The sequence below is a fragment of the Stenella coeruleoalba genome (assembly GCF_951394435.1).
Source record: "Stenella coeruleoalba genome assembly, chromosome: 15".
Lineage (NCBI taxonomy): Eukaryota > Metazoa > Chordata > Mammalia > Artiodactyla > Delphinidae > Stenella > Stenella coeruleoalba.
Window position 1 is genome coordinate 66,565,585 of NC_137161.1, and position 103,849 is coordinate 66,669,433.

At 46.7% G+C, this 103,849-nt stretch overlaps 3 protein-coding genes across 3 annotated transcripts in view; all 3 read left to right on the top strand.

The window, feature by feature from the left end:
* MOSMO (modulator of smoothened) overlaps positions 1-18,194 on the top strand; it is a gene marked incomplete at its 5' end in the record, with an annotated part of 54,354 nt that extends 36,160 nt beyond the window's left edge. The window contains 2 exons of the mRNA XM_079945065.1: positions 12,597-12,809; positions 17,400-18,194. Of these exons, the coding sequence (XP_079801191.1) occupies positions 12,597-12,809; positions 17,400-17,584 (398 nt within the window). The 3' untranslated portion in view covers positions 17,585-18,194. The remainder of the gene's footprint in view (positions 1-12,596; positions 12,810-17,399) is intronic.
* An 11,410-nt stretch (positions 18,195-29,604) lies between these two features.
* Positions 29,605-80,153, top strand: VWA3A (von Willebrand factor A domain containing 3A). Its single transcript, XM_079945546.1, has 35 exons — positions 29,605-30,202; positions 30,962-31,046; positions 34,031-34,118; positions 34,437-34,560; positions 38,684-38,811; positions 38,908-38,985; positions 41,021-41,075; positions 43,046-43,144; positions 44,521-44,627; positions 46,960-47,085; positions 47,397-47,505; positions 47,717-47,782; positions 49,739-49,864; positions 51,508-51,643; positions 51,753-51,856; positions 53,475-53,555; positions 54,014-54,108; positions 55,571-55,690; positions 60,053-60,127; positions 60,325-60,469; positions 60,912-61,107; positions 63,462-63,532; positions 66,454-66,606; positions 68,422-68,512; positions 69,176-69,286; positions 69,838-69,935; positions 70,749-70,886; positions 71,811-71,919; positions 74,692-74,836; positions 75,306-75,450; positions 75,866-76,017; positions 76,946-77,069; positions 78,939-79,036; positions 79,225-79,290; positions 80,069-80,153. Exons 3-34 carry the CDS (start codon positions 34,057-34,059, stop codon positions 79,274-79,276), a joined length of 3,519 nt encoding a protein of 1,172 aa, XP_079801672.1. The 5' UTR covers positions 29,605-30,202; positions 30,962-31,046; positions 34,031-34,056; the 3' UTR covers positions 79,277-79,290; positions 80,069-80,153.
* A 5,068-nt stretch (positions 80,154-85,221) lies between these two features.
* Positions 85,222-102,843, top strand: SDR42E2 (short chain dehydrogenase/reductase family 42E, member 2; the record flags this gene model as incomplete). Its single annotated transcript, XM_079945469.1, has 12 exons — positions 85,222-85,417; positions 85,742-86,379; positions 86,859-86,954; positions 88,226-88,283; positions 88,965-89,083; positions 89,776-89,851; positions 93,770-93,852; positions 95,443-95,580; positions 96,096-96,161; positions 97,784-97,847; positions 99,461-99,534; positions 102,558-102,843. 12 exons carry the CDS (start codon positions 85,222-85,224, stop codon positions 102,795-102,797), a joined length of 1,848 nt encoding a protein of 615 aa, XP_079801595.1. The 3' UTR covers positions 102,798-102,843.
* Between the last annotated feature and the right edge of the window lie 1,006 nt (positions 102,844-103,849).

The window sequence follows — 103,849 nt, forward strand, 5'->3', positions numbered from 1 at the left end:
TTAACACATTGCCATCAATCAGCATGTCTTCCACCCACAGATTAATGCCTTTTCCACCTTAGCTAAGCACTTATCACACACCGTGGCCGTAACTTTTGCAGTTTGAGGTACAACAGCAAAACTGGCATGAATTTCTTTTTCATCTTCACAATTTCACAGAAAGAAGATTCATTTTTACTGTAGATCTTAGCAATCTGAGCATACAAATTTTTTTTCTTATTAAGCTGAGAACTCTCACCTTTCACATAAAGAAGCACTTTATGGTTTTGCTTTGGCATATCCTAACTGCCAGCATCACTAGTCTTGTACTTTGGGGCCATTATTAAGTAAAGTAAGGGTTCCTTGAACACAAGCACTGCAATGCTGCACAGTCCATTGGATAACTTAGATGACCAGTAAGTGATTAACAGGTGGTAGGTAGCCCATACAGTGTGGATGCACGGGACAATGGAATGATTCACGTCCAGGGGGGCTGGAGCCAGATGGTACAAGATTTCATCATGCTACTCAAAACAGCTTGCAATTTAAAACTAGTGAATTGTTTACTTCTGGAATTTTCCATTTAATATTTTTGGACTGCAGTTGACTGCAGGTACAAACTGCATAAAGCAAAACTGTGGATAAGAGGGGAATACTGTATTCAGCCTACGCATAATGGGAGTCTCAGAAGGGGAAGAGAGAAGGGACATAAAGAATATGTGAATAAATAATAGCCAAAGTCTCTCCAGGTTTAATGAAAAACTTTAATCTGCACATTGAAGAATCTCAACAAATTCCAAGTAGAATAGACTCAAAGTAATTCACACCTAGACACGTCATAGTCAAACAGTCAAAAGCCAAAGACATAAAGAGAATCTTGAAAACAGCAGGAAATGTACAAGGGGTCCTCAATACCATTAACAATTGACTTCTCATCAGAAACCAAGAGACCAGAGAGCAGTGGGATGACATATTCAAAATGCTGCAAGAAACAGACTGTCAACTGAAAATTCTGCAAAACTATCCCGTAGAAACAAAGGAGAAATCAAGATATTCTAAGATAAACAAAAACTGAGAAAATCCATCACTAACAGACCTGTCCTATAAGAAATACTGAAAGGAGTCTTCAAACTGAAAGAAAAGGGCACGAGGCAGTGTTTTGAATCCACACAAAGAAATAGGGCACAATAAAGGTAACTACAAAGGTGGATATAAAAGTCAGTATGTAGATCATCCAAAATGAAAATAAATAAGGAAACACAAACTTTAAATGATACATTAAACAAGATGGACTTAGTTGATATTTATAGGACATTCCATCCAAAAACAGATTACACTTTCTTCTCAAGTGCTAATGGAACATTCTCCAGGATAGAGCATATCTTGGGTCACAAATCAAGCCTTGGTAAATTTAAGAAAATTGAAATTGTATCAAGTATCTTTTCCAACCACAATGCTATGAGACTAGATATCAATTACAGGAAAAAAATCTGTAAAAAATACAAACACATGGAGGCTAAACAATACACTACTAAATAACCATGAGATCACTGAAGAATTCAAAGAGGAAATTAAAAAATACCTAGAAACAAATGACAATGAAAACATGATGACCCAAAACCTATGGGATGCAGCAAAAGCAGTTCTAAGAGGGACGTTTATAGCAATACAGTCCTACCTCAAGAAACAAGAAACATCTCAAATAAACAACCTAACCTTGCACCTAAAGCAATTAGAGAAAGAAGAACAAAAAAACCCCACAGTTAGCAGAAGGAAAGAAATCATAAAGATCAGAACAGAAATAAATGAAAAAGAAATGAAGGAAACAATAGCAAAGATCAATAAAACTAAAAGCTGGTTCTTTGAGAAGATAAACAAAATTGACAAACTATTAGCCAGACTTATCAAGAAAAATGGGAGAAAACTCAAATCAATAGAATTATAAATGAAAAAGGAGAAGTAACAAATGACACTGCAGAAATACAAAGGATCATGAGAGATTATTACAAGCAACTATATGCCAATAAAATGGACAACCTGGAAGAAATGGACAAATTCTTAGAAAAGCACAACCTTCCAAGACTGAACCAGGAAGAAATAGAAAATATAAACAGACCAATCACAAGCACTGAAATTGAGACTGTGATTAAAAATCTTCCAACAAACAAAAGCCCAGGACCAGATGGCTTCACAGGCAAATTCTATCAAACATTTAGAGAAGAGCTAACACCAATCCTTCTCAAACTCTTCGAAAATATAGCAGAGAGAGGAACACTCCCAAACTCATTCTGTGAGGCCACCATCACCCTGATGCCAAAACCAGACAAAGATGCCACAAAAAAAAGAAAACTACAGGCCAATATCACTGATGAACATAGATGCAAAAATCCTCAACAAAATACTAGCAAACAAAAAAAAAAAAAAAAAAAAATACTAGCAAACAGAATCCAACAGTGCATTAAAAGGATCATACACCACGATCAAGTGGGGTTTATCCCAGGAACGCGAGGATTCTTCAGTATACGCAAATCAATCAATGTGATAAACCACATTAACAAACTGAAGGAGAAAACCCATATGATAATCTCAATAGATTCAGAGAAAACTTTCAACAAAATTCAACACCCATTTATGATAAAAACGCTCCAGAAAGTAGGCATAGAGGGAACTTACCTCAACATAAGAAAGGCCATATATGACAAACCCACAGCCAATATCATTCTCTATGGTGAAAAAACTGAAATCATTTCCACTAAGATCAGGAGCAAGACAAGGTTGCCCACTCTCACCACTCTTATTCAACATAGTTTTGGAAGTTTTAGCCACAGCAGTCAGAGAAGAAAAAGAAATAAAAGGAATCCAAATCAGACAACAAGACGTAAAAGTGTCACTGTTTGCAGATGCCATGATACTACACATAGAGAATCCTAAAGATGCTACCAGAAAACTACTAGAGCTAATCAATGAATTTGGTAAAGTAGCAGGAGACAAAAGTAATGCACAGAAATCTCTTGCATTCCTATACACTAATGATGAAAAATCTGAAAGAGAAATTAAGAAAACACTCCCATTTACCATGGCAACAAAAAGAATAAAATACCTAGGAATAAACCTACCTAAGGAGATAAAAGACCTGTATGCAGAAAACTATAAGACACTGATGAAAGACATTAAAGATGATCCAAACAGATGGAAAGATATACCATGTTCTTGGATTGGAAGAATCAACATTGTGAAAATGACTCTACTACCCAAAGCAATCTACAGATTCAATGCAATCCCTATCAAACTACCACTGGCATTTTTCACAGAACTAGAACAAAAAAAGTCACTATTTGTATGGAAACACAGAAGACCCCAAATAGCCAAAGCAATCCTGAGAAAGAAAAACAGAGCTGGAGGAATCAGGCTCCCTGACTTCAGGCTATACTACAAAGCAAGTAATCAAGACAGTATGGTACTGGCACAAAAACAGAAATATTGATCAATGGAACAGGATAGAAAGCCCAGAGATAAACCCCTGCACATATGGTCACCTTATCTTTGATAAAGGAAGTAAGAATATACAATGGAGAAAAGACAGCCTCTTCAATAAGTGGTGCTGGGAAAACTGGACAGCTACATGTAAAAGAATGAAATTAGAACACTCCCTAACACCATACACAAAAATAAACTCAAAATGGGTTAAAGACCTAAATGTAAGGTCAGACACTATAAAACTCTTAGAGGAAAACATACTATAAAACTCTCAGAGGAAAACGTAGGCAGAACACTCTATGACATAAATCACAGCAAGATCCTTTTTGACCCACCTCCTAGAGAAATGGAAATAAAAACAAAAACAAGTGGGGCCTAATGAAACTTAAAAGCTTTCGCACAGCAAAGGAAACCATAACCAAGATGAAAAGACAACGCTCAGAATGCGAGAAAATATTTGCAAATGAAGCAAGTGACAAAGGATTAATCTCCAAAATGTACAAGCAGCTCACGCAGCTCAGTATCAAAAAACCCAATCCAAAAATGGGCAGAAGACCTAAATAGACATTTATCCAAAAACGATATACAGATTGTCAGCAAATACATGAAAGGGTGGTCAACATCACTAATCATTAGAGAAATGCAAATCGAAACTACAATGAGGGGGCTTCCCTGGTGGTGCAGTGTTTGCGAGTCTGCCTGCTGATGCAGGGGACACAGGTTCATGCCCCGGTCCGGGAAGATCCCACATGCCGCGGAGTGGCTGGGCCCGTGGGCTATGGCCGCTGAGCCTGCGCGTCTGGAGCCTGTGCTCCACAATGGGAGAGGCCACAATAGTGAGAGGCCCACGTACCGCAAAAAAAAAAAAAGAAAAAAAAAAGACTACAATGAGGTATCACCTCACACCGGTCAGAATGGCCATCATCAAAAAATCTATAAACAATAAATCCTGGAGAGGGTGTGGAGAAAAGGGAACCCTCTTGCACTGTTGGTGGGAATGTAAATTGATACAGCCACTATGGAGAACAGTATGGAGGTTCCTCAAAAAACTAAAAATAGAACTACCATATGACCCAGCAGTCCCACTACTGGGCATATACCCTGAGAAAACCATAATTCAAAAAGAGTCATGTACCACAATGTTCATTGAAGCTCCATTTACAATAGCCAGGGCATGGAAGCAACCTAAGTGTCCACTGACAGATGAATGGATAAAGAATATGTGGCACATATATACAATGGAATATTACTCAGCCATAAAAAGAAAGGAAATTGAGTTATTTGTAGTGAGATAGCTGGACCTAGAGACTGTCATACAGAGTGAAGTGAGTCAGAAAGAAACAAATACTGTATGTTAACACATATATGTGGAATCTAAAAAAAAAAAAAAAGGTTCTGAAGAACGTAGGGGCAGGACAGGAGTAAAGACGCAGACATAGAGAATGGACTTAAGGACACGGGGAGGGGGAAGGGTAAGCTGGGACGAAGTGAGAGAGTGGCATGGACATATATACACTACCAAAAGTAAAATAGATGGCTAGTGGGAAGCAGCCACATAGCACAGGGAGATCAGCTCGGTGCTTTTTGTCCACCTAGAGGGGTAGGATAGGGAGGGTGGGAGGGAGATGCAAGAGGGAGGAGATATGGGGATGTATGTATACGTATAGCTGATTCACTTTGTTATACAGCAGAAACTAACACACCACTGTAAAGCAATTATACTCCAATAAAGATGTTTAAAAAGTCAGTATAAATATCTTTTTGCTAATAATTCTTTTCTCTTTAAAATAAAGCAGTAATTATAAAAGTGTGTTGATGGGCTTATAATGTATAAAGATGTAATTTTACAAAAGAAAGGGAGGGAATAGAGGGATATTGGGGCAAAAATTTTGATACACTGTTGAAATTAAGTTGGTAAATCTAAGCTGTTGGGTTTCGTTTGAGATAAAATCCACCATTTTAAACTGTACAGTTCAGTAATTTTTAGTATATTCACAGTGGTATGTGGCCATCGCCAATATCTAATTCCAGAGTATTTGCATCACCCCAGGAAAAAGAACCCCCAAACTTCCTAATTCCTCCTCCCACATCCCCTGCCATCCACTGATGTCTCTGCCTCTGTGGATTTACCTATTCTGTATATTTCATATAAATGGAATAATACAATATGTAGCCTTTTGTGTCTGGCCTTTTTCACTTAACATAGGGTTCATCCATATTGCAGCTTGTATCAGTACTTTAAAATTTTTTTCTGAATAATATTCTATTGTATGGATTTTGTTTATCAGTTGATGGCCATTTGGGTTGTTTCCCCTTTTCTTGCTATTATGAATAATGCTATGAACATTCGTGTACAAGTTTTTGTATAAATGTATATATTCTAACTCCAACTGAGTACACTGTTATACACTTCAATTCTGACACTAGCCACCTAGAGTTAGCACAGATCCCACAAATTAAGGGCTCTGTCCTCCACAAGATTGCCTCTAATTCAGACACTGCCACAAGTTCGGGGGGGCAGGGCACTTCCGACCTACTGGCTACAAATTTGGGATTTCCCACGACCCCCTCTAGTTCAACAGAAAGACAGTTATGATGCTTTGAACGGGGCCATGGAAGCATAGAGGAGCAGTCAGCCCAGAATGGGAACGTAAGCTTGTCGAGGGAGACTTCCCAGAAGTGACTTCTAAGCTGTGACTGGAGTTTTGAATCATACGTAGAAACCAGGAGAAGACGTTTGGAAGAGTAGTTTAGGCAGAGGGAACAGCATATACGAAGGCCTGGGGTGTGTGTGTGCGTTAGAGATGACTGAAGAGTTAATTTAAGAATTTGAGCATCAAATGTAAAAAAAGAAAAAAAAGCAATATCATCCAGACCTTTGTAGGACATTTGGACTTAAGAGGAGAGAGAGTGTGTAGAAGAAAAACCAGATCCAACAAAGACCCCTAAAGAATGCCAAATTTTAACACATGGCAGAGAAAAAGATGTCTGTGAACAAAGACAGAGAAAGAAAAACTAAAGGGGCATGAGGAAAATAAATAGAACATGGAGTCACCAAAACGAAAGGAAATGTGTTTGAAGAAGCTGTAACAGATGCTGCTAAAATATTAAGGAAAGGACTTAGAAATGCCCATTAGAGTCAGCAGTATGGAATGAGTGAGCTTGGCAAGAGCTGTGTCAGTGGGGCGGTTGGGGTAAAAGCCAAGCTGCAGTAGATTAAAGAGTGAACAAGACTCTGGGAAGTGGGGACAGGGACTCTTGACAGGGTAGGGGACAAAGGATACTAGGTGGAGCGGACAGAAACACAAACATGTCAATACCAGAGGATGGCTTGACGTGATGGGATAGTTTTGTTTTATGATAAGGGAGACTTAGGGGACTTCCCTGTCAATCCAGTGGTTAAGACTCCGCACATCTAATGCAGGGGGCGCAGGTTCTATCCCTGGTCAGGGAGCTAGGATCCCACACGCCGCGCGGTGCGGCCAAAAAATAAAATAAAATAAAAAATAAACAGTTGAAAAAAAAATAGGGAAGACTTAAGCTTATTCAAACAATTTTGCAATCCAGAAGAGAAAGAAAATAATAAGTTGGGCAAGCTCCCAAAGAAAGTGAGAGGGAATGGGATCCAAAACAAAGGGAGAAAGATCAATAGGATGAAAGAACAAGTGTGTGCAGATAAATTCGTAAGTTTTGATGGTGGACAGTTGAGGGGTTGCTGTCTGATGGCCTCTATCTTTTCTGAAAAGTAACAGACACAGGCACCTACTTAAGTGATAGGGGTGGGGAATGGCTCTTGTATTGAGGGAGAGTGCAGCAGACTTGGAATGGTCACAGTAGAGAATGGGGAAGCGCTGAATTAGGAAAATCTAATTAGTTTCTGGGTAGTGGTGATGGTCATGAGATAGAAACTTAGGAATTTATAGTGGCACACCTCTGCTCTGAGATATGATTTTCTTCATCAGCATTCAGCATACTGGAGGTAAGTGCAGGAGGGGCAAAACCTATGTTGAATCAGGGTTATGGTTTTTGCCAGGTGGGTGCAGTGAAAGGATAGAAGTTAGGTGGTAATATGATGGATCAAGGACTCTAGGCTGGATAAGGAAAGAAGTGAAGACAATAGGAAAGTGATGGATGGGGAGAAAATAGGGGCCAGTGTCAGGGAGGTATAAGAACAGGTGAAAGTAACAGGAAAGGACACTGTTACTATAGTGGACACTAGTGACTGACCTAATAAACCTATTATGTTACTCGGGTTTTCAGACATTGCCTATGTATGGTTCATTAAGTTTCCTTGTTTTACGTGTTGACTCTTTTTGGCCAGTTCACTATTTATAAGCACCCGCATCTTAAGGTAGAACCCAGAAATCACAGCTGATAAAAAATAATCATCACTAGCAGTGTTTCTGGAGGAAAAAAATTAAATATGTGAAGTTTTTAAGTTACCTATAGACTATTATTTTCTGTGCTTGTGCTTCTACTCATTTAAAGTATGAGCTGCCAGGGTATGACTTACACCGGAAGGTATGTGTCACTGCCTACATTGGGGCCGCCTACCAGGCCCCTTCTCACCTGCCTCCAGGTTCTCCTAAATTTCCTCAGCCAACCTGTCACTGAAACATGAAACTCTATAATTTCAGTTAAGTTGGAATATTGTCCCTTACTTAACTACAGGTGCTCTTGGAAAGGGCAATATGTTAAGCCTTTATCAGTCACTAAGACTTTTGTGGTAACGTGTTTGGTTTGTGTTACCAGTAGGATAGCTTGCCAAGATTAGATTTTTATATCCCCAGGGAGAAAGTAGAGTAAGAAATCCACATCAGTTGTAGGGATTGGGTGGGCCCGTTCACAATACCTACAGCTAACGAAGAGGGCCCCCTGAGAGGAAGAGAACATGAGTAGGAAGAGAACTCAAGGGAGAGATGGGAGAGGGCAATAGCAAATGTTAACTTCACAATTTTGTTCAAATTCAGCCCTATCTTGGAAAACCCTCTCCGTAGTCAGTTTAGTGAGCAGTTACTGCATATGATTTGCTCTGACAGATTGGTGGGAATGTGTGCCTTTCTGATTTACAATTACTGTGTTTCAAATTTTCTGTGACACAGCTTTTACATGTAGTGATGACATGCCTTGTAATCATCCTCATTGTGGCAACAGACATGCTCAGACTGTGTTAAATCATTTCAGCAGTGTCTGGATCTATAGATGATGGGTGTCAAAAGCCTCTTTAGTTAAGATTCTCCACTTAACAGGGTAAGATTCATTATGACTTCCTTTTCTGTGTTTTGATAACACAGGTGAGATACTAAGAGGCATGTGGGATGCTATAGTTCCTAGTTGGTTTTCCTTTTTCCTATTGTGTGCAAGTTTTTATTTGGCTAGACTGGTTACCTAGGAAACAGCTGCCGGGTAAAGATGGATTGGCTATTTGGAAAATGGAATTACAGGCCCCTTCAGGAGGCAAAAGACCTGTTGGATAAAACAAAAATTAGTGAATGGCTGAATTTATGCTTAATTTAGTGTGCTTCAACAAATCAAACTGAGACAGTTCTATAGGAGAACCTAGTTAATGCAGCATAATTTTTAAATTTAGCTTGTTTTTAATTTATTTAAGTTCACCAAATGTTTATTAATTCCTGCTTTGTGCCCACTGCTGCAGGCCATTCTAAGGGTTTCCAATGAAGCAGAAGGTTCAGTTCCCTCCTGAAAAGCTCATTTTCTGTTTGGGGTTAAAAGAAGTTACCTTAAAATCAAGTGCACGATTATGTGATACAGTCTAAATGTGTTCAGAGAATTTGGAGGATGTAAAAGATCTTGGCTAGTCAATGTGAGTGATGGGTTTGAATCTACAGGGAGGAGATAATTCTTTGAGGCAAAAGATGAAGTTTAAAGACCTGGTGAAAGTTTGGGTACTAACAGTTACCTGAATTTACGAGATTCAATGGTAGCAGCACAGTTACCCTTGCAGATCCCTACACCCAGACAGCTTATGGAAAATATGTAACTGTGATATAAATTATATTGCCGTAGAATCTTAAGAAAATGAATTTTAGTGACAATGTTGACCAACCACTGTTTGCACTAGCCTTTGCATAATTTAAGAAAACTATTTTCACTGAAAGTGTGACAGTATTAGTTTTGTAATCTCAGACCACTACAAAAATGTGAGCACATAAGAGACTCAATAAAATATTTACGAATTGATTTGCTTATATACAGTACACCTTCTTGTTAGTTAGCATTAGCTTTCTTTTCTTCCAGAATGTAGCTGTTGAATATTTGGTCTTGATTTGTGGTGATAAGAACTTTCGTAAATACAGACGCATAACTCTTCTTTTACGGTGGAACATCCGTCAGGTTATTTCCATTGATTTGTAGAAAGTATAGGTATAATTTTCATTTTCTTACTTGTTCTCTTTGTATTCACTTGGTGTGGTGTGCCAGCCAGGAGAGGAGGAAAAAGCAATCCTACTCAGAAAGCTTTACAACCTATAGGCACAGGAAGTTAAATTTGAGCCCTCCTTGCCATGTCCATAAATGGAAAGTAAATGAGGCAACATAAGGATACTCAAAATATTTTGAAAGAGAAATGTTTTAGTTATGGTTTATTGAACCTACAACTTCAAATATTTGCCAGCAAAAAATAATTCTCAAATGTAAATCTCAGGGCTTCCCTGGTGGCGCAGTAGTTAAGAATCCGCCTGCCAGTGCAGGGGACACGGGTTCGAGCCCTGGTCCTGGAAGATCCCACATGCCACGGAGCAACTAAGCCGATGCGCCACAACTACTGAGCCTGTGCTCTAGAGCCCGCGAGCCACAACTACTGAGCCCACGCGCCTAGAGCCCGTGCTCCACAACAAGAGGAGCCACCGCAATGAGAAGCCCGCACACCGCAACGAAGAGTAGCCCCGGCTCTCCGCAACTAGAGAAAGCCTGCGTGCAGCAACGAAGACCCAACGCAGCCAAAAATAAATAAATAAATTTATTAAAAAAAAAAAATAAATCTCAGTCCACTAGTTATTTATAGAGTTACCAATGAAAGTTTCTTTGTATTTTAAATTTGTGAAGAGAATTGTTACTATAATCAGAATCCATAATATTGAATTTTGCCAGAGGGTCTTTCATTGCCTGTTGTCTATTCTCACTGTACTGATAGCTTTTATAAATGAGATAGTGACTACAGAGGGTAATTTGTTAGAAGATTTTTGCTGAGTGATCAGGAGTGGTTTCCTGTTAGAAGAGCTTGAGCACTGCTGTGAATGCCTTCTTTATTTCCAAAATTACCATAAAATGCCTTATCATAATAAGACACGCCCTCTCCCTCAAGTTTTCTTTTCAAGGAAACTTTTTAATGTTTCATTTTAAGAACAGTTATGCAACTCCCTGGTACCTACTCACCCCTATTGTCGTCCCTTTTCTGGTTTCAAGCAATGACCATGATACTAAAAATGTTAGTAACTGTCAAAAACTTTGAACTGATTTACTTCTCTGGCCTGTGGAATCACTCCACTCCAAACAGCAGCTCGGAGGAGGGATAGGGTGGCATTACTTACTGTGACAGTTTGCTCACTTTCTATCCGTCTCCCGCCCCTCATCTGCCTCCATCTTGCTGGCGATGATCCTGTAATTATAATGCTGTTTGCACCTATGCGGAGATCACAAGAAGGGCCTAATTATTAGATTATCTGAGAGAAAAAGGTACAACTTGTTTGCGTTATCGTCTTCCACTCTTTTGAAAAGTTATAGTCAGAGTTAGCATTAGAGGAAAAAAGACCACAACTCAATTCTGAGAGCAGAACTGATTTTTCTCTTCATTTTCTTTGAATACATTGCTTATTTCTACAAATGGCAAAGGCATGTTGCAGGAAAACCCCCTCCCTCCAACAGCCCCACGTACCCACATATACATCTGTATGTACAGGTTCAGCCCTGGTCTGTCTTCTCCCACCAAGGGCAGCTTCCCAAAATGCCTCTGGGAATTTTACTGACTGTCCTCAAAAAAGGCACTTGTTCATGGCAGGTGCTATGATTTTTGAGGTTAATGTCTTTTTGTTGTAGTTGTTGTTGTTGTTCATAATGAGAAAATAAGACCAATAAAAGATGCAGAAATCTGTTGTTTTCAGTGGCTCCAGAAATTTCTTTTCTTGTATTTCTGGCAGCTGTTTTCCCATTTGCAGTTGCCCTTAAAGGGGGAAGCAAGCAACTTTTACTCAAAAGTGACATTTTAATTGTTCTTCTTACTGGGGAAAAGGATAAAATAATAATTCTTTCATCTTCCTTATCTAGGTCTCTGTAAATTAATTCACCCCAAATTTGATAGAGAGGTTCCTTGGGTTTGACATGAGAACATGTTTGTTTAAAAATAGCACTTGATGTTTTACAAAAACCACTTTCATTTATTTAAATGGAAGAGGGGGCACTTTAAAAATTAGCACCGATGCCTTTATGCTTTTCTGCTGAAGCATACTAGTAATGATTTGGCACTGTGAGTACTTGTACATTGTACAAAAATTGTTGACTTACCAAATGGGGTGAACCTACTAGCTTTTCCAGCATTTTCTTGAATTTAGTGGAAAAGTACTTATATTGTAATTTTCTTAGACCTTTTAAGTTTAATAAAATAATATTAGTTCCAGTATTTAATCCATTATTTAATTTTATTTATGTATTACACTTAGACATATTTCAAGTTTGCCTTCAAATTTTTAAAACGTGTGTTTCTCCTCAGCCAAAATAAAATCATATACGTTTGAGTCTTGGATCTGGGAATAGAAAAGTTCCAATTCTTTTTGCTAATATGGTAATCTCAGCAAGAGCGGGAACCTCATCTCTCTTGTTCACCGTTATTTTCCTGGAGCCTAGAACAGTGCCAGACACAGGTACCCAGAAAAGTATTTAATAAATGACTGAACGAATTTTCTTCTATGACTTGTGAGGTTTTTTTTTTTTTTAAAGTTCACTTTGTACCTTAAACAAAGTATTACTACATAGTGGACTACAGCAGGATGCTGAAGAATAGGACTCTGGAATTCAGTGCTTGAATGACCCACTCAGAGAGAAAAGGACTAAAGGGGTGTTGGTAGGGACAATTCCCTGGGTGTGCCAAACCCACTAAAATACTCCCACGTTTTGCATCTCTCCAGGAGCGCTCACTGTGGGCCTTGTGCGACAGTGTCAAACAATCCATGGACGAGACCGGACATGCATCCCACCTCGGCTTCCCCCAGAGTGGGTCACCACACTGTTTTTTATCATCATGGGAATCATTTCATTGACTGTCACATGTGGTTTGCTGGTGGCTTCCCACTGGCGAAGAGAAGCCACAAAATATGCTCGATGGATAGCATTCACTGGAAGTAAGTAACCTGTGCTAACTAAATTTGTCTAGAAGGCACTCACCCTGGAATCAAGACTCAGTAATAAGGACTCTCTAATCATCAAAGGGCACCACTTGCGTACGGCCATCAGATAGACTCTACGCGGTCCCATCAGCTCTTCCGAATTCTCACCATAAGACCAGGACATCCAAACCTTAATTGCTTTGTATAACGTGCTATTTTAATGAATTTTATTTTTGCTCACATTGTGACCTAAGTGTTCCAGGTCTGTGACTCAGAGCTATCACTAACCTGAGTCTTCCTCTTCTTAAAGGTATTGGTATCGTCTGTCAAATAAAGATAAATCTAGAAGAAAATATACAGAAATACAAATTAGTTTAAGGTGGTGATTTGCTTTTTAATATCATTGATTTGAGTTTCTACCATAAGTTGTGGTGTGACCATTGAAAAATCAACACATTTGGTTATTTAATAATCATTTCTCAACATCTCTGATGCCATTTAAGCTATGCCCAAGGGTGTGATAATACATATATATTACACATTCTCATGTACTTTGCAAAACTGGTTTAATTTCAGAGCACAACGCAGGCTTTTCCCAAGCTAAAAGCAACAAAAATGCTCAAAGGGAAGGTTTCTGTAATTCTGCTTTCTTCTTTCTAAAGCAGGTTTGTCCCCCAGGGAACATTTGTCAAAGTCTGGAAACATTTTTGATTGTCCCAACTAAGGGGATGCTCCTGGCATGTAGTGAGTAGAGTCCAGGGATGCTGCTGAACAGTGTGCAAATGCACAGAACAGCCCTCCACAGCAAAGACTAATCTGGGCCCAAATGGCAATAGGGCCCTGTTGAGAAACCCTGCTCTAAAGAACAGGATAACTATCCCTATGCCAAACACTACGGGGTTTAATTTCTAATTCAGTGTCTTATAATCATCTCAGGTTTTCTTAAGTTTTTAAAAAATGAATATTACAACACAGCTTACTTTCACCTGATATTGCCATGTAGAACTTGTATTACAGGGCTAAGGCATAATCCCATGTATCCCTATTAATGTTAAAACTCAATTTATTCTTAAAGGTCATAGGATAGGGATATTAGTTCATGAGTCTCTGTTTCTCCCTATCTCTCTGTGAAACTCTCTTTAGAGAATGTATATGTTTCTGGATCTGTTGTTTTATTTTTGTATGTATTTCTCCCTTAATTTTAAAATTTAGATCAAGTTGCAGTTGACATAAAAAGGCTTCTCCATCTTTGTTAAGAAATGTGAAAAAAGTTGATCTTTTTTGAGGTCAAACAGACCTCCTGAGACAGTTCTTTTCTAAATAGTGGGGTCTAGAGGCAGTTATAGAGACAGAGCTACTAAATCAAAGGGTATTGATGGGGAATTTAAAGAGAATCTTTACTCACAGATACAGTTACTTATCCACTCTTTAGAATTCACTCTTTAGGAGTAAAATAAAATCAAAGAAGAAGGATTTAGTTTCTGGATTTAGTTGAAATTTGGGAGTGCATGTACTCTGAATACCAAAAATCTGAAATATTATTTAGCAAAGTAATATGAATCAGAGAAAAGCATTAAGGTGCTCACATGAGCCATTGGTTCTTATGACCCAATAAAGGGAAAGAACTTTGATTATCTTGTTTTTCGTTTCTCTTCAAGAGAAAATATTTAAGTACATATTTAATATATAGCTACCTTGAAATGCAGAATGTTTTTCCTTTATTTTCCATTTTAAATAATTTAACTTTTTAAAATAATATGTGCATGATACATAATTCAAAGCCTATGAAAGGGTCACCAAGTGAAAAGTAAATCTCATTTGTGGCCCTGTCACCCAGTCGTCTGATACTCCTTTCCTGGAAGCAGCCATTCTCACCAGTTTCTGGGGTTTCCTACCAGTGGTGTTCTATGCATAGAAACATATATGTATATGTGTGAGTGTTCTATAAATACATATTTATTCTATTTATACTATTCTGTATCTTGGTTTTTTCGTTCAACAATATATCTTGGTGTTGATGTCATCTAAGAAGCATAGAGCTACATTCCCAGAGCTAGTTTACTGGGGTGGTAGTCATAAGAGGGATTGGGCTCCCCCTAGTGTTTCCATTCAGTGTTTGAAAATGTACTTCATCTCTATTTTATGCACTTCTATTCCAGTTAAGCTATAGTTTGGTAAGAATATAAGCTAACATTTTCTGATGGATTTACACAGTGGAAATGTTCAAAGGAGAGCCACACATGAGGGGGCTCACCTATGGGGGCAAGGGTGACAAAGCTGTGCCTTTTTCTTCAAGTCTGACCCTTGTCCTTGCTTTTGCCACCGTAATTTACTTGTCTACCAGTACACCTGATTGACTTTCACCACCAAGAAATCTATGCTATACAGGATATGAAGTTATGTCTTTACAGACTTATTTAGGACCCAGAACTTAATTGTCAAAAGTTGATATGTATTTTCAGCATTAACAGTATTTTAAGATCTAAAGTAACTTCACAGGTCTCAATAGCTAAAAAAACCCCACAAAAAACAGGAAAACAAAAACAAAAAAAACCTCACCCACCAACATTAAATCTCTCCAGGACAGAGAACTAGATTCCTTGGATTAAAAACAAATATTGGATAGAATTAGGAGTTCATTGCTTCCTTAAAATTTGATTAAGCTTTTCCTAACCAATTTGGAAAATATTTAACACTTGTAAAATATTAAACCCTGCTTTAAATATAGTCATTAAATGATTACTCCTTTATAAAAGATAGATTTTTATTTTACAGTAGAAAATAGGAAAGGATAGGAATTAAGTTGGCACATCAATTAACAGACTGAACAGCAGTAATATCTGCATATCTTTTAAGGACTTCTAAATTATTTTAGTGTTTCTTGAGGTTAGAGATTAATCCACATTAAACAACAAATTGTTTTTAAGGCAATAATGTTTTCCCATTGTTTTTATTAGATTGTCTAATTGTGGTTTCATTTTACTTACCAAACCATATTAAGGCATAAGCACTGTTAGAGACTGGTGACAGATACCACAGATCAGGGGGCACTGGCAGCAGTAATAAAGTTATTTATTGCTAACTATACAACAGAAAGGCCAAAAGATCTAATACTGAATACCTGAATTTTTCATTTGTTCTGTAGTAGGTATCCAAAAGAATTTAAATCTGCTTATGTAACATTATTTGTTGTGGTCATATGCCCAAAATGAAACAGATTCTATGTCTGCTTAATATAAAATAATCCACCCAAATGGTGCGAAGCAAACGAGAGTGCTGGTGTGTTTCTTAAGCTAGTGTATTACTTAAGAAAATGTTACGTTTTACAGCATTTCTGGAGCTTCCTTCCAGGAAATATTCCTAATTGGCTTTTTCAGGACTCTCCTATTAAATTTTGTAGATTGAGTAACACAAAAATAATTTAGGACAAGTGTCAGCTGGTATATTTATCCAGGACTCTGTCAGTATTGCTAGGGATGGGTTTAACTGAGAAAAGTTTTCTCATTCAGTTAATATTGGGAATGACTATAGAATGACATTACACTGAAGAAATGTTTCTGCCTTCAAAGAAATTTGAAAGACTATGAACATTTGACCAACATGCTTTCAAAAAGCATAAAATAATAATAATAATAGTAATAAAAAGCATAAAATATTTTCTTGGAAACGCCAGCCTATCTATAGGTAATTTGTGTTCCCTAAGAAGAGTGTTTCTTTGTTAGCACAGGGGAGCACGCGGTTTCCTAAAACAGCCAACTGTGGAATTACTTCTGCCCAGACACTGGGTTTTCTGATATCTTTCTAGAAGCATTTTAGCAAATAATATATTTCATTGTGTTTGCATACAAAATTCAGAAGATTTCCCCACTCTCCCCCACTTTAAACTCTGTAGTCAGAAACCTGGGAGATTTTTTTTTTTTGGAACGTTGTCCGTGATGAGAGATAACCAGTCTGACAATTTGCTCCTCATCACAGAAGCCTGTGGTTCTTTCCACTAGCTGATTTTAAATCAGAGTAAGATAAATAGTATTTATATTTGTATGCACCTTTTCTCAATTCCTCATAGTTAATACCAACTGAGAGAGCAGAGAATTGGCAAAATAATGCTAGGACAATAATAATATACAGCATTTATTCAGCACTTACTATCAACCTGTCACTCACTGTGCGAAGGACTTGACATTGTTTTGTTTATCCTTGTACTATATACTTACCCATTTTCAGAATTTCAGAAGCCTAAGATTACACCATTAGTAAGTAGTAGAGCCAGAACTTAGCCCCTGTCTGACACTAGCCAGAGCCCTTAGTCACTACTTTAAATGGTCAAGAATCGTGTATACGAGTACTTAGTAGGTTTGGAGGCCTTCCTTAATGCTGATATTCAAAACTATGTAAAAGGCTAAGCTAGCTTTTACTGTATTTAATTGTTAGGCTTTGGGGATCTGTAGTATACACAAATCTTTTGATTTGTGATCCATATTGTAACAGATTTGACCATGTCATCAATCCACAACCCTTCTTATAAACTTCCTTTGTGCCAAATTTTCATTGTTTTCTTAATCACCAAACCATGTTACTAATGTTGTGTTCTGGTTTGTTTTACAGTGATCCTTTTCTGTATGGCTGCCCTAATATTTCCAATAGGATTTTACATCAATGAAGTCGGAGGTCAACCATATAAATTACCCAACAACACAGTAGTTGGGTCATCATACGTACTTTTTGTCTTATCAATTTTCTTTACAATAGTAGGACTTCTATTTGCCGGCAAAGTTTGTTTACCAGGCTGATGAATGTCTGAATTGCTTGACTCTTATTATTTTTAATTTTATTTTATTTTTTTATTTTTGGAGGGTGGGGAGGACAAAGGCAAGGCATCTGAGTAGTCCTCGCATAGGAAGATGCTTAGATGAAACTGATGCTGAAAAGAAAAAAAAAAATGCTTTGATTTGTTCTCACTATGCACTTTGGATTTAAAAACAAAAAATAAGGAGAGCCTTTTCCATAACCAAATACAGACAATATTGACTAAATCTCCTGAGCATATTCAGGCAGTCAGGTCTGCACTGTGATAGCAACCTAGTGAAGGAGAATGCTTTATACTGAAAAGCATGTGGCCCTTTGTGACTCTGTGGTTCCATTTTTAACGTCTAATGATTCATTTGAGGGAGGAAAAAGTAAGTCTAAGTATTTATGAATCATGGCGGACCAGAGGGATGCAAGAGAAGTTCATGTGGGGCTGGCCTCACCTCCTAAGAAATTAGAGTTCACAGCTTCCTTGTAATGGTATGAGCCTTTGGCACCAGAATGGATTGCCATTGCATTACCGCACCAAGAAGCCAATAGATCAAAACTCGTTTGCTAAAATGTATGTAAAAATTCTGAAATTCCCTATTCTCTGTGTACAAAAAAAAAAAAAAAAAATCAAACACTAAGAAACATGTCGTTGGGGGGCGGGGGGTTGGGTGGGGGAAATTTTCCTTATATTTATATAAATATATATATAATATATATATTTTGCTGATGCAGTATACAGTGTGTATATATGTGCGTGTGCGTATGTGTGTGTGTAAATTTATATACACACACATGCAAACAGTTCCTGGAAGAGAACTCTGAATGCTTTGCTAGCAAAACACTGTGGTGTGCAAACCTAGAACTCAATAGAAAAAAAGCCATTTATCTGAAGGCTGCATAGTGGAGAGAGTCTTCAGTTTACCTCATTCTTTGTAGCAGCCCTTGATTTTAACAGGTTTTTGTAATAGGTACAAATAATCCCATACCCTTCTAGGTGCAATTTTAAGTTAAGCTAAAATTCTTTGTAGGGTTAATTTATTTGTTTATGATAGTAGAAGGTAAGATCATGTCAAACCTGATAATTTGGGGAATCTGACACTATTTAAATTATTGGCAACTGTTGTCTGTTGTACAGAGGTTCTCTTTTTCTACTGGCTCGTTCTGTTACATTAGTAAAGCATTTTCTATGTTTAAGCACACAACTTTACATAAATACAAAGTTCACTAGTAATATCAACTTACAATATTTTGGCTATTTATAACACTAACTTCACTCTGCCATAAAAATTAAATTTATGTTTCTTTTCATCTAGGCATTATTAATAATCTCCTTTACCAAAAACCTGAGCAATACAGTATTTTCTTTAAATGCTATATGCCTTTGTTTGCTAAACGCTAACATTTTTGCATTTACTTTAAAGGGCTGTACTAGACCCACAGCTTTACATTTCTTCCAGAAAGAAGCATTGCAGCTAACCCTTGAGCCCACAAATAGTTTTAAAATATAGTATTTCTCTTCTCCACATCTCCATGTCTTTATGTCAATGCTTAGTTGTTTTTCCAGGTGAACACAATAGATAACCTCCTGTTTGAAATGTGGGGCAGGAGGGTTTTTCATGGCAATGGAGTCTTTCATGGCAACGGCAACCGAAATGTCCCTATCAGAAGAGTTAGGGTACCTTGTTTCACACAAACTGAAATGAATGCACTGTTTTGTTTTTTTTTTTAAATGATTGCTTCAGAGATGGGGCTGCCTCCTCAGATATTCAAGGTATGAAATGGAGGAGCCTGCTGTATTTCACACTGGCTTGTTTGACATTCATATATGTTACTGTTAATTCAGCAGTATTTTATTGTGGAAGAAAACCCCAGTGTTTCAGCTCACTCAGGAGTCAGGTAAGAGGTAGACCACCACTGGGGTGAGTTCCTTGAGTGTGCTGGGGGCATGTCACCCATTTCCTTCCCAGAGTCCAAAGAAACCTCTAGGAAATGCCTGAGGGAGACTAATTTTCCCCAAGTATTACGATGTCTAGTCAGTTCTAAGAATACCACTGGACATGTGCTGTGGACATTTGGGATGGCAGTTCCCATTGCGATTTGATTGGACCTCAGTCAAATGGATCACTTTGAAGGAAAGCTTTGGTTGTCACCATTATACCACTGAAATAAAGGGTTAGCAAAGTATGGTTCAAATTAACTTATGATATGACCAAGAGCTTTTCTCTTCCAAAAGTTGAATTTTATTGTAAATAGTTTCTCAAAATATTTTTAACTGGATCATGAGCATGGGGAGAGAAAGTTTCTCAGCTGCTAAGAATTTCCCCACTGCTTACGTCTTTCACTTACAGTGGTATCGCATATAAGGTTGCAGAATTTAAGGTTTTATTTGTATCTATTACACAAACCATTAAATTGTCTTTAATTTCATCATTGTCTTGGAGGTCCAGTGCACTAAGGGCTGATAGGGGAAAACTCCCTCTAACCAGTCAGCACTCTAACCCAGGATTAAAACCATCCCATCAAGTAGTATGTGAAGTCAAATCTTTGTACTCTTCCAGACCAAACATTGAAATGGACTCATTCATATAAAATTCTATAAATCCTGTAAGTGAAAAGATAGACAACTGTCAGCAGTTGCATTTAAAAAGGTCACTATAATAAGTACTATATAGTACAGTATTAATTTATAGCAGGAAATCATATCTTGTAAACTGTATATAAAACACTGTTTAATGGTGCAATCATTTGTCAAATTTTTGTCTGTTACATTGTTTTTAGAGTGTGTGCATTCTTCTCATACCTAAGAATATCACTGTAAAATCTGCTGAAAAATATTTATAGGTTTTATTTGCACAAGACTTAATTAGTTTGAAAGTTTTGGAAGCTCCTATTGAACATGCCTAAACATCTGTAAACATGAAAAATCTTCAATTCATTAAAAGCAAACATTTCAGTATGATTCTTTCCAAAGGTAATCCATGTTCTATGTTGTTAATGTGTGTATGTAATTTTTCTGACTCTTCTACTTCTTATAAGCCTATTTTCCGTTTCATTTGTTTTGTTTTTGAAGGACGGCTCTTTTTTTTTTTTTTCTTTTTAATGTTCTAGATGACCAAAACACTTCATTGGTTTTTACCCTTTTGCCTAAATCTTTGATATCCCCACTTGATGTTCTGTGAATTCACTGTTTAATATCTTAAGTAAAACAATGAACAGTCCTGGTGACATACAACCTATTGATTTAGAGGAAAGACCCTGAAAAAGTATTGGAAACTAACTTTGAATATACTGCTCTTAGCTATTATTTTGCATCGTGGGCTTCATGGGAGGAACATGTTGCATTTATTTTGTCTTTATTAAAAGACTACTAGCCACAGTTACTCTGATTGTAGTAACTGTTTTAGCAACCCACTTTGATCTTCTTTAAAATATTGAATTTACATTCACAATTCAAAACAGTAAGCTGTCTTTCAGAACTAATTTTTGAAGGATAAAAATATATGAAGGAAAAAAGTGACCTGTGTAGGTTGGATTCCCTACATAGGACTTATTAGTTATATCACCTCAAGAGATTTTAAAGTTTGTCATCAAGGCCTGTATATTACCCCAACTTTATTAAGAATTGTTTTCTAATTGGTTATAACATTTTTCGATTAATAGTTTCAAAACAAATTGTTAATACAAACTGTATAAAATGAACATAATTTTCTTCACTTGTATTTTTGTTATTGAGCAAGTTTATCAAAATAAATTGTCTACTAAAGAAACTAAAAAGTCTTCTATTACTTTGAAATAAGCTTTGAATTTAAAAATTTATTTCAGAAATGAATTTCTTATAGAGGTTTCACATATTCACACAGTGACACTTCCATGCCTCTTGGTTTAGTTTTGTTGTTAGCATTTTGCCAGGGGAATGTCTCCCCTCTCTTCTTCCACTCTCACTCCTAGCTCCCCCTTCGGGAGGAGATGTATTAATGTTCCAGAACATGGATTAGGCTATGTTTACCAATAAGAAGAGGCACTCAGCAATAAGAGACCACACACATGTGGCACTCTCTTCTACATCATGTTTCCATGGACCAGGAGAGAGGTACTGAGCCAAGGCTCTCATTTTTCTTTCCTTTTTTCCTTGCACATCGACCTAAGCCCTTTCATCTTTGCTTCATTCTTCTGTTTTTACTTTATTTCAGGCCAAAGTCCTCTTAGCTTGTAAGATTTTAAAATTTGGGTTGAAGGAGCAATAGAGAACCCTTTGGTCTCTAGACTTATCCGTGTGCTCCATCACAGCTTTACTGTAACTCTCTCTAGGAGTATCAGGAGTGACCTAGCCTAATAATAACTAGTAATCAAATGAAACACTATATTTACCCGTTGCTGCTGTTTCTCCTTTATATGGCCTCTGCAGGAGCCTCATGCGGAGTTGGGAGTTTAAGACAAGGTAGGATTTGGGTGTTCTTGGCTTCTGGACCTTAACGTCATCTTCTTAGGGTGACCAACCATCCTGGTTTGCCTGAGACAGGGCTCTTCTGGGACATGAGACTTTCAGTGCTGTAACTGAGAAAGTTCCAGGCAAACAGGGATGAGTTGGTCACCCTACCTTTCCACCATTCAAATCTCACCCTGATTTATGACACAGATTAGAGGTATTTGAAGAGTTCTTTTCTATAAACATTAATGAATAGGTCCACTGGAAATTGTAATGGTTGACTAAATACTGAACTTCTAAGAGAGGGGAAGGAAACACTTTTCTTCTCTTTGGTAATACTGTAGGAAAAGGCAACAGACTGTCTTTAAAAACAATAACATGGGTGAAAAAATTATTTTGAGTTACTCTTCCATCAACTCCCTTCTAACCACTGTATGAGAAGATTATAGGAAAAACACCAAGACTAGTGGACTGTGGGTTCCTTTTATGCAAAGTCAACTCTTCTGGGTCACAGTTACCCAGCAACAAAATAAAAGTAGTTATTTATAAATTGTATTAAAGATAGAAAGCATAATGCTGTATTATTTTTTTAGAATTTTGGTTCTTTTCCCAGCAGGAAAAAAAAAAATGCTGGGATGATATTTTGAAGCACATTTAAGGTTTCTACAAAGAAGCTCCAGTTCCAAAGACTAAGACCACCCAAGATTAAATTTCAAGAAGAAATTTTTCATAAGACTTGTAAAATTTCAGAGCTGTATGAAATCTAAAAGCATGTTCAGTGTTTCCATTTTCCAGATGAAGAAATCAAGGACTCAAAGGCTTATGGACTTTCCCAGAGTCACATAACTAGGTCTCAGGACACTCAATGTAGAAAAGAATGTCTTTGACAAATAGGCCTTGGACAGTTTTTGGCCTAGGACAGTTGTTCAAATTCTATAGCCACTTAAACGAATCTTTCTTCAACTAATCTCCATCTACTTCAATTCATCCAGATCATTTCTGCCAAAGTAATCTTAACACAAAAGAAACTTTTCACTTCGTTATTCGAGTTCCTGTCACGCCAGCAGTCTACAGAATGAAATCCAAACTTCTTTAGCATAATACTGAAAACCCTTAACGAGCTGGCTTCAGGCTGTCTCCTCAGCCTTATTTCCCATCATTCTCCCTTTTCGCTTTTTACTGATAAACCAGCCTATTCTCCATTCTTTTACTACGCCTTGGCTCTCTGTCTTAGCTGTGCCTGTATGACCTCCCCCTTGCAGTTTCTTTAATCCCTCCTCTATTTGAAATAATCTAATTTTTTGTGCTTTGTTTCTCTTTTGCTTGTTCCTCTGTAACAGAACTTACTAGAGGGGAATCGACTGCCTGGATTCAAGTCTCAGTTCCACAATAAAGCACTTAATAAATCACTTAACCTCTGTGCACCTTGGTTTTCTCATCTGTAGACCGGGCCTGATAGTACCTACCTTACAGGGTTATTGTTGGTTTAAATGAGATAAAGTGTGGAAAGTTCTTGGTACAAAGTAAGCCTCCGAGTGTTAGCTGCTGATGTTATTAAACACTTCTCTATAACTAGATCATAAACTCTTGAACTCAAGGAATGTGGCTTTCTCATAGTCCAGAGACCTGACACAGTGCTTTACACATGAATTATCATGATTAAATTTGGGGCTAGGTTATAAAGGAAAATTATGAAACTATATTTCCTGGAGATGTGAAAGGCCCAGTCACCTGTCTTCCAGGATTGTTTCAGTAATGTTTTTCCTGAAAGCAGAAGCTTGCATAGATCATCAGCCTTTATAAGTAAGTGTGGTTGTTTTACTGGTAAGTATTTGACTGTATAATATGCCAGTCTTGCTGACCTCCTTAGGATTTCTCTGGACTCAAGACCCTTTACTACTGAACTCACAGCGCTCTAATATTGATACTTATACAGAGGACCAGGATGATGCAAGTACCCTGTCGATCCTGAAGAGAACTCTGGAGGCTTCTTCAAGCTTGTGGGTTCTCCGTTCTCTTGAAGCCATCCATACATTTGGTATGTTTTGCAGAGACTTGGTTCTGCCAAGATGGTTTTAATTATTTCTGCTAAAAGGAACAGACTCAAGGATTTGATCTCATTTTAGATGTGGTTATCCCCAACTGGCCATCTTATGGCGCATTTTAGTAGATACTTTCAATGTGTTTGGTCACCATTAAATCAATCTCTATTATCTCTTGGGGCAAGTCAGTAAAATAAATACCGTGTCCTGACTCTGGTACTCTTTTCACGTTGTTTAAATACTTATTTAGTTGTATAAGACAATTCAAGTATTTTCTTTAATAAAAACCCTTTCTTTTACATTGCTTTGTTTTCTATGGCAAAATACAAATGCAGTTGAAGAACCACCCAAAAAAAAACCCCTTCCACTATCCACTCTAGGGGAAAAAAATAATCCACATATCTAAGAAAGTTTTTTACTACCTCGTCTTCTACATATTTTGCTAATTAATTAGTGAGAGCAAAATGGACTTGTGTGTTGCAGTCCCACTCACACACACCACTCAAATACTTTACCTCATTTCTGCTTTCTGGGTCATTAGTAACTTTTTTTTTTTTTTTTTTTTTTTGGCTGTGTTGGGGGCCTTCTCTAGTTGCGGTGAGCGGGGGCTACTCTTCGTTGAGGTGCGCCGGCTTCTCATTGCGGTGGCTTCTCTTGTTGCGGAGCACGGGCTCTAGGCGTGCGGGCTTCAGTAGTTGCGGCGCGCAGGCTCTAGAGCACAGGCTCAGTAGTTGTGGCGCACAGGCTTAGTTGCTCCGTGGCACATGGAATCTTCCCAGCCCAGGGATCAAACCTGTGTCCTGCATTGGCAGGCGGATTCTTAACCACAGTGCCACCAGGGAAGTCTCAGTAACTTTTTCTCTTGTCCTAAGTGCTACTATGGAGAAGGAAGTTAACATGACCCTAAAGTGGGACAAAAGAATTTTTTTTTTACAGTAACACCTGTCTGTAAATTTTTTCTAATGAATATAGGAAATTAAAAGTTCCCTCCCACACAATCCACCTTCCAGAGAGTACCACTGTTGACAATTTATTAGGTATTCTTTCAGACATTTTGCTTTCTTTACAGTGTGTATGTGTGTGTATGGTGTGTTTATATGTGTGTGTGTGTGTGTGTGTGTGTGTGATGGGTGTGTCCTGTTCAGTTGTTTTAACAAAAGCAAGATCATATTATACATAACTACCACTACTTTCTTTTTTAACTTATGATGAATATCTTTCAGTGTCAGTAAATATAGATCTTCCTCATTTTTAATGGCTGTATAGTATAGATAGATACCTCTATTACACACTGTAGAGATATAGATATATTTCTCTTCCCCTGTTGTTGTACATTTAAGTTGTTTCCAAGTCTTTGCTCTTACAAATAATGCTGCTCTGAACTTAGCCCTTAGATGACAGAAACCTCCCAAATATCATAATAATCTGACACTCTAACTGAAGCATATCAAGTACTCTATTAAGGCAATTCATATTTTTTGAAAAACTGTGGTTAACAAATAGTGGCATTCATAAGAGTTTAGAGAAAGAAACTAACATTAAATTCATGTTGTGTTTTTCCATATGTCATCTTAATTAATACTCCTCCTATGAAGTAGGAGATAGTATTGTATAGATTAGAAAACACTAAGGATCAGAAGGGTGAGCAATTTACCCAAAGTTCTATTAGGGAATCTGGGTTTCAAACCTAGGTTCCCTGACTTCAAATCTAGGACTGCTTCTGCTGTCCCACATTGCCAGTTTGGCTAGTCTAAACGAAATAAAAATAGCTTGTCCCAGTTGCATGATTCCTTGGCTCAGACATGAGCAGCTAAATCTATGGTTTGCTTCTTCTGGATGTGAATGCAAACAACCATAAAAAGTAGTCTCTACTTGTGAATATTACATATTTTGTTGAAAGAAAAAAATTATGTAAGTTATTAAGTTGTGTTTAATCTGCCATCATTCCCTGCTCATTGTCAAGATTTCTGCAATCATTGCTCAGTGGTATTTTATAGCACTTACTTCCTTGACTGGTGAATTATACCATGTTATCCATTGGTTTTATCGGAACCCTTTTGAGAATTGAGCACCCAGGGAAATTTTCCCAAAGAAGCTATCTCCTATCCTCCCTGTAGCACTTTAAAAAATCAACTAGATCCCTTCTTCCTTGTTGGTAGGAAATCTATTGGCCATTGGGGATACCCTAGGGTTGTGCACAGATCCATGGCTGAAACTTTAGAAAGTCCCCTCTGGTCGTTTGTCATTTGCCTATACCCATTGCTGCTGAAACATCAACTGTTCCAGGCCGAATGGTGCAGTAGTTCTACAGTACCCAATCCCACGCTTGAGGCATGCTAACCTTTGGTGAGCTGTGAGCCCCTATGCCTCTGGACTTTCTTCCTGTATGTACCGAGGACCCATTTCCTTTCAGGTCTTGCCATCTCACCACTGTTGCTACCAAACACGGGGCAGGTCCCTCCTCCCTCTGATTTTTCAGATCTGATTTCTTGACCTCTGTTTATCTGGGGACTGTTCTCTCCCCTTTGGCTTTCCTCAGTCTTGTTTGCCTAGTGTCCCCTTCTTTGGTTAAACAAAACAAAACAAATAAAACAACAAAAACAGCTCTTTTCATGGGGCTGATTTCATCCTCTGGCTCCAGGACTAGGTGCAGAAACCAGGTCTGGCCAGTTGGAGTCACAGTGATTGGTTCAAGAATGAGCATGTCCTGGGACTTTGCTGGAACTGCTGGAAAAGAGTTGTTCTCCTTCCTTTGGGCGCTAAAAGCTATAGAGGGGAAAGCTTAGTGCTGATGGCCCAAGTTTACCAACCACTCCTAAAGAGCCTACCTAAGAATAAAGCCATCACAGAAGAAAAGGAGCTGAGAAGTGGAGACAGATTTCTGTTGACATTTTAGCCTTTGGATCAAGCCATGCCTGAAGCCAGAACTATCCCTGGATTTTTCTTTTATCTGATCACATAAATTCCCTTTTTCCCTTAAGCCAGTTTGAACTGGGTTTCTGTCTCTTTAACTGAAAGAATCTTTCTATACCTTCCCACTTTCCTCTTAACATTAAACACATCCCTCACATCCCGTGCTTTGGCATGTCACTTTATAATCTTTCAGGTAGCTTAGGCTTTTACAAAAGACAGAAAAAACTGTTGACTTCAAGACGCTTCTCTCTTTTTTTTTTTTTTTTTTTTGCGCTACGCGGGCCTCTCACTGTTGTGGCCTCTCCCGTTGCAGAGCACAGGCTCCGGACGCGCAGGTTCGGCGGCCATGGCTCACGGGCCCAGCCGCTCCGCGGCATGTGGGATCTTCCCGGACCGGGGTACGGATCCGTGTCCCCTGCATCGGCAGGCACACTCTCAACCACTGCGCCACCAGGGAAGCCCCAAGCTGCTTCTTAAAAAGCACCTGCAACTGCTTGAAATGGAGGAAAGAAATAGAGCAAAATACAAATTAATACCTAAAGAAATATATCACACAATAATATTGTCTTAGCCTGTTTGGACTACTATAACACCACAGACTTAGGTGGCTTATAAAAAACAAATTTAACTAGATGTTAACTAGATTTATTGTGGTGATCATTTCCCAATATATACGTATTATGTTGTACACCTGAAACTAATGTAATGTTATATGTCAATTATACCTCAATTTTAAAAAAAAGGGAAAGAGGATTTTTTTTTTTTTTTTTGGCCGTGGCGCGAGCAGCTTATGGGATCTTAGTTCCACAACCAGGGGTCGAACCTGGGCCCTTAGCAATGAGAGAGCAGAGTCCTAACCACTGGACCACCAAGGAATTCCCGAAAAGAGGAATTTTAGATGCTGAAAACAAAACCATCAAAGTCACCATTATCTGCTCATTTTAACACATGAAGATAATAGGGACTAAATATAACACATCACTACGGTATTTATCAAAAAGCTAAAAGATCTTTGGAATTCAATTTTTTCAGATAAAAAAAATCAATGAGGTCCCTACACTATATATTATGTAACATCCCCATCAGAGAATGAAGCAGTATTCCGTAATCACAAAACATCTAAATATTCACATTAAAGGGAACAAATAAAGACTGTAACTAGCCTCATGCCAGTTCAAGTCAGGCTTTGCCATGAAATGAGCATGCTGTGAACCTAAGATACAAAACAATATTCACTGCAACATCACGTTTTAAACATTTATTTCTCACAGTTCTGGAGGCTGGAAGTTCGAGATCAGGGTGCCAGCACGGTCAGGTAAGGGCCCTCTTCTGGGTTGCAGACTTCTCATATCCTCACATGGTGGAAGGGGGCTAGGGAGCTCTGTCAGCTCTCTTGTATAAAGGTGCTAATCCCATTCATGAGGGCTCTGCCCTTATGACCTAATCACCTCCTGAAGACCCCAACCCCTAATACCATCACATTAGGCGTTAGGTTTTTAACACATGAATTGCGGGGTGGGGACACAAACATTCAGATCATAGCAAATATATTTTGAGTAATGGGAACAGTTTAGAGCTCCTAAATAAAGATCAGAGGTAAGGTGACCCATCAGGTCCCAAGAACCTAAGGTAAGAGGAAAAGAAATTCCTACTGTGCTCTGATTCCTTACGTGGGGCCAATCGTGAGCTATATACAGCCTGAGGAGAACTGAGAAAGATGGTACCAGCACGAGCTTTCTCCTTGGCTGGTCATACAGCCTGAAAATCGTACTCTGCTTTATCCATCTGGCACAAATACGTCCAGAACATGTGTCATGTAAACTCAAGTAGAAAAAAGAACTTTTCAATGTTGGGTTTTACTTCTTGTAAAATGTTGAAAACCCATGTATCCAGGAGTAAGTTGTGAAGGTGATAAGCCATCTATCTTGAGCCCCTGTGTCTACAAAAATGGTGTCTCAAAGTTAGCCAGCACTTCTACCCAGGATTTCCAGTAAGGTGGGCACAAGGACACTTACCTCTTGCTCACAGAGTAGCCTTTGGTTGGTTGCTCTCAGCCTCTTGTGACTCTTCCCTCTTCTGACTTCCTTACCTCTTTCTGAGCTCCCTCCTCTCCTGCCTTGCTGGTGCTGACCAAATGCCATGATTTACACCCCGTGACTCTTCTGCCCAGAGTGCCTGGTGGTAGGTAAGCTGTCTCTATTTTGAAGGATTTTGTTGTTTCTGATCTGGCCTATAGGAGGCACTGGGGTCAACATCTGAAGGGCTTCTCTACCAGACAGTGACTACCACAAGTAGCACATGTTCTAAATTATAAATGAAGGATTCAGAAAGTGAAGGTTGTGATTTGAGAAATGACCTGGATAAGAAAAACTGAGTGCAGTTCCCTTAGCTACTACAAGCTAGCTGACCTTGAGCACATCACTTCATCTCTCCTGATTTCCATAGAAGGAATTGGAAAGGTCCCCAGCTGTGGGCTAAGGGCTGGTTACATCATAATCACCTGGGGCCATTGTTAAATATTCATGTTCCTACACTTTGCTACAGTTCTGTGTCAATCTCCCAGATGGGAATGTACGTATGTTTTCTTAGCAAACAACCCAGATCCTTCTGATGGGCACCTGGGTTTGGGAACCACCGCAGTAGATGATCTCTTCTTATGCTAAGAGGTCACTGAGTCTGCTGCTGTGTTAGCCCGGTTTGGGTGGAGATGGACCTGGCAGGGGTGAGGAACTGCCAAGCCTCTCCCAAGGAGTGTGTCTGGGGGGCTCTGCGGAGGAAGAGAAAGTTACCACTTTCACGCATGTCGCAGGTTCTCTGCTGTCTTTCTTCAGTTCCTACCACGGGAAGGCAGCAGGCACCAGGGCTCCACTGGTCTAAACCACAGTTTTCTGCTGACCCAAAGGTTCTAAAAATAGAAAAGAGGTGCAAATCCTGCTCCCCAGCCTTTGCGGGGGCAGAGAAAAGCAGAGTGCCCAGGGAGAGGTTGTTATGAATGACAAAGTGGTAATTTCTTCCCAGGGGTGAGGAAGGTTTTTCCCTGTCCCTGCCTCAAGCTGCAATGGTGCAGTCTGTTACCTTGGAGACCAGCAAACACTTCCCGACAGGACAAGCTTCCCTGTTGAGTTGCTTGGAGGAGCTTGGAGGAACTAGAAGTGGGAACCAGCGAAAACAGTCCTGGGATGACCAGGGGCCCTTCTCCCAGAGATGGAGAAATAAATGGAGAAATGCAGGTGAAGTTGAGAGTCAGAAGGGTTGACAGGGTGATAAAAGAGTGGGCGGGGGGAGGCCCAGACTCTAAGCTCTGGACTAAGTGAGAAAGATTTAGGGAGCCTGGGTCTTAAGCACCTGGTCCCTACCTGCCAGACGTTAGTGCTGATGTGCTACGTGCTGGGGGTGCAACAGCAGACAAGGAAGTAATGGGGCTGCTCCCGAGAAGGTCTGTGACAATTTGGTAAGAGACGGCCAGGAGGCAGCAACAGGAGGGAATGATTTCCTCCTTGGGGGTTGGGGGGCAGCAAATGGGGTTCTGGAAAGACTTCCTGGGTTTTCTTGTCAAACAAAAAGGGCAAAGGGCAATTCTAGAAGTAGGTCCAACTTGAACAAAGAAGAGTATGAATTAGCAGGGTGTGTGTAGGTAGGGGTTACCAGGGTGTGTAGAAGGATGCAGGATGAGGTAGCGAGGTAAGCAAAGAATAGATCCAAATGGAATGAAAAGCCTTGTGAAGAAGGTTTGACTTGCTTGTCCACGGTACTGAGAATCCATGGCAGCGTTCTAAACAAGTAGTAACATGAACAATTCTGCATATCAGAAAAATCATTCCGGCAGCAGACTGTAAAATGGATTGGATGGGAGAAAGACTGGAGGTTATTAGGCAGTTAAAAATACAAACGCTGGGGGTGGCTTTATCCTGGATATTTAGGAGAATCCTAGATCCAGCTGTTAGCAAATCAGGAAGTTAGCTGAAGATTTTCTTTTATCCACTAATCAGGGCTACCTCTCTCCCTTTGACAAGATGCCATCTCCTAAGGACCGGCTTGGATATTCTCTTCCCCTCCTGTGACCAGTCTCCCAAGGTAATGTGGCCCACCTTTCTCTAAACTCTGGACCTGCCCTGAGTACATTTATTCAACAAATGTTTTTTTAGCAACTACTATGTTCTAGGCAATGTTTACATAAAACTGTTCTAACAGTGAACATAACTAATGCCCTCATGGATCTTACTTCTAGTGGATTGATGGATGAGGGAGAGTGGGCCAGAGACAGATAATAAGTAAATATATAGAACATCAGATGATGAAATGTGCTGCAGAGAAAACAAAACAGGGGCAGGGAGGTACTGTCTGAGATGGGGTAATCAAAGAAGACCTCTCTGATAAGGTTTCATTTGAGCAAAGGCCTGAGGGTAAGGGCTGTCCAGCTCTGCCTACCAGCTCTCTCTGGCACCTAGCATGCACTCTATAAATGTGCGCGGAATGAACGAGTGCTTGTGTCATATGCTGAAGTTCTTGAAGATGCAGCAGATTTTGAAATGGTACTCTGCATTCCTGTAGCCCTTTGTATTTTACAAAGCTCTTGTACGTTCTCAATTTCATTTGATCCTCCTGACGATGGAGTTGAAGTAGGCAGGGCAGTTACTATTATCCCCATGCCATTCTGCAGATGAAGAAACCAATGGGTCCGTGCTCCTTCTAGCACACCACATTGTTTTGCTAGTTTTATGCAACCCAAACACCCCTCCGTTGGCCAACACAAGTCATCCCAGAATCCAGTCGTGCAAGCCTCTGAATTCATTAGGTTGTTAATCACTCACTGAAAAGAGGGAACTAAGACTGCGGGGTGTCCAGTGTTGATGAGGTATTTCTATTCCAGCAGTCTCTGCCACAAGAGTCTCCCAGCAAAGCATATTGAAGTAAAACCGCTTTTTCTTTTTTTGAGACATTGTCACATTATCTTGGTGCTTCTCAAAAGAAAATTCCTCTGAATAAAAGATTAAAGGCCCCCAAAGAAAAAAGCAAGTTGCCGAACCATCATTAGGCTATTTAATTTAATGGTTTCATAAGAACACACACTCCAATGTTGAAGCTGCAACTCCATCTGGAGTTTCTCACTTGCGGTGTTTTAGACAATATTTTTTTTGTTGCAAGTAACAAGAAATATAAATGAGGTCACTTGGGCTTCCCTGGTGGTTCAGTGGTTAAGAATCCGCCTGCCAATGCAGGGGACACAGATTTGAGCCCTGGTCGTGGAAGATCCCACATGCCGTGGAGCAACTAAGCCCGTGCACCACAACTACTGAGCCTGCGCTCTAGAGCCCACGAGCCACAACTACTGAGCCCATGTGCCACAACTACTGAAGCCCGTGTGCCTAGAGCCCGTGCTCTGCAACAACAGAAGCCGCTGTAATGAGAAACCCACACGCCGCAATGAAGAGTAGCCCCCGCTCGCCGCAACTAGAGAAAGCCCGAGCAGTAACGAAGACCCAACGCAGCCAAAAATAAATAAATAAATACATTTATAATAAATAAGTAAATGAGGTCGCTTAAGCAAAAAGGAAGGGAATTAGAAGGAACAAGTATCTCACGGAACCCAAGAGCAGAAAGTGAAGTCAGTTCTTCAAGAACTGAGGTTTACCTCCCCTCCTCAGAATATTTACTGTCTGCCAGTCCCTGCTCTCGCATAACTTACAGTCTAATGGGAGAAAGATGCCAATTCTTAAAAATCACACAAATAAATGTATTATTCTAAATTAAGATAATTACTTTTAAAGAAAGGAGCACAGTTGTATGACAGTTTACATAACACAAAGGAACCTGGAATAGAGTGGGATGGTAGAGAAGACTTCCTAGAGGAAGTAACATTTGAGCTGAAATGTCAAGGATGAGTGGTTGGGGGGAGGGGAGGAGAATGTTCCAGAGCAAAGCCAGCATATGAAAAGGCCCTGCGATTAAAGGAGCCATACAGCATTCTAGGAACTGAAGGGGAACGGGGTTGTCGAACAGAGAGCAATGTTTCTCCTCATGCTAAAAAACACAAAGCAGTGAGCAATGGTGGAGTGGGAAAGCTGGAGAGGTAGGTGGGCAGCAGCCAGAATTTGCGAGCCTCAAATGCCATCTTACGGATCTTAGTCTTTATCCTAGAAATAAAGGGAAGCCTTTGAACAGCTTTGAGCAGGAGGGAGAAGAGGGGGTGTGACCTTGGATTTGTGGGGGGGGTTGGCTGCCTGGTGCGGCTTGTGGGATGTTAGTTCCCCAACCAGGGATTGAACATGACCCTCAGCAGTGAGAGCGTGGAGTCCTAACCACTGGACCGCCAGGGAATTCCTTGGATTTGGGGGGGACGGGTTGTGTTTATTAATTTATTTATTTTTGGATGCGTTGGGTTTTCGCTTGCTGCAACTAGAGGAATCCTGCGCACAGCAACAAAGACCCAACGCAGCCCCCCAAAATAATTAATTAATTAAAATAAAATAAATAAAATAAAATAAGATACTTTATAAAAAATAAGGTCTAAGCTCAAAAGACACCTTCACTGATCACCTGACCTATGCAAAGCAGATTCCTTTCCTGATTACTATCATATTATCCTGTTTACTTCCTTCACAGTACTTTCCACAATTTGTTATTACTATATTTACATCACTCTCCCCCTCTGGGAGGACAAGGACGATGCCTAGCTCAGTGATTGTCAACTGGGGACAACTGTGCTCCCCAGGAGACATTAGGCAATGTTTAGAGACGTTTTTGGTTGTTACAACTTGCGGGGGGGCAGGGTTGCTACTGGCATCTGATAGGTAGAGGCCAGCCGTGCTGCTAAGCATCCTTCCATGCACAGGAGAGCCTCACGACAAAGCATTAGCTTGTCCAAAATGTCGAAAGTGCTGAAGTCAAGAAACCTTTGTTATCGTGTTCACTGTTGTATCCTCAGCATCTAGCACAAAGCCTGATACCTAGTAGGTGTTCAATAAGTATTTATTGAATGAATGAATGAAAGAACCGTTGAGCTGTTGTCTATATGCTGCACTTACCCTTTTCTTTTCTGGTATTCTTTTCCTCCTTAGGAAAATAAGCATTGGGTGTTTTTATAATGGCCACACAAACTAGTCCTATCTTCCATGGTCAAGATAATAAGTTTCTGGAAAATCATTGGTAAGCATCTTCTCTGACTTTGCAAATGAAAACAACAACAACAATATTTTGTTCACGGGAGTTGAGGGGGAAATACCTGCCTTTAAGTGAGACTGGGTAAATGGTCGATACATCATCTTATACCTGAGGGCTTTAGTTACCTAACTACCAAAACAATAGAATAAAATGTCTTATGAGCCTGGAGTCCACATTTTATCAGGATCTACACAGGAAACTTTCCCAGTTACTACACAGAAATAAAATGTTTCTGGAGGCCCTGACAACGTAGAGTCAATGTCTGGTGCTGGGGCATTGATCAAATTACTTTGTGTTTTTTAGCGTGAGGAGAAACAATGACAGAGATCCAAAGAAGCAATTGAACCAGAAGAATATCAATGAACGTGGCCAAAACCTAGACAATGGACTACTGGTTACACATATTAACCAGACACAGGACTTGCTGGTAAAAACCATAGTGCTTCAACTGAGTGGCAGTGCTTACAAATCATAGTCTGGGAATGCAGAATGTGTTAAGCTCTGGGTATTTCTTTCTTCACGTAGGATCTCAGGACTGAAAAGGATTAGTTACACACTCATCTCTGATCCCCTGCCTTTAGAAATGACTGAAGAATCTCTATGCCGTTTATAGAAATTGTATAGCCTTCTTGGCCATATCATTAAATATTCAGGGGGATGTGAAGACACTGTCCTTGTTATCAAATCTTGAAAACTAAGGAATTTAATTCTAAGATTCTCCTTCCTGAGATTTGTTTTTCCTGTAGGATTCCCTAAAATCTAGATCCAAAAATCAGTTTCAGGGGCTTCCCTGGTGGCGCAGTGGTTGAGAGTCCGCCTGCCGATGCAGGGGACATGGGTTCGTGTCCCAGTCCGGGAAGATCCCACATGCCGCGGAGCGGCTGGGCCCGTGAGCCATGACCGCTGAGCCTGCGCGTCCGGAGCCTGTTGCTCCGCAACGGGAGAGGCCACAACAGTGAGAGGCCCGCGTACCGCAAAAAAAAAAAAAAAAAAATCAGTTTCAGGAAGTGCCACTGGAGTGAGAACGTTACAGCAGGAGAATTAACCTCTCGAATGACCAGAACTGTGGTCTTAGGCTGACTCTCAGTGTGTTGATGAGCTCTCTTCGCGTGGTGGTGAGTGGATTGTCTAGAACTCGCAATTCACTCTACCATAGAGACTACTGTCATCAGGGGTTGTCCGTGCAAGTCTGGCCCATCACCGTCTACCTATTCTACACTAGAGTTTAACAATGGTCCTTTGAAATGATAATCAGTCAAAAACATTACAGTTTTAATGCTAGCAATTAAACATCAGGAAAATAGTTGGGCTTTACTTTTCTCCAGTATTGGCACTTAGGGGAAAGCGAGTTTAATTAAAAGGAGATGAGCAAATGTCAATAGAGTCTGGAAATTCTGAAGGCTCCTTTCAATGACTTTAGATGTTGATACTATGAGTCTTTATTTCACCTAATTTCTTATCAGATACACGACTTTCCAGGTGTACAAGGACCCCTCTTATTTATTAGCCACAAATGGGGCCTCCTTTACTTCACAAATGAATAGCAGTGGGAAAGAGGGAAAGGATTGCCCCAGCACAAAGATCTTATTCTTCTGTATGTAAAGCACATCCTTCAGTATATAATCAGTATGTCCTACAGTCAAAATCCGTCATGTGTTTCATGGTGGCTCTTCAAATATTAATAATACAAAATCCATGTCCTAAAAAGTGATGGATCATTTCAAATGCAAGTAAAATGGAAGAGAGGTGCATTAGAAGTCTACCAGGTTCAGTGTTACCAAAGGGAGGTGGTTGTCCTGAAAGATGAGAAGAGTGACACCTAGTGTTTATATGCTGCAGAGCACCATTTTCCTAAGCGAGCGGCTGGGGCTAAGATTATAGGCGGTGCTGTTCTGGGGCGGGACATTAATTAGCAGAGAATCACATACGGAGAAAGTTGTCTTTTCAGCCAGTTCTCTCTAGATCCTTCACAAAGATAGTCACAGTTTGGTGGTAATTTAAAGGCAATATAGTATCGTGATTATGACCGTGGCTCAAGCTTGGGTTTGAATCCCAGCTCCAACACTAAGTAGATGTGTGACTGGACAAATTGCTTAATTCTCAATACTTCAGCACCCTTGTCAGTAAAATGAGGTTAATAACGATGGAACCTATTTTGTAGACGTAATTAAGTTAATACACGGAAAGTGCTTGTCACATAATAAGCACTATTAAGAGTTTGCTCTAATTATTCGTGTTTTCACACTTCTTTAACACTTGCTAATTTCCTTTTTTTTTAACATCTTTATTGGGGTATACTTGCTTTACAGTGGTGTGTTAGTTTCTGCTTTATAACAAAGTGAATCAGTTATACATATCCATATGTTGAAACAGAGGGTGAGGAGGTGTCAGGCACAGAACTTACGGCATCCAATACTATCTAGCTGGAATATGATAGCAGCAGTTTATTTTCATTGCCTTTGTTTGTTTGTTACCGTCTGTTTATGACCCAACCTGAGGGGAAACAAGAATCACTGTTAAGAACCGTTTATGCAGCAGCGCTCCAGGCCACGCTCTAGATCTTAGCGTCACGCACCCACCTTACAGGTGGAGAAAGAGACACGGGGCTTGCCCAGCATCACAAAGCTAGTAAGTGGGGGGCCCAGGACTGCACTCCCTTCTCCCCTCCCTCTCTTCCTCTGCCCTTTCCTCCTTCCGAATCCTCTGTCTGATCTAATCCTGTCTCATGCAGCTCGGTCAGCCACAGCAGATAATTTCAACCCCTTGTCTATCACCTCACCGTCTACAGGGAGAGCCTGACAAAGACAAGCCCAAGCAGTACCCACCCAGGGTCCAAGCAGGCGCACAGGAGACAGGCAAAGCCATCTTTGGGTGTAGTCGGGGGCCGCGGTGGGCTAAGCAGTGCGCAGGCCCTTTCCACGGTCACTGGACGCTGCAGGGCGGTTTCTCTCACTGTGGGACTGAGCCGGCCTCTCCCCTTGTGAGGCCGTGTCCCACACCCTGAGTCACAGCCAACCCTGGCAACATGTAAGGCCCACTGATTCACACAGACAATGGCGGCCGTGCTGGAAGCTCTTGCAGCATCCGTGTCTGCTCCAGGCCTTGCACACCCTTCCAGCCTCTTCTCAGGTCATGCTTACCCTGCATTCGCTACACTCCAACCACCGTGGCCACCTTTCTGTTCTTGCAGCACTCTGCCCCTGCCCCCAAGCCCACCTCTGCCTGGACTGTGTGCGCCCAGAGACACACAGGGCTGACTCCTCCTGCACCTTCAGACCACAGCTCAGAGGGGCTTCCCCTGACCCCCCATCTCAGCTAAAGTGACCTCCCCATCTCCACCCTAGTCATTTTCTATCACATTGCCCTGCCCCACTTTCTTAATACAGTTGTTCCTTGCTGAAATTATGGACATTGATTTTGCTTTTCTTTACTGACCATCTATCTACACTAGAATGTGAGCTCCGAGAAGGCGAGAATATTTCTATCTTGTTCACATGGTAGCCCTAGGACCAGGGACAGTGCCTAGTTCAAAGCAGGGCTCAGAACAAGGCAAAGTGGGCTCAGAGTCTTAGGTCAGCTCTCTCCACCTTCTGGCTCTCAGAATGTATCACCAATGTTGAATGCTTGCTGTGAACGACTTCAGCTCCATCACCAAGGCCACCACCCACATCCTGAGCTTATGTCACTCAGCACAAGCAAGGGGGCTTGTTCATTTCATGGCCAGACTCCTGTGATGGCTCGGAAATTCTTCCTCTAAAACTTTTACCCACTGCTCCTGTTTCTGGCCTCTGGAATGGACAGGGAAACCCATTCCCTCTTCCATCAGTCAACAAATGTTTGTGGAGGATCCCTCAGACTGAGAGGGAGGCAGAACTCGTATACCTGAAAGGATGCAGGGAATGCAAATACAGAAATAAACAAAGACGCCACCATCACTTGTGTTTGACAGAGACTCAAAGGTTGGCAGGGGAGAAGGAAAGCTTTATGGTGAAAAAAGGGGAAAGCTTCAGGTGTACCCTGAAGGGAGCCAGAGGCGGACTAACTAGAAGCCGGCGTCTCCTGTGACTGATCTGGGGGCATGTTTGGTTTTCTCTGGTTGGTCCTGAGCTGAAAAGGGGATGAAGAGTAGGCAAGCTGGCAGTCACTGCCAGAGCCCTGACTTCCCGGTCCAATTGCCGCAGAGGTTGTGGTCTGGCTCCATGGTCTGGTTGCTACCCGTGTGGGTCGGAGTTGTGCTGTCATACAGGGTCTAGCCACGGTGTGTTTGTGTATTCAGTCTCTCACAAGGCAGGATGTGGCGAGTGGCGCTTGACTCCTCTAGACACATACTGGGGATGAGGTGAGGGATGGGCACGGGTATTTCCGGGCAACTGGCCCAGAGCACTGGCCTCCGCATTTGTCTGTTGCCTCAGCAAGGCGAGTTCTTGAACGGACTGCTCTCGGGTGGGACCGGTCAGGCTGGTACCCCTTAGGGGTCCAGGTGGAGGGAACCTAAAACATCCTCAGCATCACCTTCTCTTTCCACCGGTTTCTGTGACTCTGTCTTGCAGAGGCTGCAGGGCGATGAGACCCAGCTGTCTTCAGCTTGGGAGGATTCAGAAGATTGGCTTTTAACACACAATTTAAAGTCTATGAAACTCACCTTGGCTGACCTGATAAGCCAGGGCACAGCCATGCTGTAAGTCTGAAGCCTTTCCCCTCTCTCCCCAAGCCTGCAAGACACGTCCCTCCCCCTGAGCCCAAGAGACCCTCTCATAAGACTTTTCTTCTTCAGGAAGGAGGGTAGCAATGTCACGAGGAAAATGCACATCTCCACCCAGACCATCCACCAACTGGAATCCAAGCTTTCTGAGTAAGTATGCTTTTCAGCGTCTTCCCAACAACCCAAGAGCTCAAGAAGTACCTGGTTTCAGCAGCCTGAAAATGACTTTGTTCAAACAACAGTGTCTGTGGGACCTTGGGCAGGCTTCTTTCCTCTTCTAGCCCCAATTTCCTGTTTTTGCAAATAAAGAGGTTGGACCATATCAGTTTTTCTCAGCCTTTTAAAATCCATGGTCCCTTTGGATGAACACATAAAACCTCACAGCCTCATCTGATGTGTGATGGTTAAGAGTGACCACTTTTGATGACAGATTGATTGGGTTCATACTTTTACAGATGTATGTCAAAAATATTCAGGCGCTCCACTTCCAAACTAGATTTTTTTTAAAAGCTTCTCTTTGGTTTATTTATTTGGCCACACCAAGAGGCTTATGGGATCCAAGTTCCCCAACCAGGGATCGAACCTGGGCCCTTGGCAGTGAAAGCGAGGGTTCCTGACTACTGGACCGCCAGGGAATTCCCCCAAACCAGATTTTGACGTCACCATCCATCCCCGGTGTAGCAATCAATGGGCCATGATTACTGCTTGCCTGAGGTTTCTTAAAAGGTTAGAATAATAATTAATAGCCAACATTTCTTGATGAGTCAGGAATTCTGCTAAGGGCTGCACACATTATCTTATTTAATCCTCACAACAACACAAAATATAGTGTTACTCTCAAGACCGTTAACCAAAAGTCAATTACTAAATAACCAATTTGCCAAATTTATCAAAACATTTTAACTGGAGCTTCCCTGGTGGCGCAGTGGCTGAGATTCCACCTGCCGATGCAGGGGACACGGGTTCGTGCCCCGGTCCGGGAAGATCCCACATGCCGCGGAGCGGCTGGGTCCGTGAGCCATGGCCGCTGAGCCTGCGCGTCCGGAGCCTGTGCTCCGCAACGGGAGAGGCCACAACAGTGAGAGGCCCGCATACCGCAAAAAAAAAAAAAAAAAAAAAAATTTTAACTGTAACTTTTATAGCAAGTTTTGTTGGGTTGGAAGGTTAAACAGATTTTAAAGATTTCTGCAATATTTTGGTTGATTGGTTTTAATTGTGAATCCAGCAATTTAAGGAATGTTTCAGGTCTCTTCAGTTATTGGTCATTTGGCAAATTGATTTTCAGAGAATTGGTTTTCAGTAAACGAACTTTTGGCAAATTGACTTGGGTAAAGTCTTATTATCTTCATGTTGGAGCTGATGAAGCTGTGGAGTTTACCACACTTGTCCAAGGTCACACAGTTAGTAAACAGCAGAGCTGGGTCTCAAAGACAAGCTCGTCTCATTACCTGCCCATGCCCTTACCTGCACCCACACTCACGCATGCCTATGACTCTGCCCACTGCCCCATGCCCATGAGTTTATATCCAAAGGCCTTCCCTGCCCTTCTCTGGGCCCCCAAATCCCACCTGCCTCAGTGAAGGCAATTCAGTTAAGTTCACGTGGCTGAGTCCTTAACTTGAGTGCCTGTTACAGGCTGGTCTCCGAACAGCCACTGGAATAGTTTGCAATAAGGGAAACTCAAGAAATTCCCCTGGCCACTTATATTCAAAAACTAAGTGTTTTGTTCATCAATCCACTGAGAAACTGCTGCTGAGTTGCCTCACTTGTGCATTTATGATCATGTCCAGGTGACTAGGAAGTCTCACCTGAGAAGACACAGATTTGAGAAGAGCAAGAATGTTCTTCCACCTTCCTCATAAGAACACCCCCCCATCCTCCATAGACTGGCCCTCCCTCGAAGCCCACCTAGTTCCACCAAACCACAGCCGTTTATAATGAACATTGGATCAGCAAAAGGACCCCCCACACACTTGATCCCTTTCACAATCCCCTCCATCCTTTATCCCAGAAAACAGACCTTCAGTTTTCTCTTTGCTAGATTTTGCCTTATATTCTCCCAATGCCTTAGACACATTAAAAGAAAGAAAGTCCCATCCGCACTTTCCTTCCATGTATGTAAGTGGCTGTTTTGCTCAGTGATGAAGCTGACCTTGGGTGACAAGTCTTCCTGGTGTTTTGACAGAGCTATTGAACTCTATCAACAGAGAATTCAGTGGCTCACAGAAAACAGCAAGAAGGTAATAGATTTCATTCTTTACCTCCTTTCACTCATTCCACCTGTACTTGTTAGAACCCTTTCAGATGCAAGTGCTAGACCTGCAATTTACATTAGCCAAAGCTAAAAAGGGAATTTCTAGACCTACAGAAATGAAAAACTCAAACACAGCTGTATCTGGGGGTGCAAATGATGTCATTCTTTGTCTCTGAGCTCTGCTTTCCCCTGGGTTGGTTTTACCCTCCGGAAGGCTCTCCCCAGTCTTGGGAAGATGGTCACCAGCAGCTCTAAGCTTACATGTCACCAACTAAAGTGACATGTCAAAAAGGATCTCACCTTGCTTTCCCAGTACACCCTCCCAAGTCCTGGGATTGACACTCTCTGGACCAATTTAGACCAATCACCATAACCAGGAGGATGAGATGCACTAACTGATTGGGCCTGGAACTAGTACTCATGCCTGGGGAAAGACAGGGGGTGGGGGAAGTTGGGGGAGACTGGGTGAGCCCCCCCAAACCTCATGGACTGAGAAAAGGGAGACAGATGGCTGCACATGGAAAGGCAGAGTGCTGTTACCAGAAGGGGAAACAGATCCTGGGTGAGAACAGCAGAAATGCCCTGGACCGTTTCACCTCAGACCCCTAATGAGATTTATGGTTAAGGCCGATCATCTGGACATAACTTTTGAAAGTTTGATTAAATGTTTTCCTCAGACCCAAAGAGTAGAAGAATGATCATGGGCAAATTAACCTTTATTTTGCCTTCTTATTTGTTTTAGCCTATATTCTTCCACTGATGCTTTTCTGGGCCACCATTTGCTTTCACCTTAGGCAATCCTCAACTCTTTTCTTAAACCCTGGGACAGGCAAGATGCTGAAATCCATGCTCCCCACCCCCAAGCCCCACCTCTACTACCCAGGCCGATTCCAGGGTGTAGTCTACATCTCAGATCCAGAACCATCTTCAGTTGCTTAGACAGGCCAGCAAATGCACATCTCCAGCTGTGGCACGCCCCTTCTGGTTGCACGTGGTAACACAGGCAGAGAGAACTGAGAGGGGTGAAATCCTCACCTACTCCACAAACATCCATTCAGGGAATGTTGCTCTCACCTGCCTACCCACATCACACCTGTCCTGGCACTTTTGACAAAGGGGGCAGGGATTGCTGGTTGGGTCCTTCTTCCCCTTACCCCTTTCTGACGGAGTTACCGCGGAGCCAGGAAACAAGCTCCGATTCGATTCCAGGTAAGCAATCACCTGTGAACCAGCTCATGAGTCTTCTGCGCGCTGGGGCACCTGGGGTGATGCACGGTCCATCACAGGGCCCAGTTCCCGACTCTGCTGTCAGCAAGGCCTCACTTCTCTGGGTGTCCGTTTCCATATCTGCAGAGGATAGAAGCAGGGGTTATTGACCGGTGGCACTCAGGCAGATCTGGCCCTACAACCATGCTTTTCTTGGCCTCCATAGTTTTATTTTTTGAATTAGTTGTCAAGATTTTAAAATCCTGATATTTCACTTTTACGTCTGCTTTCAGTCTTCTCTTGAAAAACTGGGACTATCTGGCCTCACTGGGCTCCAATTCCCTCTTATTTACTTTTCCAGTTATTTCTATGGGATGAGTTTCTAGAATTTCAATGGCTAGGTTTAAGGGGATGCATGTTTGTTTGTTTTAAATTTATTTATTTTATTTTTGGCTGCGTTGGGTCTTTGTTGCTGCGCGCGGGCTTTCTCTAGTTGCGGCGAGCGGGGGCTACTCTTTGTTGCGGTGCACAGGCTTCTCATTGCGGCGACTTCTCTTGTTGCGGAGCACCGGCTCTAGGCGCGCGGGCTTCAGTAGTTGCAGCATTCTTCTATAAAATGGGTCTTCCTTCTGCGGCTTCTTGTTGAGGTTGGGGAGCACTTGAACGTCTGCTACACAGAGCTGCCCAGTAAAAGGTTTGTAGAAGCACAGAGCTGTGCTGGTTGTTTCCGCGCGCCCTCTTTGGTTTTAGGTATTTGGCCTCATCAAGGGGGCCAGAGTCGGTGTTCTCATTGATGTGTCAGCTGTCAGCAGTGGCCCTCAGAAGGAGGAGTTCCAAAGTGACCTCATGGTAAGTCTCTCTGAAGGACCTGGAACTGGCAGCTCCACCCCACCCTCCCCTTGTGAGCTTGCTAATGGGCTTTGTTTATAGCAAGTGCAAAATGGAGTGTTTTGCAAAGAACAGTTCACACTTAATTAGCACCTACAGTTAAAAAAAATATATATGTTGAGTTCTGCAAAACCCAGCCTCAGAGTCTCAGCTGCAGTGTGAACTTCTAGTATTCACACGACAGCAGTCCCTACTAACCTGATTTTGTCTCAAGAGCCCGGAAAGAGGGCACGCAGGCGGTAATCAGTTGGACTGACTTCAGCACAGCATGGGCTTCCGGCCTGTTCCAGACAAGGAGCTATCCTGCTTGGCCGTAACTCAGAAGCTAAGAACTCTAGGGTCAAATCCCAGGCACCTCCACCACTTCTCGGCTGTGTGACTGTGTTACCTCATCTGTAAAACAGGGGTGATGACAGTTGCCACCTCACAGGGTCACCAGAGGACAAAAGGAGTTCATGCAAATTAAGTGCTCAGTACAGAGTCTGGCATCGAAAAAGCCTCTGTAGTCTCTGTGACGTGTTATGGAGGGTCTGTTCCTAGAGGAACCTCTAGCGCTTTGAATGAGACCTTCGCAGCAACAGCTGGTCCCAGGACCCTTTAGAGGGATCAACGTGGGCCAGTTTCCAGACTTGTCCCTTGTTCCTGGTCTCAGCAGGTGTCAGGGAACAGGTGTCAGTGCAGGTCCCTCTTCCTGACAGGTCCCAGGACCCAGTTTCCAAAGATCCCCCAGCTGGGCTGGTCCAGTCTTAGCCAGGGCAAGGCTCGTGTTGGCAGTAACAGGTGAAGTTTGTAGCTGGCCGGGAAGAAGCGGGATGAGTTATCTTATTGTTGGATACTCACCAGGTTGAGTCTGAGAGCATCCAATGGGTTGGCCCTGCACCTATCGTTCTGTCCCCAACTCACATGCCCGGGACAGAAACCACTGCCCCTGACCTCCGTTCTCCTCCCTGGGTGCCACAGTGAGGTGCTGAGGGTCCAACCACAGCACACGCTGAGGTGGGTGCTCATCCCACTGCACCCGTGACCTAAGTGCGCAGCAGCCGCGGCAGAAAAGCACGTGGTCTGCGGTCAGCGGGAGTGAGGACCCAGCTCCTGGACTGGCCCGCCAAGCCGTGGGCTGGCCACCCAGGCCCCGTACCCGCCACGCACAGCCAGGAGCAGGCTGGGGTGGGCAGCAAGCAAATGTCAACATGGGGCTACTAAGCTGGGCCTTAAGCGACCCTGTTTCAGCACGGCTCCCACCCCAGCCCAGAGGGCCCAGCCAAGGCTTGAGAGGTGGGGCCAGGCTCCACGTGGCCCATGGCCCTGGCAGCCAGTGATGTCCTTTTGCCCACCAGAGCCTCATTGATGAGCAGCTGAGCCACAAGGAGAAGCTGTACGTCCTGTCCTTCGGTACCACCACCAGCACCTTGTGGCCCAGCCCGGTGGAAGTCGGCACCTCCAGGTGAGTGACTGCCCAGCCTTAGCCCAGATGTCTACCTGGTCATCTTCCTCCCTAAGTGTTAGTGTCTTTATTGCGTGATTAAAGTGCAAGACCCCCAACAGACAAGTGAGACAATTCACAAAAGCAGAAACACAGGGAGCCAATAACTTTTGGAAAAGTCACCCCACGAGCACCACAAAATGAAAAGATGAGACATCATTTTTACCCAGAAAACTAGCAAGGTAGTTTTATTATTATGAAAATAATACATGCTCATTTTCAAAAGTTGGAACAGAATAAAAGGATAAATAATAGCAGATGAGTCTCCCTCTTACCTAGTTCCCCCTCACCTCCCAATAACAGTTTCTTCTATCTACTTCCACAGGCTTTGCACATACACGCATCCGTGTGCTTATCCTCTCTTATTTAAACATAATCAGGCACACATTACACTGTTTTGCATCTTGGCTTTGCACCTAATCTTGACTATCATTTTCTCTCAGTACACAGAGATCAACCTCATTCTTTTTTTTTTTTTTTTTTTTTGCGGTACGCGGGCCTCTCACTGTTGTGGCCTCTCCCGTTGCGGAGCACAGCCTCCGGACGCGCAGGCTCAGCGGCCATGGCTCACGGGCCCAGCCGCTCCGCGGCATGTGGGATCTTCCCGGACCGGGGCATGAACCTGTGTCCCCTGCATTGGCAGGCGGACTCTCAACCACTGCGCCACCAGGGAGGCCCAACCTCATTCTTTTTAATAGCAGCATAGTATTCCACTGTGTAGATATACTGTAATTTATTTAGCTAGTCCTTTGGGAGTTTCTGCTTTGGAGGGTTTTTCGCAGGTGGGGAGAGGGGGAAGGTAAGAATTTCTGCTTACTTATGCCAGTAAATAGCTCCCTCTTTTCCATGAAGGGAATAGCCTTGATCATCCACCATGTGTTGGGCGCCATGCTTGGTACTTCACATGTACTCTCTTACTTAATATTTATAGCCAACACATGGGATAGGATTACTAACCACCCCCCCCCCGCCCCCCGTTTTGCAGATGAGGAGACTGGGACTCAGGTTAGGGAACTTTTCCAAAATGGCAGAGTCAGGATTGGATTCCAAAGCCCAGAGCGGATCCCAGGGAAAACCACATGCTTGGGTTTCTGGGACGGAGGTGCCCTTGCCCAGCACTAGCTGTAAAGAGGAGGGCTTCCGGGTAGAGGAGTGCTGGTTCAGGCAGCGCAGGCTTTGAATCCTGGCTCTGACAGTCACTGGGGGATCTTGACAGGTCCTTTAACTCTCTTATTAGCAGAATGAGGCAAGGACAACTGTTTCTCACAGGGCTGTGAAGATGAGTGAAAAATGAGTACTTGGCATGGGGCAGGTACTCAGTGGGTAAGAGTGTCTTTTACTGTGATTTCCACTCTTGTTCAACCCCCGAGCTCTGGAATGTCAGACCTGGAAGACACCTTGAGACCATCTAGCCAAGAGTGCCTCAACTGCAATTATTCCTGGTCTTCCCTTGTGATGTTCGTCCTATCCCTGCCACCTGAACTATTATTTACTCTGTGCTACCTGTACTATTATCGATTTTTTAAAATATCAACGCTATATTTACTTCGATGGCAACTATCAATACCATAACTGAGAAGCCCGTATCACTTGCCATAATTAGAAAGTCGCTATAAACATAAAGAGAATGAAAGCAGACAAAACAATGGTATTAAATTCCAGCTTGAAACCTATTGGCTAGAGAGGGCGCCAGGCCTGGGATTTGTTCTCTTTGCTTAAAAGGGAGATTCAAACATTTATAATAATGAAAGACAGACTTACTGGCAACGAGCTGAGGGGTCTTTTTTGCAGGGGGAGATCAGGCTGAAAGAGAAATGGAAAGAGAAGGGCTGTCTCACTAGTGCCACATGAGGCATTTAACCAAGAAAGCTCTGTGTTATGTCATCTTCCCTGTGGCGAGCGGTGTGCATCCCAACCCGTGTGGAATGTAGCCACACGGCCTCGCTGCCTTCTCTTCAAGCCCTCTTAGGGTTAAGGGATTAACTCTGGGCTTCAGGCTGAGGTCTGCCTCCCAGGAGAGTTGAAGGGGAAAGGAGCTTAGCCCCAGACCCCCATGTAGCAGAGTCGCTAGAAGCTCAGGCCCTAGAGTCACACCTGGTTTGAAATCTCAGCGTTGCCAGCTGCTTACAGTATCACCTTGGGCAAGTCCTAACTCTGAGACTCAGTTTCCTCATCTATAAAATGGGAATAAAGGTATCCATCTCAAAGAATGACTGTTAGATTTATAACAGCTCGTACCTCTCCTGGGCCTGGCCCCTAGTAAGAGTTATTAGGTTGTTATCCTCTCCCACAGCCTCCAGGAACTCAAGCTCTGGGTAAAGAAACTGCAGCCTGACAGAGGCAGCAATCTGCTGGAAGCCCTGAAGAAAATCTTCGCTCTGAAGGGGCTGAATTCTCTGGTGATCATAATGGGAAGCTGGTAGGTCTCCTTTCCTAAGCGGATAACATGAAGGGGTTGGAGAACCAAACCACTGTTAGAGAAAAGACCATCAAGACTCTTCACGTACGCTTGAGAGAAGGATTGTGTTTCCAGGCCAGTTGTCCACAGGTGCAGGGGCAGGGCAGCCAGGGTGGCCAGGCCTGTGGCCCACTCAGCCCTGCATCTTACACAAGTGACCTGGGACACAGGTGGTTGATTAGATTTGGTAGATGCTCCTTGGGAATTACCATTTTGCTGGGGAATGTCCTCAGGCTGAGGTGTCCCCTTCTCTTCTTCCGTCTTCTCCACAGCCCAGATCAGCCTTCTGAAATCCTGTCCGAGTACATCCAACAGTCCATCATGGGACGGGACCTCATCACCCACATCATCACCTACAAATGCGATGATCAGGTGCCCCCTGTAAGTATCGAGATTCTCCAAGGCTTCCCTTGGATTGGCTATAGTGAGCTGGGCCAGCCTTTGAGGTCCCCAAGCTGCGGACCAGAACACAGCTCTCCTTATACCTAGTTCTCCTGTTGGTAAGCTCAGTTGGGAGGCTCAGACGAGGAGAAAGTCTGTTAAGGTACCGGCATTGCCCTAGTGACGGCTCACCCTGTCACCATCCCCACAGGCTGTTCTGAAGCACCTTGCAGAAGCTCTTGGGGGCTACTACCACTGCTACAGCCCAGAGACAGAGGTAAGCCCTTGGGCCAACACACTGCCCCCTCCTCCCATCCCTGCCTGCCTCCAAGGTTGTGCCTGGGGAATCTGGGCCAGACAGGCCATGCTGTGTGTGTGCTTGCTTTCCCCCCTCCCCAACTCAGTGGGTTTACAACGGTAAAATCAGGTTAAAATGAATATGTGGGAAGAACAGAAACAACATGAAGTCACAAGAGATCCTTTTGTCGGTGTGTGTGATGAGTTGATTATACGCCGGTAGAATCCTGAATCCCTATCCAGTTGCCATCAGCGTGGGCCCCAGCCCACCTCTGCTCCCACCAGCGCTCTGAGTCTGAAGCAGTTGCTTCAGTTCTCTCTCCTAGATGGGCCCCACCTACTGCAGGAGACGCACAGCAATCCATTCATTCTGTACCAATCCATCCATTAGTATCCTTGTCCCGGTTAATAATAACATCGCATACTCCGCGTCCACAATGGAGGTGACAGTTAATAGGCTGTGCCTTGCCTGCTAACCTAATCGCCGTGAGCGCATGAATATTTGCCTCTCACAAGTGTGTTCAAGGGTCAAAAAGTTGGACATTTCCCATGAGGGAGCCAAGGTCAGGCAACATTCTCCTTGGGCAGAACCCCTTCTTGTTACCTCATTGCCCAGACTTTAGAGGAGTCACAGACTCCAGGGGCTAGGAAAGGACAGTGAGTGAATGAAACTGGCTGGTTTAAGAGATATTTTCTGTTAAAACCTGTGAACCTCTTGGCGTATCTGTTGTTTTTCCACTCTTGGTAGAGGTATGGGTAAAACAAATTTCATTGTCTTCGTTATTATGGGCAAAACAACAGTGCAGAGGTGACAAAAAGTGACAACTGATTCCGATGGGGACACAACAGTGAGCGGTAAGGAGTGCGGTGAACGAAACAGCACTTGCCGCAGCTAAAGAGGCACCTCCGCGCAGCCCCAGCCCGGTGCTCTGTAGGAGCGTGACCACCGGTGTTGCCAGGTCTTCTGATTTTTCAACAAGAGCCAGAAACCTGGATTTTTGTATGTGTGTGATTTCTTTACATTTTAAAAAAATTGCAGTGAAATTCTCATAACATAAAGTGAACAATCAGGGGACGTTAGTACATTCACAATGTTGTGCGATCACCACCTTTATCTAGCTCCAAAACATTTCCATCCCCCCGAAAGGAAACTCTGTACCTATTAAAGCAGTGACTCCCTGTTCCCCCTCCCCTGCAGCCCCACGTAACCACCAATCTGCTTTCTGTCTCTAGGGATTTACCTTTTCTGGCTATTTCCTATAAATGGAATCATACACCTTTCACATCCATCTTCTTTCACTTAGCATCCTGTTTTCAAGGTTCATCTATGTTGTAGCCCGTATCAGCACTTTGTTCCTTTTGCGTTGAATAATATTCCATTTTCTGGATATACTACACTTTGTTTATCCATTCATCAGTCAATGGACATTTGAGCTGTTGTGAACTGGTATGATTACTGGTGTGCAAGTTTCTGAGTCCCTGTTTTCGATTACTGTAGGTATAAAGCTCGGAGTAGAAATGCTGCGTCAGGTAGTAATTCTGTTTAATTTCTTGAGGAGCCACCAAACAGTTCTCCACAGCAGCTGCACCATTTTACAATTCCACCCTCATCCCACAGTTCCAATTCCTCCTGCTTCCCCTCCCCGCCTCCTCCTATCATTATTATTATTATTATTGTCATCCTAGAGGGTATAAAGTGTTTCTTCCCATTTTTAAGGCTAGACGGCCCTTCAATTGTTTAAAAACACTGCAAGCCAATACTGTACAAATGGAACACTGACTTTCGCAGGCTCTGTCCTGCACATGGACCCCGGTTTATAACGTCCGCTTTAAAGAGCCTGCCGCTCCGCCTTAGGGATTCACGTGGCTGCCTGTCCTTTCCCACTGCCGGTAGCCAGGTGACTGCTGGATGACTGATTGCCCTCACCACCCCCAGATCTACAGCAGCCGGGAGGTGGATGAGCTGCTGGCAGAAATCCAGGAGGCCCAGAGCCTCCGGGGCCACGTGCAAGCCCTGCACCAGAGCGCCTCCTGCGAGGAGCGGACCGGCTCGATGCACGAGGTAGGTGGTGAGAGCCCCAAGCTCAGACCTTCCGCGGAGGCACGCAGCTGGCCTTGCTGTGCTCTCCTGTCTCACCTGTCGCGCAAGGGAGCGGCTGCCAGGCCTCCCACGTCCCGAAAATGGAACAAAGCGAGGCCCCGCCCCCCTCTGTCCCAACAGCTGTGAGCTGCCCAGGCCTCCGCTGGAAGGATCCTGGTGGATTTTCTATCCGAAAGATTTATTTCAGAGAAAGGCCAGCAGGCTCCTGCCACCCCTTCCCCCTACCACTGCCCCTCCCTTCCCCCCAGTTTGGAGAATGATGAAAACCTCAACCACACAGGGTAGGCTGTCTTGAAGACGGTCTTCCCACCAGTATCTCATTCAGGGCAAAGGCCCTGCTTGAGGACGCTTAATTAAACACCAACAGAGTAACTCAGAAAGCTTATGGACACAATCACCGGTAAAGCTGCGTACCGAGGAGAACTGGTAATGCGTTTATAGCTTCACAGAATGAATGTATGGATTTGGGGTACCAGACGTTTTGACCTGGCTGGATGTAGTGAAAGAAACACAGCACCTAGACTGGGATTTTGAATTTTAGTTTCAGCTCTTCTACTATCTAAAACAATAACAATAAGTATTAGTATTATAATAGCTTTCATTTGCTGAGTGCTCACTATAAGATGGGCACAATGCTTAATTCTTTAAATGCCTTATTTTATCTTTACAACCACAGTCTGCGGTAGGTATGTTATTACCCCCATTTTACAGATGAGAAAACTGAAGTTAAGAGTTTAAATAATTTGCCTGAGATCACAGAGGGAAGCTGATTAGTCTCAATTGAACCCAGGTCTGTTTGATGCCAAAACCTTGCCAGATGTTTCCCCAAATGAAACACATGTACTACTTGTAGTTTGCAAGATGATGATAAGGTGATACATAGATTAATATTCTTTTCAATGTTATGCATTTAAAGCTAGCTCATTATGACAGAAATAGATCTTTCTAAAATTATTTAAGTACAAAAAAAGGAAGTCAAAAATTAAAATTGAAAACGTTAATTTCAATTAATATTATTATAATTAAAAAGATTTAATGTTATATGTTTGATTTTTTAAAATATTAAGTAAGTAACAGTACAGTGGTACTCGTAGCAAAGTTCATGAAGGAGGTGCTCGAATGTCTGGAGTTTGGGAATTGCTGTTCGGTGTTTTCCTCATACGTGAGCTATCTGTGATTTAACCTCTCAGAAGCTCAGGTTTTTGGCTGTAAGTGTGGGCGAGGGCGGGTGGGCTAGATCAGGGCTCCCTAAATGATTCGGTGCAGGAGATACTTTTTAGTTCCCTGGAGCCTTATATTTGAGCCCTTGGCAAGACCACCTGTCATCTTGGAGTCCGAGGTGCTTACCTTAATGGTAAGGGTGGGAAGGCGTGAGGAGGATGGACAAGTGAAAGAGGAAGGGAGTTTCTGGGTACACCTCTCTCTTCTCCTGGAAATTCCAGAAATCTCCTGAGAAGCGGATGGGGATAGTGGGAGGGGAAGGCAGAACTGCCTTTAGTTTACCAGGTAATGTTTTAAGATGCTCCCTTGGATGGGTGGGGGAGACCGTGGACTTTCCAGCTCTAAAAGATGATGATGTAAGGATGATTTTTCATTTCGATTAGATTTCCACAGAGGTTGCAAAGAGGCCACTCACGAGTCTCTTGCCTAAACCCCCAAAGCATGAGGATCCCCTCACTATTGAGTTCCCAAACTTGGACAAGACTTCTGCAGAATGGCTAAAGACCAATAGCCTGAAAGGTAAATACCCAAAGAGGGAAGAACCCAGGACTCAGGTGACTAACGGAAAGGAATGAACCCTTTGGGGCTTCATGAGTGGTACCCCAAACCCCACCATTTATTTTTACAGCCAAGAAGCTAAGCCTTTATCAGGTTCTGGCACCCAATGCATTCTCTCCCGTGGAGGAATTTGTGCCTATTCTCCGGAAGACAGTATCAGCAACTATCCACGAGGTAACTCAGATTCAGAGTTCTGTCCAGTCCTTTGCAGGGGAGCTCCTGCGTGGTACTTCCTTTCTGAAATGTTCAGGAAATAGAAGTCATAAGACAGAGCCCAAGGAGCAAGGGCCTGAGGGCCTGGAGTGGGATGGAGGCGTTCCACCCAGGACTCTAGAACCCTCATCAAATCTACTCTAACTGCTGTTTTTCAAAGATACGAAAATGAAACTTGGGAGACTGGGGTAAGAGGGAGTATATTGGGCACCACGGTCACCTCCTCCATGGAGGTTTTCCTCCTCCCCATTCAGAACACACTCTCTTTGTGTCCTCGCTCTACCTTGTACAGACTTCTACTATCGCTCCTGTAATGCGCTAATGTGTGTATTTGTTACATGTCTAATCCCCACCAAAGTATGAGCCCTTTAAAAGAAAAAGCTCTTCTCCAACCCTCTTTCCCCGATATCTAGTACAAGTAAGCACTCAGTGAATGGTGGCTGGAAGGAAGGATGGAAAGAAGAATGAAAAGGATGAAAGAATAGGTAAAAGAATGGATGGATGGTTGGATGGATGGATTGATGGAAAAGTGAACAGATGGAAGGATGGAAGGGAAATTGGAAGGATGGATGACAGGATAAAATTAAACAGATGCAAGGATGGGGACTTCCCTGGTGGTCCAGTGGTTAAGACTCTGCACTCCCAATGCAGGGGGCCCGGGTTTGATCCCTGGTCAGGGAACTAGATCCCTCATGCCACAACCAAGATCCCTCACGTAGAAACAAAGGTCGCATGTGCTGCAACCAGGACCCAGGCACAGCCAAATAAATACATTAAATAAATAAATATATATATTTTTAAAAAGACGGAAGAATGAAAGTAAAGATTAAAGGAAGGGTGGAAGGATGGAAAAATGGAAGGACAGTATAATGGTAATGGGCAAATAGAAAGATCAGTGGAGGAACTTCCCTGGTGGTCCAGTGGTTGAGACTCTGCGCTCCCCCTGCAGGGGACATGGGTTCGATCCCTGGTTGGGGAACTAGGATCCCACATGCTGCACCGTGTGGTCAAAAAAAAGAAAAGGAAGGAAAAGAACAATCAGTGGAAAGGCAGAAGAATGAAAGGAAAGAGAGAGTGTGGGCATGTAGAGTTCTGGCAGCCCATGGAGGGATGACTAGATGGAAGGAGTGATAGGTAGAGATATGACAACTTGGTGGAGGATGAAAGAACAAAGTGAACGAATTTGATTTTCAAAGTGTCCGTGAAGGCGCATCTGGGTTCCCAAACCTAAGAACTCATGGCTGGTAAGTTTTAAGGTCTCCAACTCTGCTATTACCAAACCTCCAGCCCTATCTTGTAGTAAAGACCCTGATGTTCAGACGAGCCTCCTGAGAAGGGAGCTGGCTTTGCTGTCAGGCACAGTTCATTCAGGGGACTGCACCCCGAAGGCCCTCTGCTGCCAGCTCCACACAAGGCAATGGCCTGCTGTGTGGGGAAGAATCCAACCCCAGATGGGCTAAGAGCCCATTTCCCTCTCTTGCATCTCACTTGGAGAGCCCAGTGGCCAATTTACACTTCAAATCCTTCCCCACCTGTGCTTCTGTTCACCTGCTCCCCTCCTGGCCACACCTGAGTGCAGAAGGCAATGGTACAGTTTGAATGGCATGATGGGACAATGAAGAATATTCACGTGGACCTGCCCTTCCTGTATGAGTACCAGGTCAGTGGTGGGTCCCATTAGTCAGAATATGGGGTGCGGGGAGGGAGATGGGTGGAATGTGGAGGCACCAAGCCACTGACTGAACTCCCTCTTATAAACAGAGACTGTACCCCACCCACAGGCCCCTGTGGGACTTTCTCCACCTCCTCCCCAGGCAGGGACCCGGATAAAAAGCCTCTGATCCAAAAAAAAAAAAAAAAAAAAAAAAAAGCCTCTGATCCTTTGGGGTCAACATTTACCTCCTCCCCATCTGAGGCAATGAAATACTTTGACTCTTCCCTTCCTGATCCTGTGGCAGACTCGTCCATGCTTTAACAGAATGTCTGTACTGCCTGGATACCCATGGCCTTGACGTACCATTCCCAGAAACCAAGTGGGGTACACCCCCTTCCCCCCAGACCCCTTAATCGGCCATGCTCTGCGCAGTCGCTCACTGTGTGTGGCGCATGAGTTTGCAGAAGCAGCTCAGCAGAGCTATGCGGATGTATGAGAGACGGATCGAGTGGCTCTCCTTGGCCAGCAGAAGAATCTGGGGCACCGTCTGCGAAAAAAGGTACCTTCCCCCAGTAGTGTTCTTGTCCTTCATGGGTGTCATGTGTGACACAGCACTCAACCAACTCATGAATTCCCTGTTGGTAGCATCAGAAGCCAACATTTAGATTAAGGATCAGTAATCACTCAGTAGAACCCCTGGAGGGAAAAGTCACCACCATCATCCCCAACATCAACAAGCATCACTCAATACCAACAATGTCACTCAGGAATCTTTCTGCTAAAAAGCAACAGAAACTAAGTGCAAATTGACTTAAACAAATCAGGGAAGTCTGGTTAAGGTAACTGAAAATTCTAGACTAGATTTGATAGCTGTCTTCAGGCACGGCTTGATCCAGAGGTTCATGCATGTCAGGAATCTCTCTCCATCCCTCAGCTCTGTTTTCCTCTCTGTTCGCTTTGTTTTCAGGCTGGCTTTCCCCTCCAGGTGGTGAGATAGCTGCCCAAAGCTCCCAACTTCCTTCCTTCCAGTTTAGCACTCCCAGGGCTGGGGGCAAGGGTCCATCCTTGAGCTATTCACTAGGGCCAAGAGGGTTTGATGTTCTGATTGGCTGGGGTCAAATGTCCACTCTTAAAGCTTGGGCTGGCATCAGCTCTACTCAACTCAAATGGACTGTTAGAGACAGAGGTATTCCCCCTCCTCGCCCCCCAAAAATCAAGATGCTGCTGTGAGAAGAGGTAATGGATGCTGAGTAGGGAGAAACAATAGGTATCCAAAATATCATTATTGCTTCCATACCTTACTGGATGCCTTACCACCTACCAAGTATTATGCTTTGTAATACTATTCATCTATTATATCATTTACTTCTCAAAGCAACCCTATGAAGTCTCATTGTAAATAGTTTATAGTTAAATATGCCAAGGATCAGAGAGGTATTGCGACTTGCCTAAGGCCACACAGGAAGTGGGACTTGAACCAAGGCCTTCTGACTCTCTATCCAGTGGATTTTCTTTTGCTATCCATAGCTGTCTCAAAATGAGAATGGGTGGGGGGAGGAGATGGGACTATAAGATTTGAAGTAATAAAAGGAGAAGGCTGAATAGCACTAGAGATCTTAAAACAGAGAGAAAAAATAATGATACATTTCCCCAGAGGCCCCAGTTACGCCTAATTCCCCATCTAACTTGCTTAGCTTGTTTCTGTTTTCCCTTCATAGTCCCCAACCTATAATAATATTGAATACTAGTAATTTAAAACAAGGAAATGTACGAAATCATTATATGCAGCCCTGCCCTTAAACCATCTCCACCACGAGGCTTTATACCATGATAGACCCTCCTGGAGAGAAGGTTCTACTGTTGTAAACCCGCCTGTGTTGACTTCAGACCATGGAGATTTGGCCAGCTATGAATTTGGCATGCAGAACTCCCCTGGAAAAAACGTTAAATAGTAAAATGGAACAAAATAAACATTATCTGAGAGGTTCGGTTCTCCTCTTAAAGCTTGTGTTTCTTTTTAGGGTGGTTATACTGCTCGATATCTCTGTGACCAATTCCATGTACATTATTCATATCCAGCACTCCCTGAGACTTCTGCTGGAGGAGCAGCTGTCCAACAAGGACTGCTTCAACATCATCGCGTACGCTCCCGCTTCCTGCTTCCCGCTTCCCGCTTCCCGCTTCCCGTGGTGGGGAGGGCGTGTGCACTCGGATGCCATCCCTGGGCTGAGGCTCCTGGCAGGACAACAGATGTATGGGCACCCAGCATCCTAGGAGGGCCGTCAGTTTATCTGATTTGAATGATCTTGTTTGGGGCATTGAATAATTAAATGGTTGCAGGACAGTCCCACTGGGGCGAAGGTGATAAGCGGACCCAAAACACATTGCTTGATCAGCCAGGATAAAGTAACTCAGCCCATTGCCCCATTTGGCTACCAAGCTGATAAACACAAAAGAGAAAAAGAAGGGCCCCCAGGCTTGGCTCCTAGCTCAGTTCTAGCAAGCCACAGTATTTCAAGCATTCAGAATTCCAATTATAAATTTTAATTATACATAGATATATCAATATAATTTTTGTATATAGTTATATGTTGTGTATTATATATAGCTATATAGAATTAAATTATACAGTTATAAAACTATATGATTGAATTATATATAAAACTATATATTTAAATTATATATAAGTATATATAGTATAAATTAAAACTATATAACTATATATTTAAATTATATATTTTATGTATAAATTTTAAATATAAATAAACTTAAATTTAAAATGTAAATATTCAATATATAACAAGTGTTTAACTACATATACATTTAAATTATATATGACTATATATAATACTATATATATGTGTTATACTTCTGTCTACATAGTTACTTATATTTTTAATCTATAATTATATATAATTTAAATATATGTATAGTTATATATATACATTTTTTAATTAATTAATTTTATTTTTGGCTGCATTGGGTCTTCGTTGCTGCGTGCGGGCTTTCTTTAGTTGTGGCGTGTGGGCTTTCTCTAGTTGCAGTGAGCAGGGGCTACTCTTCATTGCCATGTGCGGGCTTCTCATTGCAGTGGCTTCTTTTGTTGTGGAGCACAGGCTCTAGGCACGCAGGCTCAGTAGTTGTGGCTCGTGGGCTCTAGAGGGCAGGCTCAGTAGTTGTGGCGCACAGGCTTAGTTGCTCCGCGGCACGTGGGATCTTCCTGTGCCCCTGCATTGGCAGGGAGATTCTTAACCACTGCGCCAGGGATATATATATTTATATATATATATATTTATTTATATATTTTATAAATATATATGTAAATATATATTATACATATAAAATATTTATGTATATTTTTATACATATAAAAATATATATAAATATGTATTTTTTATACAACTTCACATGAAATAGGAAGTGTTCTAAACCTAATAAGTCAGCAGTTAATATTATATATTAAACTGTACCAGGGTCTAATCTTTCCCTAATAAATTCTACAGAAAAAATGCTTAGAGAAGCATTTTGGACAATATTTTCATTCATTTATCCATCCATCCATTCATTCATTCAACGAACTTTTATTGAAAGCCTGCCATGCACCGTCACTATGCCAGGCATTAGGGATACAGAAGTTAAAACACACAATACCTATCCTCAAGGAATTTATGGCCTAGTAGTAGGAGACAGGTGTGTCAAAATATAAGTGCTATTAAATGTTTTCTGAAGAAATAAGTAAAAGGGAGGATATGGGACTTTGAGGGCTCAAAGGCAGGGTCAGTCTATTCCACCTGGGTAGAGTAAGGTCAGGAAATCTTCACAGAGGAAGTGACCCTTTAGCTGAATCTTGACAAATGAGTAAGTGTTTGCCTAGCGCATGGGAGTGATGGAGGAAATGGGGAGAAAGGGCGTTCTAGGTGTAGGGAACAGCATAAGCAGAGGCACAGGGGTGTGACGGACGTACTACAGAACCCTGGGAACTGTCAGTGTGAATAGTTCAGTGTGAGTAAGGGGTGAGAGGGAGAGACTGGGCATGACCAGAAAACAAAATAAAACACCAGGGGATAGAGGCTTTATATAGGAGTTTTTATACTCTAGGACGTATAGGTATTGAAGGATTTTAAGCAAGAGTAATAATCTTGAAACGCTCGAGCTACCAGGGGAAGGATGGACTGAAAGGATGCGATACTGGTGGGGAGACCAGTTAGACCACTGCAGGGGTAGAGGGGGCTTGAGCCAAGGCAGCGGGAATGAAAGACGGGGAGACCTGTGAGGGGTGTGGGGGAGTTAGAATCTACAGAATGCAGTCACTGTTTGGCTGTAGGGGATGAGGGAATGGTGAGGAGAGGATGTGCCAGGTGGAGCAGAGCTTGGAAGATAAGCATATAGAGTTTGAGGTCCTCAGGAGTCTGGGGATTCTCCTGTTAGGAGCTCTAGCCAAGAAAGACGGGTTTGCGAGCCATCAGCATTTTGGTTGAAGACATGGGAGGGCAAGAATTACACCTGTGGAGACGTAAAGGGGGAGAGATGACAACCAAGGACAGAACTTGGGAAGAACTGCCATTTGGAGTGTGGGCAGAGAGAGGGAACCGCCAAAGAAACAAGAGAGGAACAGCTAGAAAGCCAGGAGGAAAACCAGGAGAGAAAGGTGTTTACGCTTTCCCAAGGGAAAAAAAAACAGAGTTAGAGCCTGCAGAAGCAAAGAAGGAAGGGGAAGAATGCAGGAATCCACTGAATCTGGCAGTAGCGCTCCCTGATAGGAAAACAATGAGATACAATGTTTCTGCAATTCATTTTGGCAAGTATTTAAAAGATTGATAATACCCAGTGCTGATGATAATCTGGTGAAAAGGGCACTCTTGGAAAGTACTGGTGGAAGTGTAATTTGGTATAGCCCTTGTATTAAATGTTTTTATTCCAGTATAGTTGATTTACAATGTTGTGTTAGTTTCAGGTGTAGAGCAAAGTGATTCAGTTTCGTATATATATATGTATATATATATATTCTTTTTCAGATTCTTTTCTCTTATAGGTTATTACAAAATATTGAGTATAGTTCCCCATGCTAGACAGTAGGTCCTTGTTGATTATCTATTTTATATATAGTAGTGTGTATCTGTTAATCGCAAACTCCTACTAATTTATTGCGTGTCAACCTTGCGCAGGGACCATGCTAATCTTCTTGGTATCGTTCCGATTTTAGTATATGTGCTGCTGAAGCAAGCACTAAATCTTTTAAGTGTATGTTCTTTGTTCCTTCGATTAAGCCTTTCAGTTCTAATGGTTGGCAAACCTGGAAAAAAGCAAGAGGAAATTGGTAAAATAATCCTGACAATAGAATTCTATTCTATGGAATAGAATAGACTATGCAACTATGCATATTTTAAAAATATGTATTTATTTTAAATACATTTTAAATACATTAAAAAATATGTATTTGTCTGCGCCGGCTCTTAGTTGCAGCCCGTGGGATCTTTTAGTTGTGGCACGCAGGATCTAGTTCCCTGACCAGGGATTGAACCCGGGCCCCCTGCATTGGGAGCATGGAGTCTTAGCCACTGGACCACCAGGGAAGTCCTACACTTTTTTTTTTTTTAAATCCAAAAGAATATAGAACAAAGAGTTAACAGAAATTGGGGGGAGGGGGATAAAATTGGAGGAATTTTCACTCTTTGTATATTGTTAGAATTTTTATCCAACTGAAATAGAGATATTTCCATGGGAGGGGGAAAGGAGGTCCTTGTTAATATTTATCAGAGAACTGGGGAGGAAGCTTAACTGCAGGGGGTTGAGAAGCAGAAGATGAGGAGGACGTGGTAACACTGTTTTTCTAGGGAGCATGTCTGTGAGGGGGAAGAGGAAAGAGAGAGAAGTAGCTGGTAGACGAAGAAGTTATATTTAAGAGAGGCGATGGGGAAGACGGAAGTAGACGCTGGGCATGTGTGTGGGAGAGAGGTCACTGTGGGACAAGGTCTCAGAAGAGATTGGTGGTGGTGAAGTCAATAGCCCAGGAGGAGGAATCGCTCTTGAACCAGAGAGAGGACATCTTTTCCTTGATAAAGGGGATAAATCCTCTTCTCAAAGATTTAAGTTCTGTCTTATAGGGAAAATGAGCTGATACATATACAAAAGAAAAGCTATAGTGCAGATGGAGAGTGAAAACTGTGTTGTGAGGATGAATCAGAGCTAAAAAGGGAGAAATGACTTCTTCCCTGGGGGTGAGGAAGTTCACACAGAGAAGGGCGTGACCCTTCTTCAGGAGGGAAGTCTGGCCAAACTGGTGCTGACTGTGTCTCCACTGAGGGCACAACTCTGCTCCCACCGTGAATGTGCTGAGACGTGTCATGACCAGCAAGGAGATCTTGTGGCTGGCCCAGGCCAGTGGCATCCTAACATTCTGGGGGTGTAATCAAAATCTTGCCCCCTTAAAATCCTGGGGAGCCCAAAGAGCTGGGGCATGGATTTCCCCCCTAAGAACAAGCCCTCTTTCCTTTTTTTCCAAGGTTTGGAAGCACCATTGAAAGCTGGAGGCCCGAGATGGTTGCCGCGAGCCATAGCAACTTACAAAGCGCCTGGCGGTAAGTGACCTGCTGGGTCTGACGTCAGCCTCCCCTGTGCTATTATTTTCTGGGCCCCCTCCCCCAGAAAGTAGCTCTCTCTAGAATCTTTGCCATCCGAGGGACTCAGGCATAAATCAGGAAACAAGCGCCTTCCATTCCCCGCCCTCCCCCTCAGCATGGCCCTCCCTCTCAGCATGGCCCTCCCCGCCCCCCAGGTGGGTCCTGAGCCTGCAGTGTCAAGGCAGCAGGAACGTCCTCAGCGCCCTGCGGAAGGCTGTGGAAGTGGACTTCAAGGACAAAGACAAACAGCAATCACAGGGCATCTACCTCTTCACCGGGGGCATCCCTGACCAGGACGTGGTGGGTAGGCCAGTCCTGGGCATCCCTTATCCTTCGCGACCCCACATCTTCCGCTAGGTGGACGCCTAGCAACTGGTTTCTCCAGCATGATTTTTCCAGTCTGGACTTTATCGTGCCAAAGAATCACCTGGAGATGTTGTTCAAATGCAGATGTTGTTAGACCTGGTTCCGAAGGGGCCTGAGAGTCTGCATCTCTAACAAGCTTCCACGGGGCGTCGAGGATGCTGGTCTAGGATCTCAGGCCCAGCTCCCCGGCCAGGCCCTATTAAGATAGTAAGAGAAATGGTGACCCAGCCTCTTTCACCTTTCCATCCTCAGTGCCACATACTTACTAGACCAGGTACACAGTAGGTCCTCAAGAAAGCAATTAGGCTGAATTGACCCGAGATCAGCGGCTTGGAGAGCCCTCAGCTGTGGGCCCCTCCTCCCTGTCTCCGCACAGGCCATGCTCAGCGCCTACGTGGCCGAGGTCCGTGTGGGCTGTGACTTACAGCTGAACGTGTGTCTCTTCTACGTGGGCGAGTCACAGATGGACACCACGCCCCCTGCCTGCTATGCCAGCCGCAGTGACACGGCCGCCGCCTACCGGGAGTTCACCCGGGCTGCTGGGGGCCGCTTCCACTGGTTTGGAGACACAGGTGCGTAAGGGTTGGCTGAACTCTCCACATCTTTCTTTCCAGACAGTTGTCTCAGTGCCAATATAGCTCCCTATGCTATAGACATATTCCAGGAAAGCGGTATGTGAAAATCACATTTGCAAATGTAAAATTACTGTTCTGGAGATGGATGGTGGCGATGGCTGCAAGGCAGTGTAAATGTACTTAATGTTGCTGAACTGTACACTTAAAAATGGTTACAGTGGTACATTTTATGTTATGGATATCTTCCCATAATTGTTTTAAAGTGAAAAAGAAAAAAAGTAAAACACTTAAAAATATTTTAGGGCTTCCCTGGTGGTGCAGTGGTTGAGCGTCCACCTGCCGATGCCGGGGACACGGGTTCGTGCCCTGGTCCGGGAGGATCCCACATGCTGTGGAGCAGCTGGGCCTGTGAGCCATGGCCGCTGAGCCTGTGCGTCCGGAGCCTGTGCTTTGCAATGGGAGAGGCCACAACAGTGAGAGGCCCGCATACCAGAAAAAAAAAAAAAAAATTATATATATATATATATATATTTTAGAATGTCGGGGCTGGAAGGGGCCCTAAAGGTCCCTTAGTTTAGCGTTTCTCAAAAGGTGATATGTTCGCAGCAGGTGGTTGGCAAGATAGTTGTACATGGAACACAAAGCAACAATTTTTGGCCATAGCTGTAGGAGATCAGAATATGCCACCTCAATATGTGCCACTTTGGCATAAGGATTATTTTGAGCTGAAGACAATTAAGGAACAGCAGATGCCACAAAACCTCTCTGCTCCCCCTTCCCCCATTTGCCTAAAAGCAGGACATAAATTTCTATGTCCTGCTTCTGTGCCAGGAGGAGAAGGGTGAATCTTAGACTCTTAAGCTCTGGTTGGCAGCTCTGGGCTCTCCACAGCACCAAGAGGAATCTACGTAACAACCCTCACCTAAAAAACCCTTGTCTTCCATTAGTTCCCCCCAAATATTTACCTTCCCACAGTTTGCCGGCCCTCAAAGCCAAACCCCATTTCCTTTGTCTTGTCATTTCTATTGTTCTTCGTTAAGATGCTACAGAAGCCCCAAGTTCCAACCACTCCCTCTGAGTAACTCATCGCTGAGTTTCTCCCCCATGTATGCACACCACATGCATTAATAAACTCTATTTTTCTCTTGTTAATCTGTCTTTTGTCAGTTGGATTTCCAAGGCCCCAGCTGGAGAATCTAGGAGGGTAGAGGAAAATTTTTTCCCTCCCCTAAATGATTATATGATTGTTTTAATATTTCATTTAAAAAATGCTAGCATTCATTGTCAGCAGTGACATAAATTTTCTCTTTAAAATATGCTTTTAAAGGATGTTAACCAGACTTTTATGGTGATCATTTCACAATATACACAAATATCAAATCATTATGTTGTACACCTGAAAGTAATATAGTGTTATACGTCAATTATATCTCAATTTTGTATATGTGTGTACTTTTAAGGAAATGAAAGTGAATTGATTAAAAATATATGTTAAGTAAATTATGGTTTAGATGATGTGCAGACAAGGCAAAATTGTGACGTGATTCAGGAGGGACTGAAGCTTGGGACATGCTAGTGCATTCTGACCTCTCTGATTTATGGATGAAGAAATGACTCCCAAGAACATGAGGTGCCTGTGATTACAAAATTAGTGGCATAGCCAGGGGTGGAACTCATGAAAAGTGCTAGGCATATACATTTAAGTTATTATTGTTGATTATTATTAATAATAGCAGACATTTATAGACTAGCTATTATATGCCAGACACGGTTTTAAGTGTTTTACATATGTTGTGATTCGTTCCTCACAATAACCCTATGAAGTGTGTTATTACTATTATCCCCATTTTACAGATAGGGAAGCTGAGACGCAGAACCCAAAGCATAGATGTAGTAAGTAGTAGAACCAGGATTTGAACCCAGAGTCTGTCTTGTTAGTCATTATACTCTAGTCCCTCTCAAATGAGTCATATTTGAGATATTACTACAGACATTATTCACTACAGACATTAGCTACTTTAATTAACCCCAAGGTGGATCTTTTTATTCACTGGAGGAGCAGGACCTTTCCCCTGACCTACGCTTCCTGTGGGTGAGAGCTCTTGGCTGGGTGCCAGGGTGCTGGGTCCCAAGGCCAGCCCCGCTCTTGGTATCCTCATTATACCCATCCATCCCCTTTACCACCAGAAAGTGTGGGGGGGTGGCTAGTCAGCTAAGCCCATTAAGACCCCACCCTGCCCCTTAGGCTGAGGTCACCTCCACATGGCCCACGTGTTTACAGATGTGGACACTTGCCAGGATCTCCATCCCTTCCCCACGATCGATCATGACTTTGTTTGCTTCGTTTCCAGGTATTTACGAAAGCGATGATATCAGTGCCATCACGTCTGAGATGGAAAAGGCTCTCAACTACTCTCAGAAGGTATGCCTTAGGTGTGGGGCAAATGACTGCGCTGGCTTCTGTGTTAGGGTCCTGGGGCTGCCATATGAGGTACCACAAACTGGGTGGCTTAAAACAACAGACATTTATTCCCGCACAGTCCCGGAGGCTGGAGTCTGAAATCAAGGTATCAAGAGGGCCATGTCCCCACCGAAGGCTCTGCGTAGAATCCCTCTTTACCTCTTCCTAGCTTCTGGTGATGGTGGCTGTTAAAGAAAATGAAATTGCCCTGGACACTTGTTAAAAATGGCAAGGAAGGGCTTCCCTGGTGGTGCAGTGGTTGAGAGTCCACCTGCCAAGGTAGGGGACACGGGTTCGAGTCCTGGTCCGGGAAGATCCCACATGCCGCGGAGCGGCTGGGCCCGTGAGCCATGGCCGCTGAGCCTGTGCGTCCGGAGCCTGTGCTCTGCCACGGGAGAGGCCACAGCAGTGAGAGGCCCGCATACTGCAGAAAAAAAAAAAATGGCAAGGAAGACATTATTCAAGACGACTGCAATAGGGGAGAGAGATTGAACTCAACTCCGATTATACAGCAAAGATAGCTGGGCATTTATAGCCAATGAGCAGAGTGAGAGGGTCAGTGGATGGAAAATTACTAAGATGAAGTTGACCAGATATCGAGGGTAGGGGGATTCTTGCTAAACAGGTTCAACAGGATTCTTTGCTAAAACTGGGTTCAGCAGGCCAAAGTCAAAGCCCAGTCAAGAAGAGGGCTCAGAGGAACATGACTAAAGTTTGGTCAAGGAGGGAGTCCTTGGCAACAGCAATCCTTGCCTGTCCTTGGCAGCAGAACCCCAATCTCTGCTTCCATCTCCACATGGCTCTCCTCCCTCTGTGTGTGTGTCTGTGTCTCTTCTCCTCTTATAAGGACACCAGTTGTATTGGATTAAGGGCCCACCCTCCCACTACAACCTCATTAACTTACATCTTAATTACATCTACAAAGGCCCTGTTTCCAAGTCAGGTCATGTTTATGGGTACAGGGGAACTTCAACATGCCTTTTTGGGGGACACGACTCATCCCACATCAGCTTTCCACCTTTGTGCTGATCCACAGACCCCAAAGGCTTCCAATGAAATGTGAGAGTGTCCTGTAAGTCACTGGTTTCAGGTCCGTGTGCTCTACGTCCTGGCCCGTACGTTCTTGAACACATCAGTCTCATTCCTAAACTCAAGGCCTTTGTACCTGCCACTTCCTTCCCCAACTGTTCCCCTCCCAGGTCATCCATGGATTGCTCCTTATGATTCAAGTTTCACTAAAATGTTACCTCCTCAGAGAGGGAGTTGAGCAGTTCAAGGTGAGACGAGAGCGGGACCAGATCGCATCGGAAGCAGTGAGAATGGAAATAAGGGAACAAATGTGAGAACATGTCTTTAAGGAAGAATTGACCAAACTTGTGGCTGATTGAGTGAATGGGGTGAGGAAGAAGAAGAAATCCCAGGATGACTCCCAAGTTCCTTGTGGTGGGACCTGGTAGACAGGACCCAGAGAGAGAAAACAGGTGGGGATTCGGGGAGGGTGGGCCTAGAACAAAGGTGAGTTTGCGGGGCCTGTGAGATAACAAGTGGGGGCATCCTTCAGGCAGGTGGATAAAGATGAGGCCTGGACATAGAGGTGTGGGGCAGCTCAAGCCATGAGGTGCACAGAGGACACGTAGGTGGACGTGACTCACATTTCAAATACGACCATTGTCAGGACTGCCCGTCTCCCCAACTACATGGTGAGCTCTTGGGAGGGCAGGGCCATAGACTGGCAAACCTGCAGCTCCCCTAGACGTGCCTGAGCTGTCCTCCCAGAAAGGGTCCCTCTTTGCTGCTTTATTCAACTGCTTCTCAGGTGCACATTAGTCCTGCTCCCTCATCTGATAAACTCACTCACAAGGTGTTAATGGGCACTAATGGTTTAACCCACCCTTCTTATGATGTTAGTTACATTTGAGTGGTGTCTTCTAGTGCCTTGATTGAGAATAATTATTGAAGAAGCTTGCAGGCAGTTGAGAAATATATAGGCAAAGGAACGAATTATCACACCACTCTTCTGCCAGCATCCAGGGTCGGCCCTGGGCACATGGTGAGCTGACCACCACATGTGGCTGCTGGGTCCACATATGCAGAGAACACTGGCTTTGGAACAAGACCTGCCTGGGATTGAATGGAAGATCCTCTACTTACTCACAGTATGGCCTTGGACAAGTCCTTTAAATTCATAAGCTTTGGTTTCCTTACCTGTAAAATGGGGATAGGATAGCCCTTGCCCTGCCAGTGTAGTTGCATGTCTTGTTGGCAAGGAGGTTTGAGACCCCCCAGGCAGTAACTAGCCCGGTGCCTGATGCATCCCAGGCCCTCCATACATGGTACTTATTATTTTGGCTGCATTGGGTCTTCGCTGCTGCACGCAGGCTTTCTCTAGTTGCAGCGAGCGGGGGTCTACTCTCCGTTGCGGTGCGCGGGCTTCTCATTGCGGTGGCTTCTCTTGTTGCAGAGCATGGGCTCCAGGCACGTGGGCCTCAGCAGTTGTGGCCCACGGGCTCAGCAGTTGTGGCCCGCGGGCTCAGCAGTTGTGGCCCTCAGGCTCAGCAGCTGTGGCACACGGGCCCAGTTGCTCCACGGCATGTGGGATCTTCCCGGACCAGGGCTCGAACCCGTGTGCCCTGAATTGGCAGGCAGACTCCCAACCACTGCGCCACCAGGGAAGCCCCATGGTACTTATTATTAACAGGCCTGATCCACAGTGCTCTTGGCCCCAGGCAGCACTCTAGGGACAGAAAGAGGAGTACAGGGGCCCCAGTGGCCCCAGCACCTCCTGCTGTGTGTGTGTGTGTGCGCGCGTGCGCGTGTGCGCCAGTGCCCCGCATGGAGACACGCTGGCTCGGGCGCTGCTGACGCTCCCAGTCCTCCTGCAGTGTGCCTTGCTCGTGTCGTCTCTGAAGAACCAGTCTGGAAAACAACAGGAAAGTGCAGCCCTCCTGAGAGACAAGCCGAAGACGCTCCAGCTGAGACGTCAGCCCGGGAAGTTCTGTCCCTCCAAGCCCAGAGCACGCTCTGTGGCCAGAACGGTTTGACTCCCCTCCCCAATAACACACAGGGGATTCTGTTTCTGCCTTGTCTCCTGGTCTTTCCTAGATCTTGAAGTGGCCTGGGCCAGGCCCCCAGACCCCAGGGCCAGCAGAGGTGGGAGCAGGGTCCTCAGTGGTCAGTGTCCTGGCCTCCAGGGGAAGGGGACCCCCGGGGGGCCTGCTTCTCAGCTCTGGCCACCCCTCCACCCCACCTTTGGCTCTGCCTGGCTGTCCCAGCTTTGTGGTTCCAAGGGCTCCGTGGACTCGGCATCCTCCGTTACACGTGCTGGTTGTAAGGCAAGAGGGCTTGTCTGGGAGGGTCTCTTGGGGCAAAGGAATTAGGGGCTTAGGGCGTCTAATGGGTCCTTTCTGCTGCTGCCCGAGGCTTTTGGGGGCCTGATAGGAGCCTGAGGGTGGACCTGGGCCTGCCCGGGGCTGATCCCCGTTCACAGCCTGTCAAATCTGTCCCGCATAAAATACCCACCTCGGCACTCAGAAGGGGCCTCTAGAGGTGTGTCTGGGGGGACACCCCAGACTCCACAGCACTTGGGAGCAGAAGGGCAGTGAGATCTGTGAGCGCTTCAGCATTTCACCAACTGACAGGCCCTTGTGAACACAGCACACTTTCAGAATGAAGAAATCCACCCAAACCGTGTGCAGCTAACTCCCTTCCTGTGGTCAGCACTTCCGAGCGGTTCTGTTCCCATGGGCACTGCCCTCGTGTACAGAATTCCACCAGGTCTTGGGCGCCAGCCCAGAGACATCACGCCTTCCCATCTTCCCAGATTCTGAGGTGAAACCCCGCGGTCTCGGAGTCCGCCTTGGGCCTTCAGTGGTTCCCAAACTGACTTGGTTACGAGGGGGCTTGGGCTGCGCCAGGGCCTCTGGCAGGCCTCCTGAAATGCAGGTGTGGGAAGCTGGGTTGCTGGCGGGTGGCTCTCTGGGATGGCAGCTCTGGGCGTTTTTCACAGCCGCCACCCAGAGGTCTCCTCCGCTGGTCCAGGCCCTGGGTGACTTTGTTTAACCATCACCACGTTCCGGTTGTACCCGGTAATGAAGGAACCCCTTCCTTAAAACCGAGGTGCCCAATAGGGCATGGAAGTTACCTGAGTGGTTGCTTGTCATGCTGGAGGCCCAGAAATCCCAGTCCAGTAGGAAGAGGGGCAGGTAACTGGTGAAGAAAGTTCAGGCAAATCCCCACAGTTGTCCTAGCAGGCCCTCTCTCATAACACACACACTCACACTCACACGCACACGCACACACATGCGCACACACATGCACGCACACTCACACACGGATGCACGCTGTCACACTCCCACACACACTCACATATACATGCACGCGCACACGCGCAGCACTCTCACACACGCACGTGCACTCTCACACTCACACACATAACGCACACCCATGCACACACTCACACATATACACACACGCACACACTCACACGCGCACACTCTCACACTCATGCACTCACGCACACACATACACACAACGCACACCCACTTTCACAACGCACACTCACGCACACATGCACACACACTGTCTCACACACACGCAAACACACTTAGTCACACACACACATACACACTCACACACACTCTCACTCACACACACACACACACACCCTTTTCACCTCAAATCCCAGAGTCCTCTCCGAATGTGCAACAGGAGATGGGGCGAGTGTGTGAGAAGTCTACTTCCTGAGGCCTCGCCATGCAAAGGTTCCTACTTGACAGATTGAGGCTGGGATGACTGGGGTGCTGCCCCCCACAGAGAACAGACCTCTGATGGAAAAGACTGCTGTTTTCTAGAGCATTAAAGATGACCCTGACAGAGAGAAGAGTCCCCCCTTGAAAGCTCTGCTATGGAGTCCACTCAGTGGCAAAGCAGGCGTCCCCCCAGGTAAGGCACGGCCCCGGGGGTGGAGGGGTGGACAAGCACGGCTGAGGCATGGATTCGTGATGACAGTAACTAAAGTGATCAGCGATCGTGTGCCAGCCCTTCTGCTAAGATTGTCCCATTTAAAGCTTATAACAATCCGTCCTGTATGGCAGCGAATCTATTAGTTCCTCCATTTCACTGATGAAGAAATTCAGGCTCAGAGGGGCTAAGGAGAATGTCCAGTGTCAGCCGGTCATGACAGGGCACCAGTATTTTTATGAAAGTACTCAGCTCATAGAACCTAAGACCATGTGTCTTCTAATGTCAGACACATAGCAGAGCGGCTCAGAGCAGAGTTCTGGAGTCAGCAAGACCTGGATGGAATCTTTACTCTGCTTCTTACTGACTCTGAGTCCCACTTACCTCATCTGCAAGCTGGGGTACTATGAGGATAAAACAAGACAGGCTACGGGAAGCACTTCGCACCAAGCCTGGTATATATCAGCAGCTCTGGCTTTACTGATCCAGGGGAGGCCAGAGGACCCAAAGGACCTCAGATCCACCTGGGAGCCCCATTTCAAGGGCAGAGCATAGCTGAAGTTGACTAGTCTCTAAGCCAAGCTGCACAGCTTCACCACATAAACCCTCAAGGCTGCTCCAGCCGACAGGCCAAATGTCCTCTAGCTACAGCCCAGCCAGTGAAAGAAGGGACTGCAGATCGGAGGAGGAAGACCAAATCAAGGGACGCAGAGACCTCTCTCTCGCTGTTCTATACAGAGACAGGGAATAATGTGGGTAAGTTGGAGGCTGCACAGATGTCTGGACAGCCCCCTTTCCCCGTGGGACCTGGAAGGTGATCAGGCCCCAGGGAAAGGAGAAATCTCCCGCAGTCCCGGGACATGGGCAGCAGTGCACCCCAAGAAGGCCTATCCTCAAACCACTCACATCTCCCAGCCCAGGGAAGTGAGCTTGCAAAGTCTTGACACAGGCAGGAGAGTGGGAAGAATTGATGCCGGCGTCTCCCCAGGTCCCTGGGCGCGGCGCTCCTGCTCTGCGCATGAGGGGCAGTGTCCTCAGACTGATGGGAAGGGAGTGGAGATGAGCCTCCCAGGTCAGTCGGATTGATTGCTGTGAAATGGCACAGGTCCCAGTAGCAACCCATTGACATGTAGAGAAGGAAGATCCCAGCATGCTTCCCCAGATCAGCACAACAGCCTCCCTCCTACCTCTCAGCAAATTGCACCTAAGGAATGTTACAGCTGACTTGATTGACAGAGAAATTGACATGGAAAAGGGAGGCTAGGGTAAGAGAATTGCACAAAGTAACCCTGCTCTGTTTCTCCCAGGCTTCGTGTACAGGAAGTACCCTCAAGGAAGAGCCCTAAGGAGGACTAGCTTTTCTATTGAGTTGCCCAGAAAGGATACAGTCTGCTCCAGCCTAGAGGTATTTTGCTGTCTGCACCAGCACATGCCCCCACACAATAATTCCTTCCACCAGCCATTATTTCTGAGAGGGTGGGTATACTTGGAATTGAGGCCAAACCTGCTTAGAATGACTGTTTAAAGTGTCAGGATAAGGATTCAATAGAGCTACGTGGGAACCTGGGTCTGCCACTTCCTAGCTGGGTGACCTTGGGCAAGTCATTCAGTCTCAATGTCTTCCTTTATAAAATGAAAACAATTGTACCTAATAGGATTGCTGATTAATTGAAGTATATTTTGTGTAAAGTACTTAGTGGCGTCAGATCCTTTCGGACGCAAGCAGCAGAAATCCCCCTTCTTGTGCAGATCCAGAAGATAGATCATCTTTTCTTCCCACAACCAGTCAATAAAAGTCTGAGCTTGGTTCTGACCCAGGATGCCATGCTCTGATTGCTTTAAACCGAGCCATTCTTGTATCTCTCATTGCGACAAGGAGCCTGAGACTATCCTCATTGGTTTAGAGTCTAAACTTTAGAACAATCCCATTCAAGTTTCATGGGAGAGGGTTGAAATGGAAATTGGGGAGGCAACAGTATCCACCAGACTAGGGAGTAGTAAGTGCTCAATAAATTTTGTTCCCTGTTCCCCGTATTTCTTGTGCATCTCTCCCCAGCACAGGGGCAGGAAACTGAATGTGATGGAGGCTCAGTGAGGACCTGGGAACCCCACATTTCAAATACAAGACAGATTTCAAACATGAGGTTTTAAAAGATGAGTCAATCATTCCATTAAGCCTGAATTACCCAAGATAATAGTTCTTTCCTTTATTCTAAAGTGGGTAGCAAATTATGGACTAAAAAAACTGAAGATGGAGATCTCCAGATACCTCGGTCCCAAATGCACTCATCAAAAGTCAACACAGACGTCGGCATCAGCCAAATACTGCAGTATCTTCCCCAGCATAGAGATCAACGTAAGTCAAGATTGGTGTTGGTTTTTTTTCTCCCAGCTCCTGTCTCTTCTCAGGCACAAATGGCTGAGTGTGTTGGGGAAAACTCCCCATGAATGTATGCCCCTGGCTTCAATTCCTGCTTCTAAGAACCCCACCCCCCACAGGGGGACTGCGCTCAAGGAATAGGAGATGCAGAATCCTGTTGGAAGAAAAGTCAGCCCCTCAGAGTGCTTGAGACCATGCTCTAGGGTTAGAGGGGCTCAATGGAGGGGGAATTAGAAACAACTGCCGAGAATGCAGGGCAGTGGCTGGAATCCTCACTGATAAGAGCTCTGTACCCTGCCCCTGACGATGGTCCCATCAGGATGGCCGGGAACAGCGGTTATGGCAGGAGGTGAGGGGGTTCTCTATTTTCTCGTTTTGAGGTCATTTTTTTTATTGCTTTGACACTGGAACAGGTACATTTAGTAGAAAATGAAAATCGAATCGTGCTTTTAAAACAGAGACCCCATTTTCTCTCCTTGCCCTCTGATATGACATTGTCAGCTATAAAGCTAAAACTAGCCACCAGAAAAATGTTATGGGAGTTTAATCATGCCGCCCCCCTCCTCCATCGGAGGTCGTCTCTTAGTTTGAAATGCATCGACCTCCCATCCTACCATTAAGGGTTTTCTATTTAAAATTTAGAGATACTATGTTTTTTTCTTATTACAGTGACCGCATGTGCCACAGAAATCGCCATCCCAATTCCCACACACCTTCCGAGAACTGTGCATTTGATAGTTCAATAAAAGGGAAAAGCTTTTAAACGAACAGACAAAAATGTATGCTTCACAATGTTTTGAAAATTGTGAACCACGGTAGACTAAACTATTTTCGGGGGTAATGGGGAGATGAAGAAATAGCTGACGGGGTTGGAATTTCCCTTTGCTTGCCGTAATCCAGGGGATGGTGAGACACAGTCAGTGTACACCCAGGGAAATCGAAGCGTACATCACACACCTGGAGAAGGTGATGCGGCGCTATGTCCAAAGGCTGCAGTGGCTGCTGTCTGGTGAGCCTGCCTGCTATCCTGGAGGGCGGACGAGCGTGATGGGCAGCGGGAGGGCAACCCCAGGGACCCCAGGGTCAGTCCTTCCCAGACTAGGCACTCACAGACTGTCACCCAGGGGCAACATGACTTCTGGGTTCAGAGGTCAGGCAAGGTGCTGGATGACAGGGCGGTGGAGCATGAGCCAGAGCAGCAGGGAGACCCAGGCCTGGTCAGGCCGCTCTGCAGGCTCGTCTCCCACACCTCGCCTCCTGGGTGTGACTGAAGGGCTGCTGCCCCTCAGGAGCCTCAATTTAGTATTGATTGGGCCCCACAGAACCAGTCCATGAAGGTAGAGATGGGAGGGGCTCCGGACAGGGAAGATGCCCCTGTTCTTCTTTACAGAGAGCACCAAGGCCCCTCTGGGAGAGGTGAATGGCAGGGCTGGCTGAGAGCCAGGCTCACATCCCAGAGGAGGCTGGGCTGGGCATTAGGAGATGGTCTGAAGCATCCAGTCCAAAAGGCCGGGCAGACAGCTAGAACTGAACCGGAGGCTCAGTTCAGGCTTTGGGGCCTGGAGGGTTCCTGGGACGATAGAGGAAGGATCCCAGGGTGGGCCACTCAGGTGCCTGCCCAAATTCATTAAGTCCAGTCCTCTGCAGTAGAACCTGGTATAAACAGTCCTTGGGCTGACTGCTGCTTTCCAAAGCCTCTGGAGCGGGCAGCAAGCTCGGGTGCAGCTGTCAGGTCAGAGGCTGAGGCGGGGCGACGAGGTCGTGTGCGTATTCCCAACGCACACTTCCCGCCGGGGAGCGTGTGAAGGGCAGCCGTGCAGCCGCTTCTTGTGTGGTATGAGTCGCGCCCCCACCTCACATACAGCTACACACTCAACACCATCTAACGCCTCCGAACGTACCCAGGGGATGCTGCGCTGAGCCACTCATTCATTATTCAACGAATAAGTGTTGTTCTCCCGCTCCGTGCTGGGGAGGTGGTAGGGGAAACACTTCACAGGTTCCCTGAGCTCATGGTCTAGGGGAGACAGTTGTTACCCAAAAAGCAGGGTGACAGGTGTAAGGAGGAGACAGGCATGGTGCAGTGAGAGAGGGACAGGGGGCCTGCACAGAGAGATCACGGAGGGCTTCCCCGAGGAGGTGACATTTGAGCTGAGATCTGAAGAATGACTAGATGTCACCTGAGGAAAGAGAGGGAAGACTCTCAGGGCATGACTGAGGTGCTCAGCGGGGGAGGAGGCTGAGTACAAAGACTGAAGGAAGCAGGGTGGCTGAGATTAAAGGGTGCCACCACTCCAGGGAGATGAGGCCGTGGCCCAGACTTTATCCTAAGAGCAATGGGAAGCCACTAAAAGATTTTAAATAAGGGGAAAGTGATGAAGTTAGCATCGGCAACAATCCCTCTGGTTGCTGCGTGCAGTATAAATTGCTGAGGGGACGGAGTGCAATCAGGGGAACCTAGTAGGAATCCAGGGGAAAGATTAGGATAGCTGGGAAGGGAAGTGATGATGGAGACGGACAAAAAAAGCAGAGTTAGGGAGGCGATAACGGCGGGGCTCGGTGGCTTGCAGGGTGTTTCCGCTGTCTGGTTCCCAAGATGGATCAGCTGGCCTTCTGTGGTGGGAGGCCCGTCGACCAGCTGGCTGGCTGTCCCCGCGGAACGTCCCACACACCTCAGGATGGCTCCCCTCATGTCCTCATGTTGCCATGAGCATTGCCAGAGAACAGCCCAGATGAGTCCTGGAAGATTCCTGGGCAGTGGGTCCAACCAACTCAGGCTACCTTTTCCTGGAGACCAGTGGACCCTTTTTGCAGCAGTTTTCCATTTTTTCTACTCCTGCCTCCAGTGAGGTCTGAGGTGTGATTCGGGAATGCTGGACATGCCATCTTCTTCTCTTTGGCTTCCCCCGTGTTACCTCCGTTTAGCCTTGGGGCACCAGAAGGGCTGGGGTTAGCGGTTGCCTTCAAGTGTGGATCAGAGGACCTGGATGTGAATCTCGGCTTCGCTGCCAGGCTGTGTGACCTTGGGCAAGTCACTGGCCCTCTCTGTTTCCCCTTGGGATAAATCCCAAATCCTTTAACAACCTCTCCAGCTTTCTCTCTGTCCCTCAAGCATGACATGCTCCTCTCTCCCACTCAGAGCCTTTCACAGTCTGTTCTCCCCGCACACACCCCCTCTCATCCTTCAGCCATAGCTTGTCTGCTCCCCACCCCACATCCATCAAATTCAGATTCTCCCAAGTAGGTACTCCTTAACTTTGTGTCATAACCCTCAGCAGAGTGGTAGCTGTTGGTATAACATCCGTCTTCCCTGCCTCACTGGCAGCTCCGTGAGGGCAGGGACACTCTCTCATCTCCACTGCACTTTGCTCAGTGCCGGGCACACAGTGCACGCTCACTTGATTTCTGTCAGCCAATCTACAGACTCCATGCTCTGTAACATCATTTCCAGCCCCAAACAATACTGTGACACCGCTTAACCCAATCACTAACTTTAGGGGTGAGGAAACTCAAGCCCAGGGAAGTTATAATCATTTGGGCAAGTCATCCGAGGCAAAGCCATAGCAGAAACCTCGACCTCCGAAAGCCCAGTCCACGCACCAGCTCTGCCCTTGGACAATGACTCCTCTAGCAACACCACAGAGGCCATCTCCCAGTGGGTTCACATCTGATCCGTGATCACTCAGGCAACGGGTGTGGCAAGACCTTGGATTTTATAGCTGCAGTGAGGAGAGCCACCCTCACTCCTCCCCTGCCTCTGCCTCCACCCGCCTCCGAGCAGGAAGCCGCCGACTCTTTGGTGCCATTTTGGAGAGCAAAGTGTGCATCCTGCTGGACACGTCGGGATCCATGGGCCCCTACCTGCAGCAGGTGAAGACAGAGCTCGCTCTGCTGATCTGGGAACAGCTGCGGAAGCACTGTGACAGGTAAGAGGCAAGGGTGCTGGTGCGCGGGGGTCAGGAGATCCAAAGGATGGCTCCTGAGGTTCCCCTGGCCAAGGTCACTCCCTCCTCAACACTTATAGAGCACTTTCCCTGTGCCAAGCGCTTTACATGCGTGATGTCATTCAGTCTGCACAACGGTCTTATTATTATCCCCATTCTTCAGCAAAGGAAACAAGGGCTTAGAGAGGTTAAATCATTTGCCCAAGATTGCATAACCAGTAAGTGGCTGAAGTGGGATTTAAATCTATTTCTGTCTGCACCCAGAATCTTCACTGTGTATGTTCTCATCCTCAGGTGGTCCACAGGGGGCCCAGGGCTTGCTGTAGGGTCTTCAGGGATAGGTGTGAGTCCTCACGGAGGTTACTTCCCCTGAGGTCAGTATAGACGGGTGCGTTCTAACCAATCTCTTTCACCTCCTCTCCGGCCCCCACCTCTTCTCCGCTCTCCACAGTTTTAACCTGCTCAGCTTTGCAGAGGGCCTACAGCCGTGGCAGGACACTCTGGTGGGGACCACAGACGCAGCCTGTCACGAGGCTGTGAAGTGGGTGACCAACCTGCATGCTCAGGGGAGCACCTCAGTCTTGCAAGCATTGCTGGCAAGTTCCACCACCAAGCCTGACCCAGTGGCAAAGCAGAAATACCATCGCCCCTATCCTGACATTGCGCCATGCTTTGCAGTTTACAAAGAGCACTTTAGAATTTACTGTTAAATCATTTCATCTTCCCAGCAACCCAGTGAGGATGAGATTCTCGCTGTTCTCACTTTATAGATGAAGGCACAGAGGCCCAGAGAGGTTAAGTGACTTGCTTGGGGTTAACCAGCTAGGAAGTGGGCTGAGCTCTTTCTCCTAAACCTCAGCAGCTTCCTGGTCTGTCAAAGGCTGAAAGAGGAGGCTCTCAGTCTTAATGACAAGTCGGTGAGATCCAACCAGACTTGGGGACAGCAGGCCAGTGGTTTCTGAGTCCCGGTTGGCCCCTCTTCTGAGCCAGACAACCTACATGCTCTCTCAGAAAGCTTTCAGTTTTCCTGATGTGGAAGGACTGTACCTCCTGACGGACGGGAAGCCAGACACAAGCTGCAGCTTTATCCTCAGTGAAGTGCAAAGACTCACGGAGAAGAGAGACGTGAAAGTGCACACCGTCTCCCTGAACTGCTCAGACAGGTGGGCGGTCAGGAGCTGTATCCCTTCCCCACGGCCGCGTGTCTGAGGGGCAAGGCTCATCCTCACCTAATCCAGGGACTCACGTTATACGCTGAGCTCTCCTGGGCCCAAGTCCTGTGTGTGAGCAGTTAGGAGGCCCTGGGCAGGCATTGCACCAGAGAGAGCCCCTCTGTGCCCCTGCCCACCCGTCAGCATCCTGACTTTCTCCAGCGTGGAAATGGATTTGCACCGATTCCCACAGTCACACGCTGTGTTCTCCCGTTTCATCTTCCTTCGGGGCACATTTGTGAATATTTAGGGGGAAAAAGTTTAAAGTAGCTATGTTTTTGGGGGGTTTTTTTTGCGTTACACGGGCCTCTCACTGCCGTGGCCTCTACCGTTGCGGAGCACAGGCTCCAGACGCGGAGGCCCAGCGGCCATGGCTCACGGGCCCAGCTGCTCCGCGGCACGTGGGATCTTCCTGGACCGGGGCATGAACCCATGTCCCCTGCATCGGCAGGCGGACTCTCAACCACTGCACCACCAGGGAAGCCCACTATGGTTATAGAAGAACATGTGTTAGACAGGAGAGATTCAGCTCCTTCAGAACATTCATATTTAATCTCTCTGTCTAAACCGTGAGCTCCGTAAAGGTCACACTGTGTCCCTGCCAGGCCAGACACATAGTAGGCACTGGATAGATGTCCAGTTAAGGAATGGGGCCCCGTGCTTTGAGGGTGACCCTCATACGGTGAATCCACTTCACACAGCAGTAGCCACTGCCACCCAAATACCAGCTGGGAGAGTGGCTTGGTGATGCTGACACAGTCTCAGTGGCACAGACCTCAAGGTCCAAGACCCCTTACCCCACTCATGTGACTTCCCCAGGGGCTGGGGGCTCACAGAGACCTCGGTGGGCCTGGCCCCAGCCCTCTGTTCCTCCCCGCAGGACAGCGGTTAACTTCTTGAGAGATCTGGCCTCTCTTACTGGGGGCCGCTATCACTGCCCTGTCGGTGAGGACTCGCTCTTAAAAATGCAGGGCCTGCTGACCAGGGGCTTCATCAAAGAGAGGGTAGGTTGTGGAGCTACTGGGTGAGTTCTGTTGAAATAGCTCAACAAAATGTCAACAGGCGTGGCTTTTTCCTCCTGATTGATAAGATCTCTGCTTCTCTTGTAAAACAAAGTATTGACTAAAAAAGGTTGTGTTTCCCTGCTGCTCTCCTTTTAGGCTGCCTCCCCTCCAGGTTGGGAAAGAAGCAGGGTTAGGGGCATTATTTAATAGTAGAACAGTTCACATTCACTGAGCACTGCCTACATGCTACAGGTTTGTTGCATTATGTAAATTACCTCTTTTAAGCCTTCCAACCATTATTATACCCATTTAATAGACGAAAGAACAGGCTCAGCCAGGTTTCGGAATACACCTAAAGTCAGAGTAAATGGTAAAGCCAGAGCCCAGACACCCATGCTCCTAAGTTCTGTGCTTTAATTCCTGCATATTTCTGTCTTCCCGCCTTAAATTCATTGAAGCGCAGATATTCAAATGATCTGTTAAAAAATAAATACGGTAAAGTCATAGGTTTTTTTTCTTTTTGTGGTACGCGAGCCTCTCACCGTTGTGGCCTCTCCCATTGCGGAGCACAGGCTCCGGACATGCAGGCTCAGCGGCCATGGCTCACGGGCCCAGCCGGTTCGCGGCATGTGGGATCTTCCCGGACCAGGGCATGAACGCGTGTCCCCTGCATCAGCAGGCGGACTCTCAACCACTGCGCCACCAGGGAAGACCAGTCATAGGTTTTATAATGCCTGCAGGATAAGATCTTACAATCTGATAGAAAAATTATGTACATATTCATACCTTCTAGGAATGTGCTGCTGTGAATTACAACATTTCCAGGCCAGCAAATCATCCAGTAAGACAACCAACCAGAATTCCAGATTTTTTTTGGCGGGGAGGAATTAAAGTTTACAGAACATTGCATAATTTTTGAAGTCAATGCTTTGCATGATTTCTTTGAGTAACGTTTTAGGGGCAAATATTACAAATAATACAGAGATCAGAATAAGTAAAAGTAATGAATATTCACCCATATCCTTATTACACAGGAAAACAAACGACGATATTGGGAAGGTTCTCGTTTCATACCTTTTATCAAATCAGATTCTTTGAATAGTTTCTGGGTGCAGAGTGGGATGTTTGCCACTACTGCTCCCAGGGAGAAGGAACAGTTTCATCTCTTTCTTATATTCTCTTGCTAATTGTGAGAACTTGTACTTTTTTTTTTTTTTTTGCGGTACGCGGGCCTCTCACTGTTGTGGCTTCTCCAGTTGCGGAGCACAGGCTCCAGACGCACAGGCTCAGCGGCCATGGCTCATGGGCCCAGCGGCTCCGCGGCATGTGGGATCTTCCCGGACCGGGGCATGAACCCGCGTCCCCTGCATCGGCAGGCGGACTCTCAACCACTGTGCCACCAGGGAAGCCCCAGAACTTGTACTTTTAAGGCTAGGCTCTAGAATTTCATTAGTTGACATAAGAAAAAGGCATATCTGTGGAGCTGTTTTACTAGAAGAAATAGAGAAGGGACTGGATAGGTTTTACTGATTAACAGTGAGATAAGGTGTATATACTACTTCTGTTCTACTGGGCAGAGCTGTGCTGACTTCAGTGAAGTCCTTAGACCCTTTTAGTTTCCACCATCCCCTTCCTACACTGACTCTCAGACATCTAACTGCAAAGTGTCCTCTTTGCAGAATGACTGCCTTGACAGGTGGTGAGCTCCCTGTCCCTGGAAGCATGCACGCTGAGGCCCACAAGATTTCCTGCACTGGGAGGAAGGCTGCTTTGAGTTCACTCTAAAACTTTTCTCCTGAGATTTTGGATTTTCAGGTCCCACCCAGTCATTTAATGGATCTAATTTCATACACATTTCCCCTTTTCAAGGACCCCATGCTGCCACTATTTGAAGGAGATGATTTAAGGAGATTGGCCCAGGAGATCACCAAGGCCAGAAGCTTCCTCTGGCAGGCCCAGTCCTTCAGGTGTGCCCTTCAAGCAGCCCCTCCCACCTGCCTCGTGGCTCCAGCCCACCCAGACCCTGGGCCCCCCTCAGGTCAGTGCCCACTCGGTCATGACACCTTTGCTCCAAGAGCTCCTGCCCTGCTTCTCCCTGCCAGGCCCAGAAATTTGGGCATCGAGGGTCCGTCTTTCTTCATCTCCTGTTCACTAGGTCCCAACTCCAGAAGAAAAACAACACAGAACCGAAGGTCGCTCCGTTTTAGAAAAGTGTTCTCAGGTAAGGGGAGGGGATGAACTCATCAACTTTTGAGCACCTGTCAAGGACCAGGCAGCATGCTCTATTTTGTGGACAGCAGTGACTATGGGCAAGGATCAGAAACAATGATTCCTCTAAATAGAAAAGCCATCCTACAAAGAACCACTCAGCAAATGTTGGCCCAGAGGGAAAGGTGCCCTAGAAAGCTGTAACCCACAGATCAGCATGATTCCAGGCACCAGGACTCCCTGGAAGCCGAGAGAGGAAAGCTCTCTATCCCTGGGTCCACCCCGATGTTCCCGCATTGTCCCCAACACACCCTACCCTCCAGTCACAAGATTGTCACTTGCTGGAAGTCCTGCACTGAGCCCCCTGCTTGGAACATCCTTCTGCCACCCTCTGCCTGGTGACTGCTTCTCGTCCATGAAGACACAGTGCAAGTGGCATCAACTCCACTGTGAAGATGCCCCTGGGACCCATCAAGAGCGGGGAGATTCCAGTCTTCCCCCGTAGCATCCTGACCACGCATCCCTCTTTATAGAGGTGACACTTAACTACACTTAGCACTCCACATTATGCTTCCTTCTCCCTTGTCTCTTCTCCTTGACCGTGAGCTCCCTCAGGATGAGGCTGGTGTCCTAACCATCTCTGGGTCCCAAGAATCTGCCACGTGGCAGACACATAGTAAACAGTGAGCATGAAGCTTAGCTGTGAGAGCCCAGCTCTGGAGACCAGCCAGATAAGATTGTTTCTGCCTCAGTCCTCTTGTTCTGTGCTTCCCCACCACCCTGATCCACAGGTGCGACGCAGACTCACCATCAGCCCCTCTTGGAGGAAGAAGAAACAAGTGAGCCTCACCACCACCCACCGCCCCTGCTCATCCGAACTGAACTGAAGTCTGCTCTGGAGCCCAGTCCAGAGCAAATGCTCAGCTCAAGCATGTGAAAATCGGGCTGGAGCTGCTGGGCCAGCCCTACTGTATACATATGAAATGACTGTGTCATGTGTTATGTCAGCTGGGGTCATTTCTAAGACAGGAAAAATTGCTTTTATTTAATTAATAGGATCAAAGTTACTTTTAAATGGATGTGATCATTGGTGTGTGTGTGTCTCTGTGTAAATTTTTGGTGTGATAAAACTTTATTAAAAGACTCGTATCTAGATATACGAAGAACTCCGAATCAATAAGAAAATGATAAACATCCTATTTTTAAAAATGGACCAAAGGCTCAGACAGGTATAAATGAACAAGAGGTGTATGAAAATAGGCGCTCAACAGCCTTACCCATCAGTGAAATGCTAATTAAAACTACAGTGAGAACCACTACACACCCACCAGAGCGGCTAAAAATAAAGACTGGCAATACGAAGATAGGCAGCAGCTGGAACCCTCACGCGTTGCTGGAGTGGAGGGTGGAGCGGTGTAACTTGGTGCCTCCACGCTGGAAAACCGTCTGCCAATTTTCACCGAAGTAGAACGTGTGACTTCTCTCTGCCAGCAATTCCACTCCAAGAGGAATGAGCACCCACGTTCGACAAAAGACATACACAGGAATGTTTACAGCAACTTTATTCGTAAGAGTCAGAAAATGGAAACTACTTAAATGCCCATCAGTGGTAGAATGGACAAATAAATTGTGATACATCTGTGCAGTGGAATACTACGCATCAATTTAAAAGAATGAACTACAGCTATATTCAACAAGCTGCATCAATTTTATGAGGAATATTGGGCAGAAGAAACCAGACACAAAAGAGCACATACAGTATAATTCCAGTTATATGGGTTCAAGAATAGGCAAAACTATTGTTGGTGACAGAAGTCAGAAGGGTGATTACCTTGTGTGTTGGGGCCACTACGGGGCTATATCTTGATCTGGCGGTGGTTACACTGGTATATACACAAGTAAAAATTCATCAGATTGTTTAAAAACACAGTTTACTGAGACTTGACAAGCCATGGCTTTGGCCAGGCTCTGTACTGGCCCAGGGAGACAGCAGTGACCACAGCCCCTTCCACAGTGGGTCTCAGTCTGGTCACTGTCTTGGACAGCTGCCCTCTGCATCATCTCTATCCACGCCTGTGGTCGCTGCAGTACGTCACTCAGGCTGTCATAACAAAGTACCACAGACTGAGTGGCCAAAATAACACAAGTGTATTGTCTCCAGCTCTGGAGGCTGGAAGTCCGAGATCAAGGTACAGACAGGCCCATGCTCCGTCTGAAGGCACCGGGAAAGGTCCGTTCCAGGCCTCTCTCCTGGCTTCTAGCAGCTCCTTGCTTCTGGCAGCATAACTCCAATCTTCCCGTGATGCTCTCCTTGTGCACATGTCTGTGTCCAAATTTCCCCTTTTTATAAGGATGCCAGTCATACTGGATTAGGGCTCTACTCTGGTATGACCTTATCTTTAATTACATCTGCAACGACTCTATTCCCAGCTAAGGTCGCATGCTGAGGTACTGGGGCTTAGGACTTCAACATATGAACTTGAGGGGGCACAATTCAGCTATAACACTTGTGTTGTAAACTATGCTTCTCCTAATTAGATGACACCAGCCAGATGACTCTTGGGCCTGGGGAACAAGAGTTCACCAGCCCTGCTGGTGGGAGAGGAAGAGGCTGGTCTTTGTGAATGGAAGGACAGACCAGAGACGTGGTTTGCAAAGCAGCGAATCACAGGTACTGGGTTTGAATCCCAACCTCCTCTCATATAACGATGATAACAGCTACCGTTGGTTGAGCACCAACTGGGCAGGCATAATACTCAGCATTCTGCATATGGTACCTTGTGAGCCACAAGGCTTGCAACATCACAACTGTAAAGTACACACCAGTTCCTGTTAATGGATGAGGAAACCAAGCCTTGTAGCTGCCCAAGACATGCAACAAGAAAGTGGCAGGGCCGAGATTTAAACCCAGGGCTGACCCCACGGCCTTTTCCCACTACACTCTGAGCCCCTTTTTATCTCTCTGAACCTGCTTCACTGTCTCTAAAATTGGGCTAAAACAGAGTTGTGAGGATTAAGCAAGATACCTTACCACCTGGCACATCGCATGTGCTGGCTGACGTTTTTCTCTTCCCCGCACCCACCTATGTCCACAGAGGAGGTTCATTTCGGTGAAGCCTTTCCAGTAGCCCTCTTCAAACCGAAGTAACCAGCCCTTGGTGCTCTGCAGCTGTGCCCACTGTTGGGCATATGCCTGCCCTCTGCCACTGGCACTTGCAAATGAATTTTCCAGGGATGGTGCGATCCATCTGGGTCCCCAGTGCAAGGGAAAGGACAGCACTGAAGAATCCCCTATTAAATGTGGAATGATGGCATTGGAGAATGGCTAACCCAGAGGTGGGTGGAAGGATGTAAGAAAGGAAGGGTAGATAGATGGGTGGAAGGCGGGACAGAAAGATATGAAATGAACTGGATGGATGGAAGACTTGATGGATAGATAGGTGGAAAGACAGAATAACGGGTGAATAGATGAATGGATGAATGGATAAAAACATAGTTTAAAATTGGTAGAAGGATGGATGAATAGACAAAGAGATGGATGGAAGAATAGGTGGGATAATGAATAGATGAAAGAGAGGAAGGAGGGAGGGGAGGAGGGCAGGAGGAAAGAAGGCAAGAGGCAGGCTGAACAGACGGGACCACGTGGGAGGGGACATGGATGGGTAGGTGGGTGGAGAAAGAAACACCGTTTCTTGGGGTTCTAGGCCGTCTATGCGGGCAGGACCCGGACCAGCACGCAGGACCTTCGCGCCCTTTCCCCACTAGCATCGTGGCCCATTTCACCCTTCGACCGGCCTCAGTTTCCCCTCTGGGAGAGCGTGCGTGTCCCCGCCTTAGAGACGACGGTTGCGGCGGAGGGGGTAGTGGGTGCAGCCGGGACGCAGGAAACCGGCGCGGGGCGGGCGCGGGGCGGTGCCAGGAGCCCCGGTCGGCCCCGCCCCGAGGAGGGGGGCAGCCCCGTAGCGCCGGGCTCTGCGCGGAGACTGACTGGCGCGGGGTTGCAGCCGGGATCGCGTAGCGCCGCGGGAGCCGGGCCGGGTGAGCGCAGCCAGGGCGTGAGGCTAGGGACGCGGGGCGGGGGGCGCACGCGGCAGCAGGGAGGACCCGCCCCCGAGCTGCCAGGCGGCCACTCTCAGCTTGGGGGTCCGCTCCTGCCGCTCCATCGAGGGGAGCGCGCCCGCGCCCGGAGGGATCCCCGACCATCTTCCACAGATTCTGTTCACCCAACCCCGCTTTGGGTCCCCAGCGACCTGGATCCAGGGCCAGCCATTCACTGAGACTCCATCAGAGTTCGCAAATGTTCTCTGAGCCTCAGTTTCCCTCCCCGGATGATGGGAACAGTAGCCCCCGCTGCACAGGACCGCCAGGAGGATTAAATGTGGCAGTGCCAGGGGGGTCAGCCGGGTGCTTGGCCCTAGGCTCCCTCCTGCAGAACAGTCCTGAGTGGCTTCATTCACTCAGCGGCTGTTTACTGACGGCCTGCTTTGTGCCAGGGTGCCACGCACCCTACAGTGATCCAAGCCTTCTTGGAGCGTGCATGCCAGTGGTCTGTGAGGACGCTGCCATCTGTGAGAGTTATGGGGGTTCAGTTGACAGACGTGGATACTGAGGTGCACTGAGGTTATAAGGACCTTGCCCAAGGGCACACCCAGCAAATGGGACCTGAGGCAGGGTCCCAGCCTTTGTCGCTGGAAGCAGCCCCAGAGGCTAGAAAGACAGTTCTGGGGCCACAAACCCTTCCCCAGGACAGAGTCCCCTGGGCCTGGGTAGAGGAGGGCTCCACTCTGTGGTTGTATTCCCCCCTCCCAGTGGAGGAATTAGACCCATCCCCTGTGACGACTAACATCTGGGGTGTCTCCCCTCCCTGTCACACCCGTGAGTGTCAGTGCTTGTATGGGGCATGACTATATCCCTCACTCAGAACTTCGGAGAGCAGGGCAGTGACAGAGGAGACTAGAAGGTGCTGTATAGCTGTCGCGGCCCCTGCCCCGTGACCACCACCAGCAACACCTGTGGGGCTCGTTACTCAGTCATTCGGTCACCCAGTTGCACCTGTTCTTTTTTTACAGCCACTGTGTGCCACGCAGGGCAGAGTTTACCTCTCTCTGTATCCACGGGGCCTGGCGCACGGCAGGCTGACAGTACACAGTTGCTGCTGTCATTAATGATGATGATGGTGATCCGGCCTCTGGGCCAGCCTCATCCTCGGGTGGAGCAGGAAGTGGGAGGCTGGGGGTGCGACGATGGTAACAGGGACTGACAGCCTGGCTCGCTTTAAGTCTAGAGTGAGGAGGACGAGATCCTCAGTGCTGGCCCCCGAGACCCACAGAGCTGATCCTGAAGCCCGCAGGGGGCTTGGCAGGCCTTGTGGTACCAGCCGTCTGCACTGTGGGGGGACCTGGGAGAACCAGAGGCAGCAGTTGCCAGGGCAGAGGCGGTGCAGCACTTGTGCAAGTTTCCAAGGCCCTCTGGATCCCATGTGGATTCCTCCCTTCTCTCCTTCTCCAGGAAGCCCTCCCCATTTCCCCGTCAGAAAGCAGTCACCCCCCCAGTCAGGTGGGGCTCCCCTTGGCACGATTTGATCTGTCTCCCTCTGGTACTACATGGGAACCGGGATTTTAAGGAACTGGTGGAGAAGTCAGGAATTCTTGGTGTAAATCTCAGCCATGCAGCGTGACTTTGGGCCTTGGTCTCCTGAGCTGTGAAACCCAAGGCCTGGCCGCTTTGTCTCTGACTCTGAGGAAGGCAGCGGCCACCTTGGAAGTTCTCAAGATTCTGAAAGGGACAGGTTTGGGAACTCAGAGGGTCTCTAATTCCCACCAGGAGGTCTCCTGAGCCCCCAGGGGTCTGATAATCCGCATGAGTTGAGACAACTCTAGAACATACGTTCTTCTGTTTTTTCCCACAGGTGGACAGATCCCGGGTCCACATGGCTCAGTAGAAGATGAAGCCCAACCTGGCAGGCTCCTCCCCAGAGGCCTGCAAGGCTGCAGCGCAGGGCGAGCAGAGCTGCCCTGTCTGCCAGGCCTGGGCTGGGGTCTCAAGCCTGGGGTCTGAGTCAGGGCCTGGGCCGGGGCCTGCTGCTGCGTCCAGACCTGGGCCGGGGCCTGGTGCTGGGTCAGGACCTGGACCTGGGCCTGGTACTGTGCCAGGGCCTGGGCCGAGTCCTGGTGCTGCTCCGGGGCCTGGGCTGGGGCCTGGTGTGGCTCTAGAACCTGGATCAAGGCCTGGTGCTGCTTCAGGGGCTGGGCCAGGGACTGGAGCAGTGTCAGGGCCTGGGAAGGAGCCTAGTGCTGTTCTGGGACCCAGACAAGGGTCTGGCGCAGTGTCGGGGCCTGGACCAGGGCCTGGTGCTGCCTCGGGGCCTGGACCAGGGCCTGGTGCTGCTTCGGGGCCTGGACCAGGGCCTGGTGCTGCTTCAGGGCCTGGACCAGGGACTGGTGCTGCTTCGGGGCCTGGACCAGGGCCTGGTGCTGCTTCGGGGCCTGGACCAGGGCCTGGACCAGGGCCTGGTGCTCCTTCGGGGCCTGGACCAGGGCCTGGTGCTGCCTCGGGGCCTGGACCAGGGCCTGGTGCTGCCTCGGGGCCTGGACCAGGGCCTGGTGCTGCCTCGGGGCCTGGACCAGGGCCTGGTGCTGCCTCGGGGCCTGGACCAGGGCCTGGTGCTGCCTCGGGGCCTGGACCAGGGCCTGGTGCTGCCTTGGGGCCTGGACCAGGGCCTGGTACTGCTTCGGGGCCTGGACCAGGGCCTGGTACTGCTTCAGCGCCTGGACAAGCTCTGGGGCCTGGGCCAGGAGCTGGGTCAGTACCTGGTTCAGGAGCTGCACCTTTATCTGGGTCAGGGGTAGGGCCCGGGCCCAGACGGGAATCAGGGGCTGGGCAGAAACCCAGTGAGCCAGTGACAGCCCCAGTGCCAGTACTGCAGCAGAAGACTCAGGCCACACCTGTACAGGCCTCTAAGCAGAAGGTTCTGGTGACTGGAGGAGGAGGCTACCTGGGCTTTAGCCTGGGTTCCAGCCTGGCCAAGAGCGGCACTTCTGTCATCCTGCTCGACCTCCGCAGACCCCAGTGGGTGCTGTGCCCGGGGACCGAGTTCATCCAGGTGCAGTGATGGCGGGGGGCAGGCTGGTGGTGGAGGTCAGGGGATGGTGTCTGATGTGTAACCGGTGCCTGGCGTTGAAGAGCACAGTCTTCGGAGTCAGACTGTTTAAGCTCCAACTCCAGCTCCCAGCTGGGCAGCCTTGGCCACAGGGTCCCGCACCTCTGAGCCTCGCGTCTTCATCCACAGAAAGGGGACGCTAACAATATCTGCCTCGCAAGGGTCTCGTGGGGAGTTGAGAAGACAGTGCATGTAAAACACTGAGCACAGCCTCTGTGACTTAGCTCCATACGTGGGGCCGATGATGATGAAGACGGCCAGTGGGATCATCTAGTAAATCCTGCCCCACAGCCTGTCTGGGCCCTGCAGGTGCTGGGCCCGGGGTGGGGAGAGGGGCCCGGCCCCGGGACCCGGCACAGCTGTTACCTCTGATTGCCTTGGACCCAGACCTCCTACCTCCGTGTATTCCTTCTCTGTTTCAGGCTGATGTCCGTGACGCAGAAGCCCTGCACCGCGCCTTCGAAGGCGTGGACTGTGTGTTCCACATGGCCTCCTGCGGAATGTCTGGTGCCGAGCAGGTGAGCGCCTCCCACGCAAGGCTTAGGCCCCGGCTCTGCCCGCCCCCTTCATGCCCGGTGTCCATCAGGCTCCTCACCAACTCCAGGGAGGATTTGGGCTACACCCATGGGACCACATGCCAGTTCTGCCGTGTTCTAGCTGCGTGGCTAGGAGAGTTAACCTCTTTGAGCCTCTGTTTCTTCACCTGTAGAGTGAGGACACTATTGGTACTTATGTCACGACCTCCCCAGAGAGCAGTGTAACAGTATCTATCAAAGCACGCAATACCCTTTGACTCAGAAACTACACTTACTTATGTATTTGTAGCATTGTTTTTAATAACAAAACAGGAAATAACTGAAATGCCCATCCGTTGGAGATTATGTAAATAAATTGCGATATAGCTAAACGATGACATTCCAGGCAGCCATTCAAAAGAATGAGGTAACTCGATATGTACTGATAACAGGACAATTTCCAAGGTACGAAAACAGTGTTTGACACTGTTTTTTTTTTTTTTAAAAAAAGCTATATACTCACACATTGTGTGCGCTGATATTAATGTGTCGATTATCTCTAGAAATACAGAGACTGGTAACAGTCTGGGGAGGGAAAAGGGAGCCTTGGAATCAGGATTGGGAGGGAAATTTCCTCTTCATTGCATTCTTGTTTTACTGTTTGAGTTATTTTTAACCTTGTGACTGTGTTACCTATTGAAAACAACCACAACAAGAATAAATATAGTTTGAAAATCAATAGGGAACCCACCTCTCATGTGGTTGTAGGGATTAAATGAGATGTAAAGGCTTCGCCCAATCCCTGGCGCACAAGCAGCTCTCACTGTAGCCCAGTTGTTTTTATTTTTCAAAGCCCAGCCCTCTCACTTGGGTAGGGACAGTATTACTTGTCCGTCTTACGGATAAGGAAGCTGAGACTTCTAGAGCCAGGAAACAATCCAACACATCTGAGGCTCTTCTCTGTGTCAAGCCCTGTACCATGTCCTCTCATGGGGCTTATTAAATCCTGCTGACCACCCAAGGGGGTCTTCCCTCACTTCATAGATGAGGGAGCTGATGGCCAGAGGGGTGGGTAGAACCTCCCCTGTGGCCCAGGCATATGGGGACGGAAAAGGGCACTAGAGCCCAGGGCCCCCGCACTGCCCATGGGCCCCTCGGGATCCCTGCCTCTGAGCTGCAGCCCCCACGCCCTGCCACCCAAGCCCAGCCTCATGGCCTCAGCTACAAGGCATGAGACAGCACCCCGACTCTCCCACCTCCATCTTGTCTTTTAGCTGCAAAAAGAGCAGATTGAGTCTATAAATGTTGGAGGCACCAAACTAGTGATTGATGGTAGGCGCTCAGAGCAGAGTGTGACCTGCTGTGTGTTTGTGCTTCTCTCCCCACCCCTGCGCAGGCCCGGCTCTGGGGGACAGGGCAGGGGGACAAAGGTGGGAGCCTCCCCCCGACCCCCGCCCTCCCCAGTAGAGGGCCTGTGGGCAGCACATCCTTCCTGTTCTGCAGGCCTGCCCAGGCCCCGGCATGGGGCTCAGCGTGGCCTCAGTGTGTCTGGGGACGCGGGGAGTGGAGTTTGCACAGAGGGATTAGGGGTTGCGGGCGAGAAAAGTTGCTGGAGCACCAAATTAGAAAACTCACACCTGGGCTCTCTGGGCACGTCCTGCCTTGTCCTGCATTTTTCTCTTTGATTCTAGAGTGTGTTTTCCCTATGTCCCCACTGAGTGAGACTTTCTTCTGACTTGTCCCTGGCAAGCTAGCTAAGGGGCCGCAGCCACACTGAGAAGGAAGAATGAGCCAGCCCGGCCCCCAAGGGCCCAGGGAGCAGGGACTTGACCCCTCCCCAAGTTAAGGGAAGGAGGCTCTTCCGTCCCGAGCCAGGATGTGTGCAGGAGGCTGGGTGGAAGATTTGCCCAAGGAGGTCCCCATGGGTTCCTCCTCAACCAGCTCCCTGCTCACATCAACTGTGTGTGTGTGTGTGTGTGTGTGTGTGTGTTGCCGTGTGACCTGTCACTGTAGTTTGTGTCCACCGGCGGGTTCCAAGGCTTGTCTACACCAGCACCGTCAATGTCGCATTCGGCGGGAAGCCCATAGAACAGGGCGATGAGGACTCTGTGCCATATTTCCCACTGGAGAAGGTACCTGGCTTCCAGGAGAGGTGGGCGGGGCCAATGGACTTGGAACCCACAGTCCAAAGGGTAGGGATGGGCGGAGCCAGGGCCAATTTCACAATTCAGGGTAAGACCCAGGAAGAAAGGTCCCCAAAACGGCGTGGCGCCAAAGCCTTCTCCTATTTTGGCTGGTCGTGCCAGTAGGAGCTTTGAATCACATAGACCTGGCCTTGAACCAGCAAAGCCCCTTTCTACTGTGGAACCTGAGCAAACCGCTTCACTTGGAGGCTCCCCTTCTTCGTCTGGGTGTGATAGCACCACCCTATGGGGACGTGGAGACCAGGAAATGAGTTGATGTATGTGAAAATGCCCCGTGAGCGCTAAAGGCCTCCATGTGAAAAATCCATCCACTCACGTCCAGCATTCACATCCCAGAGCAGGCACTGTGGCTCGCAGGAGCCTCCCCGAATCAGGGAGCCCCTGGTCGTTTTTACTGCTCTGAACTCTCCTGTTCCTGTGGCTCCCACCCAGAGGGAGAGGAAGGGGAGTGGGACTCAGGGCCTGGCCATTTCCCAGTGGGGGTCCCAGAAGTGAACCCCCATGTGGTCTGAAGCAGAGGTACAGCCCTGGGGCCGGGAGGGCTGGGTGGGCCGGGCAGGTGTGGCCAGCAGTGTCTCTGACCCCCGTTCGGTGGCTCTGTGCTTCCTGTTCTCTGATAGCACGTGGACCACTACTCCCGAACCAAAGCCATTGCTGACCAGTTGATCCTCATGGCCAACGGGACGCCTCTCCCAGGTGAGTACTGGGAGTCCCTGCTCACAGCCAACGTGCATGCCCACTGCTCCCTCCCTTAAGCACATGTGCGATTCTAGCTTATAGCTGGTATGTTCCCAGCTTCCTTCCAAAGAACCCTTCCCCAGGGCCTTGGACATTCGTCATCCAACAAATTCTGAGCACCCACACTCCACCAGGGATACAGCCCGGAAAACGTCAGGCCCAATCTCTGCCCTCACATTGTTCATGTCCTGGTGGGGAGACACTTGAGCTAGTCCACGTCTAGCTCTCTTTTCTGCCATATAGGAGGGCATCCAGTTTTGGGGACCCTCTTTATAAGAGTACAAACTTATGAATATGCATGAAATATAGCGCTTTGGAAGGGCTGTGCAAGTGAGGAGCCCTTCAGTAACTCCCAGAAGAATCGGCCTTGGCTGCCTTACTGGATTGCCTCTTCTTACTGTATTGTGATAGAGAAATAATAGTAGATTAAGGACAGGTGGCAGCATGGCACAGTGGCTAAGCACCCACGTACTGGCATCAGACTGAAATGAGTTCAAATCCAAGCTCCACCGCCTCTCAGCTATGTGATCTTGGGCAATGCACTTACCCTCTCCCAGCCTCGGATTCCTCACCTATGAAAAAATGGATAGTGGAATTTACCTCAAAGAGCTTGAGTGAGAACAAGATAATGATGGGCACTGTTAAAAAAAAAAAACCACTAACATGGACATTTTGTGTTTATTGAGTGCTTACTACATGCCAAGCCCTATTTTACACGCTGATTTTACCTGCAAAAGTCTCAATAAATCTTTATAGCGTCCATATGAGGTAAGAACCTTAGCTACCCCTTGCTTTCCAAACTCAGGAGTCAAATATCAATAGATTCAGATAAATTCCTGCTATCTAAATTATCATTATTTGCTTTCTGAAATTCAGAAACTAAAAAGAAACAGAAAACCTGGTTTCCCTCACTGTCTAAACTCAGGAGCCAAGTGGATTTGGAGAACAAAGGTTGTTTGAAATTATAATCCCCAATTTTACAGGAAAGAAAACTGAGACTAAGAGGTTAACTGACTTAGCTCAAGGTCACATAGCTCTTAGGTGGCAGAGGTGGGATTTGAAAACCCCCTCTCCCCCTAGGGGAGTCTAAAACCAGAGCCTGGGGCTTAACCATTGTGCTCCACTGTAGCTGTGGCTGAGTAAGTCTCTGAGCATGAAATCTTTTCCCTAAAAGCCTCCCCACCCCACCCTCTCACCCTGGGCCTGTCAAGCCTCAACCCCTTATCCCAGTGGGAACATCCATCTGTGTTTCCCAGGAGTTTGACCCTCGGCAGTTGAATTCTCTTCTCTACCAGGGCCTCCCCTGGCTGGACCAGCAGCCTACAAGCCAGACACCTAATCCTCTGGCTGATAATTATTTATACAAGCATCCCCAGCTTTCCATGGTCAGGAGAGTCATGGATACCCTGGGCGCAGTCCCTCTGTGACGTGGCCACCCAGCGCCCCACTGGCCAGTGTCAGCTGTAGCCCAACCAACCTCCCCGCACCATGCCCAGGTGACCCAGAGTTTAAAATTAGCTGCAGGCTGTTTACAGAAAAGCTCACCTGATACCTGCCTTGCAGGAGTCCAGCCACGTCACCCTGGGTGATTTCCAGTCCCTACTACCCAAGCTGGTCCCTGAGACTCTGCCTCTAACCTGGCATGGAGCACCCTGGTCCCTGTAGCAGAGTCCTGAGGCATGCAGACCCCAGCTCCATGTGAATGTGTCGTGTCCTCCTGTCTCTGGGTTCATTAGTGTCCTGGGGCCGCTGGCACAAATTACCACAAACCTGGTGGCTTAAAACAACAGAAATTTCTTCTCTCGCAGTCCCCACAGTTCGCAGTCAAATGTCTGAAATCAAAGTGTCATTTGGGCTGCGATCCCTCCAAAAGTGCGAGGGGAGAATCTTTCCTTGACTCTTGCGGCTTCTGATGGCCCCAGAAGCTTGGGGTCCTTCTTTGGTGTGTGGCTGCATTGCTCCAGTCTCCTCCTCTGTCTTCACATGGCCTCTCCTCTTCTCCATCTGTCTCTTCTCTGTGAGTCTCTTATAAGGATACCTGACATTGGATTTAGGGCTCGCCCGGATAACCCAGGATCATCTCGTTTTTAGGTCCTTAATTACATCCTCAAAGACCCCTTTTCCAAATAAAGTAGCATCCACAGGTTCCAGGACACCGACATATCTTTTGGGGGCCACTGTTCAACCCAATACACTGGGCCTCATTGTAAAGTGAGGGTTTTGGTGGGGGAGCAGTCAGGGTGTTTGGCTATGACCCGGAGACACTGACCCTGGCTAATTTATGGAGAAAATGGAATTTATACTGGGATAGCCTCTGGAAAATATATTCCAGAAAAATGACCACCAGGGCTCAGAAAGGACAGGGTCAGGGCAGTTCCAGGGACCTGGGAGACAGGAGCTGGTGATCAGTCTCTCAGGGTGAACCCACTCCTGTGATTTTCGATCCCATGTCAGTAATGCACAGAGTCACATTCCTGGGTGAGAACAGGGCATTGGCCCAGCCTGGGTCCCGTGGCTGCCATCTCAGGGAAGAGAGGTGCATCTGGACTGACAGTCCCCCGCTAGACCTGGTGCAAAGGGGAAGCGGCCCCCAAAGGAAGGTGGGCTTCCGGTCCCAGAGGATGGCATACACTAGGCTCCCCAAACTGGAGGCACAGCTGCTTGGGAAACCTGAGCCTTGGAGGAGTGAAACATCTTCCAGGAGACTCCATCTCAGTTAAGGAGTTGGGGTTGGGGATCGAATAATTTACAAATAGTAATTAAAAAAAATTTTAACCTTAAACACAAATGAATTATGAGAATAAATTGAAAATTTTGTAGGTCCTCTGAAGACTTAAAAAGAATATGTTTGGAGCAGCCCTTCAGGCTGTACCCCCAGACTTCCCCTGGGGAGACATGCTCCCACTTCCACCAGTGGGGGCCCCTCAGAAGAGAATTTGGGAAACCCTGGACCAAGCTTTGTCTTGGTCTGGGGACTCTGCTGGCACAGAGCAGTGAGAGTTAGGGGAACAGACCCCCAGCTCTCATGCTGATGGCTCTAGTCTTTTCATTTCTCCATTGGTTGTCTGGAAAGTATAACTGCTACCACGAGTTACAAAGCACCCATTTTCCAGGTGAGGAGACCCAGGCTGAGAGAGCTGAGGGCCTATTTGTTGGTACTGTATCACCAGAGGTATTAGTGGAAAGTGCCTGGACTTTGGTCCCCATCTCAGCTCCGCGAGGCTGAGCTGTGTGCCCTTAGGCAAATCACATCCCTTCTCTGAGCCTTGGTTCTTTTATCCATAAAACAGGAATAATAAGAGCTCCCACCTCATAGGGTGGCTTTGAGGGAAAAATTCCAGGCTTACCAGAGCACCAGACACATAGTAGGACCTCTCTGAGAGCCATCGTGATCCTTATCTGATGACCAGAAAAAGTAAAGTACTATAGCTATTGGCATGAGGACGTGTGGGTCTGTGCGCATCTGTAAAATGGACACAGTAGGACTCTGGGAGTTGAAGGAGGTCATGTCTGTCAAGTGCTGGTTAGACTCTCACGGGCCATGCAGATACCTACATCTAGGTCTTGCCTCTGTTACTGGCCTGAGAGCACTGTGAGGGCAGGGACCATTTCTTGGTCATCCTTGGATTCTTCACAGCATCCATCCCAGGGCCCAGTGCTGAGGGGGGTGGAGGTGGGGAATGTTTGTGAACAGTGTTTGTTGAATGACTGACTGATCGACTGAGAGAATAATTAATTGAATGAGGAAACCCCAAGGCCCTGCCTTCCCCACTAACCTTTCCGGGTAAGAACCAGGAGATGCAGACAGCCTTTCTGTCCCTCTCCCTGCTCATCCACCCCTCCCCAGGCCCCTGACTGCCCTCCCCTGTGTTGTAGGAGGAGGCGCTCTGCGGACATGTGTGCTCCGGCCCCCAGGGATCTACGGCCCCGAAGAGCAGAGGCACCTGCCCCGTGTGGCGGTATGTTGTCCCAGCCCCAGGCCGGAGGCACAGGAGGAGCCTGGCTGATATGTGTGTGAATGGGGACCCACGGTCATCGCGTCAGTCTTAGGGCAGTGTCCCGAGCGGGGGACCCTCAGTTCTGGGAGAAGTCCTGCCCCCATGAGGCCCACCAGGAACAGAGCTCTCAGGGTGCGCCAGCCAGGCCTGGGTACCGGTAGAGGAGACGTGGAGCTATGACCCCAAAGAAGCAGAGGAAACTATTGCCCTGCTCAGATGTGAGCTCCCTAAGGGCCAGATGGCTCATCTCATGCTGCCAGCACCAGGCTTTTCACACAGAAAACCTGTCTCCAGAGAAGGCTGGTTGCCAGGGATATAGCTACAAGGGCCTCTAGATCCTGTCCTCAAATTTCTCACAGCCTAGTCAGGGAGACAGATTCCACAGTCACAGATTCAGGGTGGTAAGGGCTGTGTAGAGGTGAGAGGGAGAAGATGGGAGCACAGCAGAGAGGGCCTGGCAGGGGAGGTCCAGGAGGGCTTCCTGGAGGAACTGATGGCTGTGCTGTTTGGATACAGAAGGAGCTAACCAAGGAAATGGGGTGGTAGAGAGAAAGTGGTCCAAATAGAGGAGACAGCTTGGGCACAAAGCTGGAAATGAAAAACTGTTCCAGGTTTGGGGACAGGTCAGTGAACAAAACAGATGATTCCCGCCCCTGTGGGGTTTATATTCTCACAGCAGGAGAGAGAGAGAATAAACATGATACAATACAAGGAACGTTTGAAGGTGCCAGGGACTATGGAGAAAGAGGAAAAGTGGAGTGGGGTTGGGGGAAGCTGGGGGTGCCGGCAGTCGGGGAGCCTCTTCAAGCAGGGATATTGAGCAACTTGAAGGTGACGAGGTGCATCACACAGCTATCTGGAGGAAGAGCCTTCCAGACAGAGGGAACGGCTAGTCCGAAGCTCTGAGGTGGGGCCCTGCTGGCACGTTCCAGGAGGCCGAATAGCTCGTGCAGAGTGAGCAACAGGGTCAGTGGGAGACACGTCAGAGAGTAGCTGGGGCCAGAGCAGAAGGGCCTCCTCTGCTACCCGGCGCCCGGAAGTTTCTGAGCAGAAGAGACACGATCTGACTTAGGATTCAAAAGGATCCCCCAGCTGCACGGAGAACAGGCCACAGCGGCAGGGTGGAGGGGGGGGTGGTGGAAGCAGGGGACCAGTTAGGAGGCTCTTTCAGTGTCCAGGTGAGAGATGAGGGCGGAAGTCAGTACAGTGAGGAGTGGCCGAATTCTGGACAGATTGTAATGGCTGAGACGACTGGGTTTGCAGACGGGTTGGGTGTGGAGCGTGAGGGAGGGGACAGCCAAAGCTGGCTGCAGGCTTTAGGCCTGAGCCCTGGGTGCTGTGGGCTGGGGGTGGGGGGCGGCCAAATGGGGATAAGGCGCTCACAGGACAGGACAAGTCTGCCTTGTCTATCGGGCAGCCAAGTGGAGACTTCCGGAAGGCATGTGGGGTTGGGACAGAGGAGTCCGGCCTGGGAGCCTTCTGCATGTGGATGGAATTTAAAGCCACTCCAGGCTAGGTCTGTGTTTCTCGCCCTCTCCCCCCCCCCACCAGAGCCACATCAAGAAGAGACTGTTCATGTTCCGATTTGGGGACCGCAGGACGAGGATGAACTGGGTCCACGTGTGCAACCTGGTGCAGGCACACGTGCTAGCAGCCGAGGCCCTCACCGCCAGCAAGGGCTACGTGGCCGTGAGTCTCCTGCAGTGCTCCCCCGACCTTACCCCTCAGGCTGCAGGCGGGTCCCCCATCCCTCGGGGATTCCTGGCTCACACACGACATAGCCCCCCAATTCAAGCTGCCTGAGGGGGTGGGGGGAAAGTGGCCTTTTAGAGCGTCGTTAGCTCCTTGAAATGACCCTGCGAGGTAGGTGTTGTTGAGCCCGGAATTACAGTCCCCGAATGCTAAGCGTTTTACATATATTGTCACCTGCACCTTTACAACAGCCCAAGGGGGAGATGCCATTATTATGCTCCCATTTCTCAGATGAGGAGACTGAGGTACAGAGAGGTTAAGTGACTCCACTGAGGTCATACAGCTAGTCACTTGGCAGCCCCGGAACTCAGAGGGACTTGTTCACGTCCGTCTCCAGGGCTGCTCAGCAGAAGTGGGGAGTTGGGGCAGCTGCTGGGAGCCATCGGAGAGGGTGGGGTCAGGCAGCGGCGGGCATGTGCCTGACCGTCCCCCTCCCCGCGTGTCCCCCTCAGAGTGGGCAGGCGTACTACATCAATGACGGGGAGAGTGTCAACATCTTCGAGTGGATGGCCCCACTGGTAGGTGCCCGGACACCGCCCCCATCCCAAGTGAGAATTCAGGGATCCCCATGTCTTCTTTCCCTCTCACCTTTTCCCAAAAAATCAGAGGATTTCACATTAAAAACCAGCTCTGGCAACAGTGTCCACTGGGCAACATTGGAACTGGCTGGAGCTGGGTAGTGGCTGCCCCTTTGGGGGGCTGTGCGCTTCCCCAGTTTGCCATAGTCCCTCCCAGCCCGCTTCCTGATTTATGTCGATGTCCTGCCCTGTGGGATTTTGCTTGTGGCCCCCGTACTATGTGGTGAGGCCCGGAAAGAGGTAAGTAGAAGGTAGGCAAAGCACAAAGGAAGGTGTTTGCCCTCGGGCCCCTACGCTGCAGCCCCTCTGAGAGTCCTGGCCTCCTCTCGCAGCAGCCTACAGACTCCAGGAAGGGGTAGACCAGAAACCCCGCGCTGGAGGATACATCCTGGGGGCATTCAGGCCCTTTGCATGTCACCTCTTAACAGCTTTATTGAGATATAATTTATAGACCATACAGTTCACCTATTGAAAGCGTACAAGTCGATGCTTTTTAGTCTGAGTTGTGCGACCATCAGCAAAACACGTTTTAGAACATTTTGTCACCTTCCCAGAAAAGAACCTCCCCAAACCATACCTTTTAGCTGTCACTTCTATTTACCTCTCACCCCACCCCACCCCTAGCCATAGGCAACCACTAAGCTACTTCCTGCCTCTGTAGATCTGCCTGTTCTGGACATTTCCTATGAATGGAATCATACAGTATGTGGGCTTCGTGTTAAGTTTCTTTCGTTTAGCATGTTTTCAAGGTTCATCCATGTTGTGGATGTGTCATAAAGTACTTCATTCTCTTTTATTGCCAAAAAGATATTTCATTCAATCGCTGTGCCACATTTGGTTAATCCGTTCATCAATTGATAGAAATTTGGGTTTTCCATTTTGGGCCTGTTATCAGTAATGCTGTATGAACATTCGTGTGTAACTAGTTGTGTGGACATATTTTCTCATTTCTGTTGGGTATATACCTAGGAGTGGAATTGCTGGATCATACAGTAACTCTATGTTTAACCTTTTGAGTTACTGCCAGACTGTTTTCCAAAGTGGCTGCACTATTTTACATTCCCACCAGCAGTGTAAGAGGGTTCCTGTTTCTCCACATCCTGTCAACACTTGTTATTATCTGTCTTTTTGACCTGGAGGGTTTTCATACAAGTGAAGACCTCCGTTCATCCTATGCCAGCCCATCTCTTCATGCTTCTCCCACCACCCTCCACACGTATGCTTTTCTTTTTTTAATTTAATAGCAGAAAAGCAGATTCTAGAAAATAATCAGATTCTATATAAGTGCCTTAGAGTGTCTTTGGGTGTACGCAGATGTAAAAAATAACTAAATGATGGGACTGCACCCTATGCAGTCAGTTCCTACTTAGTTTTCCAGGTCACAGTGCGGGCTTCATTTGAAGACTGGTGTAAACTTGTGGCTGGCTGTGGGGTCTGCCCCCTTTGGTGGGCAGCTGAGGAGGGGCCAGGAGGTGCTCTGCTGGCCCTGGGGTAAAGGCAACACATGGCCTATACCAGCCCCCCAAGGATCTGTTCTCACCTCAAGCCATGTTTCCTTGCAGTTTGAGAAGCTGGGGTACAGCAAGCCCTGGATCCAGGTTCCTACTTCCTGGGTTTACCTGTCAGGTGAGGAAAGGAGTGTGTATGTGAAAGCCCTCCACGTGCCAGATGTACACGCATTCCCTCATTTTAAACCCAGAGCCAGGACCTGGCTGAGGCGAGTGGGGCACTGAGAGCACAAAATTTAAGGAAACCCTCGCTCGCAGGAGTCAAATGCTCCAAGCCCCACCTGCACTTGCCCAGCCCTGAGAGCAAGTGCCTCCTTAAATTTTGCACTCGAGGCACCTCACTCCCCTCACCCTAGTCTTAGCCCTGTTTAAACCCTATCCCACTTGCAAGGTGGGTGGGGTTAGGCCCATTGTAAAGATGAGGCAACTGAGGCTCTGAGACGTTAGCAACCTGCCCATGGTGCCCCAGTCCCACTTGCAAGGTGGGTGGGGTTAGGCCCATTGTAAAGATGAGGCAACTGAGGCTCTGAGAGGTTAGCTACCTGCCCATGGTGCCCCAGTGAGAAAGTGGGAGAGGCAGAATTCCCACTGGGCTCCGCTGACTGCGCAGCCCACGCCCAGTCCTGCTGCCTGTGCTGGAATGCCCCATCCCCCAAGGTCGCCCTGGAGTTAAGGCTGCTTTTGGACATGTGAGGGTTCCGTTTGACCCTAGAGTCTCCTCCTCACCCTGAAGGTCAGTCTCCACTCTCACGCCCCAGCTTCCCTATTGCTGGCCTCCTTCCAGCTGGAATGAGCACGGGCTTCAGGCTTGGCGTGATCAGCCCGAGGGGGCAGGTGGCCCCCAAGTCACAGATAACTGTGTTCCTGGAAAACCTCAGCTGGATCTCTTGCACTTTAAATGTATTGGGGGACTTCCCTGGTGGTCCGGTGGTTAAGACTCCGCATTTCCAATGCAGAGGATGTGGGATCGATCCCTGGTCTGGGAACTAAGATCCCACGTGCTGCACAGCGCAGGCAAAAAAAAAAATAATAAGGCATTGGGATGCCCGCCATTTAAAGCAGGGGTTTGCACATTTTTGTCCCCCAAGGTGCCCACACAGGATGACTTCCCCTGCACAGCATCACCACCAGGACTGACACTCCTTGACCCCCAGCTGAGAAAAGTTCAACCGCAGGTCCTGGCGGTTTTGGAGACTGTCTATAAATTCCCAATTCCCAGTGAGCTGACTGTAAACTCAGTGCTTCTTAACTTTGGCTGCACAGTAGAATCACCTGGGAGCTTTTAAAAATGCCTCAGCCACACCCCCAGACCAATTACCTCAGCATCCGCAGGAAGCAAGGGGGTGGGGGAAGAAGGAACATTTTAAAAAGTGCAGCCCAGGCTGAGTTGAACCACCGTTCCCACTTCTTTCTCCCTGACTCAAGAGAGCATATCGGGATAGAAGTGCATGAGAGAGACGTGATTGTAGAGATCACTTTGAATCTGCTCAGATTTATTTTAAAATGTCAGTCTTTTAATATTAATAATAACTTACTTGTGACATATTTCACAGCCAAACAAGGCACCCCAGGACTGCTGATTTAAAGGAATCCAAGGACAGGAAAACTTGGCAACGTGAAGACTCCCCCTAGCAAAGCAAATAATGCCCCCAACTGACTTGTCTCTGACGACCTCCCTGGAGTTTGCCTAGAGCAGGCCCCCTGGTCACTGGTCCCTCTCTCCCCACACAGCCACGGTGATGGAGTATTTGCACCTGGCCCTGAAGCCCATCTGCAGCCTCCCGCCGCTGCTCACCCGGAGTGAGGTAAGTGGGCTGCTGTGAGGGGAGCCCCTGTGTCCTGGTGCCCCTCACTTGCCTTCCTGCCCCTTCTCCACTGCCACAAACCCTCACCTTTTGACACCGTAACTGGATGCTTGTCTGAGGTCTCAGAACCTGCCATGTGGGCTCAAATCTAGGGCCAGCTCCTGTATAACAACCCAACCTCTGAGCTTCTGCTGAGGCTGTGCTCTCTTGGTCTGAAGGGCAACAGCTCCAAGCCCATCCTTTTTTTTTTTTTTTTTTGTGGTACGTGGGCCTCTCACTGTTGTGGCCTCTCCCGTTGCGGAGCACAGGCTCCGGACGCGCAGGCTCAGCGGCCATGGCTCAAGGCCAGCCGCTCCGCGGCATGTGGGATCTTCCCGGACCGGGGCATGAACCCGTGTCCCCTGCATTGGCAGGCGGACTCTCAACCACTGCGCCACCAGGGAAGCCCAAGCCCATCCTTTATCACTGTCATTTCATTCATAAGCAGTTTGTCTTCCCAGCCAGACTGGAGGCTCCCAAAGGCAGGTTCCATGAAATGCACTTTTTGGAATGTCATTCCTCCCAATAACTGTCAATACACACACACACACACACACACACACACAGCCTGTTGATTCGAGGCTCACAGTTCCTGCTCACTGAAGAATAAGTATATATTAAGTACCTACTGTGTTAAGAACACTGTTCTCAAATAATGATGATGCAGTTTTCTATTTGCACATACAGTTTAAAAGAGAGGGTGTTTTAATGCAGGTTGTAAACAGTAAAGCAACAAGTGGTGTTTGGTGTTATTTGCAAAATCCTTCCAGTCCACTCTCTCATTTGATTGTCCCTGATGCTCTGTTAAGTTTGGAGGGGCAGAAAGATTATGATCTCATTTAATGGTGAGAAACTGAGCACTAGAGAAATAAGTGATTTGTCCAAGCTCCCACCATTCTGGAATTGGCTTCACATTCCAAGCTCAGTGCTCTCCACCTCAGAGAATTGAGAATGGGCCACAGAAAGTCGCAGTTCCCTATGGTCTCTCCTTTGAACCGTCTGGACTAGCAGAGGAAAGAGAATAATGAAAATAGGGACCATCTATAGAGTGTGAAATGCCAGGCACTGTGTTTATCTCATTTAATCTTCACAACTACTCTACACTGTGGATTCTGTTATTATCACCTCCATGTACAGAGAAGGAAATGAAACACTCAGCGGGGGGAGGGGGAGGGGTGAAATAACCTGGCTCATGACCATTCCCTTAGGTAGCAGCATCGAGATTTGAACCCAGAGGAGACCTAAATGATTTCAAGCTTAACCACTAGCTTGTGAAATGTCAGGAATCATAGTCACATAAAATAGCTGCCGAAGTGCTGCTGAGTTGTGGTCGGGTAGGGAGCCGGCTCCCCTCTCTCTCCACTCACTGGTGGGTTTCCTTGTTCAACTCGGGGCGGGGGGAGGGCGGGGCAAAGGATCCCTAGTTAGCCGGGAAGTTTCTGGGCACTGTAGCTCGGGCGCCCTCTTCTGGTCAGTCTATGACACACCAACTAGCCCTCTAGTTTGACTTCATAGCCTTTTTTCATTCGTTTGACATGTATTGAGCACCTAATGTAGGCCAGGCACTGTGCTGGGGAGTGGAGGCAAGGCAGTCCTTGCTTTCTATTCGCACATACAGTTTAAAAGAGAGGATGTTTTAATGCAGATTGTAAACAGTAAAGCAACAAGTGGTGTTTGGTGTTATTTGCAAAATCCTTCCAGTCCACTCTCTCATTTGATTGTCCCTGATGCTTTGCTAAGTTAGGAGGGGCAAAAAGATTATGATCTCATTTAATGGTGAGCTCACAGTCCAAAGGGGAAGACAGCCCAGCAAGGGCTATACTGGGGGAAATAATGAGGAACTTCAGAGTACCCAGAAGGGGCACCTAAGCCAATTCTGAGGAAGTTAAGGAGGCTTCCCAAAGGAGGTGACATCTAAGCCTGACATCTGAGAATGCTGTGTCCCAGGACCCTGCCTATCTAGTTCACAGCTGTACCCGCCAAAGCCCTGAATTTACTAGCTGAGGCAAAAAAGGACAAGAACTGGCCTCTCTCCCTCTCTCCTCACACAAGCATCCAAGACCAGGGGCTTGACCCCGAGGGCTGTTTCAGGGCCACTGCAGAATCAAGCAGCTAGTGGACTCCTTCCCAGTGTCCAGCTGAGGAACAAAAGGCAAAGAAATGAGTCAGGTGGGAGGGTATCTTCTGAATCCTAGCATAGCTGGGAAGGGCATGAGCTAGAGTTTGGCTTCTCTGTGTGACCCTGGGCTAGTCACTTAACCTCTCTGATCTTCAATTTTCAAAAGAGGAGATGGTGGTATTACCACTTCAGAAGATTAAATGAGATATGGCCTAGAAAGTATTTAGCGCATGACAGGCACCGAGTGCTTACTCAGTAATTGTTGTTGTCAGCACTACCTTTGAAGCCTGTGGGACCCAGGCCATCTGGCATCAGGAAACGCAGCTTCAAACCCTGGAGAGAGTAATCACTTATGCATAATTGAATTCCTCTCTTAGGGAAGCTCAGTTAAATCAGCCAGGGCGTGAAGCTTGCACCCTGGAGCCTGCCTGCCCAGACTCCATCTGGGGCTGTGGGCTGAAAAGTGAAGGATGTTTCCTGGAGACAAGTTTTCCGGATAGCTGCACTCAGGCCACAGGCAGAATGTATCAGGGCCTCCTGAGCCCCGGCATCGTGCTAGGGCCGGGTAAGGGGAGTGCAGAGGTGGGGCCTTTACTTTTGGGGGACTGAGGAGTTCAGTAGGCTGGGGAGATGCAGAAAATGTATCCTGGAGGCGGCCCCCCCCCGAGGAAAATGGAGGTGGAAGAGAGACAGGAAGTCCTCCCCATGAGGGCGTCGCAGACGCAAGATCCAGCATAGAGGTCCTTTTAAATCTCTGTGCGACGGAAGGGAAATCCCTACCCTCTCTTATCCGAGTGAAACGTGGTAGAGGTTGCTCCCCACGCCCACTAGTCCCGTCCCTCGGCTGCCCCGCCTCTCCCCGCAGGTGCGCAGCGTGGCCGTGACGCACACCTTCCAGATCGCTAAGGCCCGCGCTCAGCTTGGCTACGTGCCCGACAAGTTCAGCTTCGCAGACGCCGTGGAGCGATACGTGCAGTCGACGGGCCAGGGAACCCGCGGCTCCACAGCGCGGACGCTCCTGCGGCTGCTGCTCGGGCTGCTGCTGCTCCTTGGCCTGCTCGTGCTGGCCCTGCACTTCCTAGGCCCGCGGCCGTTCGTCGTCTGACCATCGTCGCCGGCCTGTCCCTGCCCCTGCTTCGCCTTCAGGACTTGGACCAGACCCTGCTCCGCCCTCCGGACTTGGGCGCTCCCTTGAGTCCTGGGCTTGTCCCTGCCCCACCCTCTGGGCTTGGATCTGCCTAGCAGGTCTTCCGCTTGGATATTCCGGCGTTCTAACCCCGCCCCTGTCCCGCCCCCTGGGTTTCGACGTGCCCTGCCCCGCCTCTTGAGCCCTGACCACGCCCCTTCCCCTCCCTCCGGCCTTGGTCTCCCTCTGACCTGGCCGGGATGCCTACGAGAAGGTCCTATCTTCACAGCCTGCTCCGCCTTCCAGGCCTTCTCCCCGCCCCTGCCCAGGCCTGGCCCGCCCCCGCGTTCTCCCCTGCTCTGGTCCGCCCCGTTTCTGGCTCTAGCCGAACGCCTGAATCCTCGCCTTGGTTTCTCCTTTGGTAACTAGACTTGCTCATCCCTCTTGGTCGGTCCCTCTCCTCTCCTGTTTGTGATTCAGCCTTAGCCCCATCCCCTCCCGTCTGGCTCCACTCCTAGGGGCCTAGCTGCAGCCGCTCGTGCAGCTGGCCTGACGTTTGCAAGTTTTCGCTGGCTGCTGCTACCTCTCTAGGGACACGGACCCTCCTCGCTGCCCGAGCTTCTCTGTGCTTGTCCTGAGATCGTCTCGGGATCTTGGATTAGACCCCTTCTAGGAGCACTGGGTTTGATCAGCCGCTATGCTTATGTTTTGGGTTCGCTCACTCATGCAGGTCTCCCTGTGTGTTGATAGACAGGGTTGGAAGGACACCTGAGACCCAGGCTTCTGCCCAGCCCAACTTGGCCTTTTTGGGTTTCCGGTGCATGAGTCTGGGGATGACTCAGTAAGCACAGACTTCAATACCAGAAGGGACATCAAAAAAGGAAAATTAAAAAAAATTTTTTAGGGTGGTCAAAAGATACAAACTTCCAGTTAGTTATAAAGTAAATAAATTATGGGGGTGAAATGTACAGCCTGGTAACTATAGTTAATAATACTGTATTGTATAAATGAACGTTGCTGAGAGTAGATCT

Excerpts from the sequence above, each read along its gene's own strand:
- VWA3A (XM_079945546.1), top strand. The coding sequence starts at position 34,057 with ATGGCCACACAAACTAGTCCTATCTTCCATGGTCAAGATAATAAGTTT. Across the intron at positions 53,556-54,013 it reads CCTTCCTGTATGAGTACCAG|AAGCAGCTCAGCAGAGCTAT; the intron begins GTCAGTGGTGGG and ends ATGAGTTTGCAG. Across the intron at positions 66,607-68,421 it reads CACGCTCTGTGGCCAGAACG|AGCATTAAAGATGACCCTGA; the intron begins GTTTGACTCCCC and ends GCTGTTTTCTAG.